Genomic DNA, 144,179 nt, shown 5'->3' on the forward strand with positions numbered 1-144,179 from the left:
CTAGGGTTCTTGTGAGGATCAAAAGAGAATATTTGTGAAGTGTCTGGTAGTTGCTATATGAATACTATTATTATTATTATTTTTAATGTGGTCTTTCAATAGCAAAACAATGCCTTCCTTCTAACTTTTTGTACTATGTGCTTGGTTGAAATGGCATTTGGGCATTGATCCATAGTCTAAATTGCTCACCCCTCCTGCTCTTCTAAAGGAATCACTGGGGGAGAAATGAGTTGAATTTTGTCTCTTAATTACAACAGGGGAGAAACTCACACACTCGCACCCAAAGGAGTGAAGAAGCTATAGTGATGAAACTGCAAAGCAACTGCTGAGCAACTTAGGGGCTAATGACTTCGTAGGATTCTTAACAGCTACTAAGGAAGCTTTGCAGAATTTATCATCTAGTTTCATCTTTACTTTGCCTTGATTCACCAAGAGAATAAATAATCTCCAGACTACCATTTCTAGGTTAGAAGACTGAAGTGGGGTGGAAAATTCTTATTCTCTCTGAAACTACTGTTAAAATCAGGGAATTATAGGCTGTCATTTATTTCTGTCCTGTTGTACCACCTCCCCCCCCCAAAAAAGTACAATTTAGCAACCTCTTAAGAGAAGAGACATTTTAATAATATCCTCCAAAAGAGCAATATTATAATATAAATATTAATAATGCAACTCTCTACAAATATTGAAATACATGTAAGGAATACACACTCAGACATTATTCTGGGTTCTTGTTATCATGGATGAGGACTTTGTTCTGACACTGAAGATGTCTCCCTTCACAAGGTGGAAATACCTCCATTAACAACACATTTTAATTTATGGGATACAGACAAAGCAGTACTTAGGGGAAAATTTAGATCTCTAAACACTTACATCAATAAAATAGAGAAAGAGAAGATTAATGAATTACAGATATAACTAAAAATAAACTAGAAAAAAGAACAAACTAAAAATCCTCAATTGAACACCAAAATTAGAAATCCTAAAAATCAAAGGAAAGATTAATGAAATTGAAAGTAAGAACACCATCGAACTAATAAATAAAACTAGAAGCTGGTTTTATGGAGGAAAAACAATAAAATAGATAAACTATTGGTTAATTTGATTTTTTAAAAAAGAAAGAAAGAAAAAACAAATGACCAGAATCAAAAATGAAAAGGGTGAATTTGTCACCAATGAAGATGAAATTAAAGCAATTGTTAGGAGCTATTTTGCCCAATTACATGCCATTAAATTCAGCAACCTAAGTGAAATTTATGAATATTTACAAAACTATAAATTGCCCTAACAGAAGAGGAAATAGAGTACTTAAATAACCCTATCTTAGAAGAAGAAATTGTACAAGCCGTCAACGAGCTCCCTAAGAAAAAATTCCCAGGACCAGATGGATTTACAAGTGAATTCCACCAAGCATTTAAAGAACAATTCCAATACTATATAAATTATTTGGAAAAATAGGTAAAGGAGTCCTATCATATTCCTTTTATGACACAAATACTGTGTCATAAAATTGATAAATGAAAATTAAAAACTTTGAAGGACCATCTCACATGTATTAGATTGGCTAATATGACAGAAAAGGAAAATGATAAATGTTGGAGGGATGTGAGAAAATTGGGACACTGATGCACTCTTGGTGGAATTGTAAACTGATCTGACCATTTTGGAGAGCAATTTGGAACTACGCTCAAAGGGCTATAAATCTATGCATATCTTTTTGCCCAGTAATGCCACTAGTAGATCTGTATCCCAAAGAGATCCAAAAAAAAAAAAAGTGGAAAAGGACCTATTTGTACAAAAATATTTATAGCAGCTCTTTCTGTGGTGGCTAAGAATTGGAAATTGAGGTAATGCCCATCAATTGGGGAATGGCTGAACAAGTTGTGATATATGATTGTAATGGAATACTATTGTCATATTATAAGAAATGACAAGCAGGATGCTTTCAGAAAACCCTGGAAAGACTTACATGATATAGAGTGAAATGAGCAGAACAAGAACATTGTACACAGTAATAGCAATACTATACAATGATCAACTAGGAATACCTTAGCTATTCTCCACAATACAATAATCTGAGACAATTCCAAAGAACTCATGATGAAAAATCTATCCACCTTCTGAGAAAGAACTGATAGAATCTGAATGTACCACAATGAAACATATTATTTTTCACTTTATTTTTTCTTGGGTTTTTTTTTGGTCTGTTTTCTTTCACAATATGACTAATAGGGAGACGCCTTGCATGATTGTACATGTATAACCTATATCAAATTGCTTGCCATCTCAGGAAAGGGGCACAGAAGGGAGGGGGAGAGGGAGAGAATTTGGAGTTAAAATTGGCCAGTATACAAAGTTTATCCAAGTGCAATGCCCACCTATATCATATATGGAAAGAGGCTCCTACATATAAAAATATAAAAGGAAGTGAGGGAAGTGACCCCTGGGGTCACATTTTACCCAGGGATAGTGCCCCCAGTAGAAGTTTCCTCATCTGTAAAATGGGCATAATAATAGCACCTACATTACAGGGTTGTAAGGATAAAGTGAGCTCTGCAAATGCTATATAAATGCTAACTGCTGCTGCTATTGTTGTTGTAGTTGTTGTTGTGAATAAGAGGAAACCCACATGTAAACACCAGTGAAGAATCCAAAGGGGGTAAGGTAACAAAGATCCTTTCTTAGGTCTTGATTCACCTTTGCCTCAAGGAGTCATCACAAATGGGTCTAGAGCAAGGGTGTCAAACTTACAGCTGGCTGGCCACATGCTGCTCACTTTCTAATTGGGAAAATAATATCAAATAACCATGTATATATAAAATATATGTAAATAACCATGTATATATAAAACACATGTAGTGTAAATGGAAGGTAATCTCAGAGGGAAGGGACTAGCAGAAGGGGTGAGGAGGGGTGGGAACCGAGAAAGGCCTCCTGCAGAAGGGAGAATTTTAATTGAGTCTTGAAAGAATCCAGGGAAGCTAGGAGATAGGAAGTATGAGGCAGAGCATTTAATCCTGGGGGTCAGTTAGTAAAAAGGTCTGGAGGTGGGTGAATGAGAAACAGCAAATAGGCCAATAAGGAGGGATCACAGAATGAATAGAGGGGAGTAAAATGTAAAAAGATTGGAAAGGCAGGAAGGGTCCAAGTTGTGAAAATTCAAGAGGATTTTATCAAAGATCTCACACAACAATACCAATAGCTAAGTTAATGTTCACAGATAATCTGAAAACAGTATGATGCTTATCAGATTCTGTTTCCCTCTTTCGTTACCCTGTCACCTTCATTGCAAAGGTGGGAGGGGGCTATACAGAACTGAGGACTGTGTTGTATTTTTCTTTGTTTCTTGGATTGTCATGGCCAAAGAATTCATTACTGAGTGGCAGACCTCTGTTGCAGAGTACAAAGAAGTAGTGAAATTCTACAAATAGTTCAATTAGACCCTCCAAATCAAATCAACACATGCTTTACTGCTTGTTGACTTTAATGCGAAGGTGGGCATAGGGAAGAATGGCAACCAAATAGGTTTCAAAATGTAGTTCAAGAGTGAAAAATGAGAAAAGCCAAAGGCTTATATATACAAAAACTTCATATCTATATATATATGATTACTTTCTTGGAAAAAAGAGTCAGCATGTACTGGACATGGTAAGCACTAAATGACATTGCAAAAAAAAATGCTAACAGGCAGGAAATAACTGGTTACTAATGTGCTATGCATTTATATCTAAATCAGCTATCTATGTAAAGACAGAGATGTTAAAGCAAAGATCAAAATCAATACCAAACTAGAAGAAAATATAAAAATGAGAAGATATGATATGCAATTAAAACTCCAATCTGACATTTTTTAAACATTCTGTTGAGTGGAAATGGGAAATGGATAAAAGAACAAAAATCTGCAAGGACTACTGTCGTATCCTAAGAAAACTTACCATGTGCAAATCAACACCTATTAAAAAAAAGAGAGATCAAAAGAGCCTAGAGACTGCCTCAGTCAGAAAAATTTGATCTTCAGCCACCTTTCAAGTCTAGAACTATGAGCTCTACATACATTCCTACAGATTCAGATCTTTTTGACTGAATGAGTGGATCCAAAAAATAATCATGGTTTGGTATCAGTTAAGGAGGAGATGTCCATTGTGGTTCCCTAAAGATCTATGCTTGCCCTTGTGCTGTTTAACACTTTTATCAATGACTCAGATAAAGGAATAGATGGTGTGCTTATCAAATTTGCAGATGACAAAAAGCTGACAGAAATAATTAACACATTGGATGAGAAAATCAGGCTACCAGATCTTGATGAGCTTGAATATGGCTAAATCTAATGGGATGAAATGTAATAAGAATAAATGCAAAGTCTTAAACTTTGGTTCAGATAATCAACAAGATAAAAGTGGTATATAATGAAGTACCTGAAAAAACACTTGTAAGTTTTATTGGACTGCATGCCTAACACAAATTAACAGGGTGACATGACAGACAAGAAAAGCTAATGCTAATTCAGGATACATTAAGAAAGGTATGGTTTCCAGGGCCGGAGAAAAACATGAGAGTCCCTGGTTAGCCTATATCTAGAGTACTATATTATATTCAGTTCTAATATATTTAAGAAAAGCATTATTAATAGATAGAGAAGATATAGAAGAAGGCAACCAGGATGGTAAGGATTTCAAGTTCATGCCATATTGTAAGGAGGCAGAATAATACAATGGAAAGAGGACTGACTGTAGACAAAGGTTTGAGTCCCACCTCTGACTCTTACTATCTATGTTGACCTTGGACAAGTCAAAGGCAGTTAACCTTACAGAGTTTGTTACCTCATCTGTAAAAGGATACGGTTTTCTAGATTACTGTGAGACCCCTTCCAGCTCTACATCTACAACGCAAGATACAGGGAGGTAAATTTGCAGTTTATTCACCCAAAAGTACAATCAGTAGGTGATGGACATCTGTCAATTTCACTGATGAAATACCCATATTCTGTCGTCTGGCGCCAACAAGAGCAACAGTTTCTTACAAAGCATGTATGTAGAGAGGACATGTAGACAGAAGATAGGTATTAAAACAAAAAGAGAGTGCTTAAATTATCGCAAAGAAAAGAATATGTTTTAGCAGTTATTTACTCAAGACCAAAAGAAACAGAACCTTCTTTATCAGATAAGATTATACTTTATAGTTTAAATATTAGACTTTTAAACCTTTCCTGAAGTATGTGCTACATAGCCAAATTTTGGGGCTATATTCTAAAGCAAGGGAATTTCAAACTCTTTATTACATAATAATGAAGCCATGATTTTATATTCCTCCCATAAAGATACAAATATGCTCTTCTATCAGTCCTTCAAGGACAGAATTTTAGTAAGCTATACTCAAATAATTCCATGTTGCAAATTCATTTCTAAATTCTTTACTTGGTGAATGTTGTAACTGAATAGAATTCTGCCAAACTGAAATTATGCTACAATTCCATCTATTTTCCTATATCAAGAAGACTATCTATATTCCTTTTTTTTTTTTTTTTAGGCAATTGGGGTTAAGTGACTTGCCATGGGTCACACAGCTAGTAAACGTCAAGTGTTTGAGGTGAGGCCGTATTTGAACTCAGGTCCTCCTGACTTCAAGGCCAGTGCTCTATCCACTGCACCACCTAGCTGCCCCAAATTTATATTCTCTTTTTTTTTATCAACAAGACTATCTAAATAGCTGAAATAAAAATCAGAGATCGTGAAACATCTCACAATTAATTGTTAACAAGCATATCCCCATTTGGTGTCCACAGATTTACAGAATAGAAATCTTCCCATTGTCTTCTGATCTCAATGAAATCCAAAACTTCCTCTTTCCTTTTCTTCCTATAGACTTCAATTAAAGCCCTATCAATTTATTCAATCCTTTAGTTACATTCTGTGCTTTCTCAGTCCATCACATTCTTCTATTTCCCAATCATATCTCAAATCTATTCTCAGAACTTTTTTCCCTTTTTTCACTGATTTCTCCTTTGCAAATTAGCAACAAAAGATTCCCTTACTTCAAAAATCCACTAGGATTTTCAAACCATATTTTCATGAATAATTAATGAAGGGTAAACTTATTTCCTTTCAGTTAATTTCTGCAAAGAGGAAATCTTCCTTTTATCTCACTGTTTCCCTCTCTTTCAATCTGGTCAGAATGAGGAGCACAGGGATGAGAAAAAATCCTTAGTCTTTTTCCTTTAGGTACTAGAAACTTTGGAATTGATTGCAAGATATGAGAGACACTGACACAGGACCGCCTAACATGGCATGCCCTCATCAAAGAAGGTGCTGTACTCTAAATGAAAAGCAGAACTGCAGTAGCTCTAAAGAAAAGTGAGATGTGCAAATTTAGAGACATCTCCACTCCGAATATTCATGGGACTACTTCTGTCCAACTTGTGGTAGAGCCTTTCAAGCTTGTATTGGTCTGATATACCACAATCAGACACAGGGTACCTTGACCTCAACATAGTGATGTCATTTTGGTCCTCTTCAAGAATGAAGGACACCAACCACTAGAAACTTATCTCCCGCCAAAAAGTTTAACCAAAGGAATTCCTATTTTGCAGGAAGATGAGGTCAGCATTGGAATTGCAGTAACCAAAGACAATCAGACATAATTTGGCTATGAAGCTTCAGCAATTGACTTACATGTACAATAAGATTTTAATATCCTCCTGGGTCAAGAATATTGTATTTCTGGCCCTGCGCATTTTTCTTTTTCTCAGAGTTTAACCAGACTTAAGCTCCCATAACAGGTGCAGATTCAACCAGGAATAAGTTAACTTCCAAATCCACAAGCAATTGCCACAAACCAGAATTACCAGGTCACTGACCACTCAAGGCAGAGTTGATAATTTGTGTTAGATTTTGGACTTTGTATTCACATAGTTAATGTAGGTTTTGAATTAGCTTTTTTCATAAAATGAAGGTAATCTAGAATGCACAGTGTTGATGGAATTGTATTGTAAATGAAGTGTAACCTAATGTTTTGAACTCTATATTGGGCTAACTTTGAATTGTTCAATAAGAAGTGCACAAATATAGAAATCTGAAAGTCATTTGTGGTCAACTAGTTTTGAATAAAACCTCTCCATCGTCATGTCAAAAAAATGTGCTTAATAAATGCTTGTTGACTAACTGACCACAAGGTTTGCAAAACGCTTTATCTCTGATCCTCACAATAATCCTGTGAAGCAGGTACTATTAGTATCCCCATTTTGCAGATGAGGAAACTGAACCTTAGAAAGTTTAGGTAATTTGCCAGGGCCATGCAACTAATAAATAGACAAAGATCATAGATCTAGCAATAAAAGTTACCTCATGGGCAATCTATACCAACCGTTTCATTTTATAGATGAAGAAACTGAAGTCCAAAGAGATTAAGAGATTTATCCAAACTCACACAGGAAGTAAGTGCCAGAGGCAAAATCTGAACCCTGGTTCTCGGAATCCAGAGACAGCTCCAGGTTCTTTCTAGAAAGTACTTTGCAAACCTTAAAATGCAATGCAAATATTAATCATTTGCATTGGGTATTTGGATTTGATTTGTACACCATCTCCCCTCTTCTAACAGTATATAAAAAAAATTTTAAAGTAAAGGAAATTTATATTTATTCTCTTTGAAAAGAATTTCTATCAACTCTTGAGATCACTTGTAACAGCTGAAGGCTTAGGAAAATCAGTCTAGAGAAACCCTGAAGTTCTCCTGGATGTAGCCATTTCAGGTAATTGACAATGTGTGTGCCAAGGCTTGATTTGCAGGGCAGTAATAACCGCCTGGACAATATATTTTACTATCTGGAAGGTAGAGATGTGAATCTACATGCATTTGCCCAGTGGGGATTTTCTACAGGAAATCTTTCAAAATCTGGGCTGTTGAAGGAAATTTTACTAGCAACTGAAATACAACCATAGGAAATGTACAGTTCTGGAAATGTTGGGGGATGTCAGTGTATCTGTATAACTACTTCTAATTTCCATGCCTAAGAAGTCATCCCATTTTTAGAAATGATACAGTGCTGTGATCTACAAAATTAGTGTCAGGTTTAGTCTATGGAAGAACGTGACTCAGGGTAGAATTCTTTTTGGACATGTTCTGAATGCATAACTGTGCTTCCTCTTTTAAATTTTTTTATTGATTAATTTATTTTTAGTTTTCAACAATCACTTCCAAAAGCTTTTGAGTTTTTAATTTTCTCGCCCTCCTCCCTACCTTCCTCCAACATGCAATCTACTATAGGCTCTACATATACATTCCTATTAAACATATTTTCACACTAGTCATTTTGTAAAGAATTATAACCAATAGGAGGAACCACAAAAAAGAAGAAACAAAACAAAACAGAAGGGAAAAAAGTGCAAGTGGTGTGCTTTGATCTGCATTCAAACTCCATAGTTCTTTCTTTTGATGTGGATAGCATTTTCCATCATGAGACTTTTGGAGATGTCTTAAATCCTTGAATTGCTGAGAAGGGCTAAGTCTAATAAAGTTAGTCATTGCACAATGTGGCTGTTACTGTGCACAAGGTTCTCCTGGTTCTGTTCACTTCGCTCAGCATCAGTCCATACAAGTCTTTCCAGGTTTTTCTGAAGTCTGCCTGCTTATCATTTTTATAGCACAATAGTATTCCATTACATTCATATACCACAACTTGTTCAGTCATTCCCTAATTGATGGACATCCCCTCAATTTCCAATTCTTTGCCACCACAGAAAGAGCTGCTATAAATATTTTTGTACATAAACATTTTTGTCCCATTTTTATGATCTCTTTGGGATACAGCCCAAGAAGTGCTATTCAAAAGGTCAAAGGGTATGCACATTTTTATAGCCCTTTGGGTAGAGTTCCAAATTGCTCTCCAAAATGGTTGGATCATTTCACAACTCCACCAACAATGCATTAATGTTCCAATTTTCTCACGTCTTCTCCAACATTTATCACTTTCCTGTTTTATCATGTGGGCCAATCTGATAGGCGTGATGTGGTACTCCAGACTTGTTTTGATTTGCATTTCTCTAATCAATAATGATTTAGAGAATTTTTTCATATGATTCTAGATAGCTTTAATTTCCTCATCTGAAAACTGCCTGTTCATATCGTTTGACCATTTATCAATTGGGGAATAACTTGTATTCTTATAAATCTGACTTAGTTCTCTATATATTTGAGAAATGAGGCTCTTATCAGAGAGATTGATTGTAAAAAGTTTTTCCCAGTTCTCTGCTTCCCTCCTAATCTTGGGTACATTTTCTTTGTGCAAAAACTTTTCAATTTGGGGCGGCTAGGTGGCGCAGTGGATAGAGCACCAGCCCTGAAGTCAGGACAATCTGAGTTCAAATACGGCCTCAGACCAAACACTGGACACTTACTAACTGTGCGACCCTGGGCAAGTCACTTAACCCCAATTGCCTTAAAAACAAACAAACAAAAACCTTTTCAATTTAATGTAATCAAAATTATCCATTTTGCATTTCATAATGTTCTCTATCTCTTGTTTGGTCATAAATTCTTCTGTTCTCCATAAATCCTACAGGTAAACTATTCTTTGCTCTCCCAGTTTGCTTATAGTATCAGCCTTTATATCTAAATCGTGAACCCATTTTGACTTTATTTTGGTATATGGTATAAGATTTTGGTCTATGCCTAGTTTCTGCCATACTCTTTTCCAGTTTTCCCAGCAGTTTTTGTCAAATAGTGAGTTCTTATCTCAGAAGTGGGGATCTATGGGTTTATCAAACAGTAGATTACTATAGTCATTGACTACTGTGTATTGCTTACCTAACCTCTGCCACTGATCCACCACTCTATTTCTTAGCCAGTACCAAGTAGTTTTGATGATTGTTGCTTTATAACACAATTTAAGATCAGGTATGACTAAGCCACCTTCCCTTGCATTTCTTTTCATTAGTTCCCTTGATATTCTGGACCTTTTGTTCTTCCAAATGAATCTTGTTATTATTTTTTCTAGCTCTATAAAACAATTTTTGGTAGTTTGATTCATATGGCACTGAATAAGTAAATTAACTTAGGTAGAATTGTCATTTTTATTATATTAGCTTGGCCTACCCATGAGCAACTGATGTTTTTCCAGTTATTTAGATCTGACTCTATTTGTGTGAAAAGTGTTTTGTAATTGTGTTCATAGAGTTCTTCTTGGGTTTGTTTCAGTAGGTAGACTCCTAAATGTTTTATAATGTCTACAGTAACTTTAAATGGGATTTCTGTTTCTATCTCTTGCTGTTGGGCTTTTGGTAAAATATAGAAATGCCAATGATTTGTGTGGTTTTATTTTATAACCTGCAACTTTGCTAAAGTTGTTTATTATTTCAAGTAATTTTTTACTTGATTCTTTAGGATTCTTTAAGTATATCATCATATTATCTGCAAAGAGTGGTAGCTTTGTTTCTTCTTTGCCTATTCTAATACCTTCAATTTCTTTTTCTTCTCTTATTGTTAGAGCTAATGTTTCTAACGCCATATTGAACAATAGTGGTAATAATGGACATCCTTGTTTCACCTCCAATTTCGTTGGAAATGCTTCTAGTTTATCCCTATTACATATGATGCTTGCTGAAGGTTTTAGGTAGATGCTACTTATTATTTTAAGGAAGACTCCATTTATTCCTATGTTCTCTAATGTTTTTAATAAGACTGGATGTTGTATTTTGTCAAAAGCTTTTTCTGCATCTGTTAAGATAATCATGGTTTCTGTTAGTTTTGTTGTTGATATGATCAATTATGCTGATAGTTTTCCTAATACTGAACCAGCCCTGCATTCCTGGTATAAATTCTAGCTAGTCATAGTGTATTATCCTCATAATAAGTTGCTGTAATCTATTTGCTAATATTTTATTTAAAATTTTTGCATCTATATTCATTAGGGAAATTGGTCTATAATTTTCTTTCTCTGTTTTGACTCTTCCCAGGTTAAGTATCGGCGCCGTATTTGTATCATAAAAAGAATTTGGTAAAATTCCTTCTTTACCTATTTTCCCAAATAGTCTGTGTAGTATTGGAATTAATTGTTCTTTAAATGTTTGATAGAATTCACTTGTAAATCCATCTGACCCTGGAGATTTTTTCCTAGGGAGTTCATTGATGGCTTGTTCAATGTTTTTTTTTTTTTTTTTTCTGAGATGGGGTTATTTAAGTATTTTACTTCTTCTTCTGTTAATCTGGGCATTTTATATTTTTGTAAAGATTCATCAATTTCATTAAGATTGTCAAATTTATTGGCATACAGTTGGGTGAAATAGCTCCTAATTATTGTTTTAATTTCCTCTTCATTGATGGTGAATTGACCCTTTTCATTTTTGATACTGGTAATTTGGTTTTCTTCTTTCTTTTTTTTTAAATCAAATTAACCAGAAGTTTATCTATTTTATTGGCTTTTTCATAAAACCAGCTCTTAGTTTTATTTATTAGTTCAATAGTTTTCTTAATTTCAATTTTATTAATCTCTTCTTTGGTTTTCAGAATTTCTAATTTGGTATTTAATTGTGGATTTTTAATTTGTTCTTTTTCTAGTTTTTTTAGTTGCATGCCCAATTCATTCACCTCTTCTTTCTCTTTTATTCATATAAGCATTTAGAAATATAAAACTTAATATAAAACTTCCCCTAAGGACTGTTTTTGCTGCATCCAATGAGTTTTGGTATGTTGTCCCATTATTGGACCAGTTCTCCATACAATCTGATTGTTTTCTCTTATTTAAATAAGTAAAATCTGTTTGGTTTATGTGATTTTTACTTGGTCTGGTTTGTTGGTGGGTTTTTTCTTGGTCATTTGCTTTCAGAAATTTGACCATGATCAATGGTTCAATGTAAGAACATCTATTCATTAAGAAATACTCCCCAAATGTTTTGGCTGCTGTGGAAGCAGTCTGATTCCTGGTTGAGTAGGCCTTTTCTTAATGGTTAAAGCAGTCCATCACCTGGCATGGCGCTTATTGTTTTTTTGTTTCCTTCTAGATATAAGAAATCTGTGTACATCAACCCTCAAGACTTGTTATTTATGCTCAAGACAGTAACACATATTTTTGAACACATTAGGTATAGCAGATATTATATCTATTTCCATATGGTGCAAGTAGAAAATGTACCACTGTTTCAGAGCTTTCCCTTGATAGAAGGCAAACTCCCAGAGAGAAGGGGCCATTTCATGTTTGTCTTTGAATCCCCAATACCCAGCATAGAGCCTACCTAACATTGTAGTATGTGCTAAGTAAATACTTTCTGGTGACTGATTGATCAGTTTTCATGGTCCAAATATTCAAAGTCATCACTGAACACTTTCATCATCATGAATCAATGGGTTTGACTGATTGATTGATTGAGATGTCAATATCTGCTTTCTCACATATTTTCTAGGAATAGGTATAATCTAATACAGGACTCCATGGCAGAGCTCCCATTTCTGCCACTCCTTCAATCAACTTTTTGTAGAGTTTTATCTAGTAACTGGATTTGCCTGCAGTTATATTAGCAAGACAGATTAGTTCAAAGCTACAAAATTTAACTTCATCATTGGTATTTGCTCTGAAGAACCTCTTAAATTCATGGCCATGTTTTCTACTGTTAGAAATCCTACTTCCTCTGCGTCACAGATCTCCTTGACTTCCTCCGTGGCGATGACACTTTCTTAGATGTGTAGGACAAGCTATTCAAATCAGGGTTGGTTCTTCCTGGCCGGTACACTAAACTCATAGTTGGCCAGAGCTAGTGGTATCTAAACTAGTTGGGTAGTGGTATCTAAATTAGCAGGTCAGTGTGTGGTTTTCTGTTCATACCTGAAATCAAGTTCTACACACTGTCTCAAGACTTTTTAGTGATAGCCCACTTCAAGGCTAAGAACTCTGACTTTCATATTATATAATAGGTTACACTGAGAGTGAGGCCCTAGTGATAAATGCGTTGGTGGCCATTGCTCTGGTACAAAACCGTATGAAGGTATTTGGGCTGGCCTCAATATGTAACACAGATGGTTTATATGGTCCTTCAGAAGACCTCCTTGGTTTAAGCCTTTCTTACTATAGGATATCTCATACTCACCCCCTTCCTCCTGCCTATTACAACTTCCTTTCGCTGGAATTTTCCATTCTAGAATCTTCTATGCCTAGAAACCACCATGCTGGAAACTTTTATAGCAGGGGGTCTCCTAGTCCATCTCTGTTACTTCCCAATCTGTGACATCTATGTGGGAAAATAAGCAGATCCACAGGAAGTATATTTCCCCCATGGATCTAGCCTGTTTCTTAGTGGCCTGTTTCTAGGGTTGTCCTAGTATGCAAAACTATGGTATTTCACTCTCTGCCCTAGTCTCAGAGTGTTCTCTGATGGCCCCAGTGTTAAAGATGTGAAGTTCCAGTGTGGAGGAGTTGGTATGCTGACTTAGTGGATAAAATGGTGTAGGGTCTAAAATTGTTCAACCTACAATAGAAGAAACTGAGGCAGAGCTCTAGAATCAATAGCATTTTATTAAAGGGTCCATGGTTTCTCTAAAGAAGTGGACCTCCAATCTTCCTCATGATCTGAGATGCCCCCTTCTTCTAGGGCCTTAGTTTTATTGTGCTTGATGCTCAAATGATATAGAAGAGGCACAGTAAAATACAGAGTCTTATAGCTTGATAGATCTTGACCTTGATCCTCAAGGAGGGTCTACACAAAATATAGAATTCCATTCACTGAGAAATGAGCCAATGAGCAGACCCTGACAGACCTATTTTGATCTTTCGGGAAGTACTACCTAGCCAATGAACAGACACAAGAGCTGAACTGATAAACAGATGCCAAAACATTTACATGAGCTGATGGGCCAGGAGAGAGGCAGGCCACAGATTGGCAAACAGATCCACTTGCAGGCCAAATGCTTATAGTGCTCTCCCCATGTTGGGCAATGGAAGGATGATGAGGGACAGAAGAGCAACAAAAATGGCTGGAGGTCTTTCCATGTCACTGAGTCATCTCTGCTGTGCTGGCCTTGGTCACCATAACAAAGCAAAAACAAGAATGGAGGCCCTCGAATTAGCTCCCTATGATTAAGCAAGTGAACTTATAATCTGCAGTTCAGAGCTCTGGTGCCTAATACACAGAACTTAAAATCACTACCCCTAAAGAAACATATCAAACTGATTAATATTGATTGGAATAAAATAGGAGTATAAATAATTATCTATCACAATGGAAATTCAGCCTTTTGTCACACCCATTAGGATAAACAACTAGAAAGTAGAAACTAGGAATAGCAAGGCAAAGGAATATCTTTGTAGGACCCCCTTTATTCTAAGCTACTGCTGAGAGACCATTGCATTTCAAATAGTAACTGTTCTGGTTGTATCCTTTCCTTATTGTCCCTTCCTCTCCATTCTGTGCTCCCTCCCTGTGGGTACCCATTTAAGACTTAAGGTCTTTTTTGTTTGAATAAAAAGATGTCAAATAAAGGTCTTTGGCTTCTAGTATAATTTGGTTAGCTTGACTTTCGCAAAAGGCTTTTAATAAGTCCTAAAAATTACTGCAAAGGACCATGACAGTTTCCTGGCTTAGCAAAAGCCAATCAGTATGTGGGAAGCTACTGGGGAAGTCCTAAGCCCATCATCACATTTCCCATCAAGCTTGGGTGATTTCTAGTTTACAAATGGAGCAACCAAGTAACTAAAATGTCAGAGGACCAAGCCAGATTATCCCTTTCTTCCCTTCTGCTTATGAGCCTTTAAAGCTCCATATCCACAGGAGAGAGTGTTGAGAGGATTTATAATGATAAAATAGTTTTTTGCAAATATCAGATCCCAGAAACATCTTCAGGTCTCAATAGCTCTTTAAATGCGACCAGGTGACAAGTGCTTTTAACTTCTCAGGACAGAGGCTTTGCAGAACTATGATGGTCTTGACAGCTTTAGCAAAACCAATCATTTCCTCTTGCTCTTCTAACATCTTCCTAAATACAAGATCATCTTGATAAACCATTTAAGCAACTCTTCTCAAGTGAACTCTAGTGGAGTAGGGAGTTGGGGGTTGGGAGGGAAAGGGTCCTTGAACTTGCTTGTAGGAAATAGGACAATGGAGAGGAGATATGCTTAGGCCACTAAGGCAATTTTCTTTTAAGTGGATGACTCAGTTCCCTACATACCAAGCCTCTTTTCCTCTAACATCAGCATTATTAGTTCATTCTTTGCTCAAGGAACCCTACGAATGGTCCAGATTCATTTTTAATATCTTCTTTTTTAGGGAGTTTAAGAATAATCTTCAAAGGAAGAAAAAAATCCTTATGATTCATTCAAGCCCCCAACCAGACGTCCTGAGGAAATGGAAAATAATCATCTTATCCTTCCCCCCAATCTCTCTCTGTCTTTCTATCTCTGTCACTCCATCTCTGTCTCTTCTCTCTCTGCCTCTGTCTCTCTGCCTCTATCTTTCTCTGTTTTTCTTTTTCTTTCTCTATCCCTATCTCTTTGTCTCTACTTTCATGAGTCTTGGGGGAGGGGTAGGATAAGACAAATAGGACCAACTCACCATAAGAAAACCAGGAATAGAAAACAGAAACTACAGTGGTTCAAGAGAAACTATTACTCTTTCTTTGCAGAGCATAGCAGAAGAGAGTGAGAGTTGTAACTGTTGTTCTGATAAATGCTTTTTCCTACGGATTCAAGGAGAGATTTTTTTTTTAACTTTGATCTATCAAAAATTTATGAAGGAGACAGGGAGAAAGAAGATGAAGAAAAACTTCTTTATTCTTAGAACTCATATTTTATGGAGAAACAGTACAAGGAGAATTTTATGAAGACAGAGTCTGGAAAGACTACTAAGAGTAATGGCTTAAGAGAAGCCCAGGAGTTTTGTCTTGGCTGGAGAGAAGCTGGATAGTGAGGGAAGAGGACAGTGAGACTTTCTTGATAGGCCTGTTTTAACCTTTTTCATGCAAGAAGGATGGCAAGTATTCCTGTGAAGAGGCTTTACTTATTCTGAATGAACTAAATGGTATGGGAGTGTATTCTCAAAAGGAAAGAGAAGCTATTTGTCATTTCATTTTGGGGGTTTGAAGTGACTGTCCATGATTACAGCTAAAACTTTATAAACAATTATGCTTTTATTTTTTACTGATTTGATTATTAATAGATTATATATTTAGTCACTTTTGTTTAATTCTAGGAGATTGACAGAATTAATACATGGAGAGATTAGTAACTGTTATTGAGAAAGGAGATATTCTGTTTCATTAAATAAATAATGTTTGATGAACTAGTGGGGACTTTGAGCCTAGCTGATTGAGAGAAAGGTTGAAGTTTTGTTTATTAATGAGGAAATATATAAACATATCCCTGGATTACCATCGAACTCCATGTAGTTACAGTTTGTGATAATAAAATGATAAGATTAAATAAGAGTTCTTGTTTAATCCAACGAGTAGTAGGCTGAAGGGTAACCTACAAGTGAGATTGGAAGACTCTTGCTACAGAACTATTCCTACGTCCACCTAAAGAGACCCTTTGTATGTAGGTGCAAGTCTGTGGAAAATAAGTTTACAAAAGAAATTTTCTGAGAACAGAGGCCTGCAGTATACTTTTGAGCTGAAAACAATTGGGCAGGACCTGAGACTTAGTCTAAGTGTACCAGTTATGGAAGGGAATGGATGCTATCTTTTAAAAAGTATTAGAATTGTGAGAACCAGCAAAAGGAGGCCATTTATGGATAACTGTGCTAGCAGCTGAGCCACAAGAGCTGGATGAGCCAGGTCTATGTGATGTGTGACCATCAGCCTGGGGGAACTAAAAACTGCTATAGGAGGTGAAGGGGCAGAAAGAGATAGAGAAAAATAAACCTTGGTCTCACTACCCCCCATGATAGGGTCACACCCAGGGTAACTATAAGTCACAAGGACTACACAGTCTCCGGAGGGATGGCTGTCTTCCTTGGGTTGGGAAAGATAATCCTCACTTTCAGGTACTTGGATATGAGTTATTTCTATATCCATTAATTTGTGAATAAAACTATATTATTTTGAGCCTTGTGGGACTGGGTGCTTATAAAGGCAAGCAATATCTAGCTTTGCAGAAACACCATACATTGGTATTCCCAGGTCTCACACAGATGGAGCCAGAGAAGTAGAGGTTTCCAAAGTGCATGCCTACACTCTTTGTATCCAGAAATGAGCCTCTGAACAAGATTTATGGGTCATTAAGGTAAGTCAAGAAGTCAAGGATTTATCAGTTATTGTTGGGGTTTTTTGGAAGGGAAAGAAGAAAAGGGAAAAAGGAGAGAGAGAGAGAGAAGGAGAGAGAGAGAGAGTGCACTTTGATAGATTAGCAGATTCCTGGATAATTCAAGTTCCCTAATAGCTACTATATCTCATGCCTCCATGTCAGATTTGTCACATTTACAGAGGTCACACCCTTGATTTTCTCCTTCTGACTGGCTGGTCTAAAGAATGCTCCCCCCACAATAACATCTATTTTTCCCTCCTTTGATCTTTGCCCAAATGTTCTCCACTGAAAACACTCTTTTGATCCTCTGTCTTTTTGAATAGAAGAAAGAAACTGACATAAGGCAGGATCATTCATTGTGTGCCATTTCTGTGTTGTAACTCTAACTCAAGGTTGCTTTCACTAAAACAAAGATGGCTTGTAGAAAACTCTGCACTACTCAGTCAGTCGGCCAGTCAACAAGCATTTATTAAGTCCTGCTATGTTCCAGGCACTAGCTAAAATCTGGGGACACAAGGAAAGATAAATGATAGCTCTTACTCTCAAGGAGCTCACAGTCAAACAGGGAGATAACATGTAAACAAATTTGTATAAACAACATATACATACATACAACATATATATATGATAAATTGGGAGATAACAGAGGGAAGGCACTATCATTAATGCTTTGAGAGCCAAGGAGGCCCACGTTTTGTTGCTCATTAGCTGTATGACTTTGACTAAGTTACTGAGAACTAGACAAGCTGTTCCTTCATCTGTAAAAAGAGGAGTTTGGACCAGATGATCTCAAGGTAACTGCTAGCTCTAAAAATTGATTATACAATGGCATTTTAATAAAATGAACTTCATATAAAGTAACTTTTTGATTGGACATATAAGACCAGAATTCTTCAGACTTTCCAGTTAGTTTGTTGTATGAATTTGGTTTTTATAACATTAATTTTTATAATATTAGAAATGGGACAACAATTTCCCCAAAAAGTATATTGCATTTTTAAGCATTACCAATAACAGAAATGTGCTTCCAGTTTTGCACAATTTTTAAATGGAAGAGTTGTACTGGATGGCTTAATTAGAAAGGGATGGAAAAGAAGAGAGTGGCTAAGTAGACCATGGACAAAAAGTGTTTGTTTCAGAATGACCTAGGTTCAAATTCCATTCTAACACTACTTGTGTGACCTTGGATAACCAATTAACCTCTCTGAGTCTCAGTTTTCATAAACTGGGGTTAATAATACCTGTAACACCTACCTCAAAAGGTAGCCATGAGTCTTTACAAGTGCTTTACAAACATTAAAGTGCTATATAAATGCCTGTTATTATTATGTTAGGCACACCCCTGACCACTGGGAATAAATTTCTCCTCTGTCTTCAGAATTGTGAACACTGAGGTTGAAGCTCAGGCTTAGGTTGAGTGCTCCTGACAAGGTTAGTGGAACTGGAAGGTAACATGTGGAGTGTGGAAATCACTTATGATGAAGGTCCTTCCTAAAATTTTTAGGAAAGGTTTAGTATGGCACCTACTAATCAGAAAGTCTTTCTTCATTGTAAATTATTTCTGCATGAGCCCAGAAAGGACCTACTATTCATTAATTCATTCAACAAATATTTACTTATTAAGTATATGCATAACACTTTGCCAAGTGCTAGGAAATATATGGTAAGGACTTAACAGAAGCAGAAGAAATTAAGGAATGGCAAGAATACACAAAAGAACCGTATAAGAAAGATCTTAACATCACCGATAATCACAATAGTGTGGTTACTGATTTAGAGCCAGACATCCTGGAGAATGAAGTCAAGTGGACCTTGGGAAACATTGCTAACAATTAGGCTAGTGGAGGTGATGGAATTTCAGCTGAGCAATTTAAAATCCTAAAAGATGATGATACTGTTAAAGTGTCCTACTCAATATGCCCGCAAATTTGGAAAATTCAACAGTGACAACTAGACTGGAAAAGATTAATTTGTGTCCTAATTCTAAAGAAGGGCAATGTCAAAAAAATACTCAAATTATGAAACAACTGCTGACTCATTTCACACACCAGTAAGGTTAGGCTTAAGATTCTGCAAGCTAGGCTTCAGCAACATGAGAACAAAGTACAACAATATGTGCACCAGAAGTGCAGGCTGGTTTTTGAAAAGACAGAGGAATTAAAGACCAAATTGCCAACATTTGCTGGATTATGGAAAAAGCAAGGGAGTTTCAGAAAAACATCTACTTCTGCTTCATTGATTATGGTAAGGCCTTTGACTGTGCGGATCACAAAAAATGTGGCAAGTCCTCCATGAGATAAAAGTACTGTATCATCTTACTTGTCTCTTGAGGAACCTGTATGCAGGTCAAGAAGCAACAGTTAGAATCAAACATGGAACATTGGTTTAAGATTGGAAAAGGAATATGACAAGGCTATATATTGTCACCTTATTTATTTAACTTACATGCAAAGTACAACATGCAAAATGCCAGGCTGGATGAATCAAAAGCTGGAATTAACATCGTCAGGAGAAATACCAACAGTCTCAGATATGTAGATGATACCACTCTGATGGCAGAAAGTGAAGAAAAATTAAGGAGGCTCTTGATGATAGTGAAAGAGGAGAGTGTAAAAGCTATCTTGAAGCTTAATAATAAAAAAAATCTCAGTCTTGGCAACTGTCTCATCACTTCCTGGCAAATAGAGGGAGAAGAAATGGAAGCAGTGTCAGATTTTATACTCTTGGTCTCAAAGATCACTACAGACAGCAACTGCAGTCATGAAATTAAAAGATGCTTGCTCCTTGGAAGGAAAGTTATGGCAAATCTGGACAGCATACTAAAAAGCAGAGACATCACCTTGCTGACAAAGGTCCGTATAGTCAAAGCTATGGTTTTTCCAGTAGCAATGTATGACTGTGAGAGTTGGACTATAAGGAAAGTTGAGAGCACAGAACTGACACTATCAAATTTATGGTGCTGGAGAAGACTTTTGAGAATCCCTTGGACAGTAAGGAGATTAAATGAGTCAATACTTAAAGAAATTAATTCAGACTAATCACTGGAAGCTGAAGCTGAAGCTGAAATACTTTGACCACATAATGAGAAGATGGGACTCTTGGAAAACACGCTGATGTTGGGAAGGATTGAAAAGGGGTCAGCAGAGGATGAGATGGATAGATAGTGTCATGGAAGCAACTATCATGAGCTTGGACAGACTTCAGGAGATAGTGGAAGAAAGAAGGGTCTAGTGTGCTATGGCCCATGGGATCACGAAGAGTTGGACACAACTGAACAACAACAATAATAATGGAAGATATATATAGATTAATGTCATGGTTCCTACCTCAAGAGGGTTTACTGTTTACTAGGAAGGATAAGACAAGTACAGAAATAAATACAATACTAATTAGAATGTACTAAGTGCTTAAGAGAAAAAGTGCCTATTTAAGGAGGATGTAGAAATCATTTCTGTGGCATGTGTCTTGGAGTGGGGGTGGGATGTAGGAGAGGAAGGAAGGTGGAGAAGATTTCATGTAAGAGGTGATAAAATGGGAGCTGAGCCTTGAAGGGAAGAGCAGGATTTCAGCAGAACAGAGATGGCGAGAAGAGTATTGCATCCATAGGGAAGAATGAATAATAGTACTAAAGTTGAAAACTTTGGAATATGTTCACCAGTGAATGGCAAATAGTACAATTAGCTAGAAAGTAAAATATATGAGGGGAAGCAGGTATGAGAAAAGATTGAAAAGGTAAGTTTGAGCCAGTCTATAGAGAGGCTTGATTCGAGGTGCAGGAGTTTAGACATTATTTGTTGTTGTGTTTGTCCTTTGTCCTCGAAGAGGACCATGACATCAGGGAGGTGATGACATGACTTGCACTTGACTTTGATTTGAGTGAGGCAGGGTTGTGCAAGGTCAGCAGCCTCACTTTCTCTTCCAGAGCCATCTGGGTCCAGTGGCCAGATACTCATCAGGACAACTGGAGATGGCCCAGGATGCAATGGGAGACCCTGGCCCTTTTAAGCTAAGGTCTTTCCAGGTTCTCACTTTGAGTGAAGTAACGTCCATTCAGTGAATAGGCCTCTTTAAGAAGTGAGTCAAGGGATGGCCCCTTTAATAAAAAAAAAAACAAAAACAAATTGGAAGGGGAAGACCTTCAGGGTTGCTGGCCAAAAGAGAAACAGTTACTATTGACATTCACTTTGAGCCAGGAGGTCCCAAAGAATAACCACTAAGTGGTGTTTGGGCAGGGACCTCTTGTTGCCCAATCTGAGAGCTCCAGAGTGAATTGGGTTTAAGGCTTGGTCTTTTTTTTTTTTAATTAATTAATTTATTTTTAGTTTTCAACATTCACTTCCATAAGATTTTGAGTTTTAAATTTTCTCCCCACCCACTCCTCTCCCCCACAAGACAGCGTGCAATCTGATATAGGCTGTACTTTATACATTCATATTAAGCATATTTTCCCATTAGTCATGATGTAAAGAACAATTAGAACTAATAGGAGGAACCACAAGAATGAAGCAATAAAACAAAACACAAACAAAGTCAATGCATCCAAGATTAGGAGGGAAGTAGAAAACCGGGAAAGAATTTTTACAACCAGTGTCTCTGATATAGGCCTTATTTCTAAAATATATAGAGAACTAAATCAAATTTATAAGAATACAAGTCATTCCCCAACTGATAAATTGTCAAAGGATATGAACAGGCAGTTTTCAGAGGAAGAAACTAAAGTTATCTATAGTCATCAGAAAAAATGTTCTAAATCACTATTGATTAAAGAAATGCAAATCAAAACCACTCTGAGGTATCACCTCACACCTATCAGATTGGCTAACATGACAAAACAAGGCAATGATAAATGTTGGAGAAGATGTGAGAAAATTAGAACACTAATGCATTATTGGTGGAGTTGTGAAATAATCCAACCACTTTGGAGAGCAATTTGGAACTATGCCCAAAGGACTATAAAATTGTGCGTACCCTTTGACACAGCAATATCTCTTCTAGGTCTATATCTCAAAGAGATCATAAAAATGGGAAAAGGACCCATATGTACAAAAATATTTATAGCAGCTCTTTTTGTAGTGGCAAAGAATTGGAAATTGAGGAGATGCCCATCAATTGGAGAATGGCTGAACAAGTTGTGTTATATGAATGTAATGGAATACTATTATGCTATAAGAAATGATGAGCAGGTGGACTTCAGAAAAACCTGGAAAGACTTGTATGGACTGATGCTGAGTGAAATGAGCAGAACCAGGAAAACATTGTAGATAGTAACAGCCACATTGTAGGATGACTGACTTTGATAGACTTGCCTCTTCACAGTAATGCAAGGATCTAAGCCAACTCCAAAAGACTCATGATGGAAATTCCACATCCAGAGAAAGAACTCTGGAGTCTGAACGCAAATGGAAGCATACTATTTGCTTTCCTATTCCTTTGTTGTTTTGTTTTAAGGCTTGGTCTTTGAGAAAGAAATCTAGCCAGTAAACCCCAGAGAGGAAGAGGAGGAGAAGACGGAGGGGGAAAAGGTGAGGGAGGGGGAGAGGGAAAGGGGACAACGAGCTGAGGGACCCAATTGGAACTGGCTAGCTGGGTCCCTATTCAGACAGTTTGGACTATTCACAGGTTGTGCTTGTCCTTTGTTCTCGAAGAGGACCATGACATCAGGGAGGTCATGCACTTGACTTGCAATTGATTTTGATTTGAGTGAGGGAGGACTGTGCAAGGTCACCAGCCTCAGTTTCTCCTCCAGAGCCATCTGTGTCCAGTGACCAGATATTCATCAGGACAACTGGAGATGGCCCAAGATGCAATGGGAGACCCTTGTCCTTTTAAGCTAAGGTCTTTTCAGGTTCTCACTTTGAGTGAGGTAACATCCATTCAGCGAAGAGCCCTCTGTAAGGAGTGAGTCAAGGGATGGCCCCTTTAAGGAAAAAAAAACAAAGCAAAACTGGGAGGGGCCCCGCAGCAGGAACTACTGAGAGAGGATGTCCCTCGACTATATACATCCTTTTCTCTCTCTAGGTTTGAGCTAAACTCTTATTTTGCTCCTAGCTAAAATATTCACTCCTTCTTATATATTCTTCAATATATTCTAATCCCTAGAACTTTCCCAAATCCTGTTTGTTGTTGTGCTTAAATGGATTTAATCACTGTTGCTTATTTCTGGCCTTTTAAAGTGTAACTAGTATTTGATGGGGAGGATCTAAGCTGTTAAAAGTAAACTAGAAACTAACCTCAGTCTTAAGATCAATCAGGGAAATGGCTCTCCTTCCAAACCCAGACTTGTACCTGTATAGATATTTGAGGAGCGGCAAAGAAATTTAATTCTAGCCTTTAACTGGTCTAGGAGGAAGACTTGATCCACCTCTGCTGTCCTAGACCTTACTCCCTTGAAAGCTGTGGAATGGTGGCACAGTGGATGGAGCACCAGGCCTGGAGTCAGGAACAACAGAGTTCAAATCTGGCCTCAGACTCTTACTTCTCAAGCACCTCTCTCCTTCTTGGGGCTGTTGTGAGAATTAAATTATATAATAATTGTTGAGTGCTGAGCTGAGCACATAGTCTATATAAATGATAGTTATTATTATTGACCCTCCTTCCAGTTATTGTACAAAGCTTGGCCAGACCTTTGCCTTGCTAAACAATAGGATAGGTAGACATTTAAAAGTTTCTACATACCAATCAACAAAAGTAATAGTATTATAGATAGGAAATAAATAGATCACTGGACCAGGAGCCTGGACACCTCAATTCTAGTCTTCACTTTATCACTAACAAACTTTGTGACCTTGGGCCAATCACTTAGTGACTCTGGGTCTCAGTTTCCACTACTATAAAGTAAAAGGGTAGAACCAGATGATCTCTTACATACCTTCTAGCTCTAAAATGCTAAGTATTGGTAAAATTTCTGAATTATGTCCTTTAAAAAATTCTAAATACTCAAGAAAATTACAGGAGTTCATCCGTGGCCAAATCTTTTAGTGTGCCAAGGCTTGCTGTCAGCTAGGTCCCCCCACTCCACTTCTGGGTCACTAATTCATTCAACCAATATTAAATATTTGCCTTCTATGTACAAAATATATGGTAGGAGCTGAGAGAAATTAGCGTTAAATAAAACAGTCTCTAGCCTCATGGAGTTTACAGTATAATAGATATATACATATATCAGCATCCTTTTAGAATTGAAATCTTTTCATCTGATCCTACGATGGGAATGGGTAGCAAGACTGAGGGATAAACCTATCCAGTTACATTTACACATCCAAAAACACCCAACGATACCAAAAATAGAGTTGTACACCAAAGAAACTTAAGAAACCTGTGGAACTTCTTGGTTTTTGGAAGATCGTTTATGAGTTGACTGTAATACAGCATGTGCTATTTAAGAACATTTCCTCAAAAACAGAGCAACACTCTCCTTAGAAAGTTACATTGGGTTGTTTGCCCAGCAATAGAAATGGATTTATTTTTCTCCATCCATACTTTTCTTCCCAATTCTTCTTGTGCTCCCAACTATAAACTAGATTGTAGAAGGATGAACTTTCCCGGATTGCTGTTCTTCACTGTATTTCACAAACAACATTAGATTGTAACCAACTAAATAGATCTGCCAGCTAGACAAGAACCCGGGAGAGGACGTTTTTCTTTTTTATTCCCTTGAACCCTCCCTGTTGCCTGACTTTTCCGAGAAAGAAGATTCTATTTTTCTCTCTCCTCCATCATAATAGAATAGTTTTCATAAAACAGAAGGTACCATCACAAATACGCATCAGTCAAGGCCAGAGGAGAGAGGAAAAGGGGAGCAAGGAGAAGAATGGAATAAAGTGAGGGGAGGTAGAGAGGACTAGCACGCAGGCATGCATTGATCCGTAGCTGCATTGTATTTTAGATTTTCGCTATTCACAGAAAAAAAGGAGAGATTTAGAGCCACTGGGGTTCGGTTGCATTCTCACTTTGACTCGAGAGTATGGGGCGGGTGAAAGGAACACCTGTATTTCTACCCATTGCACCTGCCAGCTGCAGGCTTCCTGGCAAGACTTTTCCCAACATCACCACTAGAGCGGTGCAAAGGACGAAGACTTCAAGAACCAGCATGCAACACCGCAGTAAGGTGTTGTCATCTATTAAGGTGCAAAGGCTTGCTTTGGAGTGGGGAGGATGGGGAAGGTTGGAGCAGTAGTAGTAATAGTAGTAGTCATCGTTGAGATCTGGTAGGCTGGGATGAGGCGGGGAAAAGACCTCCGTACTGCATGTTGGGAACTGTAGTCATCGCGGGGGAGGGGAGGAGTGTCAGGGGACCCGCGCTGCATGCCGGGAATTGTAGTCTCCTCGCCGAGCTCCTCCCCGAAGGTGGAGGGAGGACGGCGGTGATGGGGCCACCATTTTAGGCCTCGAAGGGGCCGTGGCCGAGGCCGGCTCCACTTCTGTGCCGGGCGGGCCCCGCCTCCAAGGGGGACGCCTGGCAGCCGCCCCTCGTCGAGGCCCCGCCTCTCCCACGTGTCCGCCTCGGGGAGGAGGAGCTGCCTCCTTCAAAGGAGTGGGAGCCGGCCGGGCCACCCGCGCTATCTCTTGTGCTGCTAGCAGGGGAGAGGCTCCGTCTCCGCCCGTCCCGTGTGCGCTCCCCAGGCCCCCGATGCTGTGGCGGTCCTGCCTCTGAACGTCTAGTCTGCCCCGGGTGTCGTTCCCCGAAGCGCCGGCGGGGGGAGCAGCGGCCTTCGTCGGGGCTTGTCTGGGAGAGAGAGCCGAGGCGGGGGGCGGGAGGGCCCCCACGTTCTGGCGAGACGCGGCGACCGCGGGGAGGAGGATGGGGGCGAATCAGCTGGTGGTTCTCAACGTGTACGACATGGTGAGTGCGGGCCCCTGCCGCCCCTCCCCCCACGGCGGCGCGGGCGCGAACCTGAGGAACCCCTCCTTCCCCCCCCTCCGTCTGGACCGGGCCCGCCGAGGATACCCCCTTCCCCCGCGATGCCCAGGCTGCTTGAGCCCGGTCCATCCTGGAGCGTCCGCCCTGGCCCCGCCTCGACCCCCAGGCCGGGCCGCCCCGGCCCCTGGCCGGCGCGAGCTCCCCCAGCCCCCGGTGTGATCCTTGAGGGAGCTCGGACGCTCCGGCGCCAAACTCTCCCGGCCCTTCCCCCTCCCCCTCCGTCTCCGTCTCCGTCCTAGTCCGGCCTCTCCTGCTGCGCTCGCAGTCCTTCTCCACGCTCGGAAATACTCCTTAATTCCTCCAGGTCCCAACTGTGGATATGCACACACACACACACAGACGCACACGCGCATGCACACACACACACACACACACACACACACACACACGAGATTGGGGGTAATGCAACAGGTGGGTGAGGAGAGCCTGCAGAGGAATTGTTTGCATCCTTGCACTTCGGGAAATTCAAAGCATATAGGATCAAACGCCAAGACCTGTTTTGACATAACATATTCGTAGAGGTTACTCTTGTGTTAGGTGCATGTTTGTTCGCTGTCAAAGAATTATGAAGAAACAAAATTAGTGAAGTGTACGTATAAAATTTAAACTTTTCTTGTAAGTAGATTGCCAATCAAACTGTAGGCACTTTTTCTTTAGTATGAAGCAAAAGTTAGTGCTGCACAAAAGATAAGTAATTTCATCCCTGACTTCATAAAGACTGGATCAGCATTTCTTAGCTTTGATTTAGCAGCAGCTTGTAAGTATATTGTGAACACCTTTGTGGTAATGGGGTTGGGAAAGAGTTCTGTAAGGAGACTATTCATGACTGAAAGAAAATGAAATGAAGACGTAACCCATCGATAGTGGCAATTTGTCTGGGGTTCAAGGACTCACATTAGGATTTGCACATGCCCCCGTGCCTGTGACTTGGCGTAAACTAACAGCAAAGTGAGATAAAGACTCCAGCACAAGAAAAGTCTGCACTTGTGAGCCAAAGCTGGAGCTGCAAGCAAAGCCAGGTTTGCCATGATACATCAGTAATGTCTTTATGATACACTGTTGTGTCCTGAATCACTAGTTGGGAAATAACTTTCAAGATGTCAACTTTCTTTGTGTGCTTAGTTGTCATATGTTTTTCAAGACCCATGCCCTCTCAACTACTTCTTTTTAAAGCCCTTAAAACTGTTTATATGATTTTCATTCATTTTCTACAATAGGTAGTCATCTTCATGTGGCTTTTCCCCTCTCAACTCATAAAGACTATAACCATAATACAGATTTATTCTACTTTTCAGCCCATTAATCCCAGAGAGAGTAAGAATACATATGCATATCCTCAGGTCTAGGAACTAAAAGAAATTACACTAAGAGCAAGTAAACATGCTTATAAAGATTGGAAATGTGTTCCTTTGTGTTTCTTTAGGCTATAGAAGCTAATATGCATCAAAGAATCTGATTCTCATAAATATGGAAAAGATTGGTAAAAATTTCCAAAGTGGCAAAAATATCTGTGATCTTGAAAAAGATCTTTGTGTGAACTATTAAGGGATAGTCTTAATCCTTAGGAGATAGTTCAAAACATAAAGAGGCTACAGTGATTTGTTCATCTACTCACAACTAGAACCCAGATTTCCTGACTTGCAGTGTAGCATTTATAGATCACATTTGAATCAGGTCAAATTTGGAACTTGTTTTATTTTCTTTTCTGTAATATGATTCCCATCTTTACTTTGTTATAGTTTTAATCCATAAGAGAAGCATTTGAATGATTATCAGATGGTCAGTGGCCATTGTTCAACTTTAAATTGTTTTAGCCTTCCTAAGAGCTACTTTTATTTTATTTGAAAGGCAGGGCTTCCTTTCAATGTATGAATTTTTCATAATGGGGTAAGGCATCTTTTTAGACTTTTGTTTCGTTTTTTGCTCATTTTCTTGGTCCTTATCTTTCCTCTGCCTCAGTTCACCTAGAGAAATTTTGGTTCTTGAAGTTTTAAACTATCATTTGGTCTTCTTTTGGTTACAGCCCATCCTTAATTCCATTATATGTTATTGCCTGCATGTTTAAGGAAGACTCTATATGTGTGCAGGTGTGGACTAGCTGTAATTTTCACAGTGTATATGTGAAAACAAACCTTTAGTTTGCAATTACTGTTGACAAGGCCTGTTGCCTTTTCAGCCATCTTTTTGCTTCTCGGACTTCCATTTGCCTTGAGTTAGATCACGCCCCACTGTTTTCATTTATTGCATTCTTGATTGACCTCTTGTCCATTAACTCCTTCCTGTAGAGAATCAGTGCAGTCCTCAAAGATTACTTAGACATCTGGAATGCTGATATTCCACTGAACTTAGTCAGAAGACTTGAGTTTGAGCTTTGCCACTTGCTAGTTGTGAACCTAGTCAAATTAACTTATCTCTGAGTGTGTATTTAGGTATAATAATACTTAGGTTAATTACCTTACAGGGTTATTGAAATAATTAAATATGAATGCATATAAAGGGCTCTGTAAATTCTAAAAGTTTTCTATAAATGAAAACTGTTGTCTTCCTATTTGTGTAGGACCTGGGGAAAATTCCATCTTCCATAAAGTATGTTCTTGAGTTATTTTTCTCTATATAGGAATTCATATTCAATAAGCATTTAATATCTGCCATATGTATGGTATATAGACATTGAGAATACACAGGTGGAAAGGCCTCAAGAAACTTGCAATCTAGTAGGGGGATAAGACCACACAAATTGATATATTATATATTAGAATATAATAAGCACATAGGATCTAGTCTGGTGAGAGGTTTATGAGACATTTGCAGAAGGCTTTATAGAAGAGGCAGCATCCTAAACTGTTGGTGCAGTAAGCAAGAACAGATGTAGAAGGAATCCTGTGTCTGGTTTAGAGCCCCCTTGATTCTGCCTAAATGTAAAATTTTCAAGCGTGAGTATTTACACCTCAAATCAGCAAAGCCTACAAATCAGGGTTTGATTTATTGTTTTGTTAATTTTCTAGATTTAAGAAAATAATAATGCAAATTAAACTTCAAAATGTGCTGTGAGTACTTTTTTTCTGGAGAGACAGTTGTTAAACATTTACCAGCACTTCTGTGATGACAGAAACGGAATTGCAGGGAGACAGGAAAGGGCAGAAACAATGTGTGAAGGTTAATTGGGGGGGGGGATTTGTGATGAAAAAAACATGGTAATTTGGAGCCAAACTTTGGTAGGGTTAAATGTGCCCCACTCAGAATAAAACACTAATTATTCTAACAAGGACCTGTCCTGCAGTCAGGAAGACCTAGTTTCAGACGTCTTCTCTGACACATTTTCTTAACCTTTCTGTGGCCCCATGCAATTTTCTAAGACTAACTTAGAGATCAGTTTCTCTCTGCTTTTATGGAGGGAGTTTCCAAAACAGAATTTAAGTTTCTACTTTGTGAGTGTTTCCCACAGTTCCAGAATCTTATGTTCCCCCAAAATATGTGTGTGCATGCACGTATGTGCACAATATATATCCATCCATATCCTGTACACAGTGGGAACTGATGAAAGTGGCTACCAAAATGATTTTTTCTTAAAGCCCTGATCCAATCATGTTAGTCAACTTAAGGCTCCATACTATCTCTAGGGTCAATTTTCAACTCTTTAGTGTGAAGGTAGAAGCAGCTAGACAACTTGAGTTTGAGATGGCTGTGAGACATCCAAGTAGATATACTCCTACTGTTTGAGCAGGATATAGAACAAAGCAAGTGATTAAGATTCCATGGAAAGAGGGACAGCTAGGTGGCACGGTGGAAGAGTGCATGGCCTGGAGACAGGGAGATTCACCTTCCTGAGTTCAAATCTGGTCTCAGACACTTACTAGCTGTGTGACCCTTGGCAAGTCAATTAACCTTGTTTGCCTCACTTTCCTCATCTGTAAAATGAGCTGGAGAAAGAAATGGCAAACCACTCCAGTATCTTTACCAAGAAAACCCCAAATGGGGTCACAAAAAGTCAGACACAACTGAAAAAAAACTGAACAACCACAACTGTGGAAAAAATGTTAAATTTGGAATCAGAGCACCTGGGTTTAAATTCTGCCTCTGATACCACCTTTGTGACCTTGAACCTTTAAGTCACTTAACTTCTCTGGCTTTCAGTTACCTCATTTTAAGATGTGAGAGGCTGGTCCAGAGGGCCTCAGGGGGTTAGTTCCCATTCTAAATCTTTGATTCAGTATTGAAGTCTTTGTTTCTTTAAAGTTTTTTCATATATCCTGTATGTAGACAGTGATACCTGCAATACAAGTGGGGACAAATTGGTCTTAATTGTTTACCTAGATGGAATGTGGGCCTTTTAAATTATTTTTAGCCATTTAATCCAGTATCAGGCAGTAGTGGGTCAACATTTCCAGAAGTGTACTAACAACAAAATCTCACTTACCCAGGCTAATCTAACTTACCTTCACCCCAATCCACAAAAAAACCTAAAATAAGCTATAAATAGACATGTTCTTTCCCTAGGGGACCCTTCGGGAGGCGGGAGAGGAGCTTTGATTGTACTAAGATCATTATTTACTGTGTGTGTCTTAAGTTCCACCAAAAATATTAGTAGTTGGAAATATGGATGCTCTGTGTGTCTGTGTTTCCCTGAGATTTGATTAGGCATTCTTATTAGGAAAGGTTCAAATTATTTGATACTATTGGTTCCGATTCCATCTAGCACTTTAATTTTCTTTAACTGACTGAGAACACATTTCCCAAGTGTTTCTCTATACCTCTAGTCTTATATCCAAATGTTACCTATATATTATACAAATTTGTGAATTCAGATGTCAGGATTACGTAGTTAAGATTACATAGACTGTGACTACAGAAATGACCAAGAAAAGAATGTAGCATAAGAAATATCTCCCTTTTTATTCATTGCTCTCTTACAATTGTACAGGTCATAGTATCATAGGCTCATCTTCTTAGAGCTGGAAGGATTTTAGAAGCTGTCAAGGCCAACCCTCACATTTTACAGATGAGGAAAACTGAGGCCCAGAGGTCATACCACAAATAAATAGTAATAGAATCAAGATTTGAACCCCTCATCTCCAGATCTAATGTTCTTTTCAATGTGCTATGTTTCCTTTCAAGTATGTCTCTGAAAAAAAAAAATTTATTTTTAATTTGACATGGTAAATTCATAGAGATCTTAGATGTATATGGAATGAATCATCATCATCATCATCATCTATTATTTATTTATATGTGCCAGGCACTGTGCTAAATTCTGGGGATGCAAAGAAAGACAGTAACATGGTTCCTGCTCTCAGGGAGCTCATATTCTGAGGGGGGCAACAACAAGGAAACAACAATGGGGATATAGGATGCATACTATCTAAATGGAAAGTGATCTCAGCAGGAAGTTGGGGGGGGGGGGAGGTGGAGACTGAGAAAGAGGGAGAGGCCTGTTGCAAAAGTGGGATTTGAGCCAAATTTTAGAAGATTCCAGGAGGGGGCCATGAGGAGGGAGAGTGCATTACAGATATGGGAGGCAACTCTTAAAAAAGGCAGTGAGTCAGGAAGTGGAGTATAGTGTGCAAGGAACAGCAAAAAGGCTAGTGTCTCTGGATGGTATTGTAAGAAACCTGGAAAGGCAGGAGGGGCAAGTTGTGAAGGCCTTTAAAAACTACAGAGGGGTAGAGAATTCTGAGAAGATGGTGGAGTAGGTCAGAAAACTTTTGGCTCTCCAAATTTCCTCCACAAAAATTGACAAAACATTGCCTCAGAGCACCAGAAATAAACGAGATAAAGCAGATGTCCTCCTAAGACAATCTGAGAAGACACCAGAAAAGACCCAAATTCTAAAGGTGGAGGTTTGGCTGGAGTGAAGTGCAAACACCTCCAGGCCTTCTGTGCAGAATCAACAAACAACACTCCCTGGAGGCTGCTGGGTTGAGAGGCAGTCTCAGCCTTAGAAACTTTCCTTGGCTGAGTAGAAGATTAAAGGACCTTCTGCTGTTGAGGGATGCTGAGCACAGCTGTGCTGGCTAGACTTGTCCCGAGCTGTGGCTGTGGGGAGAAGGGGCTGGCACACACCTGGTGAGTGCAGTAGCGAGGGACAGGGACCTTGTTGGCTGTGGGCACTTGCAGCAGAGTCCCCCGTTTCAGTTCTGGGGCAGAGAGGACCGCTGTAGTTTGCAGCCGCTGGAGGGACCACAGGCACCAACGTTATTTGTGAGACAGTGTGGCTAGGGGCCCTAGTTGTGGCTTAGGAGTGGATAGGCCCCAAGTCAGACCTCAGAAAATAAAAGTAGGAAGGACCTGAGGCTTGGAACACCATTCCCCATACCTGGGGACTACAACTTGATTACACTAATAGCTGCTAAAAACAAAATAAAACTAAAAATTAATAAGCAAAGGAGAACGAATCCAACCATAGATAGTTACTACAGGGATAGAGAAGATCTGGGTCCATATTCAGAGGAAGATAATGAAGCTAAAAAGCCTCTCCTTTTTCAATGAGAAACATCAAATGGTCCCAAGCACAAAAAGTTCTTGGAAGAACTTAAAAAAGACTTTAAAAATCAAATAAGAGATCAAAGAAAAATAATTAGAGAAATACAAGAAAATTATGAAAAGAAAGTCAACCAACTAGGAATAGAAAATCAAAAACTTAAGGAAGAAAATAATTCCTCAAAAGCTAGAATTGGGCAAGGGGAAGCTAATGATGTTCTAAGACACCAAGAAATCATAAAACAAAATCAAAAGAATGAAAATATAGCAGAGAAAGTGAAACATCTCACCAGAAAAACAACTGATCTGGAGAATGAATCGAGAAGAAATAATATAAGAATAATTGGACTACCTGAAAATTACAATAAAAAATAATCTTGATATAATATTATAAGAAATCATCAAGGAAAATTGCCCTGAAGTTATAGAGCAAGAGGTCAAAGCAGAAATAGAAAAAAAAAATCCATCAATCACCACCTGAAAGAGATCCCAGGAAGAAAACTTACAGGAATATCATAGCCAAGTTTCAAAGCTCCGAGGTTAAGGAGAAAATATTGGAAGCAACAAGAAAAAAACAATTTAAATATCATGGAGCTACAATAGGGTTTACACGAGACCTAGCAGCTACTGTGTTGAAGGACCATAGGTCTTGAAATACTGTATTCCATAAAGCAAAAGAGCAGGGGTTACGACCAAGGGTAACTTACCAGCAAAGTTAAGTATAATCCTGAATGGAAAAAAAAATGGATTTTTAACAAATTAAAAGTTTTTCAAGTTTTTAAGGACAAAAACCCCAGAACTTAAGGGAAAATTCAACATAACAACATCCAGGAGAAATATAAGGTAAACTTTAAAAACCAATCTTAAGGGACTCAATAAGGTCAAATTATTTACTTTGTATATGTGAAAATATTAGCAGTATTCTTATAATTGTCATCATTATTTGGGTAGTTTGAAAGAAAGGCTTGGGCTGAGCTGAATATGATGGGGTGATTCTAAAAAAAACTGTTGGGAGATAAAAAGGAGTAATTAGCGCATACAAATTAGACAGAAAAGGATAAATTGATACGGAAGAAACTACTAAGGGGGATGGGTACTGTTGGAACCTTACTTTCATTGGGAATGGGTTAAAGAGGGATGTATGTATAAAAGTCTTCTAAATTCAGAAAGAAATAAGAGGGCAAGGGGATAGTGGGGGAGAGGATAAAGAAGGGATTTTTAAAGGTAGGTTAAAGAATATGAGGCAAGGTAGCAGGTAGAAGTAAAGCAGAGGAGTAAGGAGAGATGGGGAAATAGGGTGAAAAGAGGATAGTGAGGAAAAACAGGAAGGAGGAAAATACACAAGCAATCATAGCTTAGAACATAAATGGAATAAATTTATCCATAAAATGGAAATGGATAGCAGATTAAAAATTAGAATTCAACAATATGTTGCTTTCAGGAAACATAAAATTGAGAGATACACACAAAAATAAAGGGCAGGAGTAGAATTTATGTAAAAAAAAAGTAGGGATAGTAATCATCTTAGACAAAGTTTATTTGGAAGAACAAAAGGTCAGGAGCTCCAAAGAAACCAAAGAAAAAAGATATAAAGGAAGTAGATTCAGCAATATCAGACCTTGAACTATATTATAAGATGAGAGCATTGTTGAAATGTAAAAAGGATAATTTCGATTATTTTCGATTAAAATTTTCTTGTATAAATAAAACTTGTATAGCCAAGAATAGAAGGAATGCAGAAAATTGATAGGGGAAAGTTTCATAGATAATCTCTCAGATAGGATATGTTTGGGTTGGAATGTTGCTATGGTGTAAGAAATGATGGGCTAGTTGGTTTAGAAAAACATGGAAAGACTTAAGAAGGAAGATGTTATCCACCTTCAGAGAAACAGATGATAGGAGAAAATAAGCACAGTATGGTCTTAACAGATATGTGTATGTTAATGGATATCCGTGTGTATGTGTAGGGGTGGGGGATTTATATTGTTATCTTTGTATGTATTTTACTTTCTTCATCCTGCATCAGTTCATGCTGATACTTATATGTTTCTCTGAGTTCTTATCATTCCTTAAGGTGAAGTAATGTTCTATTAGATCCATATGCCATAATTTGTTCAGCCGTTTCCTAGCTGTTAACACAAACACACGTTTCATCTCCTGCTTTTTGTTAGCACAGATAATGCCACTGAAAACATATTTATAGACTTTTGGTTATCAGTTTGAGGGATCCCTCCGCTACCTTGAAGAAGTAGGATCTCTAGGTCAGAGACAGGATCACTTTAGGAACTTATCTTGAGTAATTTCACATTGACCCAATTCACAGTTCCAGCATTGTTCAAGCCTGTGTTAAGTACCTCTGCTATGTGCTAGGCTCTAAAGATACAAATGCAGAATTGAGACAGGCCCTGCCATCAAGGAGCTTTTACTAGGAGGGAATGTACCATTCACAGTTAAGTGAATATAGAATGTGTACAAAATAAATAGAATGTAATGGGGAGCAGGGGCAGAGCATCTTGCTAACAAGTGGGAGAATCAGGACAAGGCCTCTGAAGATGGTAACACTCTAAGCCTAAGGAAGGAGGGAGCGTTCCACATATGGAAGACCACCTGTATAGTCACAGAGGCAGGAGATGGAATGTCATGCAGCTTGCTTGGTCTTCCCATAGCTGCCCAAAAATGAATTTTCCCTTTTTTGGGAAGAAAAAAAAAAGCATCATGACATAGCAATTAGAGCTTTGGATCGAGACATAGGTTCAAATCCTCCCAAGTCATTTAATTTCTCCAATCCTCAGTTTCCTTCCCTGTAAAATAGGGATAATAATATTACCTACCTATACTGGGTAATTATAGAGATCAAATGAGATAATATATGTAAAGCATTTTCCAAATCTAAAGCCATGTATAAATGTCAGCTATAATAATATTCTTTTGATGACCTGGGATTTCATCAGTTCAGGGGAGCATTTGGCAAGGAATTATCTACCAATGTACACAGCGCCTGCTCTGCTATTTATGTTCTTAGAAAGTTGTCTAGGGCACATGTAGGTGAAGTGACTTGAACCCAGGCCTTCCTGACTCTGACATCAGTTCTGCCTGTTATGCCCCACTGTCCCTGACGTTGTTGTTCAGTCATTTCAAGCGTTCAGTCATGTCTGACTCTTCGTGATCCCATTGGGGTTTTCTTGGCAAAGATATTGGAGTGGTTTGTCATTTCCTTCTCCAGCTCATTTTACAGATGAGGAAACAGAGGCAAACATAGTTAAGTGACTTGCCCAGGGTTACTACTAAGTATCTGAGGTCAGATTTAAACTCAGGAAAGTGAATCTTCTAGGTCCAGCACTCTATCCCCGAGCCACATAACCGCCTGGTACTGTACCTGTAGCTATTATTAAGTATTATTATTATTATTATAACTAGTTAAATGAATTGGTTATTTGATTTGGGATATTTTTTTCTATCGCTATTAATAGTTCATATTTCTTCTTTTAAAACTATTCTTGACTTTCACCACTAGTCTATTAGAGAATGGGTCTTAATCTTATACATTTGTCATTCCTTATAGATCTGTTTTGTCTTTTATGATTTTTTTGCATGTTTGCTTAAAAATTTTTCCCATGTCTGTAATTGTGAGTTATCTTGATATTTTTAATGGTGTGGTTTTAAAAGAAAATTAGCTTGTTTATCCATTTTTAATTAATTGGGTATAATGTGTGGTTATCTAAACCTATTTTTTGACAAGACTGCTTTCCAGTTTTCCCAGCAGTTATTTTGAAATAGACTCACTTTTCAAGTGGTTTATGTTCTTGAATTTATTGAACGCTAGATTATTGATTATATTTGTTTTTAGTTTGGTTACCTAGTTTATTGCACTAGTCAACTTTGTTATTCAATACCAAATAGTTTTAGTAACCATAACTCGGATATCTCCTACCTTTGACAGAACTAGTGACTTAGCTCTCGGTGCTGTGGACTGCTCTCTAAGATCCTTAAGTTTCAGAGAACGTGCAGGCCCACTTTGGTAGAAGTAACCTCATGTAGGAGTTCCCTGTACCAATATATACCTATACTCTATGCCAGTCTCTCTCTGTATCTCAATCCGTTGTTATTCTTGAACTTTTATCCTCCAAATGAATTTTGTTGTTTCATCTAATGTAAATGCAGTAAAGTATCCAGTGATTTAACTGGCCCAAAGTCTAGTTTTGTTATTTTTACTGTATTGATGCAGCCCAGCTATGAATATTAGAAATCTCTCCAATTATTTAGATCACCTACTTATATAAAAAATTATTTTGTAGTTGGAGTAACTGAAGTCCGATGCATAGGGGTAAGTTAATTTTCAAATATTTAATGCATTTCACTCTCTTAAATGGAATTTTATACTTTTAACCTCTTCCTGTTGAGTTTTCTTAGTCATTTGCAGCAAGGCTGCTGTTTTTTTTTGTGGATTGATTGCTTGCGTTAGTTAAGCTGTATTAATTGTTTTATTTTTTCATTGATTTTTTAAGGTGCCTTATTTAAGCAAACTACCCTATCATCTACAAATTTGCCTCCTCTTTGCCTATATGTGTCTCCTCGCTTTCTTGTTTTATAGTTAGTATTTCTAGCACTGTCAAATAATTATTTCAGAGGTTCTTAGTCATTTTTATGTGTCATGGGACCTCCTTTGCAGGCCAGAGAAGATTATATATGGACGTTTTCTCAAAATAATGTTGTAAGTAGGATTACAGAGGACATAATTATGTTGAAATACAGTTATCAAAATATTTTTTAAAACAAGTTCACAGACCCCAAGTTAAGAACCGCTTAACTGGGGAAACCCAACGCTGTTTCTCTGCTACAAATAATGCTAGATTTTATTTTAGCTACTTTTTATCATATTGAAGAGAAGTCTTTTTATTCCTGTTCTTTAGTGTTTTTAGACTCAACATTACAAACTATCCTTGCATACCTGGTCCAGCCTGCTCATTGAAGAATTTTAAAGTATATTTCTATAGTCTTGCTAATATATAATAAATATGCATCAGTATTCATTAGTGATATTGGTATATTGTTTTCTTTCTCTGCTCTGTCTCTCCCTGGTGTTGGTTTCAGGATCATTTTTGTCTCATAGAAGGATTGGGTAAGGTGGTTTTTTTTCTCTATTTTTGTAAATAGTATATGTAGCATAGGCGTTATTTGTCTTATGTTTGTTAGAATTCAGTTTCAAATCCATCTGACAAGGATTTTTACCTGGGAGTTCATTTACAATTTGTTTAATTTATCTCTGTGAAAAAAAGTTTATATTTTCAATATCCTATTTTGTTCATTTGAGTATTTTACATATTGTAAATATTATATTTAAATTTTCTGCTTTGTTTGGTATATTATTTACCAAGATTACATATATGTGTGTGTATGTGTGTGTGTGTTGTGTGTATATATATGTATATATGTATGTATATATTTATATATATAAAACACACATACATATATGTAATAACTTATAATGGTTTTCTTTCCTTTTCATTGTGAATTCCCATTTTTTATTTTTGGTAATTTGGTTTTTTGTTTTGGTTTGGTTTTTTTGGTGAGGCAATTTGGAATAAGTGACTTGTCCAGAGTCACACAGCTAGTGAGTGTTATGTGTCTGAGGCCTCATTTGAACTCAGGTCCTCTTGACTCCAGGGCCAGTGCTTTATCCACTGTGCTACCTAGCTGCCCCTCTTCTGTTTATAAAAAATCAGATTAGGTACTGGTGTACTTTGTTGATTAAAAAAAAGAGGTCAGTTTTATTTCCCCCCTCAATCATTTTGTTTTCTATTTTGTTCATATTTTCTAAATTTTTACTTTTGTGTTTATTTTGTGACTAATTTGATGAAAAGCTAAGGTTTTTTTGCATGCTCAAATGGTTGATATTTTCTTCCTTGTAAATACGTGTTCAAAGATAAAATTTCCTAAAGATTACTTTAGGCACATGCCACAAGTTTTGATATGTTGTCTCATTTTCATTTTTTTCTATTTTTTTCCTTTGGCCCACTTATTTGGGATAATTATTTAGTCTCTGTCCTCTGTTCATATTTCCTTCTTTGATTACAATTTTTATTGCATTATAGATTGTAACTGTTGTATTCTTAAAACATCAGGTTTAAACTTCAAAATTACTTTTCAGTGTTGAAAAATAGGTATACTTTTTAGTAGTCACCAAAAACTGTCATGACTAGTTTTTCTCACATTCTGTTCATATCCTTAATTTTTTTCTTGTTTATTTTTCTCTTAGATTTTTCAAAGTCTGAAAGAGGCACAATGAAATCATCTATGAGTATTTTCTAAGTTGACGTGAAATTCAGTTAGCTTTCCTTTAAGTATTTAGTTGCTATACTGTAAAACTCACACATGCACCCACAAATATATCTGTTATTAGTTAATAATAACAATAACAACAACCAATACATTGCCATTACTTATTTGCCAGTGATGTTCAGTGTGAATTTCTTCATTATATTTAACTCTTAGATCATCTTTGATATTTCTTAAGTCCATTAGATCTTTTGGTAATAAAGAAAATGGATAATAGGTAATAAATAGGTAATGAAGAAAAGACACAAGTAGGAAATCTATCACCAAAACTCCAAAGTTCATAGAGCATTTAGTAGCTATTCTACTAAAATTATGAAATGATATAGGGACTGTGAGGCCATTGTTAAAATGCTTACTACACATGGAGCTTTTCAGTACACTGAAACCTTTTTTTTTAGACAAACATTTTTAACAGTACTTGATCCATCCTGTGCTGACATTTCTTGAAGGGAGCTTTAGACTTTCCTTCCCAATTACCTTATATTTATTTTGCATTTTATTTATGTACCTCTGTTCTCAAGTAAGAATATAAGCTCCTTGAGGCTAGAACTGTTATCATTTTGGGGTTTTTTTGTATCCCTTGCACCCAATATGGTGTCTGTCATAATATCTCTGAGATAATATTTATCATGCACTTAGCACAATGCCTAGCACATAGTAGATGCATAATAAATGCTTATTCCTTTCCCTTAACCTTTATAAGGCAGCTCCTTATCATAAGATCATAGATTTAGTGCTCTAAATATTCTTAGAGGACATGCTGTCCAACACTGTTCTTTGGCGAGTGAGGAAAACAGGGCCAGCTGAGGTTAAAGTGACTTGCCTGAGGTCCCACAGCTAGTGTCTGGGGTAGGATTCAAATCCAGATCTCCTTGTCTCCCGAGTCCAACATTTTAATATTTAATATACCATGCTGCTTTAACAGCTTAATAAATGTTTGTTGATTAATTGACCTCAAGTGTAAGCTTTTGTATTTACCCCTTCGCAATATGTTACTTGTGTTACAAGCAGCGTATTAGTTTTTTTTAATTAAAAAATAAAAACCTACTATGTACCAAGCACTATACTAGGCACTGGGATACAAAATAAAAAAGGAAATCTATACAGAGATTCTCTTTTACTGGTAGAGATGTTGCGAATGTGGATAAATATGCAAATGGAAAGAACATTGGGGAATCTGATCATGTGACTCCTCTACTTAATCAGTTTTCCAGTGGCTTCTTATTGCTCCTAGAATATAATGTAAACTCCTCCATTTAACTTTTATGACCCTTCATATCCTGGCCTTGTGACCTGTCTTTTCAGCCTAATGGTACATCACTCTCCTTCCAGCCAAACTGGCCTTCTAGCTTGTTCTCTTTACACAATACTTTTTCCCATCTCTGTGCCTTTGTGCTGGCTGTCAAATCCCAGCCTGAAATGCACTCCCTCCTTACCTCTGTCTCCAGTTGTCCTCTCTCTTCCTTTAAGATGCATGAAGCCTTCCTGGTCTCCCTCCATGCCTTAGCTGTTAATCCTCTCTTCAAACATACCTTGTGTTTAAACTGCTTTGTATTATTCGCTATATATTTATGCTGTATATATTCATATATACTTGATTTCTCTCTCCCTTTAGAATGTAAGCTCCTGCAAATAAGGATTATGTTTTTTATAAGTTTTTATTGATGACTTCTGTTTCTTATGTTATCATAGTTATCCCAAGTATTCATCCCCCACCTCCAGAGAGTCATCCCATATAACAAATAGGTTTGACAGATCAGTACGTTGAAAAAGTCCAAAAACCTGTGCAATGTCTAATACCTGCAGGCCTCCTACCTCCACAAAGGAGTGTTTTGATTGTGTTCTCTTATTTCTTCTTCCATCTCCTGCTGGATCCTTGTAATTTTATTGTATTCACTTGTGTAGGTGGTTTTTTTCCCATTTACATTGCTGTAGTTATTGTGTACATTATTTTCTTGGCTCTGCTTACTTCACTCAGCATCAGTTCATATAGATCTTTCTCATGCATCTCTGTGTTCATCACACAAATCGTTTCTTACAACGTAGTATTACTCCATTTCATTCATAGTACCATAGTTTGTTTAGCCATTATCCAATGGATAGATGTCTGTTTTGTTTCAAATTCTTCCCTGTCACAAAAAGGGCTGCTATAAATATTTTGTTAAATATGGGGACTTTCTTCTTAATGGCTTCCATGGGGTATAAGTCCAGTAATGGAATCTCTGGTTCAAAGGGTATGGACATTTTAGTTATTTTTTTTTTTTGTATAATTTCCAAATTGTTTTCCAAAGTGGTTATACAATGTCACAGCTCAACCATCCATGTATTAATGTGCTTATTATTCTACAACCTCTCCAACATTGAGTATCTTTTTTTTTTTTGGTCATTTTTGCCAATTTGCAGGGTGTGAGGTGAAACTTCAGGGTTGTTTTGGTTTGCATTTCTCTTATTAGTGATTTGGAGCATTCTTTCATGTAGTTGTGAACACTTTGCAGTTCTTCTGAAAACTGTTTGTTCATATCCTTTGACCATTGGAAGGAAAAAAGAAGTCCCAATACTGAGTCTTGTGGGAAAGAATAATAAAAGGTAATCAAGTAAAGGAATTTCAGAATTCTTGAACACAGAAATGGATCATTTGTAAGTGATGGTAACTCTGTAGCTGAGATGGAGTGGTGGGTCATGAATAATAGATTGAGGAACTGGGTAGTTCAAGTATTTGAGCAAATATCAACATGTAAGTAAATGTCTCTTCCTCTGTGGTCAGGAATTGAGTTGGATGGGAAAGGGACAAAGGCCCTGAACTGGTTAAGGGAAAAAGGAGAATGCCCTGGGGTAGATAGATTTGGGTCTGGATTGGGTGATAAATTTGAATAGCATGGAGAGGTTCCCAACTAATAGTGGTAGAGAAAGAGAGACTGTAGAAGTGGTGATGGAAAACAAGGAGTATGCTGACTCCTCCACCTTGACCAGAAATTCAACCAGTACTGGAAAGGGTTGTTAGAGAAGCAAGTGTAATCAAGAGTCTTGTCTGGAGTATGCATCCTGGGCCTGGTTCTGGAAAAGGTCCTGTGGGCAGGGCCTGTGGGGGAAGTTGACCATTTCCAACCTTGCTTTTGCAGAACAAACCTGTTTTTTAAAAAATGTTTTTATTGAAATCTTTTGTTTTTACTTTGCCAAAATTCTTTGCAGTTAACCCTTTCCTTCACCCCTACTAGAGAGCCATCCCATAAAACAAATAATATGTTTTAGAGAAAAGGAAGAGACAGAATCTAGATCAGTATATCAACAGTTTGGAAATAAATGCAGTTTACCACACCCAAGGACTTCCCACCTTTGCATAAGAGTAGACTGGGGATGGCTTCTCTCATCTCTCCTTTTTGGCTGAGCTTGTTCTTTGTATTTTCATAATATTCATTTTTGTGTTTGTTATTCTCTTTACCTTGTTGTAGTCATTATGTATATTGTTTCCTTGGAACTGAATCGTTAATCCTGTCTTTCCATGATTCTCTGTATTCATCATATTTGTTAATTCTTACAGTGCCATGATATTCCTTTGTGTTCATATGCCACAATTTGTTTAGCCATTCCCCAATTAAAAGGCATCTACTTTGTTTCTAGTTCGGTGCTATCACAAAAAGTGTTGTTATAAATATTTGGGTTTACATGGAGATTTTTTTTTTATCGATGACCCTCCTTAAGTGTACATGCCTAATGAAATCTTTAGGTCAAAGGGTACAGATATTTTAGTCACCTTATTTACATAATCCCAAATTGCTTTCCAGAACGCTAGTACTGATTCATGGCTCCACCAAATATGCATTTCTGTTACTACTCCTGTGTGTTCTTTCTTGTGTTTGTTAACAGTTTATAATTATTTTGAGTAAACTGTTTATACTATTTTTATCTAATGAGTTATGCCTTTTAATCTTATATATCTGTTAGTTGTCTAGATTTCTGGGATTCCAAACTACTCTCTGAGAAATTTGATACAAAGATTTTTTTCCCTCAAACTTCTCTTCTTATCCTAGATGCACTAATTTTTTTGTGTGTGCAGAAACATTTCAATTTCATGTGATCAGAATTATTGATTTTCTATTTTATGATTACCTTTATCCCTGATTTAGTGAAAATGCATCTCTCCATAGCTATGAAAAGCATATGATTTTAGTATTTTCTAATTTTTTATGCTGTGATCTTTCATAGTAAAGTCATATATCTATTTTGAATTTATTGTGGAATATTGCATATGATACATATGATTTAATTTCTGCCAAACTCCTTTCTAGTTTTCTTAGCAGTTTTTATTAGAGTTCTATCTAAGTAATTTATGTTTGGGGATTTATCAAACACTGTTATTGAGTTCCTGATTTTCCCCTGTATAGTTGTATAGTCTATTCCTTTGATCTACTTTTCTATTTTCTAACCAGTACCAAATAGTTTTGATGGCAGCTGCTTTATATTTTGAGATCTACAATAGAATTTGAGGTAGTTAGGTGATGTAGTAGATAGAGCACTGAGCCTAGAGTCAGGAAGACCTGAGTTCAAATTCAGCCTTAGATATTTAATAGCTGTGTGACCCTGGACAATTCACTTAATTTCTGTCTGCCTCTGTTTCCTAAATCATATAAGATATTTGGAAAGTGCTTTGCACAGAGTCTGGCATATAGTAGGCTCTTAGCAAATGTTTGTTCCCTTCTCCTTCCTTCCCCCATTTTTCCTTCATTTCTGACTTTTTTTCCTTCATTATTTCCTATGTTATTCTAGATTTTTTTCCCTAAAGATGTATTTTGTTCTTTTAGCAAGTGCAGAATAGATTTCTCTGAGAGGAACCCATTCCAAACAAGTAGATCCCTGATCTTTCCTAGAACATAGCACTGCATAAGAATATGGCAAAGGGTGAGGCATGGAACTGTAACCCAAAGAAATAAGTGACCCAACATCAGGGAATTTATTACCTCAGAGAAATAGCATTTTGCCAGTGAGAGAATCAAAGATGCCAAGAGTGCCTGAAAAGTACTTTTTCCTCACTTAGAGGAATTGATTCCCCTAATTCTTAGCTTTCTCTCCCTTCCCAAATTGTTGTGTATATATTTCTGTTTGCATGTTGTATTCACTCACGTAAACTCCTTGAGGGCAAGGGCTATTGCCTAGCCCATAGCACATTTCTGGCACACAGTAAATGTTTAGTAAATGCTGGCTGACTAACTAGTATTTTGCACACTTTGCATACTTGTTGAATTGGATTCCTTACTGTCATTTGGCAGTTTCATCAGTAGTGACCAGCCCTACTGACAGGTCAAGGAAAATGAGGGCTTAAGAATTTGCTATTGGGTTTTTCTTTAATTAATAAGTATTTATTTTCTTTTATCTCCCATCTCCCCCACAACTACCACTGAAAAGAAAAAGAGAAACAGAACCCTTGTAACAAATATGCATGTAATATGTTTTGCTTGACGCAAAACAAATTAAAATAATTTGTCTCAGTTTGCTCCCTGAGTCTGTCACCTTTCTCTTAAGAAATGTGTGGTATGCTTCATCATTGGTCCTCTGAAATTGTAGTCAGTCATTTCATTGATAGATTTCTTAGGTCTAAGTTGTTGGAAAAGACGTTACAATATTGATGTTATCATATATTATTCTTCTGGTTGTTCTCACTTCACTCTGCATTAAGTCATACAAATCTTCCCAGGTTTTGATGAAATTGTCCCTTTCATCATTTCTTAGTACATAATATCCATTGGATTTAGTCAATCATTGGTAGCCTTGAAGAAAATAGTTTTAGTATATGTAGGGTCAGAAGCCAAATTAGAAAAGATTGAGAAGTTTGTGGGTAATAAGAAAGTGAAAAAAGGAAGTATGGCCAATTTTTTCTGGTTTAGAGGTGATGGTTGTGGTCAAGTGAAGGGTTTAAGAATGAGATAAACCTGAGTGTGTAGGAATCAAGGAAAGTGCCTTATAGGAAAGGACAGAGTCAGAATGATTGATGGGACAAGCTCCTGGAGGAAATGAGGAGCAGTGCTTCTATAGATGAGTGGTCTGGACAAATGCCCACCTTTTATTCAGAGACAGGAACGTAAAAGACAAGAGGACTAGTAAAGCCATAGAGGGATTTTGAGATACGGAGTAAGGAGAGAAGAATCTCATAACAGTTGACTTTGGTTACCTCGGTAAAATAGGAGACAGGTTCATCCAGGGATGGGAAAGAAGGGAGGAAAGAGGTAGAAAAAAGGAAGAATACAAATTTTGCTATACAGTTAAGGGAGCAGTTGACAGTAGATAACATTTTTAGTAGTATGTGACTTGGAGCTGTGTTTAAGAATAGGAGCTAGGACGTAGCTGGAGAGTAGGAGTAGAGATAAATAGAGGGTCTTTCAGGATTGCGATTGGCAGGGTATGAACAGCAACAAATGCCTTGGGGTATTGGTTGGGGATTCAAAAGTGGAAGACTACAATTGAATTGCTCATCTACTCAAGGCAAGTGAAAGCAAGGCTAGGGGAGTAATATTGGATTGTTACAACGGAAAGAAGGGTGTGGTAAGGACAGAGAATGGGTTTGGGAGTAAGGCAGAGGAAGAAATAGGATAGCATATTATCACCAGAAAGGAAAGTTTCAGAGTTCATAGTCAGTATAGTTGTGGTAAATGATTAAAGCTAATGTCTGTGTGATGAGGCACGAACTATGGTATTTCTAGAGGACATCAACTTGTATATTGACTATTGGTGCAGGGGTAGGAAGTGGGGGGAAAGATTGGGAACCAGATATTTAACTTTAGGAGAGAGTGTGACCTGAAGGCCAGGATATTACAGTAACAAGGATTTATAAGAAAGTTTTGAGGGAGATGATATAAGAAGATGGAATAAATTCAAAGGAGTGGTTGCTAAATTATGTCAGGAGAGGATCTCAAATTGACAATGAGGAGAAGAAGCTTCAGATTCAGTCTTTATGGTAGTCCTGGGAAGTCTGACAGAAGGAACAATGAAAACTAGAAAGGCCCAAAACTGGCCCAAGAATAGTGTGAAGTGATTTAAGATGAAGTGGATTCATTAACAGTAGAGTTGAGAGTTCCAAAGGATACAGTGAGAAAACAGAAGAGGAAGGAAAGTAATAGGGAAAGGAGTTTTCACCTCAGCAAACAGCATTTCTGAATTATGTAGATAATTTATTCTGTGATAACTAAGCCTTATCTTAAAGCTTCCAGTGAGCAATATTGGATGAGATTGGTTAAATTTCAAAAATTTCATCAGACATGACTGGTATCTTGCCCCAGTTCTGCCCACATTATAGCTTAGCATCTCAACCCAGTGAAAAAAAAAAGTTTAGTTTTTTAAGATTGTAAATGCATAGCTAAAAATAGAAGAAAACATACCCTTTTAGTATGTATGTTTAGTATTTAATATAATATATATACTTTTGTCTTGAACTACAGATTCATGTCAGAGATAATATGTCAAATATGCTAGCATTAAAACATAGGCTTACATTTTGTCTTGAAGTTGTCAACCTTATCACTAGTACATCAGTATACAGTTCAGATTCAGATAATACATAGTGTTACAAAAAGAATATATTTATTTGCATGCCTTCTTGGAATTCACTGTAATAAAATTTTCTTTCCATCTATCAAGTGCCCACCTTCATGTGTTATCCATACTGAAACTATATAAAACTAGTTACAGATATAGTCCTTGTCCCATCAAGATATTTGGTTTCTAAAATGTCTTTTATTCATTGATTTAAAAAAATCAAGCTACTTAAAATATCATCATATAAGTTCTAAATAACATACTAGTCCGCCATGGTGAGTGGCTGCTTAAAGTCTTATGTGTTGTATGGGCACCAAATATGTGACACTGTGCCAGTATTCACTAGAAAATGTAATTTATAATAAAGTAGGTCTGGCCTGCCCTATAGGCAGTGATTAGCTGCAACCAAAGAGATGTCATGATTTTAGTATAATTATGTGCTATCTTTTATATATGAAGATGATCATCAGTATTCACTACTAACAGTTTGTATTGGTGGGGATTTTTTAGATGAAAAATCTTTCTCCTGACTTGAGTCTGTGTTATCACTTACCTGCTGAAAACCTCCACCTGGATGTCCCATGAGCATTTCAAAGAACATATCCAAAACAGCTTAATACATTTCCCACAAAACCATCGCTTCTTCAGACTTCTGCATTTCTGTTCACATGACATCATCATGCTTCCAGTTATCCAAGTTCAAAACCTTATAGTCATTCGTAACTCTTCCTTGTCCCTCAACCCCCACATATCCAACCACTTGCCAAGTCTTGCCAAGTTTTGCTCAGTTCTACCTCTTTACAGTAACATCTTTAGTTCCTGTTTCTCTTCCTCTAGGTACACAGTACCTAAGTTCAGTACCTTATCACCTTTCATCTCAACTATTGCAAGTGGCCTCCTGAATTAGTTTTCCCTCTCCGATCATGTATGGGAAGATTCACTTCACTCTGCAATCCATATCGGATCTAACTTTCTAAAACATTGTTCTCTATGATACCCCCTTATTCAAAAATAAACCTTCAGCAGTTTCCTAGTGTCTCAGGTTAAAATACAGAATCCTCAGTCTGGCATTTAAAGCCCTAAGCAGGCTAACTTCCATTTACCTTTCCAGTCTTATTTCATATTAATCCCATTACTGTACTCTCTGGTCAATGGGCTGGCTATTCCTGGTTTATGACATTGTATCTCCTAACTGTGCTTTTCTATAAATGGTCCCTCTGTGTCTCAAAGGTACTCATTCCTCATCTTTACTTCACAGAAGAGCTACATAGCGCAGTTCATGTGCCATCTCCTACATAAGACATTTTCTGTTTTCCCTCTTGAAATTTTTATTTCTTTGTGGTGTTTTTGGGTTGTTTATTTTTTTTCTTTTTGATATTTACTTATTTTTGTACATGAATGTATTACCTCTCTCTCTCCCTCTCCTTCTCTCTCTCTCTCTCTCTCTCTCTCTCTCTCTCTCTCTCTCCCTCTCTCCCTTTCTCCCTCTCTGTCTCCCTCTCCCCCCCTCCCTCCCTCTCTCCCTCTCTCCCTCTCTCCCTTCCTCTCTCCCTCTCTCCCTTCCTATCTGTCTCTCAGTAAAATTTGAATCCCTTGAGGGTAGGGATCGTTTTGTTTCTGCCTTTGTATCCTCAGCACTTGCAGGGATTTCTCAGGTGATATTCATCTAATCTATGTTCAGATGAATTGAATTCATGTCTCTACCATATCCTTTTAACAACAATCCAAATAAACACTGAACCTAGTTTTGTTTTGTTTTTTAATCTTTGGATTATGTTACACTTCATAAAAATAATTTATTTTGCTTATTTGATAATACTGATTGTACAAAAATGGGGTGGTTATATTGTCATGTGTGCATATGCAAATGTACCTTTCCTCATTACCCCTTCCCCCCAGGGGAAATAAGCACTTGTGTTTATACTCAGGTAAAAAAAGCTATGTGAATAAACAGAGTACCTACTTTAATCAGTATATAAGTATATGTAAGTAGAGTGAATACTATGTATTTGAAAATGAATATGATAGTAAATCAAAATAGAATACATTTTAAACACTACTTAACTGAACAGGGCTGAAGGATCCTTACTGAAGGATTATGTTTTCATGTAAGCTTTCACCTTTCTGAATTATTCGCAGATAGCCTGACAATTTTTCTGTGAAACCAAGATGTCTTTCCAGAGTGACTGAGGCAGATTCTGTAAATTAAACTAAACAACCCACAGGGAACATGTCTCTGCCACAGAGGGTTTGAGTTGAGTGGATTGTTGATGTGCCATTGTTGTGGTAGGTTTTTTGTTGTTTTTTGGTCTATGGAATGGTACTTTGTGGTAATATCTAATTTGTTTAGGGTTGTGCTTGGTATATATTAGTGAATCTTTGAGGGAAACCAGGCTATAAACCAGCTTCTAAATGCTGTCACAGAGCCTTTTGGAAAATATGATTTTGATTTTTCTTTCTTTTCCTTGGATTATTGGTTGTATGTTGTTGGGACTTAATTAGCTTGGCTGTATAAAGACATATCTTGAATGTTTCCTGTCCCAGCAACAGTCCTCTTCTAAGCTTTTATGTGTCTGTTTGCTAATCCTTCCAAATAGGGATGTTGAGAGGAGCCTAATTGGCCTTGGAGTCGAGAAGAATTGGATTCAGGCAAATGCCAATTATGGTACCATGAGTAATTTACTTAACTTCTCAGTGAGCTGGGCAATTCTCTAAGGACTGTTAAAGATGAGTTAATTATTGATCATGGTTTCCACACCAGGAGTTTCTACAGAAACAGGCCCCAACAATAACAGCAAAAAATCTTATTGTCTTCAAAAAGAAATAGTGTCTTGATCTCCCAGGATGTTTCAAATATCTTTACTTATGTGAGAATCAGGGCCAATACTTAATAAGTTAAATACTTTTTTTGGAGGGGGATAATGATATCAGTTAAAAAAATCTATCAGTTTGAGAAACAGAGGCATTAACAGTAATTGGATGATGACCGTAGTAATATAAAGTGATGGGGTTTCAACAAGAATAACTAATGGCACCAAGCCACTATCACTATGGAATTTTGCAACTGGGATCGTAAGAGACATTTAGTCCTAGTGTCTGCTGAATTTTTTTTCAATCCTCTAAATTTTGTAGCATGTACTGCTTCCATCTTATCTGTGTAGTTAGGTCATTATTAATATCCTGACCTTGAATTAAGCTGGTGAAGTCTGGAGGCAGCCAGTTCAATTTGGAAAGATTGCGCCACAGAGACTCATGGTCTAATAATAATATTCAGGAGTCACTGCACAGGCAGCCCTAAAAGGAATTAAGTTTATAGTTAGAGGACATGTCTGTGTGATTGCTTTTCCCTGGGAAGACTTCTTTTTTCCCTTCATGTTTTTTGGTCATAGGTTTTTTTAGGGGAAGTGGAATAATAGGTGTTTTGTTCAAAAGAGATGATACTGAAGAGATATACAGTTCTATCTTTCTGACAATCTGATTTCTAAAAATTCTTAAGTAGTATGCTATAATTAGTATATAAAGGTGACACTGACCCCATCAGAGAGAACATGTAATTTGAGTTGTTTTCCAGTTTGTGTTGATAAGATTACACTAAGCCAATCGGTCTTTTGTCCATTCTTTGGCGTCAGCTACACAATTTCAGGGACAGCTATAGCAGCTAGAAATACACATTTTAATTATGAGTAAACCCAATTAAAAAGTTTGGAGAAGGTCTGGAAACCAGTGCCATCCCTTACTCTTATAAGAAGATTTAGATTTTGGTGCTGCTGCTGTTTTAAAGTTCTTTTTTACTTAGCATGAGTACAAGGTAGTAAAATGTAACACTTGAAATATAACAACTATATATACATACATACCTACCTATATATAAAAATTACTCTTATATGAAGATTTAGATTTTGCTGCGGCTACTTTAAGTTTCTTTTTAGTTAGCATGGTACCAAGTAGCAAAATGTAACAAGTATTTTTTAGATGACTTGCTAACTTTATTTCACTTATAGTTCTGCCATAATGTCAATCCTACAGAAATAAAAAAATTTTTTTTATTCTTCTACCATCTTTCCTAGCTAATAGCAAATATATTTTTTTCATAATGCCATAGTTTGGGGTTTTGTAGGCAGTAAAGAAGGTGGTTCATTGTGTTTCTTATTTGCAAAGTGCATATTGCAGTGTATCTGGCAGGGAGATTATCTTTGAAAGATGTGAGATATTTATAGAACAGCTTAGATCTGTGTTTGCAAATTAGGACAGTGTGCTCCTGTAGGAGTTAGTGGGACTTGACTAGTCTTTTACTTGGACTTTATATTCATAGCTTTCTGATAGAGATAGTTTAGTAAACATTAATTTAGCCAAAAAAAAAAAAACCACCACCACTTTTCAAATATTGGGGGCCTTTCTGGAAAGTATGAAAAGTAGAGAATTGATGAATATATTATGACATTCTAGCAATGAGCTACATTAGCATGATAATTTAAATTTCTTAGTGGCACAGAATAATGAATGTGACTTTTAAAATAGACAATTTTTGTAGACTTGGTCCTATTTTTAATACTTCCTAGGAGGATGGATAGCAGTAATGTGGAAATCCTGTTCCTAAAAATTTCAACTTTGTTTCTTGTAGTCTTAAGAAAAATCAGTTGACCCTGTCCAACTTTCCATCTCTAGGATGGAGGTAACACTACCCTCTTGCAAAGCTATTAAATATTCATTTTTTATTCTAGTACCTCAGTAATCCTCTGGAAACATTATAAGGGTCCAGTTATATAGGTCAAATTCCATCACAGTAAGTTCCAGCTAGCTGGCACTTGTATAGCACTTTAAGGTTTACAAAACGCTTTACATATATTATTTTATCCTCACAACAACCCTGGGAAATAGGTGTACTTATCCCCATTTTCCAGATGAGGAAATTGAGACAGGACAAATGATTTATCCAGAGTCACAAAGCTAATTAAGTATCTGAGGCCAAATTTAAACTCATATTCAAGACTCCTGAATGCAATGCTCAATCCACGCAACTTCCTGAAGCCTTGAATTTAAGGAATTTTTCAGGTTTGGGTATGTGATTTTCATTGCAGCACCTACTAGCAACTTTTGTAGACACATTCTGTTTAGTAGCTAACTTCTAAGGAGCATGAGAGAAATTCCTGTGATCCAAGGAAAAGTTAGAAAATGCTATCATCATGAAGATCATGAAGTCAGGAAAGTGCCATCAAAGCGTTACTCATCTTAGAATTCTCAGCGTGCTAGCTCCTTAAACTCTTTTTTCTTGCCCAAAATTCACTCTTGGAATTTTTTTTGTTTTTCCACGGCAACAGATTTCTTGATCTTATGTTGGAAAAACAAGTTTCACTTCATAGAAATGTAGTTTGTAACCAGATTTGCTAGAATATATCTGTTCCATAAAGGATAATCTGTTGTAATTGTGTTTTATGCTTAAAATGAATAGGCAATCTTACAGTTTTATGTATATGTATATATAATTTTGAGAATTTATACTGCATTTGAGAAAAAAATTTTCATTTTTGTTTTAAATCTTTTAATTTTGTTAAATGAATGTTAAAAGCCTTTTTAGATAGGTCAGTATCACAACATTATTTGGTTTTATTTTTGAGTACTCTTGGGCTTTACCTGGAGACAGCATAGGAAAGGAGAGTTTATGAAGGCAACTGAGTCTTCCTACTATTATGTTATAAGCAGGCAAGAGTTAGATCTTTTTCAAATTCTCTGCCCCCACTAGCCAAATCTACCCTCTGACAGGCAGAGAGAATCATTTCCCAAATTGTTTTCAATAGAATCCAGATATTCTGTGATTTGAATTGAGTATTCTATGAGGTTACTCCTCTAAAACATAAAGCAGTTTTTCATTTAGAAATAATTTCTCCTGTTTTGCCCAGTGCCCTTCCTTTATCACTTGAGTATCCAATGCCCATTCATCTCCCCAGATCAGGATTTATGAGATCTATGAGTATATTTCAAGCCCCAAATTGTTCTTGTTCATATTAGGTTCCACCCTAAAATATTCTTATACATGGTATAGCTCACACTGAAATAATCCTGCCTGGATCTCGAGCTAGATACTTAGTCTTGACCTACTTCAGTATATCTTTAAGTTCCCTGTGCCACCAAGCCCCTTAATTTCTCTGGGCCTCAGTTTTCTAATCCTTGCAGTGAGATAAAATGTCTGCTCATCACCCAGTCATGTGTGAGAAGTAAATGAAAATGTGATATAAGATCTGAGTAGTTAAGCTCTTATGGGCATTCAAAATATAGTCACTGTGTTATCAAATAGTATCTAACTACCTCAGCTACTAAGAGATAGTCATACCATAGATTTTATCACTCATAACTGTCACTTCAATAATTTTGAACTCAAATTTTCCCATTCTTCCCCATTACACAATCTCATGCATCCTGTTCTTTCTCTCTCCATCTGCCTCACTCTTATTACACTTTAAGTTAGTCTCCATCCTAACCATTCTCTATCCATTGCTAATCCTAGACCATTATCCCTGCCTTACTTTATTTTCTTCAGTGTGAACCCTGTTCAACTATATGTGATTCTTTTTTAGTCCTTTGTCCTACTACCATTCACACCATTCTGATTTTATAATCTGAATCACATCCACCATACATCTTCCTTCCTGTTCCCATGCTACTAAAGCAGCGTGAGGAAATCCTGTCACCATGCCACAACAAATTCATGTTATCTGATTTCAACTGGCCTTTACAACTATATAGTAAAAACTTTATCTTTAGACTTCTTTGATTGGCTCTCCCACTTCCCTCAGCAGTTGTTCTAAAACTTTTCTTCCCCTCAAACCCTGACACCTCCCAAGATAATCCTCTCAGCAGATGCCCTACCTCCTAACTCTCTTGTGAAAGTAGAGGCCATCAATTGGATTCTCTTCTTTTCTATGCCATCCTATAAAACCCTTCTGAATTTTTACCCATCCTCTCCTTGGCTGAGGAAGAGGAAGTCTTTGCCAAGACTCTCAATCCCATCTCCTCCTGTCTTTTCTAGGAATTTGCCTCCTGGATCATTCCATCTCTGTCATTTTCATTGTCCATATCTGCTTATTCTTTCCCTGTTGCCTATAAAGTGCTCAGATATACCCCATCCTATTAAAAAAAAAATCACCTGACTCTACCATCCCCTCAAGGTATAGTGGTATCTGAATTGAACTTTAAAGGAAAGAAAATATTTTAGGCATTGGGAACAGGATGAGACCAAAGGCACAAGGTAGGAAAATCCAGGAAACATTTGAAGGATGAAAGTCCAGTTTGGCCAAAGAACAGAGTATATGAAGGATTGTAATATAGAAAGGCTGCAATGTTAAAGTAATCAGATTCTGTTGGGCATTGAATGCTGGGTAAATGAGTTTGATCCCAGCAGGTATGGTGGTCAAGACCTGTAAACTCACGTACCATGGCAGCTTAGGTAGGTAGATCTCTTGAGCTCAAGATTTGAACTGCAGTAGTCTATAAGAGTTTGGTGTCTTCATTAAGTTTGGCAATAATATGGTAAGCCCCTGGGAAAGGAAGCCATCAGGTTACAGGCAGCAAATTGACCAAGTTCAGAACAAGTCAAAACTCCCATGCAGTTTAGTAATGAAATTGAGCCCATCAGTAGCCTCTATATCCAGCCTGAGCTAGGTGGGGACCCCATACAGAAAATATGATCCAATATATTTATTTATCATTGGGATCCACAAGTACTGCTATTGAAGGGGAGGAAAGAAAGATGTTTGCTTTTAGCTACATATAGCATGAAATCTAATAAATTTAAATGACAGTTTGAAAAATTAGATCCCTATAATAAATAAAAACTTTGTTGTCCTTGTAAGTGAATAAAGCAACAGTTGTAGTTAAAGCTGTCTCTTAGTTACAGGTGTATGATATGGTGTTAAAACTTACTTCACAAAAGATTTTTTTTTTCTTTTTTGGTTAGGCAATTGGGGCTAAGTGACTTGCCCAGGGTCACATGGCTAGTAAGTGTCAAGTGCTTGGTCTGAGACTGGATTTGAACTCAGGTCCTCCTGACTTCAGGGCCAGTGCTCTATCCACTGCACCACCTGGCTGCCCCAAGATTTATTTCTTTTGAAAATCTATTGGTAACAGTGCCACATTTTGATATAATCAATTTTTTTAAGAAGGAATTATATTGGGCTCCACACTGCTAAAGCCCAGTCAATATTGATGGAAGTTCTGTAAACACTTAATTTGGCCTCTTATGCAATTTGGGCATGTTCATAGAAAATTGTTTGGAGAAATATAAGTGAGAAACTACAAACAATTTTTTGCATTGGGATAAGTGATCAAATTTATTTTTAAGGCCCTTTAAAAGGGAAAGCTCTTTGAACAATTGTGATAATATAGGATCAGAGCATAAGTTATTTGTATATTATTTTGTAACACAATTGCTTTCCTGTGCCAAAGAACTTTAAAGGGTCTTTGAGCTAAAAACATTTTTCTAAGTGATATTAGCAAAAATGAAGCAAATTCATTTTAATAACAAGGTTTCTCCAAAGACTGGTTAATGTGGTTGTTAGTTTTAGAAAAACTGAGTACTTGTCAAAGAATATGAATGGGCAGTTTTCAGACAAATGAAAGCTATCTATGGTCATATGAAAAGATGTTCTAAATCACTGACTAGAGAAATGCAAATTAAAACAACTGTGAGGTACCTCCTCACATCTGTCAGATTGGCTCATATGACGAAAAAGGAAAATGATAAATGTTGGAGAGGATATGGGAAAACTAGGACACTAATACGTTGTTAAGTGGAGTTGTGAACTCCAACAATTCTGGAGAGTAATTTGGAACTATGCTCAAAGGGCTATAAAAAATGTGCATACCCTTTAATCCAGCAATACCACTACTAGGTCTGTATCCCAAAGAGATCAGAAAAAGGGGGAAAGAACCTCTTTGTACAAAAGTATTTATAACAGCTCATCTTATAGCAGCTGGCTAAGAATTGGAAATTAAGGGGATGCCCATTAATTAGGGAATGGCTGAACAAGTTGTGGTATATGAGTATAATAGAATATTACTGTGCTGTAAGAAATGATAAGCAGGATGATTTCAGAAAAACCTGGAAAGACTTACATGAACTGATGCAGAGTGAAATGAGGAAAACTGGAAGAACATTGTACACAGTAACAGCAATATTGGTACAGTGAGCAACTGTGAATGATTTAGCTATTCTCAGCAATATAGTGGTCCAAGACAGTCCCAAGGGATTCATGATGAAAAATGCTATCCACCTCTGGAGAAAAAGCTGATGGCATTTGAAAAGAAACCAGAAGCATACTATTTTTTGCTTTCTTTCTTTATTGTTTTTAGTTTGAGTTTTCTTCCACAAAATGACTAATATGGAAATATTTCATATGATTGTACCTATATAACCTATATCAGATTGCTTACCATCTCAAATTAGGGAGGGAGGGAAGAATAGAATTTGGAACTCAAAACTTTAAAAAAAAAAAGAAAAAGAAAAATGTAAAAAATTATTTTTACATGTAATTGGATAAAATATATATATATATTTTAAACTGAGTACTTAGAGTTAGTGCAGAGTCCTCAAATTCATACTCCAATCCAGGAAGATATATTTACTGCATTTATGAAAAAGCTAGAGCTATAGACAACAAATTTATAAAAAAAATTTAATATGTTGCAATTAGGTGGAAGAAAGTAATGACCACTTGATTAGTCTCCAAAAGCAGTTATCATTTTAAAGACCTAGGTATTTCTAAATATGAATGGATAAGGAATTTTCAATAAATAGCTATTTCAATATTATTGAAATATCTATTTTAATAAATATCACTTTATTGTATGTTTATGTATGTTAATTTTTTTTAAATTGTATTAAGTTCTTGGTTTTACTTGAATAAAATATTACCTAAGAAAATTAATTGTGTGAAATTGTTTTATGAAAAATACTGTGGCAGCATTTTTTTCCTTAAAATTTTTTATTGTATGTAAATTTCCCAAAAAATGTTTTTTTTGAAGTTTGGAATGCAGACTCAAGCTGACAATGAGCATATTCTTTCTTAGGTACGAGTAACAATGATTACAACTCTTCGATGGTTAGGAGTTTTTTTCCCCACTAAAAAAGTGAGACATCATAAGTAAGAAAAGCATTGGGTTATCAATCAGTGACGCTGTAAGGTATACTGATGTACTTGCAGTTCTTTAAATCTTGCTCTGATTGAGTATATTGTTTATAGTGATTCTGGTAAAAAAAAAATGTTATTTTTGGATAGGATTCTATCTTTATTGCTACTGCAGCTGCCTTTTTATAGTTTAACAACTAATCACCAAGTTCAGGTCCCTTTCTCAGTCCTCATTCTGTTTTATTTCTGCAGTCTTTGCTATGTAGATTATCCATCCTTCTTCTCCAAATTCTCCTTTTGGCTTCTGCAAAACTAACTGATTCTGATACTTGTCTTACCTCTCTGATCACTCTTGTCTTCTTCAGAGTTTCCAATTAGTCACCAAGCCCCATTTATTCCTTACAGTAACCTGCCATGTCCATTCTTTTACATTCCTATAGCCAATTTCTTAATTCATGCTATTTCATGTAATAGAGTCTTCACTCATCTTGCCTGTAATTCTCTTTTCTAATCCATCTTACACATAGTTGCCAGACTGATGTAAAAACTCACTTTGGTCATCTCATTCCCTTGCTCAGGGGCTTCTCAGTGTACAAAGTAAATAAAGCCCTTGCAAGTTGCTTGAGGCATACCTCCAGTCTTCAGTCCCAATACAGACCTTGAGATGCCCAAACGGTTCTAAGTCCCTCAAATATATTTTTATTGTCTCTATCTCTGTACCTTTGCTCACATAATTCTATACATACCCCTTATCTAGAATGTTTCCCTAGAATAGGAATGTCTTGCAAACCTCAAATTTACAAAAATGACAGCAAATATCATAGTTTAGATTGGTTATTGATTTGTGCTCTCATTTTATAATATGAATTACAGTAGTAGCCTCTCTATTCTAACATTGTCAACAAGCATCAACAACAAGCATATTTATTAAGCACTTAACATGTGCCAGGCATTGTGCTTATAAGCACATTTTATACTGGACATTTTATAAATGTCTAATGTTAACTCATCCTGTGTGTCTGCCTGATTATGTTTGCTTAAAAGTCTCTTCCATTTAAAATAGTGATTTTTTTCCTCAACACTAAAATATTATCTAGGTAATGCTTTTCCCCAGTGTTAAACTATATTAAATTTAGCTAAATGGTATTTTTTGAAGACAAACAAGAAAGTGGAATGATTTATCTGTAGACAATTATAATAAGAAATGACTGCAAACTGTAGTTCTAGTTTTTCTTATCAGTTCTGAGATCAAAAATGCCCATTTTAATAGACAGGAAAAACTGAGTATTAATTGAGCATTTATAAATACTAAAACCTTAAAGTAAACTTCTGAGTTCATACCTGTGAGAAATAAATGTAAATTATTTTTGTTTGCTCAAACACAAAACAGATGATCTTGCATGACAGTTTTGTGCCCTTCTGTCTCATTTTTATTTCTCTTGATTATAGAATTAGTCTACTAAAATGAAGGTTCTACAACTTTTTCTAATGTTACTTTTTATTAAACTATGTGTCCTTTTGCTCCATGAAAAAGGAATTGGCATGAATTTATAAATAAGTGTCTTTTGCTAATGAAGCATTGAGTTGCCTTTGATCAAAAATTAAATGATTATGATGGGATTTTTTTTCCCTCTTCAGTACTGGATGAATGAATACACCTCATCCATTGGAATTGGAGTTTTCCATTCAGGAATAGAAGTGTATGGTAGAGGTATGTATATATAGTATCTTTAAATCTACTTTATAAAGATATGTGATTCTTAAGGAGCTTCATGAGTTGAGATTTTGGGTGTATCCTTATTAAACAATTGTTGTTATAGCTTCTGCTTCAGAAAATGAACCAAAAAACCCCTGAACATTCATTCGCCAAGCTTGTTAATTAACCTTTCCAACAGGCCTTAGTTCTTTGGGCAGAAGGGAGTGGAAATCACCTGAGCAATATAATTGTGATAGAATATCCATTCCTTTAGCCAAAGTTTTCTGTTGTCATCTTTTTGAAAGTCTCGACCTGTCATTTTATGCTGGTGTGCATATTCCCTCTATCAGTAAAGTTAATTCAGAACCTTAATGACATTAGCTGTCTGGGGCACTGAGCGATTAAGCTATTATGTGTTAGAAATAGGGCTTAAACTGGAGTCTTCTTGACCGTTCATCCATCAATGCCATGCTACCTCTCTGTTAAGTATATATCAGATTAATAAGAGGTAACATAAATAAGAATGAATGAATAAAAAGTTGTGATGAGGACTTGAGAGTAACTGAAAGATTATATTTTTACATCATGTTATCAATGATTTTGAATGTAAATATTACTAAGCAGACTTAGTTCATTGCATTGTTCAGTGCTAAGTGTATCATTAAAATGTCATATGCCTCTTAATTGAAAGTTATATTTGGTTTTGAATTGTAACTTTATGATGCATATTTCACTTTGGGTACTTCTGCCTTTGACTTCAAGTGGAACTATTGTAATTTATTCAGTGTTACCCAGGGTTACCCATAATGACTGCATATAAGGTACAAAATATGAGTATAAAATAGTGTCATTTGCATATGTATTAGCATCATTATTAAAGACTCACATTTATATCTTTCTTTGTGATTTCAGAATGCTTTGTTTCTATCCCATTATTCCTCATCACTATTCATTAATCCCTGTTCTGGGTTTTAGGGTGTGAGGTATAGTTTATTGAAGACCATTCTTTAAGCTTCTTTTTACTTAATAGACTGCCTCCCTCTCGCAATCCTCAAAAAATATGAGGTTTTTGCAAAAGATATCAGTGCCTTTAGACATAGCTGATGATGGTTTTGTTGTCCACTAATGACTTTGATTTGATTTGGCTTTTGTCTAAGTTATGGTTATTAGTGAGATCCCCTTCATTCTGAAAAGAAAGGAAGGCAGAGGTACCTAATTATTGCTACTTTCTTCACTACTGTCTAGTGAGAATTTAAGCCTCCAAATTTTCGGTGTTTTGTTACTAGCAACGTTTGTGGTAGTAAATTGTTGAACTTAAAATTTTCAGCACCAGACCACATTTTAATGTCAAACACTTCTCGAAAGAGGAATTGAACAACTAAAACAGAACCTTAAATACCTTGTGTCTCTGGAAAAGGGACCACAAAATGTACGGAGAGCTAAAAGTTAAATTTAGCAATAGCATGGTTTAGTGGAAAGAGCATTGGATTTTAGAGTTAAAGGATGACCTATATTCATATCCCCATATTGCTACTTATTACCTTTGTGCCCTTGGGTAAGTCATTTTCTTTCAGGGACTCAGCTTCCTCACCTGTTACTTTGAGGAGATTGAATGAAGTTATGTCTGAGTCCCTCCCAGGTCTAAATCTCTGGTCCTGTGAACTGTTTTTGCTATCTGTCATTCCTTGTTATATGAAATTTTAAAAACTATGTTAGCCTCACCTTGTCACTTAAAAGTTACTTTGGAAATCAAATGTCCTGCCCAAGGTCACATTGTAATATCTAAGAGAGAGACTAGAAATGAGGCTGGAATTTCGTTAGGTCTTCCTTGTATGGAGTTCTTCTCTCTGTTATTATGCTGGATGAAAGTTCATTGAATCTGAAAGAATACTTTGGCTGAGCTATAGAAATGCCTGCCAACAGAGTTTCTGTCCCATAAACATGAGTAGCTATAGCCCTTTAATAGCTGGGGGAGGGGGAAGCATTAATAAAAATAGCTACATTCACCATTGAGTATTCATTCAACTCAGTCTTCCATGACTAGAACAATTAACAACAAAAGAATTTGAGATGCTTTCATTTTCATATTCTCAGATCCTCTGCATCACATCTTCTGTGCATTTAATAATTTAATACAAGTCAGTAAAAAAAGATTCAGCAACCTGGTTGGCTTAAATTTTAACTTTGTGAAAAATACTAAAAATCATGAGTTTTCTCTTTTCAGAATTTGCTTATGGTGGTCATCCTTACCCCTTTTCTGGAATATTTGAAATTTCCCCAGGAAATGCTTCTGAACTAGGAGAAACATTTAAATTTAAGTAAGTAGGGAGGATAATTTTATTACATTGTCATACATAGCTGCCAGAGCTTATCTTATTTGCAAACAATTTAAAAACACATCCCTGTAAGCTTAGTTACTTCTAGTGCTTCTTTAATACTATTTTTACTTGTTTGTACGCTTTGTAAATTAGTTGATATTATTGCATAGAGATGAAATTGAGCCAGAGTGATTGAAATAATTCAAGCTTTATTATTTAGTACTTATGTTTAGCTTTTAAACATTACTCTGCCTGTTTTTAAATTACTAGTTTTTATGTAACCTTTGGTACTTTTCTGAAAACTAAAGGATATCAAACATGATTTTTTTTATAATTATTTTCCACCTTAACTTTTTTTTGTCAACATTTCAGTGCAAGTTACCAATGTTGAAAGTTTTCCTTTTTTCCTAGTGAAAGGGAAGCAATATAGGAATTTAGCATAATTAATTAGACATATTGAAATCCATTGGTGAGATGATGTGTTTATATTAAGTGACTATAATAAACTAAAATTTGTTGTGTATACTTTTAGACCTAATCTATCTTAAAAGCTTTGAAAACCTGAGTGATTATTTTTCAGCTTCTAAATAAGATTTATATCTAAAACTCAATATATTATATTCAAAGAGTAAAATAATTTAAATCAGTGGTAATGAAACTTGATGAAATGAAGGTTTAAAGCAATAAAAGTGTAGAGTAATAGATTTTCAGTTCTTTTGCACTAAGCCTAAATACCAATGTGAGCTATCTTGATGGCAGAGCACTGTAATGCTGTCCTAAATTCATAGTGTGGAATAAACTGTCTCAGCAAGACAACCTCATAGCTGCTAAACTTCCCTTTGATACCCAATTGGATCTGTCTTAATTCAGATTCTGCTTTCCAGAGAATAATATATTGAGGGTATAGCCTAATTCTTTTTCGTAATTTCTACTTTGAATTTTTTGATATTTTATTAAGTTTAGCAGTTGCATGTCTTTGCCAGAACAATTGTAAATAAATTAAATACATTACTGCAGAGATAATAAAATCAACCTCCTAATCACGAGAGTAGTTAATCAAGATTTTGTTTGATTTCCTTATCTACTATAGCTACCACCTGTATAGATCTGGTGCCTAATAATGAAACACTTATTAAAATAGCTGTGAGAGTAATGTTAAGTAGGGTTCATCAGAAACATTTGGTTTCTTAACTTAGCATAAATATCACTGGGATGGATCTAGGACTAACAATAAAATGGCTATTGAGATAGAAAAAGGAAATATTTATTTTGCATTTGTACAAGTTAGAATTAATGTACTTTGCCTTAATGTATGTTAAATCCAGATCTAAAAAAATTAGAATGGTGAAGAAATCTTATTTTTCTGGTTGTCTTATTTTTATTAATAGTTCCTTTTCTTATATTGATCAAAGTATTCTAAGACTACCAGTTTATAAAAACAAGCCTATAAATACCTAAATACTATGTACTTATATTTTTTCCTTTTGTTTTAGAGAAGCTGTTGTTTTGGGAAGCACTGACTTCCTAGAAAATGATTTAGAAAAGATTGTAGAAGAATTGGGGAAAGAGTACAGAGGCAATGCTTATCATTTGATGCATAAAAACTGCAATCACTTTTCTTCAGCTTTATCAGAGGTAAATGAAATTGTATCCAAAAGGGCTTCCAAATAGACAATGCTATTTAGTATTTGTTTCTTGTTTCATTAAGTACATCTTACTTTACTGTTTTATTTTTCTGATCTGTTTATTTTATGTAAAAGACAACATAACGGAATTTATGTGATTTGCTTAAGATCACACAAATAATTAATAGCAGACTAGAGATCATGACATGGCCTCCTAACTTGGTTCAGTGCCCTTTCTACTATGCTGCCTCCCTCAGTCTGGTCTTTTTGTGTTCCCCCAAAACAGTGAAATCCCCCAAATCAGCAAATATTTATTGAATACCTGTTTTGTGCAAGCTTATACCTGCCCTTGTCTAACCTTACAGTTTCATTGCAATCCAGGATGCAAAAAGTCATGCTGGGGTTGCTTCTCGAAAGGAAACATCCTTTCAGCCCACATTGTATACACTCTCTACAGGCTTTCCCCACAACTGGCTGAATTGTTAAAAAATGCTCCCTAAAATAAGCTGGATTGCACAGAAGGGGAGAAGTAGTTGCTGGGAGCCTGATTAATAATAATTAGTGCTTATGTTCCCGAAGTAAGAACAAACAAATTCTTACAGGACTGAACTACTTAGTTACAGTTTAAGGAGAGGTACTTTAAGGTAAAATGGAAAACATGCTGGATTTGAAGTCCGTAAATGTGTTGGAATTTGAATTTCCAGCTCCACTTGACCTTGGTCAAGTACTTGACCTCTCCCAGCCTTAGTTCCTCATCTATATAAAATGAGAGGATTCAGTGGCCTCTGTGACCTTTCTAGGTCTAAATCTATCATTCTTTGAACCACTCCTAATACAGAGCACTTTTGATGCCTCTTCTGTATTCTCTACTTAGTCCATTCTTTCTCTGCCAAGACATTTGCCACCTCACTGTTGCTTGCATCTAAGATAATTTTGAAATTTCACTTTTAAAATGTTATTCCTAGCTTATCAAACTGCTTCACTGGTGACAGGAAGAGTCATTGCTCATTGTCTTCTTGTACTCTATCCATAGTCTTCAAGGGATAGTGAAATAAATTGCAACACCCACAATATCATTCCATATGGTTCATAGAATTTAGATGAATCATCATTTAGCTATCTCGCCTTCAGATTTTTAGTCAGATAGTTCACAATTTCCTTGATTAGCACCGGATCTGAAATTATCTATCTGTTTTACAGGTTCAGTGTGGTATGTTGCTGCTTGATCTTTTGTGTTTTTGAAGAGAGAATAATTTCTCACATTTAACATTTTACATATGAGGAAACTAAGGCTTTGAAAGATAAGTGATTTGCCTATGATCACACAGCTAGTAAGTAGCTAAGGTAGGACTTGAACCCAGGTCACCTGACTGCCAAGTGCAGCCCTATATCCGCTGTTCCAGATTACATCTCAAGCAGACATCTAATTGGAAGGATGTTGTATAATTAAGTTCCTTTTCAAGCTGTATAAAATTAACAATTATGTTGTAGGCCACCATGGGTTCTCCTTTCCTCTTATACAAAGGGAATATATATGTGCAGTAATATGTTAGATATCACCCATGCATTCAGAATTCATATGCCTTAGTAAGAATCCTCTTTAACATTTTATCTGTGGAATAAAAAACTGGAAAAGAGAGCCTTAGAAATAAGTTAGCCCAACATTGACATTTGTTTGACAAATCATGGAGACCTGAGAACCGAAACAGCTGAACAATTTACTTCAGGTCATAAAGGGCCAGAGCTAAAATCCATGGCTTCTGCTCATAGTCCCTTGGCTCTTTCTGATGACACCATGCTGCTCCCCAACTTGTTGGAGGTCTTTGTACAAGATTGTAACTGCTGTAGTCTAAAGCTGGGCTCCAGTAACCACTTCAGCATTTTCAAAGGGATAGAACCTGGGAGGCAACTTGATTTTTTTGCTGTGCTCTACTGGTGAGCACATCTGGCCAAGACTTGAACTCACTTGGTCTTTAAATCCCAAACTTAGCATACACCAAATACAGCAAGTATTTTCATCTAAACAGTAGAAAAGATAAAGAAGATTGTATGTGAAATTGCAGGTCTTTAATTATGTACAGCTTGCTTTTTTAAACTATAATAAATTAAACATGTCACTTTGAAAGCTGTCTTGCTTGTTTGTGATGCTGGCCTCCCTTTGTTTTTTTCTCAGCATTTTTTTTAATGCTTAGTGATCCTCTTCTTTCTTTTTTTTTTAAGCCAAGGAGAGGGCTGGACTACCTTACCCCATGTCCCTCTTACCAGCCTCCTTACCCCCATTGCAGGGAGGAAAAAACAAAGCTTTTATAACAAATGCATAGCCTAGCAAAACATTCCCACTTCAGCCATTTCAAAAAATGTGTTTTATTTTGCATCTTGAGTGTATCACCTCTCAGTAAGTAGATGAGTACTCAGTAAATAGGCTTCATCATCAGTCTTGGTAGAATCGTAGTTAGTCATTGCATTAGTCAAAGTTCTTAAGTTCTCAAGGTTTATTTAGTCTTTTGTCTCCAACTATTGTGATCTGGACTGACTTAAAGTTTTGTTGGGATAATCTTGCTGCAGTCTATTCATAAGTCATCTTTTTTTAATTTTCATTGCCCAGTATCAGAGATTAGCTTAGTCTTTGTCTTTGTGATAGTATTAGTTCTACATAAATTTAGTCTTCGCTTTAAAATTATTTATGTTACTAGATAAGAATTTTCTCCTTTTCTAAGAAATAAAGATCTTTCTAATTTTTTTTATTAACTAAATTGCAAGTATGTTTGAAATAAAGTCACAAGACATCAGTCATCGTTTTGCTAGTATTCATGAGAGGTAGACAGTTTTTTCAGTAGCTTCCATTAGACTCCTTCCCTACCAGTTGGTTAATTAAGTCTTGGAGAAAAAACTTCATTGAGCCACCTAACTCCACTTCTTCCATTTTCCGCCATTGCTTTTCCTCTCTTGCACTGCCTCAAGGTTGGCAATAATAAATAGTTTACATTTGATCGTATTTAACCAAAACACTTTAACTAATAGCAGCTCTGTGAAGTACCTGAGGTGAAATGATTTGCCCAGGGTCACACAGCCCAGAGCACAGGTTTCTAGAAGCAGGACTAGAGCTTCTGACCATGAAGCTCATGTCACTCTCCTGCCCTGTAGCTGCACTCAGGCTTCCTGTGATTCTGGTTGCAGACTGTATGGCTGCCACTCCTGTCCTCCCTCATCCCTCTCTATGCCAATCCCATCTCACTGTGTTCTGTTAACAAACTGTCTACTTTAAACCTGTTTCTCTACTTCCTAACTAAATAAACCTTAAGAATTTAAGAACTCTGATCTCCCCTACCCCTAGAAAACTTTTTGTATATATTTTACATTTAATTCTCTATGTTTGTGTTGTTTCCCCAGAATTAAATGTAAGCTCCTCGAGGGAAGGGACTCTTTTGTTTGGTTTCCCAGCACCTAGCCCAGAGCCTGTTACATAGTAGTTGCTTAATAGATGCTTCCTGAACTGACTCCCAGGTCACTGTTCTCACTACTTCACCTTTGTCTTCCCTATTTAAAATGGACATTGTAACCATTCTGAAACATCACCCAATCAACAAGTATTAAGTACTTCCGTGTACTAGGTGCTGTGCTAGCTAGGTAGGATGGGGAAACAAGTAATCATAACTAAGATTTGTATAGGTTACATAGATTCTTCTATTTGGTTCCCACAACAGCCCTGTGTGACAGATATTGTTATTATCCCCATTTTATAAGACCTGAAAGAAAGTGACTCACTGAAAGTCTCTTAGTTTCTGAGGCAAAATTTGAACTCTGGTTTTCTGGTGCCAAGTCCAGTGCTCTCTCCATTTCACTCCCTGGCCACCTACAGGAAACAGAACAGTCCTTGCTCATAGGTGGCATACGTTCTAATAGGGAACACTAGTGTCTGTAATTAATGTATGTATGTCTGTATGAGTAAATACAAATATATACAGAGTAGATAATAATAATAGCATTTATAAAGCGCATTACACATATTATCTCATTTGATCTATGCAACAACCCAGTGAAGTAGATGCTTTTATTATCTTCATTTTACAGATGGGGAAACTGAGTCTGGGAGAAGTTAGGTGAATTACTCAGGGTTACATGGTTAGTAAATGACTGAGGCAGGATTCAAACTCAAGTCATCCTGACTCCAAGTCCAGCACTCTGTTGTGCACTGCAGCTCCTAGTTCTCCCCAAGGTAATTTACAAGGGAGGACTCTAACAGCTGGGGAGAATCCAGAAAGGCTTCATGCTGAAGGTGCTTGAACTGTGTCTTAAAAAGAAAAGAGGGACTTAAAGGTGGAAGTAAAGAGAGAGGGCATTTAAGGCATGTGATATGGCTAATGCAAAGGGATGAAGATGAGATTCTGAAAATGCTCTTAAAACTTGTATCTTTGATAATTCACTGGTCATTGCTTTACCGAATAAAGCCAAATGGTCTAAATTTGTTGGATATAGTACATAAGGATTTTAATAAAATGTAGGCTAACTGAGAAGTCTTGTTGAGCACATAGTACAGTGAGTTTTTTCCTTCATCCATTAATGAGGATTTTGGTTATGTGACTCATGAGGTTTTCAGGTATAAAATCTACTTTGAATTATAACTTATTCTTTTTTATTTATTTATTTTCTTTTGCTTTAGGCAGTTGGGGTTAAATGACTTGCCCAGGGTCACACAGCTAGTAAGTGTCAAGTGTTTGGTCTGAGGCCGGATATGAACTCAGGTCCTCCTGACTTCAGGGCCGGTGCTCTATCCACTGCGCCACCTAGCTGCCCCCCAATTATAACTTATTCTTTTGGGGAATAAACCCAGGCAGAAATTTCTGTTCTTTCCTCCCCAGCTCATCTCCAGAAATTTTGTTGACAAAGGGTTCTCGATGTCATTACTGACATCCCATTCCACTCACTGAGCTCCTCACACCCAAGGATTGTTGAGAATGACTCCGGCACCTCTGACATAGACCTAGGGCAGGGGGAAGATCTTTTCTGCCTGTTAGGCAGCTGTTATCCTATTCCTCACATGGGGCTTGCTTCTCACCCTTGCTACTTGCAGAAGGGAAAGGGTGGAGAAGGAAGGTAGAAGAGCATCTGAGGTGCAGATGCTTTTATGGGACAAAGGCAGAAGGTCGGTCAGGAGACCTAGTAGGGAATTAGGTTCTCAGCCAAGTGAGAGCCCCCTGTAGCCCAGGGCTTCTTAAAGTTTTTCCACTTGGAATCACTTTAGTGCTTCTTAAACTGTAGATCGAAACTCCATATGGTAGCCTAGTTTCCATGTTCCAAAGGGGACTATAGAATAAAAATAAACTAGAAATTAATACTTTTGCCTGTCCCTTATGGGAATGAGTCATAGAACAACTAAGTCTGTTGCCCAGGAAGAGGTTTTATCCTGGATAGATTCCAGCACTTTGATAAACCTCATGTAACAAGTTCTCAGACCTGAGAAGGAAATGAAGGGTGGAAGGAAAGAACATTTGTCAGATAAATTAATTGAATGAGTGAATGGGCATTTATTAAACACTTAGCATATACCAAGCTTTAGGAATATCAGTGGAAAAATTTGAGATCGCTTCAGATCTTAAGGAGCTCATACTCTTGAATTGGCAGTGATGACACATAAAAGAAAGTTCAAAGTGGTGGGCAAGGCCTTGTAGCCTACAGGGTGCGTCATTGGACAGCACGGTTCCAAGGTCCTAAGGCTGTGTCAGCAGTCCAGGTGATAGGGCCCAGGCCTCTGGGCAGAACATAGAAAGAAGGCCTGGTGCTCTACCTTCTGCCTCAGCCGAGCCATTTGAGCAGGCACCAGCGTTCGAGGGCAGGCTAGTTCCCCCAACCACACAAACTGAAAGTGGCAGATAGACTTATGCAAGCAGCAGAAGCCTGAGGTCCACTGATGTAGTGATATATTAGCCTGATGTCTTACTTTGGAATAAGTTATAACTTTTCTAGATGTTTCACAGTATCATTGTGAAGGTCATGGAGAAAGCAAAAGGCAGTTGATGTTACTTAAATAGTATAGATGTGAAAAGTTCAGAAAGTAAGGAATGGCATTTGCTGTAAAGTTCCTGGCCCCTGACCTCACTGGGTAGATAGCTGCTGTCAAAGGGCACTTGGAATGTGGCCTATGGAGGACTTTCTGTGCACTGCTCTTCCTACATTCCTCAGCACTAGACAGGATTAACCTTATCTTTCATGTAACACAAAACCTGCCTTTTTCCCCCCCCTCCTGTAGATTCTTTGTGGGAAAGAGATTCCTCGTTGGGTCAATCGACTCGCCTACTTCAGCTCCTGTATACCATTCCTCCAAAGCTGCCTTCCCAAGGAGTGGCTCACTCCTGCAGCCCTTCAGTCTAGTGTCAGCCAGGAGCTCCAGGAGGAGCTGGAGGAAGCAGAGGATGCAGCCGCAGCAGCCGTCATGTCGAGTGCGTCAGCAGTGGCCAGACCTGGGCGCCACACTAAACTATAAATTTCTCCAAAGTAACACATTCAGAACTTTGTCTGGCAGTTGAATTTCACTAGAGAGCAGCAAGAAGAAAGCAAACTTCTTTTTGGACATTCCTTTTGTATGCAACAATAGCTCTTCCCCAAATCCCAAGTTTTTTCAGCTCAGGATTATATTTGTAATTTAAAAGAATCACCTGACAAAAGAGGGAGGACTTTATGTGAAGCCACCCTCTGTTTTTTTTACCCACTTGTAAATTTGGATTTACTTCTGTTTTATACAAGATCTGTTGAGTTATGTTTACAGTATTTTATATTGCTGTTTACAAATCTTGCATGGACTCCTGCCACCATGAAAGAAGAAAACCTTAATGTCTTCATAAATTAGGCAGGTAAACTTTCTACACTTCCAACTGCTGCCAGAGCTGTGGCATAAACGGCAGAATACCAAGTACGTGAACAGGTACTTACACAGTTATGGTCACCATCACCTGTTTAAGAATTGCGGTTTAAAAAAAAAAAAAAAGCATCAGAATACAAGGAATCCAAGCACGCTGGGCTTGAGATGAGAGTATATGTCAGTCAGAGGTCTTGTCTGGTGTTGGGAGGTGGGGGTGGGGGTGGAAAGAACAATTCCTGAGGAGTGGTTATAGCTCTCCTTTCCCCCTTACCCTGCTCCCAAGGTAGCACATTTGCCAGGTTTCTAACAGCAGCTGGCTTCTACCACCCTTACTGTCTACCTGGTCACCCTGTGCATGCTTGGGACTTTGTCCTGTGTTCATAGCTCCAAGAATTTTCTTAAGGTTTGATTGATTTTCTTGCCAGTGACTGCACATGTGTGATGAAAGCTCAATTTACTTTAATGCATAGTCATTTCTTAAATTGCAGAAGTGTTTTGTTTTGTTTTTTTCCTTGAACCTACTAATTTGAAATCCTGCCCACTTTATATAGTGCTTAAACGGAAGGTTGGGGAATACCTTGAGGGATGTCCTGAACATCAGCAGTTTTAGTTTGCGATCCAGGTTCTTTTAACTGTTGAGGTTATTATTTTATTGGGTTTACATGGTCCAGAGTAGTAAAGTATCTGTTGGACTTCAGTTATTTTCAGGCTTTCTATATCATATCAGAAAGACATGCCATGACATGGGGCAACCTAAACCTAGATTAACTTTGTCAAGCCCTTCTCATGGCTGTGTGCTGCCTTTGGTCATTTATGAGTGAATTATGTGCACAACCATTTCATCTCATGAGTAAATGGCCATCATACTCTCATAGACATTTTTTGTTGACAGCATATTAATGTATTTCCATTAGTTACATTTATTTTTTCAGCAACATTCAAGACATTTTTTTTTTGGTCATTTTATAATCTCTAAAGTGTCTATTTATGTAAATCCATCCACTTAAGAACCAAATTGCGACAACAGATAATAAGCACATGGTGTCAGAGAAAATATGTAACCTCCTGAAGGCCTCTGTGCCCAGGCATCTGTAGTCCTAGTTTGGCCCTCCTCTGTAAAAATCATCCTTTACATGTAATATTAACTTTTTCTGCCTTAACAATGAATTCCTGCAATAAAATTGGATGAAATTTATGAACAATTCAAGGCAGTGACTTAAACTTCATAAGTATTGTTGGTTTTTAAGTGGTTTACCTTTATTTAAGCTGCTGCCCTATGTTAAATATGTGGAGCAAACATATCTTTTAAGTAAACTGCAGTTTTCACTTTTTACGTATTCTGATTTTGATTGTTTTTATTACTTTTCATAGAACCTTCTTATAGGGAGAAATCACTCATTGGTTTTAAGAAAAAGCCTTAGGGAAAGGGAAAGCACATAACTTAATTTGTGCTTTTAACTCTTCAATTTCCCTGAAAGAAAACCCTTGTTAAAAAATACTCTCACTCCCAGAATGGGAGGGGCCCTTAGTTTATAAAGGGCTCTGTACAAATGCAATAAAGAGATAGGGACAGACACTACCTGATTTCCAATAAACTTTTCTAAGTCTGAAAATGTGATTTAAAATAAGACACTAATGACTTTATTGTTGACTGTTGACATTATTTGTAAAAAGAGAAAAATTCCTATAACAAAAACCTGAATCATTTAGAAGTAGTTTGTTTTGTAATTATGTATTTTGTTAAATCCATTTAGCTACTCATGGTTTAATTTGAGCTGCTGACTAATCTAAAAGAGTAGTAATTAGATGTTTTCCTGGTAAATAGCCAGAATGGCCCATCTGTACTTATTCAGGCTCCAATCAACAATAAAAACATATGGTGTACTTTTTTATTTTTTGTAATTTTTTAATTTGATTTACTGTCATCTGTGGCATTTGAAGATTAAAATCATTCTTTCAGGCCCTGGTTGAAAAGAGCAGTGGTCTTAGCTTATTATCAGCACACAGGATGAGAATATAAAATTTTGTGTAAGAGAAATGCTTTATGACCTGCTTAGGCAGTTGTTGCCTCAGGTCAGAAAATAAATGTTATGACTTCAGAAAAGTTATGACTTGGGTCAGGTCATTCTCTTCAGATCAAAGTTGACCTTGCTCTTTGTGACATTCATCTTGGCCTTTAAGAGATAAACTAGTATTTTTGTCCTTGCCGCTTAATCTCTCAGAAACGTTGTTTTAAAATTGAATAGTTCAAGGATGTATTTGGCAAGGATTTACTTTGCATTTAGGGGGGAAAAACAACTAATCACTTCTTAAAGGTAGGTTTGAGTTTTATTAATAAACTCATGTCACAAGTACAGTATTCAGGTGATGTTAAATATGTTGGTTTTCCTGTTTGTTTTAAATGTATTGATTTCTCTAAAATCTCTGAAAATGCCATCTGCTTTGGAAGGTTTGCTCCTTGTGGAATCTTAGAAGGTGATGTTGCTGTATCTGTGTGACCATGTGCTCTAAACTTGGACTCCACTTGGTGCCTAAAAACCTGCCATCTGTTGCTCTGACTCATAGCAATAGTGCAAGTTGCCTTTCACCAGCATTTTTAGAGAGCAGGGAATTGTGGTTTTAGTTAACTGACAGCATTGTGTGTACAAGAAGGCTTCCTACTCCCAAAGGAGTTAGAAAGACTCTATCCATGGCTTCTTTCCATCATAAAACAGGTTGAAACATGTTCACTGTTTCAAGGTTCTAAACTGCTTGCCTTCTTTTTCCCTGTTGTTCAGTTTCTGTAAGATACTTTGTACTTTTGATACACACTGTATTTTCTTTAAATGACAAAGTCATTTTTATTTGAACAATGTGGATTCTATTCGGTGAGCCCCCCTTTTCTCCTCCCCTTTCCCCCAAAGGCATCACATCATATTGTTGTGCTCCATTTTCTTTAGTATGGTTTTATTGTGCAACTGGATTCTTTACACTTGGATGTTTAATTGGAATCAGTGCACATTCATTTTCACTGTTTCCAAGATGTTAAAAGTGGTTGAAGAATCTTCACATACCTAAAGAGAAATTGTGTGAACTTGCATATGAGTTTACTGTCACTCATAGTATTTATATAAAAATAATGCTGAGAATCTTGACTTTTGCTACCTTAACATGGCAGTAAGCTATCATGTTACATCAATTTATTAAAAAAAATACTTTTATAAGAAATGTTTTATAGTGCTTTCTGGCCTCTGAGAAACGTTAGCAGTTGTGAGGGTGAGGGGTGGTGGCATGTTGAGGATGGAATTTTATTTGCTTGAATTTCTACATGTAATTGATAAATAATTGGTTAAATTCAGAATGCAGTTTTAAACTCCACCAATGCCTTCAGCTGTCCGTGGACAATGTTCCTTGTTATTTGATGAAAGACTTTCTCGTGACAGGGTGGTGAAGTTGGCAGAGGAGGCAGTCAGGCATCTAAGAGAGTCACTGGTGACACTCCAGCCACACCACGCTCTTCCCTACTCTCGCTCCCAGTGTCCCCAGGAAAAGCCTTGCTGGACATAGCTGGTGACCTGTGGTGCTACAGAGGTTTTTGACCTTCTACTTGAACAGAATAGCAATTCCTTTGTTCTTCCTCCCTTGTGATTTTTCTGGCCCTGTGATCACTTTTCATTCACACAGCTAACCAACAGCTTTCAATAGTGAGTGGAGCTCTTAAGTTGCTTCAAAATAGGTGTGCTTTTAACATGCCAACTGATTCCAGAGCATATACATGCTCAGCCCCATCCCACAGGATAGGAATTTATTATTTGCTCAGTTGCTTTCAAAGGAATTCTCTCGTCTTGAAGCTTTAGCTTCAAAAATGGTAGTAAGACAATAATAAGAAACAAACTAGATAAGACCCAAGTCCTTAGGTATTTTTTTCCTTTTGAGCTATCAAACCTGAGATGCCATCAGAGACTGCCAGTGTAAGCAGGCAGGGAGGCTAAAAGCCATTTAAGTTGCCTGAAGATGTCAAGGAGCACAATATTGACTGACTAGTGAAAAAACAGAATTTCATAAGACTTGTTGGGTTTGGACTATTTTGGGGGGGGGGTCTATCAGCCTTATGTTTGAGGGGTTTTATGAAAATACCTAATGAGTTTTTAGGTAAATTTTCAAACCACTGAGTCTTAGAGGTAGACTAGGCCTCAGAAGCCAAGGAACTAGTAACTAAGCAAAAACCCCCTCCACTCCATGCTTGGTGGAGGGATGTGTCTACTTTGTTTTACACAAAAAACAATGGGTCCCTGAAATGTTGTTCATACGATGAATAATAAGTTCAAGGAATGTTGTGGTGAACCTTTAGGTTAAAACAAACATATTTTTGTAAGGGATGGGGGGGGCAACTATTTTACTTTCCAAATCTAGATTTTTATACACTACCTTCATTTTTAAATGGCTTACTACAGCAATAGAGTTATATTAGATGTCAGAAAAGACATTGCCTATTGAGGTTAAAGGTATATTATTTTACCTGGTAATTATCTTCAACCACTGATTGGACTTTTCAGCATTTTATATAGGACATTTATAAATGTATCTTATAAAGTGACTTCAGAAAATCTGAACTGAATTCCATCATTCGTCCTTAGGGAAATGGGAGGGTTACAACAACCACAGTAGTTCTGAAGGTTGGAAGTAAATATGTTCTGGATGTTATTTGTCTTATGATGAAGTATTTTTCAATTGTGACATGAACTGCTTAATCCTAATTGACGGTTGCCATTCACTTTAAATGTGTGCAGGGCACACTGCTCAGCAATAGGGATGCCAAGCTCACAACCTAAGAAGCTAAATAAACCACAGGCGACCGTGAGAGTCAGACTGTATTAAGTATAGCGCATTCATATCAAGGCCTGTGAGGAAGAAGAAGTCGTTTGCAGATTGGGAACCAAGGATTGCTTGTTAGAGGAGGTGACATCTTACTTAGGCCTTGAAGGGAAGGGGAGGCATTTTAACAGCTGTCTATAGCAAGGGCTCTGTTGAAGGCTTAAGCAAAGAAAGCATGGAAGGAGAATAGGGTATGGAAAGTAGTCCGGCTGGCTGCAACAAAAAGTATGCCAAAGGGAGTAGAGGAGTACACCAAGGCAGAAAAGGTAAATGTGAACTTAGATCATAAAGGGAATAGCAGGGTAAGAAGTTTTTATTTTGGTGAGCCACGAAGAGTCACTGAAAGCTCTCGAAGCTACGTGATCAAAAGCAAACGTGGCCTAATAGAAGATAACTTCCTTGGGATTTGTGATAATGCTTTAGAAAGCTCATTCTGGCAGTGTTGTGAAGTGATGATGATACTCCATTGGAGAAGGAATAGACTGGAGGTAGAAAGAAGTTCGTAGCTCAATACAGTAGTATAGGTGAGAATAATACTAGTGGACCTTTACATAGAAGTGTTTAAATGTTTGCAATGAAAAATAAAGACTGGAACTAGAATGGTTATGTTTACAATGAGAGGAGCTGGGGCAGCTAGGTGGCACAGTGGATAGAGCACCAGTCCTGGATTCAGGAGGACCTGAGTTCAAATCCTGCCTCAGACACGGAACACTTACTAGCTGTGTGACCCTGGGCAAGTCACTTAACCCCATTGCCTAACCAAATAAAAAATGAATAAAAAAACGAACATACAATGAGAAGAGTGGAAGAAGTGAGTTCAGAATGACTACTCTCCAAAAATCACCCTTTAAGACAAGGAACCCCCAGGTGAAACTTAGAAGCTGCATAAGCAGCTTGAATAAGATCCATGGATGGGGAACCTGCAGCCTCTAGGCCACATGTGGCCTTCTAGGTCCTTGGGTGTGGCCTTTTGACTGAGTCCAAGCTTTACAGAACAAATCCTTTTATTACGGAGATCTGTAAAGTTTGGATTCAGTCAAAGGGCCGCACTTGAGGACCTAGAGGGATACATGTGACCTTGATGCTGCAGGTTCCCCACCCCTGATGGAGTTTAAAGATGTTTATAAAGTTGCACTAAACAAGTGCAAAGTGATAACAAGAGGTGTACTAGACAGATAACATTTATCTATTCTAAAGAGCTTACAGTCTGGCAATTAGACCCACTGTTAGTACGTATGAAGATACATTACAATGCAAAGTGTAGGAGTACTTGGTGAGAGAGGGGGTTTCCACTGTAAATGTTGGTTCAGGTTTAGCTTTTTTAGGACTTGAGTCAATTCATGCCTGTTGTCTAAGAGACTGTGAACTTAGTTTGATTGGCAGACATCTTTTTCCATATACAATACAGTAGGCATTTATTAAACACCTACTGATTGCAGAGCTCCCTATTAGGCACTGGGGTGGTGGGTGGGGGGAAACTGTTCAGATAAGACATCGTCTCTGCCCTCAAAAAGTTTACGGTCAAGTAGCCAGCATGAATAAATACTACATGATAAATTCTTTAGGGAAATTGAGATCTAAGGAGGAAAGTACCTTAATGACCAGGGAGATTAGGAGAAGTTTCCTCAAGGAGGTAACATTTCTGTAGGTTGGGTTTTACTAGATTATGAAGAGCTTTAAATACCACAAAGAGGAATTTGAACTTTTCATCAGACAGTAAGTGACCATATCTGTTATTGTGGCAGCATTATGAAGAATGGATAAGAGAGGTCAGACAAAGCAAGTAAGAAGATGTGTAAAGAAGCTATTTCTGTCCTAAGAGTAGTAATACAGTGAGAAATGATGGGGGCCTGTACTAAGGTGGTAGTAGTGGGAATTGAGGAGAGGAATAGATGTGAAAGAATGTTTGAAGTAGCATCAACAAGACCTAAAAACTGGAGAGGTGAGGAAGCATCACAGACAATCCCAAAGTTCTGAACTTGGGAGACCAGGTGAATATTAGCACAAAGATGTTGAAGTCAGAAGGCACAGATTTAAAGGAAAATATAAGAAGCTCAGTTTTGGTCATGTGTTTTAAGTTGCTGGTGGGATATCCAAATGGAGGTACCCTGTAGGAAGTTAAAGATGTGCTTGTGGAACTCGGAAGAAAGATTAGGAGAGAAAGATTTGGGAATTGTATATATAAATGATTAAATGAATTTTAAAAGTACTTTTATTAAGCACTTGAAATGTAGCAGATAAGTGATTAAGATAGACAAGGGAATAATATAAAAAGAAAAATAGTCAAAAGACAGACCCTTGGGGAACACCTTTAAGTGTCCAGGAAAGAGGCTAAAGAGCCAGCAGAGGAGACAGACAACAGGAAATGGGAGAAGAACCAGAAGATTGTGATGTGCAACCCCAAATGGAAAGAGAAAGCTTCAGAGGGACTACTCAACAGTCACAAGCTGGAAAAAAAAAAAAAAAAAAAAAAGATTAAGGAAGAGAAGGACTACAAAACGCTCAGTTAAATTGACAATTAGGAGATCATCAGAGCTGTTTCAGTAAAGAAGAGGAGTAAATGTCAGATTGCAATGGATTGAGGAGAGTCAATCAGTAGTAAGGAAGCCGAGACACCAGGCGTACAGTTTGAGAAATGGGATAACTGAATGGGCTAGCAGGGCAACGGAAACTTACCAATACGATTGGGTTTTTACACAGGAAGGAATCTCATTCCCTGAAAGAAAAATCTTCCCTTAGGACAACTTCTTTTCCTGATTAATGGATGATTAATTACACTAGTCAGTACCCGAAACAAGGGTGAATTTTAATAAGTTGCAGTGTATGCATCTCCAGTCTGGATTGTGTCATTTGTTCTCAGTGACAGCCCTCCATTCTCCCTTTAATAAATTCTTGTTAAACTTTTAATGAAGCATTTTTAACTTGTATCTGTCCCATTAAAATAGTATTCGTAATAACTGAAGTAGTTTATATTTGAATCTGAACTGTAATTTCTGGCGTGTGTTTCACTGCTGGTATTTTTGCCTTTGTGACCAGGTGGGATTATTGCAGTTTACTCAAGATTACCCAAGGTTATCCACAAAGTATATAAGGTCTACTGGTACAGAGGAGCTTCATTTGCTTTAGTGTGTCTCAGCATAGAGTTATCATAGACTCACATTTATATTAGCCTTTCTTCTTGCAAAGTCCTTTGTTCATATGCATTATCTATCATTCCTATTAAACCATTTCTTGGTAAAGTTCAGAACGTTAAATGTGATTTCCCCAAACCCTCCTTTAAACTCCCGTTTACTTGAAAGACTGCCTCCCTCTTGGAATCCTCACAAAATGTGAGACTCTTCCAAAAAAGTACCAGTAGCTTCAAACTTAGCTACTGATGGTTCATAAGTCTACCAGCAACTTTGATTTGATTTGGCTTTTGTCTGAGTTGTGGTCATTAGTGAGTTCCCTTCACTCTGAAAAGCAGCACAGAGATACCTAATTATTGATAGCCTTGATGTAATGATTTTGGAAGTCTTAACCCTAAACTGAACTAAACTAAGGTCTATTTTGTTTCTTAGAGCAAATCAGTTCTGAAAAGACTGTTTCTTCAGAGTCTAGATATGCCCATAGAAGTTTCCTTAATCAAGAATATGAGAATTTGAGAATCTGAGTCTCCAGACATTTTTTTCTACGACCAACCTATTTGTTACCAGAAATTGTTGTGATCTTAAAATTTCCAGATACGTAACCACATTAAGAATTTGAGAAATCACAGTTGGTGTTTAATTTTTTTTCTTATTTTGGGGGGAAGGGGAGCTCAGAAGATTCCGAACTCATAAAAGTGAACTTTTAAAAGTATTGCATTTTTGGAGTCGGAAGATATGGGTTCCTATCCCAGCTCTGCCATTTACTGTCAGTGTGACCTTGGGCAAATCACTTTAATTCTCTGGCCTTCAGTTTCCATATCTGTAAACTCCAGTCTTCATTGGTGAAGGGAGTTTCTCCATGCCAATGAAATGGCAGGTCAGTCCCAAAAAACTCTGTAAGATATTGGGTTAAGAATAATGTAATTTGGGGGCAGCTAGGTGGCGCAGTGGATAGAGCACTGGCCCTGGAGTCAGGAGGACCTGAGTTCAAATGTGGCCTCAGACATGTAATTCCTAGCTGTGTGACTCTGGGAAAGTCACTTAACCCCAATTGCCTCACTAAAAAGAAAAAAAAAAGAATAATACATCTTAAGGTTTACAAAGCACAAAGGCAGGTTGTACAGTTATCCCTGTTGGCAAGATGAAGAAACTGAGGCTGTGGAAAATTAAATAACTTGTCCATCATCAAACAGATAGAAAATGTCTGAGGACAACAACCCAGGACTGTTGATTCCAAGCCTAGTGCGTGAACCATATACTGTACTGCCACCAGCACATTCAAATCAATGAGCATTTATTAAATGTCTCTTCTCTATAAGGCAGTATGATAAGCACAGGGGATACAAAAATAAAAATTAAAAACTGTCTCTGACCTAAAGGAGCTTATATTCTACATTCTTTAGATACTAATGGAAGAACCCACAAGTACAGTCCTTCAGGAAGCTTTTAATATAGCATAGGGGCACCAGACAGATTGGAGAAAAAATATAAAAAAATACAAAAGTATTAAAGATAAAGAGATATAAGTACTAGTTCAAGGCAATAGATGAGGAGTATCACTGCCTGGCACAAGTAGGTGTTTAATCAGTGTTTCTTTTGAATTGTTACAAGGCAATATGTGATTGTCAGATGAATGAAAGGGATGATATTTATTAAGAATTTACCACATTGCCAAGCACTGCACTCAAATCAAATGAGATAATCTTTATAAAGCTCTTAGCATAGCACTGTGGCACATAGTAGCCACTATGTAAATACTGATTCCCCACCACCACCCCTTCCCTATACCAAGGACATTCTGATGAGACACTACATTTAAGGGAATGGTGGCCTAGGGAGAGAGTGCTTTGGACCCAGAAGTTACTAAAGGGTGAATATAGCAGCAGCACAGTCCATTGACAGCTTTGTCCAGAGGATGGTCTGTGTTGATTTAATGACTGTTGGAAGAAGTGAGGGCCCGAATGAAGAAACAAAAAAAATCTGAAGGCACTGGGTGGCTCCCCTGACTGGATTACAGCTTTGCCACTCAGTTCTGGAACCATGATATTAACTGCCATATTTCTTACTAGAAATAGTACATCAGTCTCTTCTCCTATTCCTCCATTCACCATTCCCTGTAACATTTGACCATTGTCCCTACTTGGCCACCACAAGCCCTCCTTTTGTAATGTAAGTTCATTGAGGGCAAGAACCATCTCATTTTCATATTTGCACCCACCGTGCTGAGTATAATGCCAAGTAGTTGTGAAACATTTATTAAGCACCTACTACATGCCAGGTACTGTGTCCCATTGTTCAGGGAGTATAAAAAGAGGCAAAAACAACCTCCCCTCGAGCTCACAGTCTGATGGGGGAAATGTAAAAGAGAAGGTACTAGCATTAAGAGGGTTTGAGAAAGGCTTCCTATGGTAGATGAAATTTTAGTTTGGCCTTAAAGACAGCATTTTCGTTGTCCTTTTACATTCATTCATTCATTCCAGGAACTGCAGAACCAAGTGGTTTAGATCCTTTCCAAGCTTGGGGTCTAGATGATCCAGGCTGATGGGTAGGGTCATAGCAAATACAGAACTGCAAAGATTGTTAATACAACTTTTGCAGGAGAACTCTCTTCAGCCTGTGGAAAGTGTCCAGAAAAGATGTCTGAATTAGACCCGATTGCTGCCTTTTACGCCGTGTGTTTTAAGTCATTTCCCTTTGAGGCTCACCTTCAACTCTGCAAGCTTTACCACCCTGTGTAGAGCAAGGCTTATTATGTATTAAGTGCTATGCAATTGTGAGCTATTGTTACGGTGTACCGTATTTAATCTATCCAGTCCTCTAATGGTGCCTAGATTGATAATAGGGCTTCACTCACAGGTATCTATTGATTGTTGTGCACAGAGGTGGGTATTTGTTTCAGAGAGCAGTTGGACATGCATGAGAGTGGTGCACAACTCACTTGTAATCCAGTCTGCTCTCTTCCCCCTATTGAGTTCTGGACCCACTCCGTCAGGATTTCTTCCAAACTTGCGTTGTAGTACATTGGAGGTTCATGTTCAGGTTCATGGCCAGGCTCCACTACTTCCTAGTTGTGTGACCTCGGACAAGTCACTCTCTGGGTCTCAGCTCATCTGCAGAGTGAGGATGACGATTCTTAGGATCATCCAGTAAAGGCCTCCTCCAGGTGCCACCTTCAGGAGCATCAGTGACCCTGGGTTCTTAAAGGCTTGGGCAACAAGGCATGAACTACAGCAGGCCCTACCTCTCTTAAAAGGCATGGAACAGGCCAGGTTCTAAGTTAGTAGAGGGCTCTGCTCTCTTAGCTATGGAGGAGGGCAGCTGTACCTCTCCTTGCTCCCTTTGTCCTAATGGCTTTCAAAAGGTACCATGTTAACTTAAACCTAGGGGTTTCAGTAGAGATGAAAAAAAAGACTACTTGAGTCTTTGGTAAAGGATTGAATATGCTTCTGTTTTCTGTTTCCTGACTACTGAGAGCTGGAATCTCCAAACGTTGTTCTGTGTCCAAATTGTTTGTGACTGGTAGTATTTTGTGAGATTGAACTGTTACGGTTAGTATGATTGGTCATAAAGGTGAGCCTTTGATTTAATTTGTATAGGGAGCTTCCATTTGAGAAAACTCAGGTTAGTATCCTCTCTACCACTTAGTCTCTTAGAGGAGGGATTCTTACTTTTTTTTTCTTTAAATTTTTGGTAGTCTGGTGAAGTCTATGCCTTCCTAAGAATAATGTTTTTGAATGTGTAAAATACATAGGATTACAAAGAAAAACAAAGTCACAGGGCCCCTGAAATCTGTCCCTAGACTTTGGACCCCAGCTTAAGAGGGAAGGAGAGAGAATAGGTATTTATTTAAGGACCTACTCTGTGCAAAGCATCTTCCAAATATTATCTCATTTGATCCTCACAACTATACTGGGAGATAGGTGCTCTTATTATCTCCATTTTACATTTGAGGAAACTGAGGCAAACAGGCTATGTGATTATTATGCTCAGGGTAAATGTCTGAGACTGAATTTGAATTCAGGTCTTCCAGACCCCACATCCTGTACTACCACATCACCTGTATTAAAAAATTGACCTTCTGGGGGCAGCTAGGTGGTACAGTGGATAGAGCACCGACCCTGGAGTCAGGAGGACCTAAGTTCAAACCCGGCCTCAGGCACTTGACACTTGTTACCTGTGTGACCTGGGCAAGTCACTTAACCCCATTGCCTGAAAAAAAAATAAAGTTGGCCTTCTCATTGAGAAGCACCTTACCCAGGGTCACATAGCCAATAGATTTCAGAGATAAGACTTGGACCCAGGAAGACCTGGCTTTGAGATGGGCTCTCTTACTGTCAAACTCAAATCTGAAGAAAATTGGAGAGATAGGAGGTCCGCAAATATCTCTTAATACTTTGGGGAAGAAAGCTCAAGGTTACCATGCAGCAGCAGCACAGTACATTGGAAACAGCTGGATTGGGGAGTCAGAGGACCTGGGGTCAAGTACTGGTTACCCATTTATGACCTTGGCTGAGTCACCTTTCTGAGCCTATTTCCTCAACAGTAAAAGCAGAGAGTTGGACAAGAGGGACCAGCAAGGCCCCTTCAAGCTCTGTCCATTGTTCTGTGAATATGTGTGACTTCTAAGGCTGAGCCTTGCTAAGTTTGGAGAGGCTGGTCACCAGAAGGGCCACCTCCTGGGGGCCGGCTGATTTTTTTTTCAGCAACAATTCATAAAGTTAAGCTGCTAAAGCATTGGGTGAGGGGGGATGGAGAACTCTCCCTGCTTCAGTGGATAGAATAGGCATACTGATCAAATCACGGATTCTTTAACTTACAGTTCTTATACTCACTGAATTTAAAAGAACAGATAGGATAATATAGTAACATAATGATGAAGTACTATGTAAATGAATGTTATCTTTACTCAGGCCTGGGCAAGTTGAGAGCCAGGCCTTACTGCCTTCTCTTCCCCTTTTCATCCAATCTCTGGTCCGAGGTTTCAGAGCTACTAGTGAGAATTTGAAAACACTAGTCATCTTATGAGCCCTCAGAATAAACCTTAGCTAATTTAGTGGGGTTCTCAACCACTGCAAATCCCTATGTGCTTTGAGTCTTGAGTTGGAAGGAACCTCAGGGGTGATCTCATCCAACCCATACTTGGAAAAGGCATGCCTTCAATAAAATGGTCATCTCATTATATGAGAATCTCCACCGGTGATGGGAGTAATGAATCCAGGAGCCTCCTCACACAGATAAAAGAGGCAGATGCAGGCAAGGCTCAAAATCCCTAGCTCACCCTGTCAAAGTAAGATCTGCGGTAACTCTTGAAGCCCCTTTCCTACCAATGGGAAGGTTGAGTATCAACTGGCCTCCAATTTCCGAGGTGCCCCTGTCCCCTACCCCACCATGAGTCAACACCAGTCCTGAATCTTGACCTACATCCCCGGCCTGAGCTTCCCATCACTGTCCCTAATTCCTGGTGCTGTTTGGCTCAAGAGAAAAACCCTCTAAAATGCTCACCTTGCATCATCTGTTTTGAGTGCCTGCCTCCATCAACAACCCCAGTGGACTGCCCTGTGTCCAACCTCCCTGACCACCCTTCCTTAGTGTGAGTCTCTACCCCCTCAGTAAAGCTTGCATGCTTCATTACCTACTCCTGTTCCATCATGGGTTTTGTCAGGTGGTATTCTGCCTCCCAGCCAGACCAATTTTCTTGTAAGAAGCCTCAGCCTCACCCAGGGCTGTGACTAATGATCTCAGCAATCACACCTACCTCACCTCCCTCCCAACCGTGAGCTTGGGGAACACAGAACTGAAGGGCTGGATGGGGACCCAAGTGCCCCAGGGCAGGACACACTCTCCGCCCCAGTAGCAGGACTAAGGGCCCTGCCTCCAACCAGGTGGTCCTAAACATTTCTTTTGGCAATATAAATGGTCGATGGGGAAGATTGCCCCCTTTTCCTTTTACTGTCTTTTGGGATCCCAAATCTTGTTCAGTTGTTTCAGTCATGTTCAACTCTTCATGACTCCATTTGGGATATTCTTGGCCAAGATACTGGAGTGATTTGCCATTTTCTTCTGCAGCTCATTTTGCAGATGAGGACCTGAGGCAAACAGGGTTAAGTGACTTGCCCGGGATCACATGGCTAATAAGTACCTGAGGCTAGATTTGAACTCTGGAACTTCCTGACTTCAGGCCCAGCTCTCTATCCACCGCACCACCTAGCTGCCCTCCCAAATCTTACCAAACCTGTATTTAGACAATAGGGAACTCTTTCCTTCCTGAGGCAACCTATTTTTTTTTTCCTTAGGTTGAAAATCCTCCTCTCAGCAACTCCCATTCATTGCTCCTCATTCTATTCTCTGTGACCAAACAGAACAAGTAGTTTCTCAGGTGTGTAGCACTATGTATCCCATTTCACAAGCTGTCACTGTCTCCTACAGAATACAATAGGTTGGGCGTCTGATCCACCTTACAGAAAGGGGAGAAAGGTGTGAATATGACCGCTTAGTTTACAAATGGCTAGAACAGTTCAGCTTTCACAGCCCAAGGCCCCAGGGGCAGAATCAGATCAGTGGGACTGAGTTTAGTGGATTTAGTGTTGTGGTAGAGTGTGCCAAAATTGTAAGTTATAGAAAATGGTGGCCATTATGGTGATGAGGCAATGGACTGGTAGAGTTGTTTTAATTTAAAGCACTAGCGCTGGAACCAAATTGGGCAAATGAATGGTTCTTTCCAAGTTCTCAAGAAGCACATCATCCTAAGAATGTCTACCTGCGGTCATTGAACAAGTCACAAGCCTTCCAGAATTTCCTGCTTTGATAGGTCCTCTCAGCCCCCAGAGACCCATGGCAGGCTACAAACTAGGTTAATGCAGGTCTGTAGACTGAGCTAAAAGCTGGCCTTACCACTTACTTTTGCTTTTTCTAGAAGCCTTTTAGGCTTCACTCTGTATAAAGGCTGGTGATGCTATTCTATGAACAGAATAGAAACCTAGGAAGGTGAAAGTCTGAAAATGAACTACAAACTTTCAAAGGGGGAATTTGATTTTCTGAGGAGTTTCCTCCCTCTCCACCTGTGCTCTCCCATTGGAAAAAAATGTTTTGTGAAACTGATTTTAGAATGATTGGTAAAATATTTATGATAATCAAAGAGAGCTTGCAATTTGCTGGAGGGATTCAGGAAAGGCTTCAAGGAAGAAGTGATACATGAGTTGGCCTTTGAAGGAAGGGAGGGATTTCAGTAGACTGAGATGGAGAGGAGCAGAGATCATAGTAGGCATGGGAATCAGCCTAAGCAAAGACTTGGAGACTGGAGTCAGCAAAGAGAGGAGGCAGCAACAAAGTCCAGTTTGGCTAGAATGGGGAGTATGTGAGGGGGAGTAGTTTTAGCTAATGCTGGAGAAGCAGATCAGAGCGACATGGTGGAGGGCCTTGATCAGGAGCATGGGAAGTGGATAAATGGATACTCTACTTTGTGGGCAGTGAGAAGTAGAGGAATGACAAAATCCTAATTGTATGTTAGGAAGATTACTGTGGTCCCGGAACTGTAACAGGAGGTTATGGATACAAGATAGATTGTGGGGGTAGAGTTGACAGTACAATGTGGGGGAGGGTGCTGAGGAAGAGGGAACAGTCAAAAGAAAACTTGGGGTTCAACCCTGAGTGGCTGGGATAGAGATAGGGAGAATGGTGGAGGTCTATACAGGCAGTTAAAAAGTTTAAACGTTCCAAGGTCCTCAGACAGGAAGATGGTGTGAGGCTGGTGGCCAGTAACTTGGGACAGGACATACAGGACAGGAAGAGATGAAGTTAACCAAGCAGGCTGTCTGTGCACATGATAAATTAGATCCCAAATTGTAAAACCCTTACATAGCATCTGGACAGTAGCCGTCTTTGACCTGTATTATCTAATGATTGCCTTGTGCCAGGATGGCAGCCAGCTTCATCTCAGAACAGTATAAATTGAAAATACACCCTCCCCTCTTTAGATTTGGGGTTTTCTGGTCATGGCATAAGGTACCGCCCCCCTCCCCATTATAAAGATCATATGTCCTAGATGCACTAGTACTCAAGCCTGAAGAATTATGTGTTGATTCCACTCACAGGCAACTGCTATTTAGCAGACATCCTTTGGAAATGTTTTCTCTTTTTTTTTTAATAAGTTTTGTTATCTTTTGTTTTTGTATCACCTACATTTCCCAATACATCCCTTCCCCTGCCCTTCCCAGAAAGTCATCCTTTATAACAAATGGGGGAGGAGGGAGATGAGAAAAAAAACTGGTCCCACAAAACTGGCCCAAGCACATCCAGAAAACCTAGCATTATCAGCAGTTTTCCACACCCCCGGTTCCCCACCTCTGGGAAGAAGGAAGTATCTTCTTATATCTCTTCCTTGGGGCTAACCTTGGTCATAATTTCACAATATTACACTGAATTGTTTTATTGTAACCTGTTCTCTTTCAGTATCATCACTGCCACAATAAGTAAAGTCACTTTTGTTTTTAACTCTGTATGCGTCACTATTCTCATGTGAAATCCTTGAGCCTAGGCCTAACAGACAGAGAGGATGAGGTCTATCTTGTTCAGTCATTTCAGTGGTGTCAAACTCTTCATGACCCCATTCGGGGTTTTCTTGGCAAAGATACCGGAGTGGTTTGCCATTTCCTTCTCCAGCTCATTTTACAGATGAAAAAACTGAGGCAGACAGGGTTAAGTGACTTGCCTGGGGTTACACAACTAGTGTCTGTGGCCAGATTTGAACTCAGGAAGATGAGTCTTCCTGACTCCAGGCCTGGTACTCTGTCCACTGCACCACCTAACTGCCCTTTGTCTATCTCATGGGTAGGTGAAAATATGAGACAGGAGTTCTGGTGAGAGACTGAGATTAGAAATACAGAATTGGGGATTATCTAGATAAACCACTTTTTCCTACCCAGCTGCCCTCTTTTGGATTTTTCCATCATACCCTCCTCCCATGCTGGGTGCCCTTTTCCCCTCCCCCACTCTTGATTTTTAGCTTCCTTTTGTGTGTTTTCTTCCATTAGATTGTAACTTCATTGAGGGCAGGGACTATCTTTTTTAATCTCCAGCACTTAGTAGAGTACCTGGCACATAGTAGATGCCTAATAAATATTTTATTGTCCAACTGTCTAAAAATAATCACTGGAGCCATGGAAGTGGAAGGGGTCACAAGATGAGAGGGAAAGAGCACAGAGTGTGGGGGAGCGTTAGTGTTTAAGAAATGCATGAAAAATAAGAAGCCAGTAAAAGCAGAGCAATACTGGCTGGAGAGGTAGAAGGAGGACCGTGAGAATCCATGTGTTGTAAGTAGTCCAGAGAGGAGAGGAGTAGTTCAGCTCCCCATCTTCATCCCCTAGCATCCTCAAGAACTCTCCTATCAGTTTATCTTCCTCTTGAACCCAACCCGCGTTGTTTGGATTGGGTTGGTTTTTTTTTAAAGTTCTCCTGATTTCCATTAGCACTTATCATAAGCCTCTCAGATCACACTAGCCTATAACCCTCTTAACACTGTCCCTCTTCAATCTCTTGAAACTTTTCTATTATCTGAAATTTTGAGTGAGTTCTCTGTACAGCTGCATCAGCCCCTCTAGGCACCTGCTATTTTCCTTCCTCAGCAGAATAATTTGTAATTGCTTCATCAGGATTGCATTTTCAAGAGCCTCTGATGTCCTTCTCAAGCCAACTTCTTTCAGAATCTCAGGCCACAGAATCCTGCCCATTCTTTGTCTAAATTCTTTGCAATATACTCCTCCTGACTGAGGTAATATCAGACTCTGCCTGGAGTCCTACTGGTCAGTCAGGTCCACCATTCCAGGGCCCCTAACCATTTCTTTCTCTTCTGAAAAGATGAAACCCTCAGCAAGGCAACACAAACCAAGAACTTGAAAAAAGTTCGTTCTTTTCCCTCTAGCAAATAGTTAGAAATAGATAATCCCCCATTAGTTATCCCCCCAGATAGTTAGAAATCCCCCATCACAACTATATTGCCTTCGTGCCATCTTTGTGATCTGTCTTTAAACAGTAATCTGAAAACTGATCTTTCAACTTTAATGTTTTTGATATATTTAAAATCTCCCCAAATCTCTAGTTTTTGGGGGACTTTTGTTAAAGGAGCAAAAAGGGGCAGTTTCCCCTGGCTTCAAAATTTGTAGAAATTTTGCATTGAAGAGTTGTCACATGGAGGAGGGTTAGACTTATACTGCCTGACCCCGGAGGGCAGAATTAAGAATTAGTGTATGGAAGTCAGTGGGAAAAAGCTTCAGCTAAGCACTTAACTATGTGCCAGGCACTGTGCTTAGCACTGGAGATACAAAGAAAGTAAAAAACAGTCCCTGCATTCAAATGGGAAAGACATCATGTAAATAACTAGGTACATACAAAAATATTTACAGAGTAGATGAGAGGTAATCAGAAAGCATAAAGCAGGGGGCAGTGGGCAGGGGCTGGGGGGCTGGAGGGGTGGAGGGGTGGTGAAAGGAAAGGCCAAAGAGGCAGATTTCAGCTTGATTTCGAGAAAGACTTCTTAACTACTAGAGTTATCCAAAAATGGAATGGGCTGTCTCAAGTAGTTATGGATGTCCCCTGGTTGGCATCCTTCAAGAAAAAAGTTGGCCATTTGTTAGCTACGTTGTAAGGAAGATTATCGTTCAGGTACGAGTAGGATTATATAACCTCTGCATAAGGTCCCTTCCAACTCTGAAATTCTGTGGTCTCTAAGTAATAATAATAATTAACACTTATATAGTACCTATTATGTGGCCAAGCACTGTGCTTAGCACTTTACAGGTATTATCTCATTTGATCCTCACAATAACCCTGGGAAGTAGGTGCTATTATAATTCCCATTTTACAGGTGAAGAAACTGAAGGAAACAGAGGTTAAGTGACTTGCCCAAGATCACACAGCAAATTACATGTCTGAGAATGGATTTGAACCCAGGTCTTCCTGACTCCATATCCAGTGTTCCACCTAGCTGCTTCTTATCAACTGCACCCCTCCTTACAATGAGGAATTTTGTCTACTACTAAAACAACAGGTCTGTGCAACCTAGGAAAGAGATGAATAGAGGCACTGATTTCTGGAAGGAGCAGATGGAAGATGGTGGTAAAGAGTCTTCAATATAAAAATGGCACCACTGGTGAAAGAGACACCCAAATTACAATGGTGCCTTCTGATTCAGCTCTTCTACCAACCCAAATCAGGATCCTCCATCTGTAGCCACCGGCCTCTCCACAAAGCCCATCTTAATAATACGCAAAAAGAAACTCCCCACACCTCCTCCCAACAAAAGGAAGGAATGAGAAGGTGTCTAGGCCAACCATCTCTTCACTTGTCACCAAGCTATAGCCCAGACCTCTCTGTCATGTCCTGCTCCTAGGGACCTTCCTCCCTCCCCACCCCCAACCCCATATGTATGTCATGGATCCTGGGATTGTAGTCTTCAGACTGGAAGGGACCATCTCACAGCATAGTCCAGCCCTTTCATTTTACAGATGAGGAAACTGAGGCCCAGAAACATTCAGTCACTTGCTCGAGGTCACACAGGTGACCCTGAAGAGCTGGATTTTGACTTCAAATCTAGGGCTAGTTCTAACTTCAACAATGTCTTCTAGATTCCTTCTACCAATATTATTTTTCTCCACATGAATCATAAAAGTGGGTAGGAATCCTCTGTTTTGACAAGTCTTGGGAGGTTCTCTGCCATGTCTTGGGGACCTGCCCTGAGAAAGACAACACAGTCTTCTTTCTTGTTGCCACTGGGTTGATGCATATGTGCCTCAGCACCCCTTAGCAGGGCGTCAGCAACTAACCTTGATTCTTCTTCTCTTCCTGTAACTATAATTACATGATCTCTCACCTGGAAAGCACCTGTGACTCTACTTTATCATTCTTCAGAGGGCAAGCAGCTTCTTCCCCCTCAACTCCTCAGTTCCCCCTTTTGGAAATTTCTCAACTTGGCTTGGCTAAGAATAAGACGTGTACTTTGAGCTCTCTTCCCATTAGTGGTGATGAGTTATGCTGAGCTGGACCAGTCTCCCCTAGCATGCATTTGGTGCCAGGGGCTAGTCATGCCATCTGCAGCCACGATGGATTGTTTTTCTTTGGGATTGTTATTGACAAACATGGCGTATGACTAGAGGACTATGACTAAGAAAATGAAAGGTTTAGAAAATGTCTTATGTGAAGCTTTTGAAGGAACTGGGGATGTCTGACAGGGGACTAAGGGAAATGCTTCCTTTAATTGGTTTGACAGGATTCCATTTAGAAAAAGATTTAGTTATCTTATGTAGTTCCAGATGGTAGAAGCAGGAATTCTGTGTGCAAAGTTATAGGATGATTGATGACTGGACAGAAGGAAGAACTTTGTATCTGAATGTCTAACAACGGAATGAGTTGGTTGTCTCATGAAGCAGTGAGCTCCATGTCCCAAAAAGTGTTCAAGGAGGAGTTGGATGACCCTGTATCAGGGAAACTGTAGAGGAGATAATCTACATTGGAGAGGGAAGGTTAAACTAGATTAACTTTAAGGTCCCTCCCAATTTCAAGATTCCCGTAATTCTTTGAAAGTCCTGACCTCTTAGTGTTTGGATGGAGGTATGTGCATGTTGGTGGCCATGGCACCCTGACACACTGTTGTGACATCCATCTGTGCCTGGGGTCCATGTTTCCACTGAGCTTGGCCTTCAGCAGCAAAAACAGGCTGTTCAGTGAGAGTCCTCTCTGCAAGAGCTACCTCTCTATTCTCATCTTAGAAAGGATCCATTGTAATCAATGGCCTGGGGAGACATCATGCCTAGGCAGACAGGATTACTGATTTTTTCAGTCTTTTTCTTGTAATATACATGGAGCATTTCCAGGAAGACTAGGGGAGAGGGAGGAAGATATACATTAAGCTACTATCATAAGTAAGTTAAACATTTGCATTAGGCCAAAATGTTCTCCTTTTGTAAGTTTGGCACGATTAATCCACTGTATTAGTTGTTTTTCCAGCAGTGGAGATGGGTTAGCATTGAACCATCCATAGACCCAGTTCCCTGTGGCCAGTAATTATATGTTTGTTAATAATTATTAGAGTGTATTCTGTGGCCAGGAAACAAGTTTTCCTTTATGTAAATTGGCCTATTTTAAAAGGTAGTGATAAGAGTCCTGGAGTGGACTCAGAATTTGTAGAGCTGAAAGGGACCTTAGACACAATCTAGTCCAAAATTCTGTTTTACAAAAGGGGAAACTGAGGCCCAGGAAGAGTGAGTGACTTGCCTCAAGTGTTAAATAGCAGATCCAAGATTCAAATACATATCTTTTGATTCCAAATGCAGTGTTCTTTCCACTATGCCATGCTGGGAGAGTTTTAGGATTTGTTGCTGGGCTCTAAAGGGATTTTGCAAAAGACTCAGATGAGCCAGTCAGTGCTGATCAGAGCAGGTTGTAACTAGAAATTCCTAAGGGACTACCTTGGGGAGGCAGGAACTTTCTGTAGTTCCAAAGGAAGGAAACTAAGGCAGCCTCCATCCCCTACACTGTAGGTACCAAGACTGATACCCCCAACATGTAATGGTGGTTGCCACAGAACTTCAGGCATAATTTAAATGTGTGTTGAATATTTGGGAAACCCTAAAGCACTATGTAAATGTTATCTCTTTTTATTAATCTACGGATGGTCTGCCCTACCTTGGCTTTACCACCAGGCTTTTACCACCAAGGAGTCAAGAGTCACCTTGCTTTGTTTGGGCAACTGAGAAAAGCCAAACCGAGCCAGATGTTTTTATGGAGAGGACAGTAGTTATTTCCAAATACTGTGCAATTCTAGAAGAGGAACAAGGCAGGGGGGAGAGGATCCCAAGGGTAAGGGAAATGTGTGTGGCTAGGACAGACACAGATGTAATTTTCCAGGCTACAAAAACAAAGCCTTTTTTTTCTTTTTTTTAGTCTGCACGGGGATCAAATAATCATGGAATCCTGCATTTAGACTTGGAAGAGACCATAGTGGCCATCTAATCCAACACTTTCCTTTTACGATTGGGAAACTGAGGCCCAAATTGGTTAAATGATTTGTCCAAGATCACACAAAACTAGGATTTGAATCCAGCTCCACTTACTCCAAATCCAGTCTTTTTTCCATTACATCAAATACACCAAATTCAATGTTATAAAATCCCAAAGAAGTTCTTAGAACCAGGTCTCTGACCTATACCCTGTTTTTCCAGATATTCTCAATATCCTCTGTTCCTGCCCTGGGACCATTTGCCATCCTGACCCTCAAAGAAATAAACTAAACTACCCTCTTGTTATTGACCCATCCTAATGCTCCAGCCCTGTCTGTCCCTCTCTGGGATAAAGAGCTGGTCTGAAACAGGAAGGGGACAGAGATAGCCTTATCTCCTTCACTTGTGAATAACTTCATGAGCTGTGGAAGATGGACAATGAGGTCACTAGCAGGGGGCTCACTTGGCCAATGTCCCCTCAGTTTGCTCTTGGTCAGCAGCTTACAAGTGACAGTCATATGTGTCCGCAGCAAATTAGTCTAAAGGACTGAGTATTTAATGCCTCTCAGTCCATTTGGGAAAGGTGGGGAGGAGAGTAGGGCAGATTCCATCAACAGGCTAAAAGTAGTTCAGAGAAATATCTACGTAGGCCTTAAAAAAATTTTTTTAATTTAATTGCTATGTTTTGTTTTCATGTCATCTTCATTTCCAGATATTTACCTTCTCAACCTTAGTACTTTCTCTTGGAGAGATCGCCAGTTTAACCTATATATATCTTGTTCTTACATAATTGTTTGCACGTTGTCTTCCCTCATCAGACTTGACTAAGTCCCTTGAGCAGGGATTGGTTTTCCTTTTCTTTTTTCACCCCGGTACTTAGCACAGTGCCTAGCACACAGTATGTGCTTAATGAATACTCTATACCTTGACTTGACTTCCTCCCTTCCCCTCCCCCTCCTTTACAAGGGAGAGAAAGCAGTTCACCAGAACTAACCAACCCTAGCAACACCTCAGCTGAGTCGATATTCAGTGTTCCACATCAATAGTTCCACATCAACCCCAGCCCCTCCTTCAGTAAAGGGAGGGGATGCATTTTCTCATCTCTTTGGTGACAAACTTGGGTCGTTATATTTTTTGCAGGATTTTTTCTAACATTTTCAAAGTACTCACACCTCTCCTATCTCATTTTTATCCTTCCAGAAACTCCATGAGATTAAATGGGAGACAGCTATTCTTAGCTCCATTTTACAGAGAGAAGGAATCCAAGGCCCAGGCAGGACCATGCTAGAGCCCAGGTACTCTAGTTTTCCATTCCATAATATTTCTACCCTGTGACAAATAAAGAAGCTTCCCTTTTACTCTCTTCCCTGGAAATTTTGACAGTGAGAACTACCCATGTAGAACATTTGAGATAGTTCTGACCTCCAGTGGTAGCTTCCAGCCTTTTTTTTTTTTCTTCTTATTACTCCTGTCCTGGCAGGAACTGTGTTGGAGAAGTCTTTAGGGCCCCAAAAAAGGATGTGAGACTTTGCCTGAGTGCTATGCTGTCTACAGTTACTGTCTCAACACCTTCTGATGAGGAAAAAAAGTTAGTAATAAGGTGTTAAGTTACTGTAAACTTCAAGAAAGTTGTGTCACCAGATATCTCAAAATAGAGACCTTTCTTGAACTTATATATAAGGCAGTAGTACCATCCTTCCAAAAAAAGGATCGAAGGCTATTTGTTTTGTATTGTTTATTGCTTTTATTTCTTTCTCCACCCATCTAAACTACCAAAAAAAAAAAAAAAACCAGAAAGGAAAGCTGTGTCTGAACCAACTGAGAGGGCAGTCCCACTGAGAACATCTAACTACTACTGAGGACAAAGAAGAACCAGCTCTCCTTTGTAATGCCAGGGAGAAAGAGTGGCTTCCTAATCCTTGTCACTGGACCCATCCAGTACCAAGAGGGGAATCTCCTCCAATTTCTCCCCTTCATCTGAGTGGCCTCGTCTCCAGGTGCTGAGAATCCTAAAGAACCTCCAGAAGGAAGGGTGGACCCACAGGCCCCTCTCCTTCTTCCCGTGCTTGCCCTGGCGTCGGTGTTGCTTAGCTTTCTTCCTCCAGGGTACTCGGGGAGCCCCCATCTTGAAGAATCTGCCCCACCACCAGCAGCTGGAGGCCTTGACTTCTCCCGAGGTTTGGGGCACTTCTCTTCTAGGCATCTGAAACTGGGTGTTGGAGAAGGCTTGACTGGCCACCTTCCAGCTAAGGCTCTGCTCCTTCAAACGGATTATTTTCTCCATCAAGGGCCTCACATTCAGGCACAGGCTGCCGTGAGTCGTCTCTGCCATGCCGAGGATGGCTTCTGAGACTCCCAAATGGTCCTTCAAAGTCTATCTCCTGCAGAAAGCCTCCAGAGATTTCATCGATTAGAGTCAGAGCTACTTTTCAGCATAAGAAATCAAGGCTGAATTGAGTAGACTCAGTTTACAAGGATCGACTCGGCAACGTGGTTTTACCTCTAGAGCAAAGACAAGTAGCTGCCTCCACTCCCCCCCCCCCCAGCTGCCAGGAAGACCTTGGTGGGAGAGTATAAGTCACAACCACGCACTCATTCTCAGTGATTTGTTCTGTTGTCATGGTAGCACTGGCCTGATGAGATCATTGGCCTTCATGACTACATAATAAGCCAACAGAATACTTTCCTTCCGCCTCTCTTATTTCCCCCATCTTCTGTCATATAGAAATAGACCTAGAGGCAATCTCAGACTTCTTCTAGTCCAACCCCCTCATTTTACAAAGGAGGATATTGAGACCTAGAAAAGTTAAGTGACTTGCCCAATGTCACACAGGATTGTAAATGGCTAACCAGAATTTGAAACCGAGTTTTCTGACTCCATGGGTAGTATTCTTTCCACTGTACTACACAAAGCAGTCGTCTCTCCTGTAAGTAGATGTGAGGGAGGAAAGTACTAGTTTGGGGGATTTTTCTAGAAAATAAAATAAATTAAATTTTTCCATTAAAAAAAAATCAGTCAGCCAGATGTTTAGTTTATAGGCATATATCCAGTACTGTTTCTACCTACTACAAAGCAAGCCTCGCTTTTGGAAATAGTCATCAGCAAGGAGAATACTAGTTTTGAGAGGCGTTTTGTTTTTTTTTTCCCCACTGGAAAACAAAATAACCTTTTCAATCAACAAATGAATCAGCTAGATGTTCGGTGTTCTGTAAGCACAGCCTGAGATGACTGGACTTTGAAAAGCCATAGAATCACAGAATATAAAACTGAAAGGAACCTAAGACACCAGCTAGTCAAAATCACAATTTTATAGAGGAGGAAACTACAGCTTAGGGAGAGGAAGTAAATTGCCCAAGGTTATTAACAAAATCAATCAACAAGCATCTATTAAGTGCCAACTGAATGCCAAGCATTGTGCTAGGCCTAGAGCTTCAGAAACAAAAAACGAAATAGCCCCTGTCCTCAAGAAGCTTATGTTCTATTAGAAGAGACAACATGTGCAGAAATAAATACATAAAATATATGCAAAATAAATATGAGATAATCGAGGGGGGCATTAGAAGCTAAGGCTTATGTGCTTGTCAGTGGCAACGATGAGATATGAACCCAGGTCCCCTGATTTCAAATCCATTGCCCTTGAAGTAGGACTATACTTGATGAGTGCCTTTTATTAAACTGCGTGGATAGGAGGTGATTCCAATTTCACCACCTCCCTTGGTCATTTATTTTGTCATCCTTACTCATTATCTCTATGGTAATAGGTAGGCAGTGGCCCAGACCGACTTGGAATACAGTGAGGGAGAAATCTTGACCTTTTGGCATTTTTTCCTGTAGGCAAAGGAGTTGAGTGGGAAAAGAAGGCTCAGATCCCACCTTGTTTCAATGAGACTTCACTTATTTCTAGATATTAGCCGCCAAGTGGGTGTGAGCAAATCCTAACTGTGCAGTCTTCGGTAATCCCCTGTTTTTTCTCTCGGAGAACTTCCAAGCATGAAGGTTCCTTCAGCTCAGCCTTAAGGAATAAGCAGCACAGCACACAGGAATGAACAGGAGGGCATGGCTCCTCAGCCAAGCTCATAACACGGTGTGGTTGGCTGGGCCTCAGCTAGGAGCACATAGAAGCAAGACAAGCTAACCAGACTTGCTTTCTAGCCGTGTCTCTAAGTCAGTTTCCAACTTCTTTCTGATCTTCAGTCACTCGATCAAATAAACATTAAGTACCTACTATGTGTCAGGCACTGTGCTAAGCTCTGGGGATACAAAAAGAGGCAAAAGACAATCCCTGCCCTCGAGGAGCTTAGAAACTGACAGGAGAGACAACAAACATATACAAACAAGCTTTATATGCAGGGTAAATGGGAAATAGATTATTAATAGAGGTAAGGCACTAGAATTAAGAGGAGTTAGGAAAAGCTTTCTGAGGGAGATGAAATTTTACTTGGGACTTGAAGGAAGCCAGGAAAGATAGTAGGTAGAGGATGAGGAGGAAGAGCATTTCAGGCTTGGGGGACATCCAGAGAAAATGCCCAGGGCCAGGAGTATCTTGTTCACGGAAGAGCAAGGAAGCCAGTGTCACTGGATCAGAGTATGTGTTGGGGAGTAGAATGTAAGAAGACTGGAAAGATAGGAGGGGTCTAGGTTATGAAGGGCTTTGAATGTCATACAACATTTTGTATTTGGTCCTAGAGGTGATAAGGAGCCGCTGGAGTTTATGGGGAGTGACATGGTTAGACCTGCAGCTTAGGAAAATCACTTTGGTGGCTGAATAGAGGACAGATCAAATTGTGGAGAGACCAGGAGGAGTAGAATGACTCCTAGGGTACAAGCCTGAGGGTTAGGAGGATGGTGGTGTCCCTCGATAGTAATTGAGAAGGTAGGAGGGGAGGGGAAGGTTTGGGGGAAAGATAATGAATTCCATTTTGGACATGCTGATTTTGAGCTGTCTACTGGAAATCCAGTCTGAGATGTCTGAAAGGAAAAGCAGTTGGAGATGTGAGATTGGAGGTCAGCAGAGAGGTTGGGCCAGGATAGATCAGTTTGAGAATCCTAAGCATAGAGATGGTAATTAAATCCATAGGAGTTTATGAGATATTCAAGTGAAGTAATACAGAGGGGAGAGGAGAAGACCCCAAGTCAGAACCCTGTGAGACACCTACAAATAGAGGGCATGATCTGGATGAGGATCTAACAAGAGACTGAGAAGCAGTGGTCAGATATGTAGGAGGAGAACCAGGAGAGAGTGGTGTCCTGAAAACCTAAGAGAAGAGAGTATTGAGAAGAGAGTGATCTCCAGGGTCAGAGGCTACAGAGAGGTCAAGGAGAATGAAGATTGAGAAAAGGCCACCAGATTTGGCAACTAAAACCATTAGTAACTTTGGAGGGAGCAGTTTCAATGGAATGATAAGGTCAGAAGCTGGATTGTAAGGGGTTAAGAAGAGAGTTGGAGAAGAGAAAGTGAAGGCACTTTTTGTAGATGATATTTTATAGTTTAGCCACAAGGGGCAAAAGAAATACAGGACAATAGTTAGCAGGGGTGGATGATCAAGTGAGGGGATTTTTCGGCATAGGGGACTGACATGGGCATGTTTGTAGGCAGTAGGAAATGAGCCAGTAAAGAGAGAGAGATTGAAAATAAATGTCTATAGGAATAGCTCAGCTTCCCCATCACCTCTGGGTACATCCTTAACATTATTGTCATCTGGAAAAAGTTTCCTTTGTTTCTTCTTTATACTTGTTTCACTCCCTAATGGCCTATGCAAGCTACTCTTCTGTTTCCGTTGCTTGCATGCCATTTCCCAAATGGTCCCTGGTCCTTCTCCTTAGTCAGTGTGAGCCTTCAGAAGGAAGGTACAAGAGACATTTAATGAATCGGCCTTTTGAAGGGCCTGGGCCTGGTCTTAGTTCTGAGTCTCCCTTTAAAATCCTTCCTTTGTTCCCTAGCTGCTTCTCCTAGTTGCAGGGTGTCAAGAGCATATTCACCAACTTCCCCGACCTCGGGCTTCTTCTTAGCTTCTGCAAGACCTGAGCTAGTAAACACCAGTGAGGACCCTTCCTGCAGGTGCCTTTGACCCTGCTAACTCCAGGGCTTCCTTTGCTGGGGAAGCCCACACTGAGATTCTCCCAGCCCATAATCTGACACTCTGGCTAACTCCAGAGGGATTTATAATGGCCTTGGGTACTTGGGTTAGGACTAGTCATCTTTGGAGATATACTCTGGTCTATAGGGATTTAGGCTGATCCCAAGGGTCCAGATGGCTCCTGGAGGGGATGTGGGAGCTGGTGGCATAGGATAAAATGGAATTACCCTTGGACTCCTCTGGTGTAGGGACCTCCTCTGATATCCTCTCTTTCCCCCACCACAGAACCATTCTGAACAACAAACAGGCCCAAACCCAAGCTAATGGCAAGTTTTTTAGATCTGTCCTGGTCCTCACTCAGGCCCTTAAGGTAACCAATCCCAGAGGCCCTGAAGACTTCAGAGCTGACCTAAGACTACTCTGTTGGTTGTCATCAAAGCCTCTGTAATCCTTCCCTCCCAGAAACTTTCCCAAGTAAGCTATCATTTAGGACCAAAACGGAGGAGACTGTTTCAGTTTTGGTGATATATAGACCAGGCATTTCTCCTGCTCATTTCCCATCCAGGACCATCGCTTACAGACCCTAAATTGTACTAGACAGCCCTTCATCCTTTATTTCAGGCTCAGATATAGCCCGATCAATAAGTCATTGTGAAAAGAAACAAAGATTTACATGATAATGATAGCTTGTATTTTTATGGGTTGTATAGGTGTTATTAACTCTAGTTTTCCCATAACGAAAAGGAAGCTTGGAAAGGTCGTGACTTATCCAAGATCACAGAGTTAGTAGGTGCCAGAGTTGGGAATTGAACTGAGTCTTGCATGTCCTAGCTCAATGTCCTTTCCACTGTAGCTGTGCACCTCCTAGTAACAGTAGACAGATTGAGTGCTGTAAACTTAAAAATGAATTTTTCATTTGAGACAACCTGGGCTAGAGTTATTCTATGACCAGTTGGCCTAAATGGTTAAATCATGGTGGGAATGGGACCGGGATTAGGGGTCAGTGCTGCCAGATGAGTATGTAGATTTCACCCTGTTGCAGGGCTAAATCTTAGCCACCTATTGTGAAATGCACGTCCCTGTGAGAAGCCTACAAAAAAAAAAAAAAAAAAAAGAGACCAAGGTGAATAAATGGAGGTGGACCCTCCAGCCACAGAAAGCCACCTCCTCCCACCCTCGTTGGAAGGATAATTCAGCAATCTGCCTCCAACCTACCTTTCCAGTCTACTCCCCTACGCGCGCTCTGCCTTCCAACCAAACTAGACAACTCTTCCCTGCCCTAACCTTTTCCCGTGTTCTCGTTCTACTCTTTCCCTAAGTCCCCTCCCCCTGAAATGATCAGCCACCCCCCTCCACCATCTCCGTGTGTTGAAGTCTCACACCTCAAGGTCTGGAGCAGGGACCACTTCCTCCACAAAGCCTTGCTCCCTTTCTCAAGGCTACTCCAATATACAGAGGAAGAAGCGATCTCCCTCTCCCTCCTCAAATCCCTCGGAGCGTTTTGCCCAGACCTTCCTTTTACTGTTATCTACCGTCTTCCGTGTCCAAATTCTGTTGTTCTCAGCCTTTTTTGTTCATAGAATAGAATTCGTTTGTTTCTGTTCATAAGAACAGAGTTCTTCTGTTTCTGTTCATAGAATAGAAAGCATTCTTTTCTGTCAAGAGGACTTGTTGCACGCAGAGGGAGAAACTCGGTGCCTTTTCCATTGCAAATAGAAGTTCCCTAGAGTTCAGGGCTTGCTTTTGAACAACCAACATCACTCTATAGATGGAAGGGATCTGAGGGGCCAGGGGTTCCTAACCTGGACACTGATCTCAGGTAGTGTGAACGTGAATTGGGAAAAAAATTTTCATCTTTATTTTCTCTTAACTTTTGATTTTCTTTCTAATCCTTGGATATTTTATTTTATGCATTTAGAGCCATTATTCTGAGAAGGTGTCCATAGGCTTCATCAGAGCGGTCTATGATGCAGAAAAAATTAAGAGCTCCTAGTTTTTAGGCCAACCCCCTCATTTTACAGATGAGGAAACTGAGACCCAGGAATGTATTAAGCATCAGAGTTTAGATTCAAACCCAACTCCTTTGACTCTAGAGATAGGACTCTTTGCCCTGTACTGCCCAGTCTCCAGTAATCATGCCCTCACTTGCTGGGTGAGTATCTTTGGGCAAATCACAGCCTCTCTGAGTTTGTTTCTTCACGGGTAGTATGAAGATAATAGTAATTACTCTTCCTTCACAGTACTGTTGTGAAAGAAGTGCTTTGCAAAATCATGACGCGATAGAGAAATAGAATATCTCGCTGTTATTGCCACAGATAGAGTAGACGGACTTTGGGTTTTCAGCAGAGCTGAGTTAATGAGACCTAGCTTGGAGGATCTGTGAACGTGGTGAAAGTCACTGAGGTATCCAAGTAGTGAATCCATAAGCATTTAGTAAGTATTTGCTTTATAAACGTGAAAAGCTTCATTCACGGCAGTGTGGTATCATGGAGAGAGTGCTGGAGTTATTTTGTGTGCATGTCTGTGCTCTCATTCCATTATTATAAGCTCCTGGAAAGAAGGGATGGGATGACATTTATCTCTTTAGCACCAGTGGAGCTCCTGTGGAGCAGAGAGGAGAGGAGAGTACATTCCAGATGTGGAACTACTGGTGCAGAAGAGATAGAAAATGGGATATCTTGCTGACTGAGGCATAGCACACAGGCCAGTTTGATTGGAAAGAAGTGTGGGCACACACACACACAAAAAAAAAAAAGGAGTGTGGAAAGGGGAATAGAGCATGTCTTTTTTTTTATTACAGTTTTTTTCATTTGTTGTTGTTCAATAGTTTTTAGTCCTAACTCTTTATGGCCCTATGTAGGGTGGTTTTGGCAAAGATACTGGAGTGGTTTATCATTTCCTTCTCTAGCTTATTTTACAGATGAGAAAACGGAGGCAAACAAGGTTTAAGTGATTTGCCCAGGGTCACACAACTAGTAAGTGTCTGAGGCCAGATTCTAACTCAGGCCCATCATACTATCCACTGCACCACCTAGCTGCGCATATGAATAAGCATTTAATTTCTCTCCATCTCTTCCCTGAAAAGAAAAAAAAGGAAAAGAAAAGAAAAACCCTTGTAATAAATATAGTATGATGTATTGCACACAGTAGGTGATTAATAAGTGTTTATTGAAAGACTGAATCTGTGAATGAATTTTACCCTGGATGGGATCAGTAACATTACTTTTGCATATAAAAAACAAAACATTTTTAAACCCAGTGAGACAGTATCCAGTTCTCCTTTCCTGCTATGCTGAGAAGTGTCTCAAAAAGGACTGATAGAACTTGCCTTAATGGGGCAGCTAGGTGGTGCAGTGTGTAGAGTGCAGGGCCTGGAGTCAGGAACACTCATCTTCCTGAGTTCAAATCCAGCATCAGACACTTACTAGCTGTGTGACCCTGGCCAAGTCACTGAACCTCTGTTTACCTCCATTTTCTCATCTGTAAAATGGGCTACAGGAGGAAGTGGCAATCCGCTCCAGTATCTCTGCCAAGAAGACCCCATGAAGAGTCAGACACAACTAAAACAACTGAACCGCAAGTTTCCTTAGTGCTCCTCATTCACTCTACATGTGTGGACACAGCCATTGCCTCCCAGCCCTGGAGAATAGAATACAAGAGGTAAGTGAACATTTCCAAATTGGCCTGAACTGTTAGATTCCAATGCACCTTGACTCAGCCCCAACATTCTGTGATGAATTGTGGTGAAAGGAGGGGTTCTTTCCTGCAGTAGGATAGTAATCACTATGTCCATATGGAGGAGGAGGAGGAGGAGGACCGTGAGTCTGAGGAAAGTATGTCCGCTTGAAGAAAACAAGCCTCCTGGGCCAAAGAAGCAGAGGTATGGGGTTGGTTAATAGAAACCCTCAGGCGGTATTTTATTCCCCTCCTTCCTGGCAAAAAAGAGGACAACGAGCCAGACCGATTCCATCTTGAAGTATGCCTCCGCCATCTTAGACATGACCAACTAGGGAGAAATGCACCTTCCCACCTGAAGATCCCACCTGATCCTTATCAACTGCCCCATTTTCCTTTCTGCCATGGAATGCCGCCGATTGACTGTATGCTCTAACCTCGCCTGAAAAGATATGAAAACTCAATTTACACTTTTAAGAAGCAGAAGCTTCTGCTAGCCGGAGCCGTCTTCATCTTCGCTTGCACTCTCATCAATCTTTTTCCCCACAGTGTGGCTAGTTCCTTTTTTACACCCCAGTCTTGCAGACTTCCTGGTGGATGAGATTCTCCCTTGGCTCTCGTGGGACCCAAGCTAGAAAATTCTCACAAAATCCACAAGCCTGGATCAGTTAGTTCTTTCACAGATGCTCAGTGCTGTGCAGGCCTTACAGCTGCTTCCCCGTGCAAAGTAACATGCAGAATTAGGGAAAATATCAGATGGCTTCAATAAGCAAACCAAGCAACCCATTTATTTTTTTTGTTTGTTTGTTTTTTTAGTGAGGCAGTCGGGGTTAAGTGACTTCCCCAAGGTCACACAGCTAGTATGTGTCAAGTGTTTGGTCTGAGGCCAGATTTGAACTCAGTTCCTCCTGATTTCAGGGCCGGTGCTCTATCCACTGCGCCACCTAGCTGCCCCTAAGCAACGCATTTATTAATTCTACTATGGATAAATCACTTCACCAAACATTTTTAAGCACCTACAGTGTACAGAGCAAAGTATTAGGAGGCCGGAGATACAAAGGCAAAAAATGGACCCTGCCCTGAAGGAGCTTCCATTCTCTTGGTGGGATACATCATTCACACAAATAAGTAAATACAGTGTATACCAAATAATTTCAAGAGGGTGAAGATGCCCAAATCTGGGGGGATTATAAAAGGCGTCTTATAGAAGGTAGCATTGGAACAGCTAAGTGGCTCAGTGGGTAGAGCACTGGGTTTAGAATCAGGAAGACTCATGTTCCTGAGTTCAAATCCAGCCTCAGACACTTACTAGCTGTGTGACCCTGGGCAAGTCACTTAACTCTGCGTCATCATCTGTAAAATGAACTGCAAAAGGAATGGGAAGACACTCCAGTATCTTTGCCAAGAAAACCTCAAATGGAATCACAAAGAGTCAGACACGACTGAACAACAAAAGAGGTACCTACATGTACCTGAGCTGTACTTTGAAGGATGGAGAAGTGAGGAGGGAGTGAGTCAGAGACATGGATGAAAGATGGAATGTCCTCTACATTTAGTAGGGTGTGGAAAGGGTAACAGTGAAAAGATAGGTGAGGGGCAGGTAGGTGGCGCAGTGGATAGAGCCCCCGCCCTGAAGTCAGGAGGACTTGAGTTCAAATCCGGCCTCAGACCAAACACTTGACACTTACTAGCTGTGTGACCCTGGGCAAGTCACTTAACCCCAATTGCCTAAAAATAAAAAAAAAATAAAAGATAGGTGGGAACAGGACTGGAGAGTTTTAAATGCCACTCTGAAGAGTTTGTTTGGGTTGTACTCTAAAGTCACTGAAGCTTTTTGAATGATGGATTGAAATGGTCTGAGCAGCGTTTTAGGAATATTGATCAATAACTTCATGAAGGATGGAGGGGAAGGGGAAGAAGCAGGGAAGCCAATTAGTAGTAGTGCAAGAGGTGATGTCGATCAGATCGAGGGCAGCAGTGATGAGAGGAGAGAAGTGAACGTTTGTGAGAGACGTTGTTGGAGTAAAGTCAATAAGACTTGGCCACTGATTGGGTATATGGAGTGAGGGAGTACGAAGAGTCAAAAAACATTAAGCACCTGTTGTGTTCCAGTCACGGTGCTAAGTGCTAGAGGATATAAAAAGAGGCAAAAGACAGTTCCTGCCTCAAGGAGCTTACAGGCTAATGGATCCGTCATCAAGCATTTACTAAATACCTATGTGCCTGGCACTGTGCTAGACAGTGGAGATACGAGTATAATAAATGGACCGATCTCTCCTTCCAAGGAGCTTACTTTGCAATGGAGGAGACACCAGAGACATATGTTCAGAATAAATACAAAATCATTAAACACAAGATAGGGTGGGAGGGAGAGCACATTTGCATTGAGAGATTTCATGTAGAAGGTGGTGGTTCACTTTTGTCTTGTAGGAAAAGAGGGTTTCTGTGAGGTAGAGGGAAGGAGCAGGGCATTCCAGGCATAGGGAGGTGGAGTGTTGTGTGTGGGGAACCCTGCCACCAGTTTGTCTGTACCAAGGAGGGGGATAACGTCCAGTGAAGCTGGAAAGATAGGTTTGGGCCAGGTTATGAAGGGCTTTGAAAGCTAACCAGAAGACTTTTAAGTTACTTCTACAATCAATAGGAAGTTTAATGAATAGGAGAGTGACACAGTCAAATTTGTACTTACAGAAAATCCTGTTTGGTAGCAGTGTTGAGAATGTACTGTAGTAGAGAGAGACTTAAGCCAGGGATGGGATCCATTTAGGATGCCATCGCAGTAGTCTAGATGAAACATGATGAAGGCTTAACATACAATTTCACACTGAGTCCTGGGTGCCTCTCCCCAGCTATCACTTTGCCAAGAGTTCTGCCGCCAAAGCTAAGGGTTGGATCAGCATAATTTGTTCTGGGGTTTAAACAGAAAGGGCGGCTAGGTGGCGCAGTGGATAGAATGCCGAACCTGGAGTCAGGAAGACCTGAGTTCAAATCCAGCCTCAGATACTTACTAGCTGTGTGACCCTGGGCAAGTCACTTAACCCTCTTTGCCTCAGTTTCTTCATCTATAAAATGAGCTGGAGAAGGAAATGGCGAACCAGTATCTTTGCCAAGAAAACCCCAAATGGGGTCACAAAGAGTGGGCCATGACTGAAATGACTGATCAACAACAACAAATTAAATGAAAAACCCACTTTTAACTCATTTATTAGCTAAGAATCTATGCAACTCAGGATCTAGATTGCAGAGATAATAATGGTAAAACTATTTTTGTGGAGCATTTTAATATTTACCAAACCTCAGTGGAAAGAGCATTGGCCCTAGAGTCAGAGGATCTAAGTTCAAATCCTGCCCTGGCCGCTTACTACTCATGTGCCTTTGGGCAAATCACCGGACCTTCCTGGGCCTCAGCTTCCTCACCTATAAAAATGATGAAGTTGGCCTCCATGGTCTTTGCTGTTCCTTCCAGCTCTAAATCTGTGACCCTGTGACTCTGAGCTTGCAGTCCACTAAAACCCCCTTCTCTTTTTCACAAAGGTATCTAATCACCCCTCCTCTCTCCCTTACTCCTACAGTTATGTAGCACTCTGGGAGTCCATCATCCTGTGATATCCCTTGATCAATACAACCACCCTATGGTGTAGGCTAGGATTTTTATCCCCACTTTACAGATGAAGAAACAGACTCAGAACAAAGTTACACAGCTAGTTAGAGACTGAGCCAGAGCCTGGATACAGATCTTTTGATTTCAGATTCAGTCCTCTTTCCCCAACATCATTAATTCTCAAAGAATGTGCCCAGAACTCACTGTTGGCCTGAGTTCTCCCTAGGTGAGCTACCAGGAGAATTACATTAAGCTTACGCTTGCAATCACCTGCCCCAAGTACCTCCAATTATGTGAAACTTGTAATTGCAAAATCACATGTGCATGTGAGACTTCCCCAGTGTGTCACAATTCCCTACAACCACATGTAATCCTGTGTGAAATTCTGTGATAAAAAAATTTGAGAAACATCACAGAAATAAATTTAAAAGCTTCTCTATGTACAAAAAAAAAGGGAAGAAATGTCATTTGACATCATTCCATCTAAAGGTTCTCTTTGCCTTAGTGATAGAGACCTGGCCAGAATACGCATTTAGGTTTGTCATCCATGCATTTTCTCAAAGAAGCCCCAACAAAATTTAGCCAACAAATATTTTATTTAATGTTTTTGACAACCAACACACTTTACAAAGAAAACATTTGCATGGGTGGCAAGTATTTCCATATGGAAACTGAGTTGCAACTGCCTGAAAAAACAAACATTTATTTGGGGATTCTCCCTCCTCCCTAAATATCTTTTATAGAGGAATACTTCCAAGCTATTCTCACACCTGAGAGGCGTAAGGATGAGGAGAGGAAAAGGAGATTGCTAGAAAGAAACAGATGATGTCTCTTGGGCTTTTAGCTATGCTAAGAGGCCTGGCCAGGGATCTGGACCTTGTTTCAGGGCCATACAGCTCAGCTGAGGGGGTTGATCCCAGGCCAAGAGAGGTGGATCTGAGAAAGGCAGCTTTAGCACTTCTGCTGTGACCTTGTGATTCAGCTCCTTTGAACCTGACCAGAATCAGAATTTTTCTATAATTAGCTCTGCCCTGTACATACATGGACCAGCCTCTCTTGTTTTCCTCAAGGCCATCTCCTGACATACAAATATGCGGGGGCAGGAGAGAATATATGAGTGTGCATGTGTGTGCATATATAAGTGTGTGTATGTATAAATACGTATATATGCATCTGTGTGTCATATTTTTTTTTGTTAATATATATAAACAAATAGACATTTTTCCTTTCCTTTTAAGTGTTTGAAACTCCTTTAGCTTTCAAGCAGAAGAGAACAAGGCAGGCAAAGAGAAGGTAAACACTTCACCTGAGTTCACAAAGCAACTCAGTAGAATAAGTGTGGCTTGGACTTGGGTTTTCCAAGGCCAGAGTCTTATTTTTATTCTACCCTCAGAAAAGATCTGGCTGCCTCTCCCAGTACTAGCTTATATGGTTGAAATTATCCAGAGAAATTGCCCTTCACTCTACTCTGCCCCTCCCCCCAATTTAAAAAAAAAAGCCCTTCTGGTGTTAATTAAGGAAAAGCGGATTTAGAGACTGAGTTTTCCAGATGGACTTAGCAACAGAGGCCAAATTCACGAGAAAGTCGCCAGTGCTCCTGACCCCTTTGTGCTGAGGAGCCCTCTTAGGAGGTGACTGTCTTTAGGTCCCAGATGATGTGTCCAGGTTCTTTCCAGCTCTCTGATTCTTCAGAGCTTGGGTACAGACTAAGGAAATCTCACTGACAGGATAGGATCGGTGCTATAAAAACTGCTAACCCAGTGTTTCAGAGGCAGAAACAGCAGTGATGCCCAAGGGGAGTGCACTTTTTTTTTCTTTGCAGTTCTGAAAAGAAGCAAACATAAATATAATCTTTTCTTTTGAAGCATTCACTCTTTCATAGAAGTGTGTGTGTGTTTAACATTCTCCGTGAATAATGGAACATTCCCTCAACAATTCAACATTTTTTTAAGTACCTACTATGTAGACACTGGGCTGAGCCCTAGAGAGAAAAGATGAAATATAAAAACAGCCCCAACCCTCAAAGAATTTCCAGTCCACTGGGGAAAGCCAGAAGAAGGATAAGATTCTCTTTGAAATCCCTAATTTTTAAAAATCCTCCGAGTGACAGACTCATGATTATTTCCATGTTGGGACATCCAGCTGGGCAGTCGATTTCTGGATGGGAGACAGTACGTTTCCTTTTCCTCTGAAAGAATTCTTTTTTCAAGGAGCATCTCGAGCTAACCTGTGGGTACCCGAAAAGAACAACGTCCGACTAGGAGCCTCCTTTAGACTGTACACTGGGAGACTGCAGGTAGCAGCCACAGCCACACGCTAAAGACCCGTTTCCTGTTCCTCCCCCTCCTAGCTTCATCTGAAGCCCTTGCTCAGACAGCATTCCAGCTTAGTTTGCATGCATGACTTTCTCAGTCAGCCATAAGAACTGTGATATAGGGGCAGCTAGTTGGTGCTGTGGATAGAGCACTGCCCTGGAGTCAGGAGGATCTGAGTTCAAATGTGGCCTCAGACACTTGACACTTACTAGCTGTGTGACCCTGGGCAAGTCACTTAACCCCACTGCCTAGCCAAAAAAAAAAACAAAAAAAATTGTGATCGAACGAAAAGAATGCCGTTGTTGCTGTTGTTGGTTGTCCTTCATTTTTGAGGAGGACCAGCGATATCCCAGGGTGACGTCTTGACGAGAACACTGACTCGGGAATCAGAAGATGGTGGGGCAGTTTCAAATCCCAACTCTGGTGTTTATTATGTGTGCCTTTAGCCTCCATGAGCCTCAGTTTTCTCATCTCTAGAGTGGGTTGGGAGAGAGATGAGAGGAAGGAGAGACTAGCAGTTGTCCAGGGTGCCTTCTAAATCTGTGATCCTAAGACTTTCTGGCTATCTGGGTGATCTCACTTGTGGAATGCCTTACTGGGGGAGAAATGAAGTCCCCCTCCTCCCTCCCTGGAGCTCATTAAGAAAAGATACCATCTGTCCCAGATGTTTATAACAGCATGGTGCAGGAGGAGAGCTGGACAAGGGAGTCAGGAGATGTGGCGTGAAGATGGCATTCTGTCTTTCACCTCCAGGCAGTCCCCCGTGCCTGGAATCCAAAATACCTTCCTTACCGTCACTGTTTTCCTTTGAAGCTGAATTCAGATGTCACCATCTCCATGAAACCTTTCCAGATCCTCCCTGCTCCTAGTATCTTCTCCCACAAAATTATCTTATGATGTATGCACATATTTTGTATATGCTTATATATGTACATATGTGCCTAGATAGAATGGAAGCTCTTTGAGGGCAAGGACTGGCTTGGTTTGGGTTTTTGTTTTGTTTGGGGTTGGCTCGTTTTTTGGTCTTTATTTCCCCAGCATCTAGCCCAGTTCCTGGCACTGATAGTAGCTGAATGAAAACTTGCTGATTAATTATCTGAACTTGAGAAAGTCACCTGACCTCCCTAGCCTTCAGGAAAATGAAGAGCTTAGCCTAAATGACATCTCTAATAATTGATGAGTAATTGATGAGGACAGATGACTGGACCAGGTGATCGCTCAAGGCTCCTTCCAGAATTCTGTTATTCTGTGAAAGAGGAGATTCAATTCAGTAGTTTTGTTCCAGTGCCTAGTGTGCAAATGAATGAATGAATGAATGTACCAGGAGAGGTAAAACAGTTAAATATAACTCAGGAACATTCAAATCCTTTTCTGTGAATTGGAATCCTATTTTGTCCCTAGTGTCTTTCCCTTACCTTTTCTGGGAATCAGTTTCAGTCAGTCAACTAACAGTTATTAAGTGCCTACTATATACCCATGAGCACTGGGGATTACGGAATTTCCCTAGAAGTTACACTGTAGTGAGATGAAAATGTCTATGAGACTCTAGAGCAGGGCTTCTTAAACTGTTTCCACTTGAGACCCCTTCAGTGCTTCTTAAAGCCACCTACAGTTTAAGAAACACTGCTTTAGAGGACTTGGAACTTAATAGGAGAGTGGATTATTTATTGTTGTTGTTGAGTTGTTTTAGTCGTGCTTAACTCTTCATGACTCTTCTTGGCAAAGATACTGGAGTAGTTTGCCATTTCCTTCTCCAGCCCATTTTATAGAAAAAAAGTGAGGCAAACAGGAATAAGTGACTTGCCCAGGATCACACAGCTAATAAGTGTCTGAGGTCAGATTTAAACTCAGATCCTCCTGACTCCAGGGGCTAGTGCTCTGTCCACTGAGCTACTATCTCTACCAGCTGCCCCAGAGTGGATTATACAATAGGCTTTATAAATGAGATAAATATTGTCAGGGTCCCATGACCTCTGGCATGGGCCCACAAGACCCAGAGTCTTCACTACCCAGACCTTTGGCTTAGCCTGAGCCCTATAACGTCCAGCAGCCCACAGTAAAGAGCAGTGCATGAAGCAGGGCTCCCCAGGGAGCCAGACAACTTAGGGGTGCTCACATCTCCATGGAAGCATAGGGAAACTCATCCAGGTGGTGAGATTCCCATCTGGCCTTCTTGCTCTCTATCCTGAGCAGTCCATTCCATAGTGTCAAAACTGGAGAATCACTAGGCCAGAATCCCTGGTCAATTAGTCAGTCGCTTTGACACAGAGAAAAATTCTTTCCCTGGGCCATAAACCATACCCTTAACCATGGCCAACCTCCTCACACATCTGTCTCTGGTTCCAAGAAGGTACTGGCAAGACAGATCAGATCGATCAATGAATGATTCAAAGGAATATGGACAAAATCAACAATTTCTGTTCCATGCTACGGATGGATTGGGGGAGGGGAGGCAGTAGCTTGACCTTTGTCTGAAAAAGCACCATATGTTATTAATACATCTTGAGTGTATTAGTGAGAAACACTATGGTCTAATGGTAAGAGCACTAAAATCAGAGTCAGAAAAACACCAAGTCCTGGCTGTGATCACTACTGGCAGTATGGCCATGAGCAAGTCACTTAATCAGTCTGAGCCTCAACCTCGTTCTCTAGAAACTGGGTATAATAGTATTTGCCCTACCCACTGCACAGGGTTGTTGCGAGGAAAATGCCTTATAAACCTGAGAGTTGCTCTGGTTAGTAGTGGTGTTGCAGTTATTACCATTAATTATAGAAGAAAGCCAAGATTCATTCCAATGTACAAGGACCTACAACAGTGTTCTATAGGCAGGAGGCCTTCAGTAACTGTCCATTGTTTCTTACATTTGTGATTTCAATACATGTCCACTCCCCAGCCAGCAGGTGAGTAGGCAAATGCCTGCCTCCCCCCTACAGCTGCTGTGCAGCTAGTCCAAGCAGCCAGTCATCCAAAAAACATCTATTAAGTATCTACTGTGTGCCAGGCACTGTGCTAAACACAGGGAAGGCCAGCAGTGCGGACTGTGCATTATTAGCCTCTTGAGAGCTTTTGATGTGATCTCTGTGGAGGAGGTGGGAGCAGAAGGGAGAGCCCACCCAGCCTCTCTCGTGCAGGGCCCCGGTGCCATTTTTTTTAAGGTCACAATCCATTTGGCTCTCGTTGCCAGGCAACCACCTCCCATTTAGTTGCATGTTTTGGCAGGGCTTTGATCACTGCCTTGAATCCCCTGCACTTCACGTCGACATTTATTCACCACAAACAAGAAAGACTTCATCCCAAAGGTCCATTCATTCAAACTCAAGTCACTTGATCTCTGGCAACAGGTCATCTGATGGACGGCTCCATCCCTGTGTGTCCTCAGCTGTCAACCGCCCTAGGTAGGCTGCCCACCTCCATGGTTAGGTCAATGTTAAGTTCCAAGCAAAATTTCACCTTTTAAGAAAACCTTTGCCAAGCCCTCTTAATTCTAATACCTTTCTTCTCTGAATCATTTCCTAATCATTCTGTATATTATGTGTTTGTACATATTTGTTTGCTTATTGTCTCCCCCATTAGATTGTGAGCTCCTTGAGTGTAGGAACTGTGTCTTGCCTCTTTTTGTACCCCCAGCACTAAGCACAGTGCCTGACACATAGTAAGCACTTAATAAATGTTTATTGACTGACTAATGGCATAGGATAATTAGATAGGATAGGATAAATTAGGCATAGGATAAATTAGAGCTGGAAAGGACCTTACAGGTCAGCAATTCTAACTCCTTTATTTTCAGATGAAGAAACTGAGGCCCATAGAAGTTAAATAACTTGCCTAGGTTCAAAAGTCTCCCCTCTCCCAGGTCTCCCTGATTCCTTTCTATCCACTACTTCCTGTGTTTTTTTTTTCTTTCATTTACTATTTTTTAAAATTTTTTGACATCTTTTGTTTTTACATTTACTGCATTTCCAACTATATCCCTCCCCCCTTACCCAGAAAACCTTGTAACAAAGAAGAAAAAAGAAGAGAAGAAAAGCATCAGCTGTGCCTAATGGTACAGGGTGTCCCAAAAGTTTTATTGCAGTTTTAAGCTTTAGAAACTTACAACGGCAGTAAGACTTTTAGGAAGCCCTGTGTACACAACGTTCCACTTCCACAGTCCCCTACCTCTGGAAGAAAAAAAAAAAAAAAGGAGGTAGGTACATTTTCTCAACTCTTTTCCATTGCCTGGCTTGGTTATTATAATTACACATTGTTTTCTCGTGGTTTAGTTCATCCTAATTACATTATTCTGATCACGTATATTGTTCTCCTGGTTCTACTTATGTCAATCAGCATCAGTTAAATAGATTTAGATCTGGAGAGGCCTTAAGAGGCTGCCAAATCCCTCATTTTGCAGATGAGGAAACTGAGGCCTGAGGGGTAAGCAGCTTGACCAGGCTCACCCAGCTGGTGAGTGTCCAGGCAGGATTTGCCCCGGTGTTCCTGGCTCTGGTCCATTTCCCTGTCCGCGAGATCATGCTGCCTCTGGCTTCTCATGATTTTCTGAATTCTTCACATTTTCGTCGTTTGCTGCTTATCTGCTGGTCTATTTGGTTCCTCCAGCCCCTGTGCCAAGGAGCTGAGTGAAACGCATACTCAAACATTCCAAGTAACTTTCGTGGTAAGAATTTGAAGAGGAAGGCTAGGAGCAGCACAGAAGAACAAAACACGAAAGCCTTTCAGGACAGCCCACCCAATCCCCTAGTGCCCAGACTGCCCCCTGGTCCTGAGCAAAGCCCTTGGGGAAGCACATTGGTTCGATCAGGCCTTCTTCCCCCTTTTATCCCCTACACTAACATTCAGTTGTCAGATCCCGTGAATTTTCTTTTTCCTCTCATTTCCTATCCTCCTCCCTCTACTCCATCCCTAACTATGTGGTCTCTGTCCCTGGTTCCTCAGGCACGGATAGGTGAGGTTTCACTTCATCTAATCCCAAACGAGGCTTGTCTCTTTATCTGTCTCTCTATATACGTCTATATGGCATTTCCTAGTCACCTCTACACCTATTGAGGTACTGGCTACCACCTTTTCCAGAGAGCTCCCCTCATGTGTTATTTTCCCCCTTTAGAATGAAAGCAGGTACCATTTCGTTTGCTTGTGTTTGTATGCTCAATGCTTAGTAGTGCCTGGCACATAGTAAGCCCTTTATAAGAACTTTATCCATCTCTCTGTCTTTCTCCCCTCTCTCCTTCCTCTTTTTTCTCCTCTCCTCCTTTTTTCTCCTTTCTTTTTCTTTCCTTTCTCCTCTCTTCTCTTCTTTTTTCCTTCTTTCTCTCTTTCCCTCTTTCCCACTCTCTCTCTATTTCCCTCTCCCCCTTCCCTCCCTCCCTCCCCTCTTTCTTTCTCCTCTCTTGTCTACTCTCTGCCACTGCCACCACATTTATTTAGCAGCCCCTTATCCCACTCCCCACTTCAATTACTGAAGTAACCTCCAAGGTGGTCTTACTGACTTAAATCTCTCCTGTTTGACTCACTCAACATTTATTTTTAGCTTCCTCCTGTATTCAAAGCTCTGGAGGTACAAAGGCAACAAGAAATAGTCCCTGCCCTTGAGGAGTTTACACATCTCTGTTAGGGTCTAGTCTAATCCTGAGCAATTTTCCACTGACCCATTTTATAGATGCCAGACCTTCCAGTAGGTGAAGTACTAAATAAAAGGCCCACAGTCAAGGTGAATGCTACTTTAGCATGCGGGGTGGATTTGGTCAAAGGGCCACACTTGACAACCTAGAGGGCTGCATGTGGCCTCAAGGCCCCGAAGATTCCCCACCCCTGCTTTAGAATCTGAAGCTTGCCTTAAGAAAGCTAAGGGTTGGTGCAGCTAGGTCGCAGAGTGGATAGAGCTCTGGCCTTGGAGTCAGGAGGACCTGAGTTCAAATCCAGCCTCAGACACTTGACACTTACTGGCTGTGTGACCCTGGGCAAGTCACTTAACCCTGATTGCCTCACCAAAAAAAAAAAAAAAAAAAAAAGCTATGGGTTAAATCATAAATTCAGGTCATGAATTTTGGCACCTTTGTTTGTGTGAACTCACAGACCAGCCAAAGCCAGGAAGAGCCAGGAAGATTCCTGTGGCTATGAAAACTAGCCCAAAGTCAGCCATAATGAAGACATTATTTCTTTCCCTTCCCTTTCTCCATCCTTTTATCCCATCAACCTTTTCCAAAGTTCAAAGCTCAGAAAGGGTAGATCTGGGAGCAGAAGTAACAGATAATTCAAAGCAATAAATACTTATTAAGTGCCTACTATAGGCCAGGCACTGTGCTAAGCACTAGGGATTCAAATGAGAAAAAGAAAGTCCCTGTGCTCAAACAGCTTGCAATCTAATGGAGGGAAAACCATACACAAGTTGAATGGGGAGTGAGGCACCAGGATGTTTGTAGAGTCAAAACCAAGCAGAGCCTCTGAGGAATATGGAGAGAGAACACTTTATTCCCCACCCCCTCCCTACTCACTGACTTAATACACTTAGGAAGTAAGCAAGCATCCTTAACACACACACATCAGAGATACTGTTTTTTGCAAGTATACAAGGGGAAAGCTCAAAACCCATAGAATTTTTTCAGTGAATTTCAATTGAATATGTAATGTAAGTTTTATGTAGTTGGAGTTTTTTTTTCCCATCCTTCTCCCTTCCTTTTATGAATGGTGATTTACCCCAGAATCACTCATTGGAAGAGACATTTGCTGCCAAAGACAGGAATTTAAAAGGGTGGGAGACTGCTTGATTCTTTTTTTTTCTTTTTCTAATCCTGAGAACACAAAGAAATAGCACCAGTTCAAATTGGTACTGCTTGATGGTTTCATAAAAACCTGGGAAGAGTTATATGATGCAAAGTGAAACAAGCAGAACCACAAAAACAATCTACACAATAACAGCAATATTGTAAAGAGAATCCAATGAAAGACTCATTAAGTCTGATCGATTCAGTGATCTACCACGACACCAAAGGACTCAGGATGTAAAACGCTATCTACCTCCACATTGAGGGACTCAGTACAGATTAAAGTAATTTTTTTCCTTTCTTTTCCTTCCTTTTGCAGAACATGGTTAATGTGGAAATTCATTTTGCATGAATATCTGTGTATAATGGGTCTCATATTTCTTACCTTCTCAATGAGTGAAGCAAGGGGTGGAGAGAGGAAGAGAATTTGAAACTGAAAAAAAAAATTTTTTTTAATTGGTACCCATTGATTCAGGTAAATTCAACACCTCCAGTCCATCCCCTTTCAAACTAATCTAACTAAGGGGGCAGCTAGGTGGCACAGTGGATAGAGATCTGTCCTTGGAGTCAGGAGGACCTGAGTTCAAATCCAGCCTCAGACGGTTGACACGCATTAACTGTGTGACCTTGGGCAAGTCACTTAACCCCCAATTGCCTCACTTAAAAAAAAAAGCAAAAAACAAACTCATCTAACTAAAATACTGTTTTCATTATGCCAGCCTTTTCCCCCACCCCCATTATCTACTGCAAAGGTCAATGACTCTTAAAACCAAATTATGGTCTGGGTGTACCTACCTTACTTGTTTTCCACTGCTTCCCAAAATCCACATTCCACTTATCCCAGTCTCATATAATATAGAATTAAAAGGGACCCTTTAAAGAAAATCTCTTATTTTTTTAAATAAGGAAACTGAGGCCCAGAGGAGTTGATAAGTCATTTGCCCAAGGTCACATGGGTAGTAAGTAGCAGACCTTGGCTTTGAATCCATGTCTTCTGATTCCAAATCCAGTAGTGTTTGTTCTATACTGTGTGGACTCTTCATCATACACACACACACACATATACACACACACAAACACACGTACACACACACGCTTAGTTTTCAGGACATGTTTATTTTCATCTCTGTGACTTTGGTCAAGTTGAGCCTCCTGTCTGGAATACCCTCCCTCTTCCCCAAAGTCTCTCTTTCCCCAAATCCTACTTATCTTTTGAGTCCCTTATTCAAGGCCCCCTTCCTACATGAAACCTTCCCCAACTGTTTAAGTGTTGACCTCTCCCTTCTCTGAACTCCTTTCATGCTTAGGGCCAATACCACTGAATAACACTGAACTGTTCAGTAGTTGGTCAACAGGTGTGGCCGAGGTAGAGAAGAAACTTTATTTTTTCAGAATGCCTGGGCCTAGAGAACAACTACTCTTTAGGAAAAATCCCCAAGACACTCTTTCCCATCGGATTATGTATCTGTGATACTGGAGAATTGGCCATGGCTTGATGAGACTTGGAAGAAAAAAAGAAGCAAGTACGTAGGATTTGAGTGAGGAGCTATCCGTGATTGTATTATCAGGTCCCAGGAACGCAGGATTCCTGGTATGTTCCTGAGACTCTATGGAGCAAGAAAAGATAGCTACCAAGAGAGGAAGAGATAAGCCAGACCATCATAGCACCAGCAGATTCAGTCTTCAATGCCAAAGATGTTTGCTTTTGAAGCTTCCACCTACCTCGTTCTAGTACTAGAGAGAAGACTTTGCTGAAAGATCTCTCCTCATTTTCACATGCAACTGGAAAATAAGATATATAGGCAATAGGATATAGAAATCTATCCTGCCCTATAGGAAAATAGAAGGGGAAGAGGACAAGAGAAGGGAGGGAAGATAGAAGGAAGGGCAGATTAGGGGAAGGGGTATTCAGAATGCACACCGTCTTGGGGTGGAGGGAGGGACAAAATGGGGAGAAAATTTGGAACTCAAGATCTCGTGGAAGTTAATGTTGAAAACTAAAAATAAATTATTAAAAAATTAAAAAAAAAAAAGACCTCTCCTCCCTGGAGAAACTGTTTTTCCATGTTACTTTGATAAGAATCAAAGATGAGTTTATATTCATTTGGTGTTGAGACATTTTTCTGTTGTGTTGTTTCATAATTCTACCTCAATTAAATGTCACTGTTTCAATATGATTTCTGTCTGGTCTGTTAGTAAGATGCTAGCTAAATTATGATGATACTTTAGATCATAACTTTTCTTGTGTCCAGCATTGCACGAAGCACAGGATTGGGGTATAGCAGAAGGAAATGGCGAGCAACTCCAGTATCTTTGCCAAGAAAATCCCAAATGAGGTCATGAAGAGTCAGACGTAACTGAAACGACTGAACGATAATAATACTTAATAAATATTTGATCAGTGAATTGTTATGTCATTAGAGCAATGGCTGTAACTAGTTCTGTTGGCTCCAAATGTGTTTCCCACCTTGCCCCGTTTGCTTCCATGTATTCCCTACCTTCTGAGAGCTAGAGGAGGCAACCATGGTGTAATGGAAAGTGGGTTAGATTCAGTCAGAAGATCTGGGTTTAAATCTTTGCTCTGCTACTAACTAACTGCATGACCTTGGGTGAATGACTTCATCTTTCTAGGCCTCAGTTTTACCATCAGCAAAATAAAGAAGTTGAACTAGATGAATCCCAAAGACCCTTTTCAACTCTTTGATACTAGGTGCTCTACTCCTAGGTACTAGGCATGAGACCTGGCTTGGATGCAACCAATCAGGAGATTTTTGTAGGGGAGAGCTCTCACGTTTAAAAGAAAAAATAACAGGAGGAAAAGAAACAGGGAGAAGTCAACTGACTAGCAGGTTTTGGTTGGTTGGTTGGTTGTTTTTATTTCCAAATGGTGAATGGGCTTTGGTTGGTAGATTGCATCATTACCAAGCAAATCAATGAGTGTTTGTCTATCTGTCTCCACCTCTTCGTTGTCATCACATTACCCCTCTATGCCCTCTGCTTCCTTAGCACTTCAGTATTTAATTTTTCCTGAATCATTTTAATAACTGTGGTTACATTGCTTTGTCATCATTCTCATGTCACCCATTCTCACATCACCCATTCTCACATCACCTATTTTCTCAATTGAAGACATCATGGCATAGTGGAAAGAGCACTGGTGTTAGTGTCCGAAGACCTGGGTCCCAGTCCAGTTCTAATATCTACTAGCTTTCTGGTATCACGCAAATCTCTTAGCTTTCTTGAGCTTCTGTTTTCTCATCTGCATTATGAGAATAATAATACTTTCCTTACTTAGATTATAACAACATCAAGGGCAGAGAACCCTTCAAGGGTAGTTTGCTACCCATAGTGACCATATATCCAGATTTCCTGGGAGAATCCCAAGTCCAAGAAAAAGAAGTGAACCTTCAATAAAGCAGAGGGACTATCCCTTATCACACCATATGTCATAATATGCATATGCCTCACCATAGCACCTAGACATGTGTTAATGACATAGCAACACTTAGCATGTGAGGGTGAGTGAGCTCCTGGCTAGATTAGAATCATGTGACTCTTCATGTGATGGGAGGTCATTTAAAAACTGTTTAGACAAAGTTCTAGTATACTCATTGTGTTTCAGTCGAGGAGACATCATTGTTTGTGATTAAGTGTATTTGTCTCTGAATAATGTGGAATTAACACAATTCATTTCAAAACAGATTTTCGTAGGACTGGGCAGCTATTTTTATCCCATTTGATGACATGAGTAGGTAGGAGGAAAGTAATATATTTAATTTGCATTGTGATGATTCGATGTGTTTTGAAATCTTGGCAAATATAATTCTAAGTGATTGTGAATGTTATAATTTAATAAATAACCCTTTAGAACATCCACCAATGCAATTTGCACCTCATTTTTACCTTCTTCCCAATCTTAGCGAAATTCTATTTCTTTTAACATTGTATAGGGGTGTGACTTTAAAGTAAGGAGGCTTCAGAGCTTGGTTGTCTAAATGAGTGTGTCTAGTTTGCACATACACTGAGATAGAGCAGGGATCGGGACCAGACCAGAGTCATGACCAGAGAATGTTCTCCAGACCATCAGTGGAAAACAAGGCAATTCCTGAGAGTGCTCAACCCCCCGCAGCTCCCATACAGACCTTTTAAAACTCTCTCCTTCTGTTTCTCTCATTCTAATTTATTTCAGACTCACCAAATTTCTGAACTGGAAGAGATTTCAGTGGCCGTGTTGTCCAACCCATACCCTGCCCTCAAAAAAAAACACACCATATATATTTTTATATATGTATATACACACACACATATACTATATGTATATATATGTATATATATACATATAAAACATATCGAATGAATGGATCCAGCCTTTATTAAATTCAGTCAATAAACATTTATGAAGCACCTTTTATGTACCAGGCACAGTGCTAAGCACTGGGGATACAAAGAAAAGTTAAAAAAAAAATCCCTGCCCTCAAGGAGCTTACAATCTAATGGAAGAGAAAACATGCAAATAACTATATACAAAAAAGCTACATGCAGGATAAGTTGGAAGAACTTCAGTGAGTAAGGGAAGAAACCCTCATAACACCTCCTAAGGCAACCTACTTCACTTTAGGATGACTAAATGTTAAAAAGGTTTTTCCTGCATCAAGCCCAAATTTGTCTCTTTGCCATATCTACCTATAACTCTAATTCTTCCTTCTGGGGCCAAATAAAACAAGACTCATTCGTCTTCCACATGACAGCCCTTCAAATACCAGCTAGGTGGTGTAGTGGGTAGAACATTGGGCCTGGAGTCAGGAAGACCCATCTGCCTGAGTTCAAATCCAGCTTCAGACACTTAGTGTGACTCTAGGCAAGTCACTTAACTCTGTCTCACTTTCCTCATTTGTAAAATGAGCTGGAGAAGGAAATAGCTAACCACTCTGGTATCTTTGCCAAGAAATCCCAAGTGGGGTCACAGAGAATTGGACACAACTGAAATAATTCATCAACAACAAAAAATTATCATTTCCTCCTCTCTACAGTGTACCCCGGTTTCCTCCAAGCTAAACACCCCCATTTCCTTTAACTGATATTCATATAATATGAATGCAAGGCAGCATCAAAACAACCAGTTAATTTGGCCAACTCAGTCAAACCACCAACTGAGTTCAGCAGAATCCTCAATTGCACCAACTGTCAGGTCAGTTTGGGTGTGGGAGGTCAGAGGTCAGAGAGAACAAAAGTCCAAAAGATAGGTCTAATGTATATGTACATAATACCTGCTAACAAGCTGATAGGGAGAAATTAATCTAAAGGGTGACTGTGAAGATCAAAGGAGGTCATAATTGTAAAGCTCTTTGCAAACCTTAAAGTGCTTAGAGATTAAAATTATTTTTTAAAATAAATTTTATTGATATCTCTGTTATTACATCACCTACATTTCCCCCTTCCACCCTCCCAGGTTTCCTTATTATAAAACCTTTTATTACAAAGAATTGAGTTCTTCCTGTTGTTAGCTATTATGCTGACATGAACACAAGGAACTGCAGTCACTGTTGTGCTTCTTTGATGGTCTATGTAGATTATTATGTCCTATGCTGCCCGCTGCATAATTTTGTTTCTCATCAGCCATCTCTGGCCTCTGGCCTCTGATCACTGGTACCCCCACTTCAGGTTTCAAGATGCCACATTACTCCTTTCTTATCAGAGTTCCTAAATTCTAGGTCCCAGGCAGGAAAAAAGAAAAGACCATCAAATTTTCTTTACCAAGCTATGTGCTGTGCTCTCTGTTGACAACATGCCAACATTTTAAAATATTTACAATATGAAGTCCCACCAAGGAACGTAGAACAGGGGTGAGAATGGAGAGCCCTGAAAAAGTACTTTATGAGAATGAACATCTTAATACTCAACATTTATAAAAGTTGTTAACAGTTTCATTTTGGTCCTCCACCAGCTCCCTCCTGCCATTAAATACCTCCCCCGAAATTTAGGTTTTTAAGTGAATTAATGTTTAATTCCATGGATATGAAGTTGACTAGAAAACACTTAATGGATTATTTGTGACCAACTAGACCTTCTGTACCGAGGCCTCAAAGTTATTTCTGTCACCCCCTACTCAATAAATTGCTATGACTTCCTGTTACCTCTGGTAATAAATATAATTCCAGTGTTTAGCAGCTAATAAATCTCTTTACAAGCTGGCCTCTTCCTACTTTTCCGGTCTTCTTACACATCATCCCCCTCCATGGACTTTGTGATGCAGCGATACTGTCCTATGTCCTGTTCCACACACAAGATGTTCCATCTTCCATATTCATGCCTTTTACTGTTTGGTATATAATCCCTACCAGGAATACATACTGGCTTCTAACCTCTGTCTCTTGAAATATTTGGTTTCCTTCAAGACTCATCTTCAATTACCATATTCTACACAAAGCCTTTCCTGATTTCACTCAGCAGCTAGAGCCCTCCCCAAAACTATTTTTTAAAATAATTGTGTGTATCTGTATGTATGTCTATATATGTATACATAGACATATATGTATATACACATAGACATACATACGTATATACTTCTATCTGTCTCCCATATGTGTGTGTGTGTGTGTGTGTGTGTATGAGATATATCTTATCTCCCTTATTAGAAAACTTCTGGGCAGAGTCTGATTCATTTTTGTCTTCGTATCTCCAGCGCTCAGCATAGTACCTGGAACATAGTAGGTATCTAATAATATACTTGAGTGATTATTTACCCTTGAGTTTAAGCTGCTCCAGCCCTCACTATAACACATGGGAATCTAAGCCTAAGCAGAGATTTCCCTTCTACAGCCCCCTAGGGGCAGCTAGATGGTGCAGTGTATAGAGTGCTGGGCTTGGAGTCAGGAAGACTCCTCTTTGTGAGTTCAAATCTGGCCTCATACTAGCTGTATGACCCTGAGTAAGTCACTTAACCCTGTTTGCCTCAGTTTCCTCAGCTGTAAAATGAGCTGGAGAAGGAAATGGCAAGCTACTCCAATATCTTTGCCAAGAAAACCCCAGTTAGGGTCATGAAGAGTCAGAAATAACTGAAAATGAGCAAAGGACAACCCCCTAGCTCAAACATCTTAGGTCATTTCATCCTTAATTCTCTGGCCTTTTACAAGTTGAACAAGTCTATCTTGTTCCCACCAAACTTCCAGTAAGAAATGATTCTTCCCTGTCTGGACCTTCCTTCCTCCCCCTTTAAGGCATTGGTGTCCCTTCCTTGAATATCTGCATGCTCTGGCCCGATGAGCAGCTGCTTGCCCTCTTGCCTCACTTCTCTCTCTGTTCCTGCTCTCCGGGAGCAATCCTGTAAACTACAGGCTGTCTATCCCCCATGCCTGGACTGCCCTTCTGCATCATTTTCAAGGCTTGGCTCAAGATGTGAATGCAAATTATTTGGTGCTGGCTCTCATTCTGTTAGAAAATGATAAATGAGGGATACATCTTGAATCCTTCAAGGATCTGTGATTTTATTGGTAAATGTATTTCTTCCATTCATGCAGATTGAAACCTCTTCTGCGCTTTAGATTGTTTCATAAATTTCTGTGTCCGAAAAATTCATCAGCTGATAGCCAACTCTAGCGAGAGCCTCCTTGGGTGATAGACATATGGTGATCGACCAGGCCTGAGCTAGAAGCCTTATCAGCCAGGTGGAACCTGTCACAGCCTGTCCTCTATTAACATGGCCTTCGAACCCAGGGCCACCCCATGCCATAATGAAGCATTGGACTAGAATTTTAGTGGGCAAAAGGACAAATGAGGAAATATAATTTGTCCTTGGAAATCATTTCATCACACTAAAGAGCACCAACTGCTCGGGTGGTGAGGTAGGTTTTAATCAGCTATAGAAAAACAGCCTTAACAACTCTACTGTGTATGAACAGACACATAGTTCCCATAGGGTAGCCCACTCAGTATGGCACAGCCTTAGTCACAGCAGCTATTCTGACTGCTAGGGACAGAGATTTCCCCAAGCCTCAGCATGATTTCCCAGAGGCTCTTGGGACCATTGCTTGAGGCCACGAGTGGAATTATATATAATATCTGCTCATCCAGGTAGTGGTGAAAATGTGGCCGAGTTAATTCCCTGTAACTGGTTAGAGACCTACATCACACTCTAGGTCAGAGGTGGGGAACCTGCAGCCTCAAGGCCACATGTGGCCCTCTATGTCCTCAAGTGTAGCCCTTTGACTGAATCCAAACTTCACAGAACAAATCCTCTTAATAAAAGGATTTGTTGGGGCAGCTAGGTGGCACAGTGGATAAAGCACCGGCCCTGAAGTCAGGAAGACCTAAATTCAAATCTGGCCTCAAACCAAGCTTGACACTTACTAGCTATGTGACCTTGGGCAAGTCACTTAACCCCAATTGCCTAACAAACAAACAAAACAATAAAAGGATTTGTTCTGTAAAACTCAGATTCAGTCAAAAGGCCACACCAAAGGACCTAGAAGGCCACGGTTCCCCACCCCTACTCTAGCTTGTATACCCAGGGTCAGTCTTAAATAAAAGGGATCCCTTAGTCAGAGCAGCTAGGTGGAGCAGTAGATAGAGCATTGGGCTTGGAATCAGTGAACACTCTTCATGAGTTTAAATCTGACTTTAGACACTTACTAGCTGTGTGACCCTGGCCAAGTCACTTAACCATGTTTGCCTCAGTTTCCTCATCTGTAAAATGGGCTGGAGAAGGAAATGGCAAACCGCTCCAGTATCTTTGCCGAGCAAACCCAATGAGGTCACAAAGAGTTGGACATGACAACAGCAACATCCTAGTTGAAGCTTCCATATGGATTGAGGTTCCTATAGCCAGTTTTCCAGATCTGTAACAGGACTTCCTTTGCCGCTGGAAAAGTAATCTTCCATATTTAATCATTGATCTTTATCACTTTTAATAAAACATCTATTTTGCAACCACACTCTAGTTCTTGTCATGGCACTGCCACCATTCCCAGGTAAGTATGATAAAGGTCAGAGAGTGGTAGGGGCAAAGGAGAGATCCAGATCCAAAGGACAATTTGAGGGGGCAAAGAAATCATTTTCAACTGGTGAGACCGTGGAAGACTTTATGAAGAAAGTGACACCTCAGTTGGACCTTGAAGGAGGAAGATTTCAAAAGGTAGGATTAAAGAAAGAGCACATCCAAACATGAGGGATGGCAGTGTGGTACAGTAGTAAGAGAATTAGATTTCAGATCAGAAGACCCAGATCTGAATCCAGTTCAGACATTTATTAGCTTTGTTAATATTAGGTTAACTTACATTGCTCCCTCACACTCCATTGAGGTGAGTACAGCATGAATGAGTTTTTGAGGGTTACAACTGAGCAATTAGAGCTTGGTCGAACGTTGAAGATGCCAAAGTCATTCACTGCATCTTGGGCCATCACCAGTCTTGCCACTGGACTTCGATGACTCTGGAAGAGATAGTGAGGCTGATGACTTTGTGCAGCTGTGCCTCACTTAAAAATCTAATTCACAGTAAGTCAAGATGCACCCCCATGATGTCAATGGTCCTCTGAAAAAACTAGGGAGGAACAATAATAATAAGCTCTTCACCTCCCAGGTCCAATTTCACTTAATGTTAAAAATTCTAATAAAAGGGCTGTTCTATTAAGACCACAAAATTATTTTTATTCATATTCTAAATTTTTACTGGTATCTTAGTTTGGAATCCTTACCAGTATATATTAAAATATATAATTTGATAAAATATAATTCAAAATTATTCAAATTCAAAAAAATAATTCAAAACTATAGCCGTAATCTGGGCCTGAGCAAACATGTCATTGGAATAGAGGACGTATCTCCTTTTGTTTAGCTTTCCAACGCTTTTTATTGGACATTTTGTTAAATGTCTGACCATCCTTGAAGGTCAGAAACCCAAAAAACTCCATATATGCCAAAATACTCATAGCACCATTTTTTTGTAGTAACAAAGAACTGGAAACAACATAAATGTCAATTGTTTGCCAAATGGCCAAACGAGTTGTGGTACATGAATGTAATAGTTATATTACTTCCTAGTAAAAAATGATGCATATGAAAAAAGAACTGGCTTATTCCAAGAATGTTTTTCTTTTTTCCACTCCCTTGCTTTCTCATTTTCAAGCTGCAGCTCCCAGGTGAGCCTGTCTCACTTACTGAGGTCTTGTATGAGCTGGTACAAAGTAAATCAAGCAGAATTAGAAGAATGTGCATACTGACCACAACAAGCCATGAATGCTGTGTAACTGTAAACTTAACTCTGAAAAAGAGATATGAGAATGCACTTCCCTCCCTTCTTTGCAGATGTAGGTAACTATGGCTATGGAATACTTCATATATAAGACTCGGTTGTGTTGGTTGGTTTTACTGAACTGCTTGGTTTTTTTCCCTCTTTTTCTTATTCTTTGTTATAAGGGATAGGTCTCTGGGTGGGAAGGACCATATTCAGAAATGAAGGTGGGGCTTCAAAACATGATAACAAAGATGTCAATACAAATGAAAGTACTGTGTTGGAGGCAGAGCTTTGTGAATTCTGTGCAGTGTGCTCTCTTCCCATCCCAGTATTCTATAATTCTACGTATTCTAGCTAAATGTAGCTATTGTCCTCAATCAGAAAGCCAGTCACCCCGAACAGATCAGTCCCGACACAGTCCACGCCGCCCTCTGCATCTAGGCCAGAACTGTATATCTTGTAATCTATTAAGAGCCTAGCATATGCTGAGCAATTAATGTTTAATGATAACTCCTTTTTACCATTAGTGCACGCTTCAGAGATATTGATCTGAAGTTTCGTAGGCATGGTGGCTGACTCAGGAGAGGTCTGTACATAGTAAAAGGAATTAATTAGACAAGAAGAACTTTGATGATCTGCTCCATTCTCCCCTCCATTCTGAAGAACACGTGGGCAGATTCGAGAGTGGAAAGGACTCCTCTCTGCTCCTCTCCCACATTTTCTCCTAAAGTCAGCATCCTATACAGGACCAATGAGTAAGCCCTTCCTGGCACCTCCCTGAGAATGGCACGTTAAAGTATAGCAGAGAGTGCTTGGGGGCCAGCCTTAGGCTCTCAGGAGAGTCCTCAGTGCATGATGCTTCTATACATCATGACTTCTATACATCATGACAGGAGAGCTCCTGATAGGAGGACAGTTGTGACAGAAAGAGAAATAGAGAACAGTTTGGAGGGTTTCTTCCTTCTGGGGAGTCCCCCATGGGAGATAAATCACAGCACTGGATGGATCAATCAACCAACAAACATTTATTCAGTGCCAAATAGGTGCTAGAACCTAGTGACCAGAGAAAACAATGAAATAGTCCCTGCCCCCAAGGAACTTACATTCTATAGGGGGAGAAAACATGTACATCTCTGAGCATATAAACAATACCAGCACAATGTAAATTGGGAGGGGGAGGCACTACCGGGAAAAGAACCATGTAGAAGATGGCCCTTGAACTGAGTTTTAAAGGAAACTAGTCATTGTTAGGGGTGGTGGTGAAGAGAGAATGCATTCCAGGCATAGGGGGTTAGCCCATAGGAGACAGGAGATGACCACCATGTGTGAGGACCACCAACAAGGCCAGTTTGTTGGGATGGCAGAGTGCATGATGGGCAGTTATGTAAATGAAGCTGGAAAGCTAGATTTAGAGCACATTATGGAAAGCTTTACATGCCAGACAAAGGTGGACTTAGCACTGTGCCTGGGACATAATGAGTATTTAATTGATTGGTTGGTCCTGGAAATAATTGAGAGCCACTAGAGTTTATTTAATGGGAGGAGGAAGGGAAGGAAAATCTTTAGAAAAATCTCTTTAGTAACTGAGTGGAAAATGGATTGAAGGGGAAAGGAATTTGAGGCAAGGAGAACAGAAAGCTATGACAGTAGTCTAGGAGTAAGGGTAATGAGGGCCATGTGAAGAGAAAGAAGGGGACGAATGCAAAAGACACTGTGGAGATAGAATCCGTGGCCACTGGCCGGCAGTCTCAGTAAACTTGGTAGTTAATAGCCTGGGCCAGTTTCACCAAAAGTCAGAAATCTTGGGATGTTTTTGCCTGAGATGGATTGGATAATTTTCAACAATAGTGTGTAGCACATAGCTTCTCAAAAGTTCTCAGAAATGGCAAAATCTTATCAAAGGAGAAAACGCTATCCGTGAATTCAGTGTAATCTTTATCACATTCATACATTCACATATATGTCTGTGTATATACATTTCCTAGTTGGGTATGTTTGTGTGTATGTATGTGTATGTGTGTGTATATATATGTAGATTCATTGATATATATGAATATATTTCAGCCACATTCATATATGTGTGAATGCCTTATTTAGATTTTTCTAAATAGTCATATTTTCCATTGAGTTACATTATTATTCCAGGAACACTATGCTTCCATTGCTAATTGATATTCAATCTGTAATGACTTTCTTTAGTTTTAACTTTCTCTATGTCCCAGTCCCTTTCACACTCACTCCCATCCTAAGTCTGTCAAATAATGAATGATCTGTAAGCAAATACTTAAATGGTGTAGGGAAACTCACTATTTAAGGAAACTCTAGACCTTTTTGAAAAGAGAACTGATATACCCTCATTTATCTGTAACCCATGATTCATGCCTTTCCCTTCCCCCTTTTCCCTACTCCTCACCCCAAGAATCTGAGACTGCAGGGATTGGATTTGACCCATACAGGCCATTTTCTCTGTTTTCCTCACGGATCCCACTTGGAGTTGTTTCAAAAAAATATCCCCCTTTGACCCAGCAATGCCACTTCTAGAGCTGTATCCCAAAGAGATCATAACAATGGGAAAAGAACTCACATGTACAAAAATATTTATAGCAGCTCTTTCTGTGGTGGCCAAGAACTGGAAATTGAGAGGATGCCCATCAATTGGGGAATGGCTGAGCAAGTTGTGGTATATGAATGCAATGGAATACTATTGTGCTATCAGAAATGATGAGTAGACGGACTTGAGAAAAAGCTGGAAAGATTTACATGAACTGATGCAGAGTGAAGTGAGCAGAACCACAACATTGTACACAATAACAGCCATGTTGTCTGATGACTAACTTTCATAGACTTGGCTCTTCTCAGCAATGCAAGGATCAAGGATCCAAAAGACTCATGGTGGAAATGCTATCCACATCCAGAGAAAGAACTATGAAGTCTGAATGCAGATCAAAGTATACTGCTTTTTTGTTGTTTTGTTTTGTTTCTTCTTTCTCATGGTTCCTCCTATTGGTTCTAATTCTTCTTTACAACATGACTAATGCAAAAATAAAAAAAAGAAAGAAAGAAAATATCCTTATGTATACTCATGCTATAACTTGTGTCTAGGTTTCCCCAAATATGGATAAAAAGTGTTTCCAGCTCAAGGTACTCAAGGTACAATAAGAGGATAGAGTGTTGGACCCAGAGTCAGGAAGAGATAAATTCAAATCCACACATTTACTAGCTGTTTGACCCTGGGCCCTTACCCCTTTTTGTCTCAGTTTCTTTATCTGTAAAATATAATAGCATCTACCTCCTAGTGTTGTGTGGATCAGGTGAGACAAAGTTGATAAAAGCATTTTGCCATCCTTAAAGTGCTATATAAATGCTAGCTATTGACTATGGGCAATTTTTATTACATCCAAAATGCAAATCCCAATCCCAAAATGCAAAAGAAAAAAGGGCTCATAGCTTGAAATAGCTCATCAGCTCTTCTTACTATCTTCAGCCCTCAAAAGGGAACTGAACTTGGGGTTGCCTTTAGAACAACACCCCAACCTTCCAATGTAATATGTCCCACAGGATCAGACACAACCTTGTCCAGTCTCATAGTGACACCTTGTATTTTAAATTACCCTCCCAGAAGATAAACCTATGTTGGAGACTGCTAAAAAACCAAATACTCAGATACTAGCTGTGTGGCCCTTGGCAAGTCATTTAACCCTGTTTACCTCAGTTTCCTCATCTGTAAAATAAGCTGGAGAAGGAAATGGCAAATCACTCCAGTGTCTTTGCCAAGAAAACCCCAAATGGGGTCATGGAGTGTCCGACATGACTGAAATGACTAAAAACCAATTGCCTTTCCATCAGATCTCCACTGTCAATTCACTGGCTTTGTTCTCCAAGTAGGACCCTGCTCAGGGGCTATGTGGATTGCCCTCTTCTTTTCCAAGGAGCACAATCCATCAGGAAATCTTCACTCTCTAGAACAGTTTTCCAAATTGTGGGAAATGCTACCCTTGGGTATGGATGGAGAAAGTGAAAGTAGTAGCTCAAGACCCTTGGGGGAAGGAGCAAAACATTCACCTAAGATACTGGGTATTTCCTAGTGGAATGGGCATCTGGTACATGTGCACACACCATCAGTACGCTAAGATACCATCACCATGTGGAAGTAGCTAGGGACCTGCTTCTAGGAGGCTCAGGGAGGGCTGAAGCATGCTCGGACGTGCTGTATTGGCCTACTGCATGGTTAGGAAACGCCTTTTTCCATCAGCTGTGTAGCCCAAACTCTTCATGTCTTTAAAAGGGCTTACATCAAAGGGTTTTACTGAATTCATTAATGTCTTCCTATGAGAGAACCATGCTATAAGGATTAGGCTGGAGGCAGAGGGGTTGATTTCCTCCCTACCCTTAGGCCTTATGGCCTTGAGAAGGAGTCCTGGTGGGCCTTTTTGTTCATTCTGTTCCATTCCAGGTGCAGGGAGTAGAGGCTTCAGTCTGCCCCTTGAGTACTAGCCATGGATCTAGGAGTCCAAGAACCCAGGTTGGGTTTTGCAGTCCTCCCTTCAGTGAAACTTTGAGGAGCAAGGGTCCCAGCAGAGTTTGGAAGTAAACTTGTTAAGACCACTGTCATGTAAGAACTGAGCTATTGTGAGCTCAATCCTCCCACCCCCAGTTTCCCCCCAGACACTGAGATGACTTCGGAAGGATTATAACCCCAAGATGTTGGGGAAAATGTTTGCACTTTGTTCTGGCTATCTTTTTGTAAATGTCTTTTTGAAAGATTACCTGATCTATTTGGTTAACTAGAACTGAAGTGCTAGCCACTGGCCTCCTAAAATGGGGGTTGCAGATAATGGGGTACCAGACACTGGCCTTCCAAAAGTGGGGGCATGGCCAATGATGGCTGAAGCCAATGGCACAGAAAGAAGATCACCCCTCATGATAGCTGAGAACCCTGAAGTAGGAGAGAAGGGTTGATGAAACAGATCTGGCCTTGCGAAACAGTGGTAGGGGGCAGGGTCAACCATGTTACACTAGAACAACTCCCTCATAAAAACATTCCCTTTTTATTTATTTGGTGTGAGAGGGAAGGGAGAGGAGGTAATTGGGGTTAAGTGACTTGCCCAGGGTCACACAGCTAGTATCTGAAGCTGGATTTGAACTCAGGTACTCCTGACTCCAGGGCCAGAACATTCCCTTTTCAAATCAAAGTCATCAAAAGTGACACTAACACAACAGATTTGCTGCAGCTAGAGTAACCACAGCACAGTGATGATATAATAAAATTTACCTAAATGAGGTCAAATTTGAGTTGGCACCAATGTCAACGTGGGCGTGATCTGCCCGCATCACTGATGGTCAGCACAGGCTCATGGCACAGATGAATTGTGCCCTCAAGATACTTATTTCATTCAAATGTGAAGTGTGTGAACTCAAAGTTAAGCAATCTTTGTGTAGTCCAAGCTGCCTATGTATGTGTAACCTCCCTAGTAACATGATATTCATTATCTTTCTCAACATCATTCATTTTGGTGAATAAAATGCAATAAGCTGTTATTTTTTAAAAAGACAATGTTTAAACATCAAAATAACTTGAGAAAGGTTTTAGAGAACCACTTGAAATTTTCAGCTATTAAATTGTCTTAATTTTTTTAATCTAAATTTTTAAAAGTGAAACAATACACGTTCATGATGGATAAATCCATAATCAGTTTCAGAAGAAAATCCATCAGAGCAGCTAGAATTGGGGAAAGCAAAGACCAAAAAAAAAAAAAAAACCCCAAAACAGATTAATTAGCTGAAATATAGAAATACAAAATAAAAAACGCCAAATCTAGAATATATAATGCACTATATTCGTCAGTGAAGCAGTTAGGTGGTGCAGTGGATAGAGTGCCAAGCCTGGAGTCAGAAAGATGCATCTTCCTGAGCTCATCTCTGGCCTCAGACACTTAATAGCTGTGTGACCTTGGGCAAGTCATGTAACCCCATTTTCCTCAGTTTCTTCATCTGTAAAATGAGTTGGAGAAGGAAATGAATGGCAAACCACTCCAGTATCTCTGCCGAGAAAACCCCAAATGGGGTCACAAAGAGTCAGACACAACTGAGAATGACTGAATGACAACAACAAAAATATTTATCAGTAGGATCCATATAAAATGTTTGAGAAACATAGTTTCTGAGTAATTGATCATTTTATTAAGCATGCTAACATATAATTAATTAAAAGGGTGAATGACACTCTCAAATGCCAAAGACCCCCCTTAATGCTTATATATATGCCCTTGGGAAAGTAGGTGTTCTTGAGGGTGGCAATCAACTCTTATTGGTTAACAATTAATGAGAGAATGAATATTATAATAAGAGGTGGGCTTATTCTAATGAGGGTGACTCTAATCACTCAGTCTTGGTTAACAAGTCTTATCTATGCCCTCATCACCCCATCTAAGGTAATCTAGAGAAAAGGGAAAATCCACATTTCACCAGACCTGTCTGAGTAAAACACAATGGGCTGGAATCCATCAATTCACTTAAATTAAAATTTCTTTACCTTTTGAACAGACCAGAGTTTTCCCTTGCATTATCAACCCTGCACTTCAAAGGATGCCTGAATAACTACAGGGACTAATTTCTGAATGAGGAAGTAGAAAAAGGAAAAACCTTAGTCCCAATTCAATAATTGGTTATTAATATGAGAGAAATCATTTTTCTCGACTGTAATCAATGAAGAGGAATAACTGCTATTTTCTTTATGTAAGTATGTTAGCTGCAGATAGTATGAGAATTAATAAATTGAAATGACTTCATGAAAATATACATGCAGGGTACTCTGACAAGGAAAAGATAATTTTTCTGTAGAAAATTAATCAGTCAATAAGCTTTCATTGTCTACGATATGCCAGGCATTATGCTAGCTAGGTACTAGGGACACAGATATAAAAAAATGAATGATCTCTATTCTCAAGGAATTTATATTGTTTTGGGGAAGAGAACATGTATATTTATATATACACATATATATGCATAGACATATATGTATCTATATATACATGGGAATATGTATATTGTATATATACACACATATTTATGTGTGTGTATATAGACACGTCACACACATACACACACACACACACATACAAAACTGATGCATCATAAACCCAAGGTAGTTAAATACAAGCTAATTAAGGAAGGAGTATTCTACCAGTTAAGGGAGAGGGGCAGTTCAGTAAAGGTTTTATATAATAGATATTGCTTGAGCTACATCTTGAAGGAAAAGAGAGGTTCTATGAGGCAAAGGTAAGGAAGGGGAAAATACAGTATAAAAATCCAGAAATGGGAGAAAGTGTGATATATGTGTGAGGAACAGAGAGAAGATTTGTTTGGCTACCAGGGGTGGAGACCCTGTGGCGGCCCTCTAGGTCCTCAAATGTGGCCCTTTGGATTGGATTCTGTTTAAGGGCTACACTTGAGGACCAAGAGAACCACATGTGGCCTCAAGGCCACAGGTTCCCCACCCCTGGGCTAGACCATAGAGTATGGAAAGGGGAATAACATATAATAGGACTGGAAAGAGAAGGTCTTTAAAATCTAAACAGAAGAATTTCTATTTTATTCTAGAAGTCACTGGAGTTTATTAAATAGGAGAGTGATATTGTTGGATCTTAATGAAAATCACTTTGGCAACTGTGCGATAGATTAATGGAAGTGGGGAGAGATTTGAAGCAGAGAGGCCAATTAGGAGACAGTTGCCATAATCTAGACAAGACATAATGAGTGAAGGTATTCTCTGTGTGAGTAGATAAAAAGGAATAGAAGTGAGATGTTATGGAAGCAGAAACAGCCAGATTTGATGACTAATTGGTTATGTGGAATGGGGAAGAGTAAAGAGTCACTAATAACACAACAGTTACGAACCTGGGATGGGAAGAATAGTGGTGTCTTGGAAATAAAAGTAGATTTAAGGAAAAGATAGTTTTGAACACAGTGAGTTTGCTATGTTTCTGGGACATCCAGTTTGAAATGTTCAATAGGCAATTAGTGATTAGGGACTACAACTCAGAGGAGAGACTGAGGCTAAACATACAGATATATCAGTCATCTGCATAAAGACGATAAACCCATTTGAGCCTTTGAGGTTACCAAGAGACAACGTGTAGACAGAGATTTGGGGAGCACCCATATTTTAGAGGCATGATATGGATGATAAAACAGCAAAGAAAACTGAGAACAAGTGGTCAGACAAGTAGGAGAACTAAGAGAGAGAAGTTTCATAAAAAGCCAGAGAAGAGAAAACATCCAGAAGGATAGGGTAGTCAACGCTGTCACATGCGGCAGATTGGTCAAGGAGGAGGACTGAGCAAAGACCATCAGATGTGGCAAGTTAAGAGATCCTGGGTAACTTTGGAAAGAAATTCTGGAGAGAATAGTTAGTGATAAAGTCAGAAGACTAGAGATTACAAAAGCTTAAAGAGTGAGGGAGGGGAGAAGAAGAGGAGGCAACAATTAGAAACAACTTTTTCTAAGAATTTGACTAAGAAAGGGAGGAAGGACAGGATGCTAGATTGAGTGGATACTAGGGCCTAAAATGATTTGTTTTGTTTTCTTTTTTTCAGTATGAAGAGATGGGTATTTGAAGATAGTAAGAAAGGAATCAGTAGATAGGGAAGGGGAGGAGGTGGCATCGAGGTCATGTAGAGGAGTTGGCCTTGATGAGGGCAAGGGCATCCCCATTATCAGAGAATTGAGGAAGAGGAGGGGATCAGGGATGATCACAAAGGCTTTCTGAAATAAAGAGGGGAGTAGGAGCTCAAGAGACTGGCCGCAGTTTTCTTAGTAAATTAGGAGGTGAGGATCTCAGCAGAGAGGGCAAAGAGGGGGACAAGTGTGAAAGGCTCAATGAGAGAGAAGTATCCTCTTTTTTGGTCCCTGTGGAGTTTTGCCCCAACCGCCAGGGCTGGCAAAAGGGTTGACTCAGACCCATGAGCTTGACCCCTTCCATCCTTTGGATTTGTAGGAAAAGAAGGTGGTGAAGACCAGGAGAGGCAGAAACAGCCAAGATGAAGGTGTCGTCCAAAGTGGCAGAGGACTAATGCCAAACACCGGAGTGGAGAAAATGTGGGTCAATCATACACACATAACTAGAGACTGAAGGAGCTGATTCTTCATTTCCCCTTTCCCTTTTCCCTCTCTCGAGAGGGTGCAAATATATGCTTGGGATATAAATATACGCGGGGGAAGCATATCTCTATTAAAAGTCTGTTTCCTTTTTTTTTTCATTTCAACATTTACTTTGTCTCTTAGGCAAAAGTATCTGATAAGGCTGTTTAACACCTATATTGCTAAACTGTGTGTATTATGGTTTGAATGTAGCATCTAGAGGGATACTGGTTCAAATGCAGCTTAATTAAAAGAGGAGACTGGGGGAACCTGAGAGGAGAGATTTAAAATGGCAGTATTTTACCAGAGCATGATCTCTATCTAGCTGGGGGCTCAAAGCTAGGCAAGAGAGTTATAGATTCATTTTTACAACTTCTTAGGGCATAGAACATACTTTTTACCTGGTTTTCTCTAGAGAACCCTAGCAGCGGCTGGGGCATTAACTGGTTGGGCTGGTATTGAGGCACTTGAGAAGGAAGCTGAAGTGAGTTACACTCAATGATAGGAGTAGCTTGGCCCCAAAAAAGTTGAGGGAGGGGAAAAGAGAAGAATGACTGACAGTTCTGCCAGCCTGCTCATGAGTTCACCATACTGCAGCACCACTGCTACACTAGGATTTATGGACTGAATTGAAACCTCTTTGCTGAAAGCAAACTTCTTTAACTGGGTCCAAAGCAGTTCACAGCCTATTCCATTTATAACTGCAGTATCCTTGGGAGTTGTGTAAATGTCATTTCTTGGGAGATCCATTTTCCAAGGAAAATTGAAACAGCTGCACAGTGCAGGAACCAGAATTCTGATGTCAGAGGATCTGGGTTTGAACCCTCCACTACAACTACAGCAAATCACTGCACCTCTCCGAGCCTCAGTTTTCTCATCTGTGAAATGATAGGGTTAGAACAGATGGTTTCTAAAGTTCCTTCCAGGTCCAAAACTAGGCTCTTAAGGGACAAGATCTTTGGAGATAAAATCCCTATATCACCCAATTCTTTGTATTGCTATTTCCATGCAATACCTCACAGCATATCTTTGTTATTCTAGTGACTTGGGTATAGTTTAAAGTTTTGTAAGGCATGTGTTTGTGTTGGTAATAAGGGATGCCTTGTGGTTAGTTGAATAAATGTGAAAGTAGTTTAATGAATCAGGAATTCGCCCAGCCAAGGATGTAGGCGTATGTGTGCGATGGTGACACCTAGTGGTCACGGTTATAATGGCTCCGTTTTCTAGTTAGATGAAAAGCCACTTTAAAAGCATCTCCAGTTTGTTGTGTTTCAGTTGTGTCCAGTTGGTGGTGACCCCATTGGCAGAGACTGGAGTGGTTTGCCATTTCCTTCTCCAGCTCATTTTACAGATGAGGAGACTGAGGCAAACAGGGTTAAGTGACTTGCCCAAGGTCACACAGCTAGTACATGTCTGAGGCCAGATTTGAACTCAGAAAGTTGAGTCTTCCTGACTCCAGACCTAGCACTCTATGCACTGTGCCACTCAACTGCCCTATCCCTGCTGCTACCACCCTCATAGAGACCCTTCATTACTGTCTACCTGGACTGTCATAATAACCTCCTAATGGATTTTTCTGCCTCCACTTTGTCCTCCCTCCAATCTATCCTTCGGAATACTACACATTAATATTCCTTATGGACAGATTCTAATCCTGTTATTTCTACATTCAGTGTGGTACAATAGGGAGCTGGATTTGGAGTCAGGAAAAGTATGGTGCAATTTCTGGTTCTGATCATTTCAACAGTACCTCGTGTGACTGTGTGACAGGTCATCAAGCCTCTCTGGGCTTCAGTTCCTCATCTGTAAAATGACAGGGTTGTATGGATAACCTGTAAGATTCCATCCAGCTTGAAATCTATTATCTTATAATCCTATGATCAAAAATCTTCGGTGAGTTTCTCTTTCCCACCAAGTAGACTTGCTAACAATTAGAGCTACCCCAAAGTAAAATGGGTCCCTTTTCCCTCCAAAAAATCCAAAGCAAAATTCACTTAAGTATCATCAAAAGGCCAACTCAGGAGGGCATCAGAGTTTGTTTTAGTCACCAAAGTAAGATCACTGATATAGAGCTGGTTAGAATCTTAGAGGTCATCTAATCCAACCTCTTCACTTAATATATGAAGAAACTGAAACGGGGAGGAGGGGAGGAAGGTGAATGAAATAATTTATCCCATGTTACTTCAGTTGTCATTGCTAGAGTGAGGATTTGAACTCTGATCTTCTGTTTGTCAAAATGCACCACTCTTTCCATTGAATGGAAAAGAGAAACTGGGTACAGAAGTGGGATTTAGAGTGCCCCCAGAGGGTGACTCATTTTGTAACAGGATAGGAAAAGAGCTGACTGTTTTTCTTATGGATATTGTTTCCCCAAACACAATCCTTTGTCAATGGCTATTTGAACTCACAAAATCTCAGAGTCAAGGGAATATGAGAGCCATCTAATCCAACTGATACCTGAAAAGTAATCTTCCCTCTGCCTGCATAGCAAGTGGCCTTCCACGTTTTAAAATAGTAACTAATGGGGGGCAGCTAGGTGGTGCAGTGGATAGAGCAGCAGCCCTGAAGTCAGGAGAACCTGAGTTCAAATCCGGCCTCAGACACTTGACGCTTACTAGCTGTGTGACCCTGGGCAAGTCACTTAACCTCATTGCCTAGCCAAAAAAATAATAATAATAACTAATGTTCATGTCTTGTTTTGACCTTTCTACTACCTTGTGTAATAAGTACTGTAAATACCCTGCCCCCAATTTAAAAACAAGGAAACTGAGGCTCAGAGAAGTTGTGCCTTTCCCATGACCACTCAAACATCAAATGTCAGAGGTAAGATTTGAACCCAGGTCTTTGTGACTCCAATTTCAGCACACTACATGCTGCACAAGAAGACTTCTAATGGGGAGCAACCCTCTACCTCATAGACAGCCTATTCTACTTTCACATAGTCCTAATTATAAGGAGAGGGAAGCTAGGTGGTGCAGTGGTTAGAGAAGACTCATCTTTGTGAGTTCAAATCTGGCCTCAGACACTTATTAGCTATGTGACCTAACCCTGTTTGCCTCCCTCTCCTCATCTGTAAAATGAGCTGGAGAAGGAAATGGCAAACCACTCCAGTATCTTTGCCAAGAAAACCCCAAATGGGGTCACAAAGAGTCAGACATGACTGAAAATAATTGAACAACAACAACATGGTCAGACCTGCTCTTTAGGGAGATCAGTCTGACAGCTGAGCAGATGTGCTAGGAAGGGAAGAGACCTAAGGCAGAGAGGCTAACCAGCAGGCTATTGTAATAAAGAAGTATTTCCTTGCATGAAACTTTAATATGCTTTTTTTGTGATTTCCATCCTTTGTTACTAGTTCTGCCCTCTGGCCAGAATAAATCTAATCCCTCTTCCATGTGACATGGTCCTACAAACACTTGAAAACAGCTATCATCCTTGCCCTCCTCCCCCAAGTGTTTTGGTTTTTTTTTTGTCCTGGCTAAACATCCCAGCTCCTTCAACCAAGTCCATAAAAGGCAAGATCTCAAGGTCTTTCACCGTCCTACTTGTCTTCCTTTGAATACTCTTTAGTTTATCCATGGCATGTCCTAAATATAGGGCACACAACTGACCATAAACCAGACTAGGTCAGAGTACAGTGGGCCTAAAACCTGCTTGGTCCTAGATTTAATTCTGCTTCCCCACACCCCCACCCCCAGTAAGGCTACTTAATGCAGCCTAAGATGACAGGAGTTGTCTTTTGCTTTTTGTTTTTTTTCCCACTGCCCATATCATGCTACTGCCTCATACTGAATCCATTTTCAGATGGGTGGCTGCCTGACCACACCTCCTCTACTGTATGCTGGTGAAGTAGGCTGTTTGAACTCAAGTGTTAGACAGCATTTATCTCTATTAAATGTTATCTTATTTGGTTTGGCCCTGTGTTCCAGATTAGGAGGAAGCAAACTACAGCTCACAAGTCATATCTGGCCCACAGCATGGCTTTTGTATGGCCAGCAAGTTAATTACATTTTCTGTAATATAATCCCCACCTTTTCCCCAACAGTAATTTGCCAACTTCTGTTCTAGATTATGGAGAGCTTTTTGGATCCTGTCTCTGTCATCCAATGCATTATTTGTCCCGCATAGCATCAGGTCACATACACAGGTGTTAAGCAGCCCATCTGTGCCTTTCTCCAAGTCATTGATGATCTGAAGAAGAGACAGGAGGCAGCATGTGCCAGGTAAGTCAAACCATTATCACTGCCTTGACCACCACCTCTTCTTGGACCCTGATGGAGACATGCCAAGACCCTGAACCCCAGACACTTGAGAAGAATGCTTCCAGCCCATTGCCTGCAGCCATCACCATGGAAAGCAATTCCTATGGAAAGGCAGCCTGGCAAATGCTCTTGTATCCCTACTCAAGACCCAGAAAAGAAAGTTTTTGTCTCCAAAGTCCTTGGCACTGCCAAATCGGAAAGTGATGTGAATTTATCAGTGGAAATGACAATAAAAAAGAGGTTTTAACACCTGCATCCTAAGGACCATGGGACTTTTCCATCTGACTGGAAGCTAAAACCTTCCACATGTGTTATCTCCCCCATTAGAATGTGAGCTCAGGGGCAGCTAGGTGGTGAGGTGGATAGAGCACTGGCCCTGAAGTCAGGAGGACCTGAGTTCAAATCCGGCCTCAGACCAAACATTTGACACTAGCTGTGTGACCCTGGGCAAGTCACTTAACCCCAATTGCCTAAAAAAGAAAAAAAAGAATAGAATGTGAGCTCCTTGAGAGCAGATTAATAGCTTATTTTTCTATTTGCACATCTAGTACTTTGCAGATTTAATAAGTTCTTAATACATGCTTTATTAATTCATTCATTGATAAAAATATTAAATAGCACAAGGCTAAGCATAGATCCCTATTTCACTACTAAAGACTTCACTCCACATGAGTACAGAATCATTGATGATGTCAATATTATTGAATCATTATATTAATACTGAATTATTAATGTTGTTAATATTGTATCATTAATGATAAATCTTTAATTCTATGCACCCAACCAGTTCTAAATATATCTAACTGGACTGCCTACTTTAACAGGGACTTCAGAGCATGAACAGATCACCTAACATGGAAACACCCTGCTTCTGGAGGAAAACATCCTTCATTCCCCTACCACACAGATTCGAGTAGCCTCCTTCTATTGGTTGTGTAGCTAGAACAAGCTGCATCTTTAAAACTACCAAACTGGCAGTCTCAATCTCTTTCCTAAGCATTCTTTCCTGTGTATTATCCAAAGAGGCTGAAAGTTCACCCACAGAGCAGGCACCATGAAATGACTGGGCAAGCTGAAGGGTTACCTTTTTAGGCCACATGGTCCTGAAAAACAGGCTAGGAATTTTTGTTTGTTCTATTTCATATGACCTTTTTCAGTTCTTTTTCTTTTTTTTTTTTTGTCGAGACAATGGGGTGAAGTGACTTGCCCAGGGTCACACAGCGAGTCAGTGTCAAATGTCTGACGCTAGATTTGAACCTGGGTCTTCCTGAATCCAGGGCTGGTGCTCTATCCACTCTGCCATCCAGCTGCCCCCCTTTTTCAGTTGTAGGTGCAGGAGACAGAATCCCCACTAGACCCAGAATCAAGCCATGATAACCTTGGGACTATATTACATAACAGAATACAGCAAACTTACCTGAAAAGTAAAAACTATTAGTTCACGGATCATTCAAAGACTGCTATCAGTTTTTGGCCCATGAGCTACAATTTGCCAACCTCTGCTCTACAGGAACTGAGGTAAGCTATGAACCTAATCCTCTTCCTCTTCTAAGAGGTAGTACCAGGCCAGATTATGCCTCACACATTGGGAAGTAAGGTTGTATGTTTGTTATCGTATTTTTGAAATCAGTATTTGTCAAAGCTAATCCATTAAGTGTTTAAATCATATTGGGTTAGAGGATACCTCCTACATTGAAGGAAAACCATCATAGGGGCTAAAGCCAATGGCAGAGAGCCTGGACACCCCAAACACTCCCTAAGATACTTGAAAACCTTGGAGGAGGGATGAAATGTAACCTACCTTATCTTCAGGAAGGGGCCAAAGCAATTACATCAAAACAAATAGTTTCATTTTGTCTACAAGAAAAGTATGAAACTCTTTTTAAGAAAAAATGCTTCCATAAAATCCATTCAGACTTTATCTTACAGGGCAGCTAGGTGGCACAGTGGATAGAGCACCAGCCCTGGATTCAGGAGGACCTGAGATCAAATCCGGCCTCGGACACATAACACTTACTAGCTGTGTGACCCTGGACAAGTCACTTAACCCCACTGCCTAACCAAAAAAAAAAAAAAAAAAACAGACTTTATCTTACAGTATTCCCCATGCTCTATGAGTGTAGTAGCCCTGATAGAATAGGGATCTACTCTCTCTCTCTTTTTAAAAATTGCCACATATTTGCCCTTCTCCAGTCCTGGAGTATGTCCAGGTGCCCCAGCCAGCCGTGATTTTTTAAAGGTCACTGACAAGTCCTTCAGCAAGCACATCTGCCTCATCTTTTAGTGCCCGGCAATGTTGTTCTTCTGACCCTGGGGACTTGGACTGATTCAGGACATTGAGGTACTCTCTGACTGTCTTCCTACTTACCTTGAGGTTAACTCCCTCTTCATCATTTTTGTTCCATTCTCAGTTCAAAAATCATTTTCCTCCATAGGGGAACCTGAAGCAAAATAAAAATGAAGCATCTCTGTTACACTTCACCATTATCCCTTCAATCCAGAGCAGTGCTCCTCTCTGTTCTTTGATCTTCTTTCCCCAGATACAGTTAACATTGAGGTGACAATGACAGCGATTAAGTCAGGAACACAGGGCAAAGACTGCCAGCTCTTTATGGTAGGTGTGTCTTTGAGGCGTGCTCCAAGCTTCTCTTCTCCTTTCAAGGGCACCCTCATCCTTCCAGTCACCTGTGTAGACAAGCCTCTGTCATCCTCAATTCCTTTCTCTTCTTCATACAAATTATCTGATCAGTTGTTAAATGTTATTTCCATTTCCACCAAACCTCTTGCATCCATCCCTTTCTCTCCATTCACAGTCATCACTCTCGTTCAAACCTTAATCAGCCCTTACCTGGATGTTGAAGGAGTCTCCTCACTGGTCTCCTAGCCTGTGTTTTCTCCTTCATTTCAACCCATCTACCACACAGCCACCAAAGTGATTTTCCCGTAAAGTGCCTAACCGGTCATGTACCCTCTTTGCTCAATAAACTCCAGCCTTGTTACACACTACTCTCCTCTGACTACTCTATAGTCCAGCCATATTGGCTTGAACCCTGTTCCTCATACAGAGACAACATCTCCTATATCTGTGATTTTGCACTGGCTGTCCCCAGAGCAAGGATGCTCTCCCTCGTCATCTCTACCTCTTAGAATTCCTAGTTTCCCTCAAGACACAGCTCAAATGCCAACTTCTCCATGAAGTCTTTCCCACCCCACCACCCTATGCTGCTAGTGTACTCCTCCCTCAAGGTTATTTGTATCTGAGATATAGATACAGATATACATACACATGTCATATGTGATATATGTAGTGTGCATATGGTATATACATGTGTGATGTGTCATATATACCATCTATCTATGGGATATGTGTGTGTGTATATATATGTACATATATAAGCTCTAGTTAATTACTAGCTATTATTATTTCTATGTTTATGGTATCTAAGTCAGTGGGCGTACCTAGTGAAAGAGCTGAGAATGTATTAATTAGCCCTAAGTGGTCAATTTCACAAAAGAAAGCTAACCTTCCCTTTAAAGAAAATGAAACCCCAGCAATGGAAGACAGCTCCAGCAGATGGCAGTAGGTCAACAGAAAAGAAACTCAGCGGCAGCTCCAAGTCACAGCCAGCTAGCTTTTCATGGATGCAGCAAGCAGCAGCTTTGGGAGTAGCCAATGGCAGCGAGGCACCAGGCAGCTGCTGAGAGATGGGGAGCCCAGTTCCCTACTCCGAGTAGTACACCTGAGGGTGCGAGCTGTCCAGAGTGCCATAGGCATCTGTGAGCGATTTCACCCCTTTGTGTTTTGGGAGGCAATGCGTTATCATTTTTTATTTTTAATGCCTTTGCTTTTCTCTCATAGTCAAGTTCATTAGAGCTAAGTTCAAATCCAGCCTCAGATATTTAATAGCTCTGTGACCCTAGGCAAGTCACTTAACCTCTGTAGACCTCAGTTGCCTCAACAGTAAAGTAGGGAACGTAATGGCACCTACCTCCCAGGTTGTTGTGAAGATCAAATGAGATAATACTTGTAAAGAGTTTAGCACAGTGCCAGGCACATAGTAAGTCTTAATAAAGGGTAGCTATTATTGTAGTTGCTTTTATAATTATTTATTAATGGCTTATTGGATTCAATGGATCCTGCCTGTCTCCAGGTATATGGGTATGCATATATACACACATACATACATGTATGTATATATATTATATATATGTAGGGGGTATGTAGATGGGCTGGGGCCATATTCACATAATTCATATCAAATTGGCCAATCTGATGATTGTGAGGTAGAACCTCAGAGTTGTTTTAATTTGGATTTCTCCAATTATTAGTGATTTAGAGCATTTTTTTAAACATAGTTATTAATAGCTTACATTTCTTCTTTTGAAAACTGCTTATTCATATCCTTTGATCTTTTATGAATCAGGATTGTCCCTTTTTCTTAGATGTTTAAATCAGTTCCCTATATGTATTAGAAATTAGACCTTTATATTTGAAATGAATCTGCCTTGTTTTGGTTTTTTTTTTTTTGGTATTAATAAGTTCTGAGATTTTTTTCCCATGCCTTTGATATCTTCCCTTTTTTTAGATATTTTGTAAAATCTGTCCGTCACTGCCCTGATAATACTGCCTGTGGGACAGAGTTCCTGTATGTATATTTGACCAAATCTGGCTGCTTTTTCCTTTCCTCTCTTTAGTGCCATTTCTAATTCCTCTGGAAGCACCACAGTAACAATGATGTTAAGGTTCAAGTATGGTGCTTCCATTAACTTTGATGGAAAAAAAAAAAGTTTGTTATAATAATTTTTGTAAATCTTTCTTATTTTTCTTCTCTTTGTAGAACTGTTTTCATCCTTAAATTCCCTTGGGATGACTTTGCTTGGTTGGATACCTTATGAAGCTTTCTTTGAACTAGGTGTACCCTCCACTGCCTCTCTATGCCTTATGAGACAACACTGCTTATAGTCATCCATCATCCTTCTCTGTAACAATTTACCAATGGCTTTATGGTCTATCTTAGTATGGCATTTGGCAGCCATCTCTCTCTGCTGGCCAAGTAAGTAAGGTGTTTGCTGACTAAAGTGCTTTCTGGGATTTTTTGGTCTCCTTGTTGCAGCAATTAATTTATATTGGTTTAACTTTTGGACAAAATTATTATAGTCAGCATTAATACTATAATCCTATCATTCTATTATGTTATGAAAAGCAAGAATTTTTAAATGTTTATATGAAACCATATATATACTTCCATTATTTACAGCTCATTTTTAAAAATATATATATATTTATATGTATATATTAATGTTAACACATCTATATGCTTCTGTCACACTCTACTGAGATATTTAAAACCATCTAAGCATGAAAGCAGAGAAAACATTCATTTTATAGTCAGAGGACCTGTGTTCAAATCCTGCTTCTGACTTGTACGGTGACCTTAACCTTACTTAACCTCCCACAGTTTCAATCTCCTCATCTATAAAATGATAGGGTTGGATTTGATGGCTTCTGAGGTTCTTTCCATCGCTAAATCTATAATTCTATTGCCCTATAATCAATCAATAAATTTAATTAAATCAGTGATGAAGTAAGGAAGGAAACAAGTATTTATTAAGCACTTACTATGTGCTAAGTGCTGGGTATACAAAATACAAACAAAAAGACAGTCCCTGCCCTCAAGTAGCTTACTTTCAAATAGGGGGAGGAGGGCAGAGAAGGCAACACCCAAAGAAGAGCTGAAAATTTGAAGAGGGAGAGGAGAAGAGAGAACAAAGGCACACAGATTAAAGGGCAGCTTTGAAAGCCAGAAGGGAAGGTTTTGAAGGGGCAGGAGGGAAATGAAGGTAGACTGGCTTGTGCCACTGGCAAAAATCTGAGAAGAAGGGCGGGCCTTGTAGAGGATTATCACATGGTGAGAAGGCCACAACAATGGTAGGTGGGATGTTCCCAAGGCAAGGGGCCACCAAATGGTGATAGAAGTTTCAAGATGAGCTAGCAAAAGAGGCTTGGTTCTGAAATCCACTAAGTTGGGAATAAGGCCAGGAGGGAAATGATTCGGCATTTGACACTTTTCTGTCTCTCTGCATGATCTCCCTCAAAGCTGATGTGTTCTAGCAATCTGTGAAGACTAAGAAACTCCCCTTGCTACCAGTCAGCTCCTCCTGCTGGACTCAAGACTTCTCATCACAGGGTCATCTGCAAGCCTGGACACGTCCATGTCAAGAATCCTTCTGCAAGCTAGTGCACACATCTCTGTTTGGCAAATATATAAATTAGTTTCCTATGAGTTTTCTGTGAGTTGTTTTCAGTTATATGATCCCATGATGCTCCTGTTTCTGACCTAATGATCATTTAAAAGGCAAAAGATTTGTATGAAAAAAATGCAACTTATCTAGCCATGTGTATTTTCTGAGGGATGTTTCTGGTATTGTAAAGTTATAGGTGACATTAGAAAGCTAGATTTGATTGTTCTTAATTATGACTAAGGCACAGCAAGACTTCTAGCCACCACAATATGGTTAGCTTAGCAAAGACAGTAATATTAAGACAGAAAAGTGAACTGTTATATTTTTCAAAGGTTTTTACCCATAAGAATTAAACAAAAAAGGTTAGCCATTAGTTACATAAACCCATACCCTAAGCATTCAAATTAACCAAGGTTATATTTTAATATTGTTTATAGGCCAAAATATGCTTGCATTTATGTACTACAGAAAAATAAAATAGTGCAAAGAAATAATTTATATTAGGTTTTAATTTGTTAATATTTGTGTACCAAATTCTCTCATTAAAGGTAAGTTACATTAAAAAAAAAAAGAAAGAAAGGTGTTTGGTCACTTACTCAGGAAAGCAAACACAAAGTGGAAAAGGCAGTTCTCCTCGGGGGGGCAGAGCCAAGATGGCGGAGGGAAAGCAGTGACTTGCTTGAGCTCTCCCTCAAACCTGTCCAAATACCTATAAAAATGGCTCCAAACAAATTCTAAAGCAGCAGAACCCACAAAAAAACAGAGTAAAACAAATCTCCAGCCCAAGACAACCTGGATGGCTGACCAGAAAGGTAAATCGA

General features: G+C 39.4%; 1 protein-coding gene and 1 long non-coding RNA gene across 2 annotated transcripts; one reads left to right on the top strand and one right to left on the bottom strand.

Annotated features, from left to right (window-relative positions):
- Window positions 1-25,969: 25,969 nt before the first annotated feature.
- On the top strand, window positions 25,970-70,981 carry LOC114049380 (deubiquitinase DESI2). The gene is made up of 5 exons (XM_027870653.1): window positions 25,970-26,060; window positions 58,235-58,307; window positions 60,517-60,610; window positions 62,104-62,245; window positions 68,483-70,981. Exons 1-5 carry the CDS (start codon window positions 26,019-26,021, stop codon window positions 68,714-68,716), a joined length of 585 nt encoding a protein of 194 aa, XP_027726454.1. The 5' UTR covers window positions 25,970-26,018; the 3' UTR covers window positions 68,717-70,981.
- A 51,225-nt stretch (window positions 70,982-122,206) lies between these two features.
- LOC114049595 lies at window positions 122,207-144,059 on the bottom strand. The gene is made up of 3 exons (XR_003569882.1): window positions 143,955-144,059; window positions 139,484-139,556; window positions 122,207-122,912 (listed from the first exon to the last, which is right to left on the bottom strand). It is a non-coding gene; the product is annotated as an uncharacterized LOC114049595 (long non-coding RNA).
- Window positions 144,060-144,179: the final 120 nt, after the last annotated feature.

Source organism: Vombatus ursinus, unplaced genomic scaffold (genome assembly GCF_900497805.2).
Source record: "Vombatus ursinus unplaced genomic scaffold, bare-nosed wombat genome assembly UNPS02014798.1, whole genome shotgun sequence".
Classification (NCBI taxonomy): Eukaryota; Metazoa; Chordata; class Mammalia; order Diprotodontia; family Vombatidae; genus Vombatus; species Vombatus ursinus.

Bases quoted from the DNA above. Each gene is read 5' to 3' on its own strand.
- LOC114049380 (XM_027870653.1), top strand. From the start codon at position 26,019: ATGGGGGCGAATCAGCTGGTGGTTCTCAACGTGTACGACATG. The intron at 26,061-58,234 runs GTGAGTGCGGGC...TTCCCTCTTCAG, and splicing joins TTCTCAACGTGTACGACATG to TACTGGATGAATGAATACAC. The intron at 60,611-62,103 runs GTAAGTAGGGAG...CTTTTGTTTTAG, and splicing joins GGAGAAACATTTAAATTTAA to AGAAGCTGTTGTTTTGGGAA.